Source organism: Clytia hemisphaerica, unplaced genomic scaffold (genome assembly GCF_902728285.1).
Source record: "Clytia hemisphaerica strain Z4C2 unplaced genomic scaffold, Clytia hemisphaerica genome assembly, whole genome shotgun sequence".
In the NCBI taxonomy this organism is placed as follows: Eukaryota; Metazoa; Cnidaria; class Hydrozoa; order Leptothecata; family Clytiidae; genus Clytia; species Clytia hemisphaerica.
Genome location: NW_027103905.1, coordinates 275,105 through 379,067, shown reverse-complemented (window position 1 = coordinate 379,067; position 103,963 = coordinate 275,105). Strand labels below are relative to the sequence as shown.

Sequence of the window (103,963 nt, the reverse complement as noted above, 5' to 3'; positions counted from 1 at the left end):
GGGAAAACACAAAGCTCATGCACACACAATTACGCCACACACACACACACACACCACACACACAAAATTATTCGTTTTCAGCTTTGTATTGTGTCTAAATAGAATTTTGTAGCTAAAGATTTTAGTTCATCAGTATCAGGGTTGTGAAAATCAGTGTCAGGATGATTTATTAATAACTCATTCCATGTTTGACGAAAGACGAGAGAAAGAGTTAAGTCCAAAAATTTGTGGTTTTGACCGTCGAAAGTTTTAGTAGTTTAATAGCTTTGCCCCTGGTGCCAGTTTGTGATCAATTTCATCAAAATTAAGTGTTGATAGGACATCAGATGGAAGATTACCCTGGAGGTATTTTTGAATAAATAAGATATTCATTACTTTCACCTGATCAAAGATTTTGAGTAATTTAAGTTCAGCAAACAGGGGAGTGGCAGAAGTTCTTGGTTCACTAAAGGTCCATGAGTCTTAGTGCAGTGTTTTGAAGAGTAAGAATTCTATGTGTGACAGTATTGTCACACAGTCCCCAGAGTTGACTAGCATAGCGAACATGAGAAGCAAAAATTGCATGATAAATGTTTAGAAGGATGTGAATTGGAACATAGTGACGAAGTTTGGATATTGCCCCATTTGCCCTTCTCAATGTAGCAGCAACGAAAGAAGTATGAACCTTCCAGTTTAGATGATTGTCAAGGTGAACACCCAATACTTCACACCTCTTACTTGGTGATAGAATTTTCCCGCAAAGCTTAATTCTTGGAATACAGTCCATCTGTCTCCAAGGAGAACGAAAAATAACAAACTCAGTTTAGCTAGCATTCAAAGAAATTTTGTTGGCATTAAGCCAGCTGACTAAAACTCTGAGATCAGCATTAACCCTCCCACAAAGACTCCATACAGTTTTTGAAAAATTTAGTAAATGAGTATCATCAGCAAAATGATATGTTTCAGAGGTTCTTATACAGCGGTGAAGATCGTTTATATACAACAAGAACAGCAGAGGACCCAAGACTGAACCCTGAGGAACTCCATGATTAATAGATTTTAAAAGGGAATTTGAGCCTGAAAGAGAAACATACTGGGAGCGGTTAGTGAGGTAAGATCGAAACCATGCCTCTGACTCCGTAGTGATCAAGTTTTTCAAGTAAGATTTCGTGATCAACTGTGTCGAAAGCCTTTTGTAGATCGACAAATACACCACAGGCAAACCCACCATTGTCAAGATAGTTTCGGATACGTTCGACAATATTAATGAGTGTATGCTCAGTAGAGTGAGCCTTACGAAAACTTTGAAAAGAAAACTTTAACGATGTAGTCATCACTAAAAAACTAATTAGCATGCTTTCAACAAAGATATCCAAATCAAAACAACATTTTGCACGCAAGGAATTTTTTAGTAGACCTTTTTACTGTGAACGAAAAAATTTTTAATTGAGGCTGGAACTAAAAAATTGCTGGTTTGCCGTCACCCGACCCTAGATTTTGGAGGTGGGTCGGTCGGTCAGAATTTTTTTTTATTTTGGCGATTTAGGAAGTTTTCGTCCATGGAAGGGTTAACAGTTTGTTTACATTTAGGTAATTTTGAATAAAAAACAGAAGTGCTAGCAGGGAATTTACAATTCTTATGACTATGTTTGAGACAAACAAGATACGAGTTTTGATTTTTTATTGTTTGAAGTTTTTGAAGAAAAAAAATCTTCTTTAAAATGGCAATAAATTTTTTTGGGTCGGCAGGTTTCGAGGTAGGGTCGGTCGGGTGACGGCAAACCAACAATTTTTTAAGTCCAGCCTGAAAGAATTGCAATGTTTACTGAACTTCTAGTTTGATGGATGAACTTGTTTGATAAGAATGATACCAAGAATTTCATTCAAGGTTTGTTTTGATTATTTTACAGATCCGGTGTCGACTTTAAAGGAGGGCAGTCGATATTGGACAATTCTATGGTAGTCTACACCTTTTTAAGATCCAGGCCATATTTTAGAAAGGCAGGACAGCGTCAGTTGACGCTTTGTTTGCCAAAAAGGGTACTTTTTCTAGTGTTTTTCCACTGAAAAGGCTGTTTCTTACCAAAATTTTGGTTATTTCTGGAGGGGCAGCGTCTGATAACCTGACGCTAAAAGGGCATGAAAAATGGCGTGGAGATCACGGATTGAAACAAATAAAAAAGGTGTTATGAAGGGTGAGATTTTGCAGCCGCCTGTCGTGCACGGCACTGAGAACGCCTTGGCGGGTGCCAAAAAGAATGGCCATATGAAATACAGCATGGTGGAAATTTTTAACAAACAGCCTGTGAAGTAGCGTAGAAGAGACCCACTTTCGTTTTTGTCATAGATTTTTAAATAAATTTCTCATATAGGGATAACTTGTGTTGTGTCAACTTGTCAGAATTATTGTTATAAATGGAAAGATAAAAGAAGTAATGCTAGCCTAGTCTCTAATCCTGATATAGTAGTTTAAAGACTGGCAGAGGCTGCTTCTTTAAAACCAAGCCTTTAATACCTTAATAATCTACAACAACCTTTGATATTCAAAAAGTTGAGAAGATGAAGATCCTTACCAAAGTTGTCTTTTGGATTTCCCATTCAACAATCATCTTACACGTTCACTTCCACAATAATTTAATCACACTTTCCAGTGTAGCTCTAAAGCTCTAAAAGAGAATCTAGTATATAATATGAAAACCAGAATATGATTCTTCAATGGGAATCAAAACTATAAAGTGCACTCACAAACGTTTTCAAAAAATTGAAGAATAAAAAAGTTGTATTTTTACTGCTCTATTGAAATATATACTGAATTTGAAAGATTTTCTATGTGGTGTTTTTTACAAACTTCAAAAAACTGATTTTTATCCAGCTTTTGCAGGACTTCAGCTTAAAAGCTTGCTTGCAGCATTGGGTACAAAATATGTCTCCCATAGACTTTGTATGAAGTGTTAGAGCCACACTGCTTTCTGTCATAGAATTATATTTTACAGGTCTATCGACCTCTACGAAATAATTTTAGATTTATAGAATATTATCTAGTCTTCATCTGTCGTCCAGTTGTCAAAAGATATGGACAGAGAAGACGTTATTTTGGTCTTTGTCCTAGGTTTTCGAACTGGGGCTTCCTCTTACATGCCAAACGAAATCACCATTATCTAAATTCATTTTCTTTGCCTTTTGACACATATCTTTAATAACTTTTCTTTCATTGAATTGTTTCAGCTTATGCAGATTTTGCATTATCCGTTCTTTTTCCTTCGTTCAGGGCTCGAAATAACGGTCGGACAACAGAAATTGTCAGACCCAAATAGCTTCATGTGCGACCCAAAAATTATAATTATCAAGTTAAAGCAACCCTGATCTGACATTTTGTCCGACCCACTTGAAATCGTTATTTCGAACCTTTTTAAGATCAGCTTAAGTGGACGTCCCTTTTCTGTTTATTTGTCCAATGCGATGGTGGGACGGTTTGATATCTTGGATGCCAATGGTACTTAGTATACCTTCAATATCTATTTTGTCTTGTTCCTGTTGTTCCTCTTTCGTATTTACCTCTGATTCCAGCATTCTGTGTATAATAATGTTTTGTTTTTTTGATTCAATGTCTCTTTCTTCATTCTTATTTTCTTGTTGGTGTTCTCTCACTGTTGATTTGAAATTATCCTTGTGTTTCTTAGTTATTTCAGGTATATGTTTTTCTATGTATTTCGTTGTTTGCTTTATTTCTTCTTTTATAATCTGCTTGGTTTTTATTTCAAAATGTTTCATATACATTGTTTTTTGGTTTATACTTGTTGTAATATCAACAAAAATGTGCTACTTTCAACAAATTTTTGCCAAGATTTGCGAAATTAAATAAATCCACAACAAATTTTTCAAAAGGCTGATCCAGGAAAATAAATCTAGAAAGTTTCGTGATTTTTTTGGCTTGGGAAATCAAATCTTGCAAAAAATTATCCAATTAATGTCAAGAATCCAAAGAATTTCTGGAGAAACTTGCAAAACTCGCAAAATATTATCCTCACGTAAATTAATCCACTTATATGGAACTTATCCAAAGATGGTTTTTTAAGATCTGGAAGGCAGAAAAAATAAAGAAATTAACAATTTGAGGTCTTTTTTTTACGCAATAGAGTAGTTGTCGTATTGTCCATTCTGTTGAGTTCATTTTATAATTTCAGGAAGACAATAAACAATTAAATTATGTTCAATTGTTATTCATCGAACTGAAGTTCATAGATAGATTAATTTCAAAGCAACGGACAATAATGGAGTGGTTAATTGGAATCACAGGGAGGAATAAAGTCCCTTCCTCTTCAGCTGGGAACACTCCACGTAGAGTGGACGATATCCAAAAACCGTATGTCAATGATAAAACACTTCTCAGTAAGATATCCAAAGACGAATTAAAAGAAACAGTTCAACTACCAACAGGTGTCGACCCAAATGAATGGCTTGCTACAAATACACTTTCGTTTTTCAATCATATTTCATTGATGCAGGAATCTTTGCATGAATTTTGTACTTCTCAAACTTGCTCTAATATGTCGAGTGGAGCTCCTAATATTTGGCATGATAAAGGAAAGAAAGTTCGATTGTCTGCACCTGAATACATTGATTTAGTGATAACCCATGTACAGAAATACGTCACAGATGAGACTGTCTTTCCGACCAAATATGATATGACTTTCCCAACGAATTTTCTGTCAGTGATAAAGAAAGTATTCAAACTTTTGTTTCACGTGTTAGTTCATATTTATCAATCGCATTATAACGATATGGATGCGTTACAGCAATCGAATTTGTTGAATACCGTTTTCATTCATTTCATGTATTTTCAAACAGAACACAGTATATTGGAACCGAAAGACATTTCATCCTTTGACGACCTGATCAAATCACTTTGTTTATAAAACCCACCACTCCCAAATGGTTTTGGTTTGAGTTTTTTGTTTTTTTGTATTGCTGGAAAAACGTTGCATTGTTATTACTTAATGATTAATTTTAATTAATTTTTTGATTATTTTTTTGTTTATTATAAATTGTTTTTGTATATTCTTTAGTGATGAAATTATTTAGTAGAATCTTTTCTGATGCTTCTTAGAGTTTCAAAGAGCTCGCGTTTTCCACTTTTTTTCAGCGGAGAATAAATAAAATCTATAAAACAAATTTCAATTACAGTTAAACCTCTCTCTAATTCGATCTTCAACGGACCAAGAATTTTCTTCGAATTAAAGAAAGATTCGAATCCCAGTGTTCATCTTACACTACTTTCTAACCAAGACCAATGTTTTAGTTTGAATTACAGAAAGATTCGAATAATAGAAGTTCGAATTAGGCTCTAAAACTTTTCGCGCTTTTGGTGTTATTTTTTCAGATTAGAATTTCAAACCAAACAAAAGGAATAGTGTATATGCACAACTGTGTACAGTGTAATTAAGAAAGTTCTTTACTTTAACTCAAAACTTGGGGTCTGGTCTTTCACAAAGTCGCTTTTATCAGCTTTTTATCTGCCAAGAAAAGTGTAAGAGCTGCGGAATTTTCTTTTAATAAGTTCTGTACCACACTATAACGGAGTTTCGTGTTTATCACTCAAAAATTACCATCTAGGATTGGCATGATTTTTGAAATTACCATATTCATTAAAAAACCATATTCAGTAAAAACATTCAGTTTTTGATCACGGAAATGCTGCATTCGAACTTAATTATACTCTTTCTATATTTTTGAACTCTTACCGGAACAGGACCAGAATAGGAAAGAATTTTCGTCTATTTATATCTTATAAGATTGGAAGTAGATTTATTTTTAGAAAACAATTTGAAAAAAAAACAATTTCAACAAACTATTTTTTTAAGTCGGAATTATTTGTTAAAACTTTGGAGATTTTAACTTTTAAAGAATCTGTAAAATGTTCCGAATTGGCGAAGCGCTGTCGTCGTTGTCTGTCATACAGCCCCGGGAAAATAGAAACACATTTTCTTTCAACTTTATTTCAATAGGATACGAAGCCTAGAATTCTCCAGTAAGAATTATACTAACGGATTAGAATGCCGTATTCTCAACTTCAGTTGAGCTAGAATCTGAGAATGTCAGTCGGTCAGTCGGCGGTCAGTCAGTCACCTCAAAACTTTGGGGCAGGCTGGAGACTTCAAAAATGGTCCGATTTGGCTGAAATTTTGCACACTTGTTCCTTGGGTGAATCCATGGAGGTGTATTTTTCGACTTTTCAAAATTTTCATTTTTAAGGGCGTGGTCACGAGTTTTAGTCCCAAAACGAGGCTAAAACTTTGGGCAGGCTGGAGATTTCAAAAATTGTCCGATTTTGTTGAAATTTTGCACACTTGATCCTTGGTGAATCCCTGGGAGTGTTTTTTCATTTTTTCAAAACTCTCATTCTTAAGGGCGTGGTCACGAGTTTTAGTCCCAAAACGAGGCTAAAACTTTGGGTGCAGGCTGGAGACTTCAAAAATTGTCCAATTTTGTTGAAATTTTGCACACTTGATCCTTGAGTGAATACCTGGGGGTGTTGTTTTCACTTTTTAAAATTTTTCAATTTTAAGGGCGTGGTCACAATATTTCGCCAAAACGAGGCTAAAACTTTGGGGCAGCCTGCAGACGTCAAAAATGGTCGGATTTGGTTGAAATTTGACACCCTTGTTCCTTGGGAAAATATTTTGGAATGATTGTTTTATTTTTCGAAAATTTTTTGGGGCCTGGGGACGAGTTTATAGCCTAAACGAGGCTAAAACCTATTTAAGTAATACTAAAATTTTCCTTAAGCCATTAAGTTTACAATTGGGCCTCCGAATGATTTCAAAGATACTGAAGTTGAGTCAGTGCGGTTACCACGTTCGACAGTATTCGAAGTAAAACGGTAAATGTATAAAGCTCTCTTTTTTGGCTCCCAAGAGAGATCCATTGTCTTCGCCTTGTTAGAAGAAATATCTATAAATGACTTCTATTTGCACGCTCCTCGTTTAGTTTTTTCGTCCTTTTTATTTTTTTTCAAACTTATAAAGTTTTGAATGTAAAAGTGCCAAATTTTTCGTTTTGTTGTTTTGTTAATTTCAAAAATATTTGCAATGCTGCATTTGACCTTTAGTATCAACATACGCTGAAGTGATTTAAACTTTCATGTTTTATCTTTTGTCAATGACAAAACCCCTGTTTCATAGCCCCGTTAGAACCTTTTCTTTCGGCAGGCATAGAAGTTTTATCGAAATCCCAATGGGGATAAAAATTATATTGTTCCAAGCTAAAAAAATCCGGTGGGGATGTTTTATTGAAGTGCAATTATTTACATTGAATCGAATGGATTGATATTTGAGGGCAAAAATGTTTTTTTCGAGCATTAACTTTCGCGAATCTTTGGATGAAAATAAGAATTTTCGAATTAAAATTGCCTAAAAGTGAAAAAGTGAAAAAGTGAAAAATATTCCCTAAAAATCCGATAAAGACGGTTGCTCTTCGACTTTAAAAAGACATTTAAAGGATAAAAATATGGAGAAAATTTGATATTTATTACGATTTCGAGGTTTTTTAGATTTCCATTTTTTTGAGAATTTTTTTTGAGCATAAACTTTCGCGAACTGCCCTGTTAAGAATTTTCGAAGACATTTATTTTTACGAAAAAGGCCAAAACTCGCGAAAATCGCGAAAGTTTCTGCTCGCGAAAGTTTGTACGCCTAAAGTACACTCAACTCTCACTAATTCGAATTTCTATCTTTTAACATTGACTGATCAAATGTACGCTAAGTAATGTTCACTAAAACCCTTACAATCAATGGATCTTACTAACATCATGCCTGCCAGAAGACTAAGTAAAACTCAAAATGTAGAACGATAAATCTCGGTATACAAAAAATTCTCTTTATACCAGTAGTCTAGCAAGCTAGACGACTAATTCAGATATAGTAGAAATAAAACAAGTAATGGAGGGAACAAATTTTAGTTTATACAAACTAATATTATCCCGTAATAATTATCGTATTATCATATAACGCCTATACTACTGTATTACACGCATTATAAACGGCTCCAGTCTATATCGATCTATATACCAGTGGATATCCCTTAAAACCTACCAAGTGTCACTTTGGGCTCTCTTACCCAGCAAACTTAATTTGATATTATATAATTCCCTTTTCACAACCTCTCTCATAAATGTACTTTCATAAGATACCTAATTTCGAAAAATTATAGTCGCGCGGCTGAGGTCGAAAAAAGTGGCTAGAAAATGATTTTCGTGATACACCTCTTAGATTCCACTTTTTTCGATGGAAACTGGCGAATTAGTATGTGTAGATTCCAAAATCAAAAAGTTTCTACGATATTATCGTGCAAGTAACGGGTGATTGGCGATTTTTTGCGTTTCCAGGCAAAATTGCAAGGCCTGGAAATTCATGATTTTTGGGGGGGGGGTCTTCAAATTAAAAAAAGACCTATATCACATGATAGAGCTCTTCAAACTGAGCAAAAAAGTGTAGTACACCAAAGTCCCAACTTCTCTAGATCAAAAGTTATGGGCCTATTTGTGGTAAAAAACTGATGGAAAACAGGGAATTTCCCCACAATCTGCATTGACCACAAAAAATGTTTTTTTCGAGCATTAACTTTCGCGAACTGCCCTGTTAAGAATTTTCGAAGACATTTATTTTTACGAAAAAGGCCAAAACTCGCGAAAATCGCGAAAGTTTCTGCTCGCGAAAAAACTTTAAAGAACGCCTAAAGTACACTCAACTCTCACTAATTCGAATTTCTATTATTATATTCGAATCTTTCTGTCATCCCCACTAAAATATTGGTCTCCTCAGATTAGAAAGTGGTCTAAATTACTCTCTGTAATTCGAATCTTTCTCTAATTCCAATAAAATTTTTGGTCCCATGAAGATCGAATTAAAGAGGGTCAACTGTATACAAAACATTTTAACATTGACTGATCAAATGTACGCTAAGTAATGTTCACTAAAACCCTTACAATCACTGGATCTTACTAACATCCTGCCTGCCAGAAGACTAAGTAAAACTCAAAATGTAGAACGATAAATCTCGGTATAATTCTCTTTATACCAGTGGATATCCCTTAAAACCTACCAAGTGTCACTTTGGGCTCTCTTACCCAGCAAACTTAATTTGATATTTTCACAACCTCTCTCATAAATGTACTTTCATAAGATACCTAATTTCGAAAATTTCAATTATCACAAAAAGTGTCGTAAAAATTCGAAGTTATTCAAAATTTAATCAAAGATCACTTAACAAAATAATTTTTTTCGGACCTAGAGATTGCACAATTGAATTTAAGGTTATAAAACATATACTTTTTAGGTACCTATACTTCTGGTAGGTATGAAAAAGATCATTTCCTTCTCCATGGTTACACCCCAAAGAAATCGTAAGGCTCTCAATGTTCTATTTTAAAGCTCATTTATGGTAGTGGCCAATAAAATCTGAAAATCGACTTTCTCAAAACATGGTCATACAAATTGCGTATTGCATACCAAAATGTCACAAATTTAGAAAAAACATTAGTACCATACGTAACAAATGAAGTCCATAAAATCTTTGACCCTTCAAAGATCAATTGAATCACGGTTCAGCAACTGAATTGCAATTTCACAGTTTCAGTAAGTTGTGAGCAAGGGTGTAATACCTTAAAGGGAACTTATTGTGGGGGGAACTAATTTTGGCGAATTGGGCTCTTCCAGAAAAAAGTCCGTTCATGGGGGGTGGAGGATGAATTGTCCAGGGGTATTGAAAAATACCAAAAAATTGCAATGTCCAGGGGGTAAATTCCAATGTCCACGGGGTTGATTTGATGTTTGTCCAGGGGGTTAAAAATCAAAATGTCCAGGGGTAATTCATGAAAAAAATAATATATCCTCCACCCCCCATGAACGGATTTTTTCTGGAAGAGCCCATTCGGCGAATTTAGACAAAATTCGCCAAAATTAGTTCCTGTCAAAATTATTTTTTTTGGTATTTTGCCTAATAACTTCTTGAGTTCATAAAAAATAGAACAGATTTACGCTGTCATTCGCCAAAATTAATTCCCGCCAAAATCAAAGGATTTCATCAATCACAAAATAATAAGTTCTCGTCAAAATTGAAAATTTTCAGGATTTTTGCCGCTCGTCAAAATTAGTAGTTCCCGCCAAAATAAGGTAGTGTAGGTTTTAGGGTGTATTTTGATATTTAGGTACCAATAATTTAATTGTAACATTATTAACTTATTATTAATTTGGGACCAAAAGGACTATTTTATCAAAAGTTATTCTCGAGAAAAATCATTTTGAAAGTTTAAGGGTATTTTTTCACTTCCTCATGAAAAACTGGTTTCTACAAAACATCACTGCTAGGGAAGAAAATCATAGACAGCGTACTTTCAACCCAAAAAGTTTCAGCCTTAAATTCCATTCAAATTTTCAGATAGAGGGTACCTCTAGGTAACATATAGTACTGCATTATTTCATTATTTCAACTAAGCTCAATTAAATTTCCCGAACTGCGGCAAGATAAACAGAGAAAATGTTTTGAAAGTTAAAAATTTCTTAATGTTACAGTAAAATTCATTAAAATACATTCGAAAATCATTTCTATATCAAAACATATAACTGTTAAACTTGTAATAGGCACATTTTAATTAAAGCCATCTTAAGACATGACGGAAGAAACTACCTAAAGAGATCGATTTATTGATTTTGGGGTTGGTCAATATGCTACTTTTCACAGGGATTTAATTTGTTATGTGAGAAAATGTTAGACACCGATCTTAACCAAATATTTCTCTCTAGTGGACTAAAAATACTGATTTTCATAAAATGTCGATATATTGAATAGATGCCATTGTTATGACTTTTAATGAATTTGGCAAGTATTTAATTTGGCAGGTTTTATAAATATCTGCTAAGTCTGGTCAAATTAACTTAACTAATTTATTAGGAACATAGCATAGCAATGAACATATTTTCAAGGAAAAATTATTCCAAATTTTAATTGATAATTTTTCAATGGGATAAATTTTGCGGGGATTATATTTTGCGGATATTGCAGATTTAGGTGCCATCAGCGAAATTCAGTAGTGAAAAGGTTTTTTGACCCAGAATTTTTTTTGAGTAAGTCTATAAAAAAAAAATGAACATTAACGAAAATCTAAACTTTTAAATTTAATCACGAAAAAAATAAGAGCCGTCGAGCCTTTACAGGTTCTTCGAAAATAGCGTATATCTCAACAAAATTTTAATCTCCACAAAATTTTAATCTCCACAAAATTTCATCCCGTTTAAATATTCTAGCTTTTGTTTGTGCATAATGCGAGTGTTGATGTGAAATTCATAAAAATATTTAAATCTCCAAATAGAGTGTCCGTGTGTAATTATAGTGTGAAAAATTGGCAGGAACAATATTTCATTCCCAAAATTTTATTCATCTCAGAATACGTCGATAAGAAACCACACTGAAACATTGTTAGTTCACTTTGGCACCAACCATAGTATGGACACATTGACGAATCGAATTTGTAGAGACGTGATACGTTTTCATTATCAACCCGGCGACGTGGTCGTTTTTATTGCCAACCCGAAAACGTTAAACGTTTTCATTGCCAACCCGGAGATGCAAATTCAGCTTCCCTTTGTTTCACTCTGGATGCCACGTCAGCAATTTCAGTATCAGTAACCGGCACAATTTGTTCAAGGTCAAGTTCTTCTTCACGGTCCTCCTCCACATCGAGGCTGCTCGTTACCATGGGTAACGATCGAATGGAATCGGCCAATGATTTCACTGTTAAATGGACCTCCTCACCTGTTATGGAAGTGAAAAAAATAACTAAGTTACTAAAAATATTACAGTAGGTATGTTCTATGCATCTAGAAATAGTACACAATTCCAAAATTAGCCAAAAAAACCGGGAAAATGAAAGAAATCGGGCGATAAAGAGGTCGATTCGTGAAAATAAATCCACGCGAAAATTAATCCACTTAAGGTAGTTCGATTGACATTGTTGTTGTTGTAAACAGAATACACTTTGGGGAGATGTTTCGCATGAATTCTCTAAAGATCAAATAATCATCATTTGAAATAGTTCCGAGAACTTGTCATGGTACGTACTAGGCTACTGGTATCCACTAACGGATTCGTGCTTCTTATAGCTCCTATACTACCTGGTATTTAGAGGAGATCTGCGATTCAGACTAGGTACTGACCTAATTTTTGTGATTTGAGCAATCCTAGTTGTTCGAGTTGCTGGAGAGCATTCCTTCCGTCGAAATGAATATTGACATCATACCGTTCGCTCATCCAATGTTCAATGGAATCGTTCAATTCTCGAACGGAGACGAGTTGATCCATGTGTAGTGTATTCGCTGCTGTAGAGTTTTTCGTTTCTAAAAGAAAAGATTGTGTGAGACTTTTTTCCATAGAATTTAATAGCAGCGAAAGAAACTTTTAAGTCTTTCAGGACGAGTGGACTAAAAAGTAACTAAATCTTCGTAAGAACTCGTTCAGTTATGGATGTCTCGTCTGGAAAGGGTAATACTGCAAATCTAATGAGATGCGAGAATAAATAAAAACTGAACTTGAAAGTTGTTTTAATAGAAGGCAATCGATACTCTAAAGATGACGAGTATGATTAGATTATCCAAGAAGTTTTTGAGCAAGAAAAGAGTTTGCACCGGTCAAAATCTTTATAAGGGCACTGATTACCTCTGAGGATATTTTCTTTGAGGATGAAGGTGTACGCAAGCAAGGAAGCCTTGAAAACTTCATCTTCAGCTCTATCAGTCACCAAAGTCAACAAAGCACGATTGTTCGCTAATGCTTTGTAATAAAATGTCTTTGCGAGTTCCACTAAATATTTGTTTCGTTTATTTTTGTAAGCACTCCATGATTGCAACGCCAAAAGGGCGGTCATTCCGCCAACGATGGAGGTCCATGACAAATTCATATCTGCAGCGGACGATAGTAATCGCGCGCCCACGCTGAGCGCTCCGATTGTGACACCAGTTGCCATCAATCCTGCATCAAACTTGGAAATAGAGATCTTGCCTTCAGGTAAGATGTATTCTAGTCCATTCGTTGGAATATCTTTGAAAGCTTTCAAGAAAAGTTTGTTTTGTTTTTTCGAGCGGACAGCAACGACCACCCGTTTATACGTGGACATGTTTTTGGGCCACTGCTTCATGTAAACATACATTTGATTGCGGATTCGTTCACGAAAATTATCATAATGCAATGGAACCTCTTCTTCACCTAACGCCCAAAACTTGATGACGTCAAATTTTTTCATGTCAACTTTGACCATGACGCCCTCATAGCAAGGGTGGTCTTCTAACGCCTTTGCAACGTCATTTCGCGGAATTTCTTGAAAATGTGCCTTCTCAAGTAGCAATGAAAGTTTTTGAAGTAGCCAGAATTCTTGCTCCTGTTTCTCCTTCTTGTTGATGTGAAGGCCGACTAAGGTTTCCTTGTCAGGGTTCAACGGGTCGTATAATTGCTGAAAAGAAAGAAAAATTATACGTCTGAGGCTCTGATTCAAAAAGCTAAGAAAGCTTGTTATTCTATTAGCCGTTCGAACATGGAAGGTTCGATTTAATCGGATTAATTTCTGCAAGCCGAAAAAATCACGAAATATTCTAGTTTTATATTTTATTTTAGCGAATTAAAATTTTCGAATCAAGAGTAAGTCAGTTGAAAATTGCCCTGAAAACGCCAATTTCCGTCAAAAGCATCAGATTTTTAAGTATATGTTACGCCGAAAAATTCATTGTGAAAGTTATCCGGTTTTAAAAGTTTTGAAATGACGAAATTGTGTAAACACAATATTAAATCTTACGAAAATTAGTACAATTACAGAAGAGAAAAGTGAGTTTAAATAGTGTTTGCCTTACGATTTTCATCCTTTGCTGATTGAGAATATGAGTTATGAATATGAGTTGAGGTATTTAAGTTACTTGAAAGAAATCACTTGAAGGAAATGACGGGAACACACCTTTAGCTCTTTTAGTGATCCGTGGAACTGATGAGATATGGAACTTTCTAAACCTTTCACGAATTCTATATACTGCTCTCTTTCATCGGGCGCCACTAAATGCGTGTTTTCCGTCAGTTTGCGTAACAACGTACGTCGCGTCATAGGGATAAACCGTTCCATCTGTTTGCCTTCAAGTGACGCCTGCACCAAATTGGTTGAGCAAGCACGACATGATAATTGAAGTTGTGGTGGAGCAAGAACGCGTTTTGTAACGTAAACCAGTTGCCGGTGAAAACTGGAATTCATTTTTTTCTACCTATTTTTTTTATAACTCTGAAACGAAACAAACACTGTGAAAATGTTGCCAAGGGAAGTAATGATTTGGTAAAATAATTCAAATCTCAGTTGACAGTCAATTCATGATATTCATGACGTAATATTTTCTACGGAAAGACCCCGGTTTTTGCCAGTAGTGGCAAAGTTTAAACAACCTTTGTCTAGTTTAAATTTGCCACTACTAGCAAAAACCGGGGTATTTCCATAGAAAACATTACGTCATGAATATCACGAATTCCCAGACTAAAACAGACGACGAGTCAAATCGCGCACCAGTTAAAAAGCATTTACAGACATTACACACTTTGTTGTTTGAGACTGAAGTTTGGATATTAAACAGGCAAATAAAAACAAGCAATTCTTAACGGCATTTTCAATTTTATGCAGAATTCAATATATACAAAAAGAAGAAAAAAAGACGATACACGTTTTCTCAAGAGTCAATGCCATCCGCCCTTCCAATTTACTTCAAAGTGAAGTTAGCCTTTGTCTTTTTTTTGTTCTCCAAATTAACTAACAATTATTCACTTTCTTGGTTCATAGACATCAGGAGATAAAATCGGTTAAAAAGATTGTTCCCTAGCAACAGAACAAGGTCTTGTGGCTGGCTAATGGGCAACATTCTACCATCACATTCAGAAGAACCCCGAATTATGACTACATGCATCTCTTTCATCTCTTTTTGGAGACGTGAGGAGAAGAGCGTTGTTTTTGAGTATCCGTTCTGGGCTTCAGAACCCTGTTGTCGGTGTTATTCATCCCACTTTGTTGTAATGAACATTCTTTGGAACTCCAAAAAGTGTTATCTCTGAACTCTTCACCTGGTTGTTTGATTTCCACCCATTGGCGTTGTTTGTTCGATTCGAAGATGGCATCCAATACAGACCGTGTATAACAACCTAAAAAAGGAAAAATACTCGAATGTGCAAGATGCAGTCCACGTTTAGGTAAACGTTTGGTTAAACATTTTGCAGTACAGAATACGATGATGATCTTTAAATAAGGAAGTTTGTAATAGTCTCTTTTATGGGGGGAGGTTTAAGATGTAAGTATACATAAAGAAACATCAAAGCAACAAAACTAAAAGACTGTCTCGTACCAATAGATGACCAATTCTTAATTCTAATAATTAGTCTACATTTTTTAATTAATGGAATAGCAGTCATGGAAGTTTAACAATCCTCTTTAAATAAATCAGAATAATATCTTACCATTTTCAAAGTTAGCTGCAGCTGTAATCAAGTTGATATCAGCGTTTCGTCTGTCGGTGCTTTGGTCCATACCCATCAACTGAGTGCTTTCGAAGGCTAGTTTGATTCCTTCAATCAACTGTTCACAACCAAGTAAATACATCCCTGGAAGGATATCTTCAAACGAACTATAAAGTGAACGGTCACCTTGCTCCTCTGTATACAAACATTCAACGGTATCACTTCCACTAATTTGTCCATATAAATTACAATTCACAATTTTCAAGAATCCCTTACTACCAACCAACATAACCTCTTGTACGAAGTTGTTCGGCATGTGAGCGTTCAATGTAACACAAGCTCTTATCCCACTTGGATATTTCAATTGAAAGGAACAAAAATCATCACTTGATATTTGTCGGAAATTGGGCATTTTATCGGTTTGTTTGACAAATGTTTCGAGGATACCATGTGCCTGTGTAGCTTTTTGTTCCAGAAGGAATGATAAGATATCAACAATGTGACTTCCGTATGTTTGTAACACCCCTCCACCCATGGTACTGTCACAATGCCAATCAAAGGAACTACCAATCAAACTTTTGATATGTATACGACATTCACATATCAAGATCTCACCGATTCTCCCTTCCTTGATCAAGTTTTTTGCTTCTGAGTAAGCACTCAGGAATCTCAAAGGATGGTTCAAGACAGATAATAATTTAGGATAATATTGTGCTTTGTTAAGCATATCATTTGCTTCCTTTAGTGTTAAACCTGCTGGAGTGGAACTAAAAACATGTTTGCCGATGGAGAGAGCTTTAGTGCAGACTTCAGCATATTGATGTGGTGTACCAGCCACACAAACAATATCCACTTCATTATGAAGCAACAATTCTTGAATCTTATTGGTGTGGAAAGCAACTTTCAAATCATTAGCTAGTGATTTCGCACTCTCGTAGGTAGAACCACAAATAGCAGTGACAGGGAATCCAGCAGCTTTGAACAATGCAATTAAAATCTGAGCTTGGTGGTCTGTGCCAAATACACCAACTGAAGGAAGCATGTTTCTTGTATTCTGTTGTAACTTTAAAACAGAAAATGATTGAATAAATAGGATGAGAGCACAATGTTTGTTACACTATTTCCAAAATATATGGTTAACCCATATATATATAGAGAGGAAAGAGTATTGAACGACTTTTTGTTCTAGATTTATGCTTAAACTTTAAGTTAAACCTGTAAAACATAGATTTCAAAAGTTACAGAAAAGGGCCAAAACGCCAAAAATTTCAGATTCAAATATCTCAAGATCTAGGCATGGAAATCTGATAAAGTATCCCTCTATTCAAACGTTTATTTAAAACGTGTGGTGAGAAAAATTTTGACCATTTTGCTGGTCCCCATGTGACATCATCACTTTTGCTGAGGCTTGAAAATGAAAATGAAAATTAGAAGCTCGTATATAGCTCAAATGAAAGATCTTTCAAATCTCTTTCAAATAAAACAAAAATTTTTTGATTTCGATGATTTTTTAATTGCCGATGATCTCATTGATGACGTCATTGTTTAGCAAATTTTCTTTATAGCTTCTCAAATATTGATTTTCAGGTATATGTTGTGATATTTTTTGAAATCCTTAAATAAATATCTTTCATTTGAGCCATATATGAGCTTCTAATTTTCCCTTTCATTTTCAAGCCCCAGCCAAAGTGATGACGTCAAATGAAGACCAGCAAAATGTTCAAAATTAGATTTTCCATACCAAGCAGTACCAAGTGTATATGAGATAGGATATCTTGGGCACATGCCAATTAATTAAAACATGCTATTTAGATCCAAAATAGCTTCCTCTTTTACTTCTACAAAATAATCTTCGATGAAAAAATGACCCCATTGAAAAAAATTCATCTATCCAATTTTCTGCAATACAATTTTATTCATTTACCCATAGACATATGAACAGTAAGAAAGAATCACAACAAAGCTCGGGTTGCCATGGTTAATCCTATTGTTTTCCGAGAACAATATGTCCTGAAGCGATACGGTTAAAACTCATTCTCTTTTGCGCATAAACAACATTTTTTATGCATAAATTAAATTATGCCATTTGGGTTTTTCTTAGAGAGTGTTGCTTGCTTTACAGTAAAATTTAGTGGGTTTTCCTAAGTAATCAAATAGCAAATAATACTGAATAATATTGTAATCTGTCAAAGGTTTCCTGTGTTTTCACTGGGAGAAAGAATTAGGAGTTTTCACTGATTACAAGAGGAGATATTCATACTTGAATATATATAACACTTCAGTTTTCGAGGTATTTCGTATTCTCTAGCACATATCTTCTTAACTACAAAGGGCTACAAAAAGGCTATAGAATATATTATTAACAATGATTAAAGGTAGCTTCCGTCCAAATTTTTATGTCTAGCCATTTGCCTATCCAAAGTTACAGTATTTTTCGTCAGTAATTTTTTTCTTTATTTTTTTTTGCATAATTAGTGATATTTTGTGAATGCAACTTTTTTTATCAGTCAATCCAGGCTTGTAGCCTTTTTTGTTAACATGGAAAATAAGTAATTGGGAGGTTTTAATCCATAAAATTAAATGTTCTGAATACACTTAATTAAACATAAAATTGCAATATAAATCAATGAGTTACGGGTAAAACCAAGTAAAACCATCGAGAACAAACTTAAAACTTTTGCTTCATAAATTAAATTTTGCAAGAGTTTTTTGGAAGTTTTCTATATGTTATGCTTCCTGATTTTTACCATAAATCGACAAAAAGCCTTCTGTCTGAAATATTTGATTTACAAACACAAAAATTACAAATTCATGGAAGAAAATTTATTCATACTTTCGCGCATAATTATCTCCCCTTTCGCAAAACTTACTTACTTCTTTGTGATACTTCGTTATTGATTATGTACTTTATGGTACTCATCCAATTCGTTGAATCCGATGATTGACCATTACTGTTGTACTGTTAGAGTCAGCTCTCCTGAAGTTGAAATAATTAGGAAGCAGCGGTTCGTCTGGCAGTGTACTGAGGAATTGGTCAAGATGCTGTTTAAAAGTTTGTTTGGTACAGTTTGTGAGGTTTCTAAGAGATTTCTGGCATTTTTGGCATTTTTAAAAACAAAAGGTATGGTTACGCCACATTCTTATCAATCAAAATTTTAACAAAAGAGAAAGATTTTTTTTATGAATTGTACCACCAGTTCAACATGTACGGCTAGAACAAAAGAAAATAGCCATTGCGAGTCTTTCTCACTGTTCATATGTCTATGATTTACCCAATGAAATTACAAAAGGCATTTTTTACTATTGCTTTTAACCTTGCATTTTGTAACTGATTGCAGTTGCGAATAACCCCATACAATAGCAAGGATATCCATGACTATTGGACATACCAGCCAAACACCTACCCCCTAAACATTAATAATAGAGCCTTTTCCATTGAGAAGCTTTTATTTACCCTACGCAGCAGCTTTGCCAAATCAAAATTTCAATGTCAAAAGATCACATCACAAAATTGTGACAAAAGGTACACCACTAAGCTGCCATACCGTCGTTTTGCATAAGATTCCACTACCACAAAATGCCACGTTACACCTTTAGAAAAAAACCCTTTTAAAGCTCATACCGGTTCTTTCCCCAAAATAAGCAGACATATCCCGGAAAAGTAGGTGGAATCTAAGTGCAGTAAGTAAGTTGAATCTTATGCCAAATATTGGTGAGTGTTTGCTAGCTGGAATGGTGTCTTCTTTCGGGTGAAGTGTGTTACTTCTGTCTGTAGTTGTTTAAACAGACATTGAAAGGAGTTTTAGTCTTACCAACATATTGGATCTTGCAGATTTGGCATTCTCGTAGGTAGATGACCTATTTGCTTTTACAATTGGCATTGTGGAATATCTTGTGTGGGTTGTAGTTACTTGACAACAGCAAAGGTTTCTTTCCTCTGGAAAGTACCATAGCTTTGTGTAATGCTGACATACCTTGTCTAATTCCATCATAGCAACTATCTGGTCTTTAAAATGTTCATATAAAACCTTCTGAGTAAGCTGTTTAAAAAAAATCACTCTAACTACTTGTAACTACCATAAGTTGGTCTAGTGCTGACATCACTCTTCTAATTTATCACCCATCTTTAGAGATAGGAATAATAAGAAGGTTGGAATTGCTGATGGAAACTATTTTTCCTTGCTAGCGATCGGAGTGGAAAAATATTTATATTAAAGATAGGAATAATATGAAAAAGGATTATTGCTCTCTGACCACTAAGGAAAGAAAAATAGTTTTTAACCTTTCTATCAATTTCAGCTGATAAAAAAGGTGTTGGAATTAGATGAGGGAAGTTGACATTAAACCAAATTAAGGTAAATTGCACACCAGATAGATGCTATGGTTATCATTACTAATCGATAAAATCAATAGCTAATCGATAATTAATCGATTGATTAAATATCGATTACAAACGATAATCGATAGCTAATCGATACTCACAATTTTTTAGCACTCAATTAAATTATTACCATAGATTTTTTATCGATAATATTGATTAGTGTTAATAATTGATAATATTGATTAATATCGACATAATCAATACCTCGACCCTATTGATTTTTAATCAATACTGTGAGTGGTCCTAAATCCTACAGCCCTGCCTAAATCCGACCCCCCAAATAACTGCTATGAAAAAAGATTCTATATTTACAAACATTCCTTCTCCAAGTTGAACAATAAACTATTGCAAGAACTCTCGAAACAAAACATCAGAACATCTAACAAGATGACTATACTGTCAAGATGACAATTAATGTGATCAAAAAAGTGTGAGTTGTAAAAATAATTACCTCTATTATTCTGAACCCGTTGCTCAAGTTTAAAACGTTAACAATTTTGTAATAAAAAAATATTTTTTTGTATAAGAAGCAATTATTGTTATTAGGTTCAATTGGTTCAGTGTATCAAATCTCTCAGTTTAGTTGACACTTTAGTATCTTCATTGCGTCACAGGGAAAGGTTTGTTTTTATTTTAGTTTGAATCTTTGAAAGACCCCATCGGATTTAGGCAGGGCTGTCGGATTTAGGACCACTCACGGTAATATCGATGAAACTCGAAATCTATATCTTATATCTGATCGATATAATCGATACTTACAACTTTTTAGGTGCTGATTATTTATTGATTATCGTTTTAATAATATTTAATCCATCAATTAGTTATCGATTAGTTATCGATTTTATCGATTAGTAACGTCAAGTATGGTGGAATTACCAAGGTATATATGTCAATATTGCACGAAGTTAAAGTAAAATTTTGTGAAAATGAAGCTGGAGAACTATTGACAGCTATTGATCCCAGCTTATGAGGCAGGATTCCCCTGTAAATTGTTGATGACCTTTATTTGGACATGGAAACCTTCAATGATCCCCTTGGAAAATAATGAAAAATGTACTAAACCTAGGGGGGGGGGCTCAATTTCTAAATGACGGCATGTGCCCCCCAAAAAAAAATGTAGTTTGATCTCATATCTTATTTTGCTGAAGCCACCTAAAAATGAGCCAGAGATGTTTGACACAATGTACAAAACAAATCAAAATGGGTGTGAGTCAAAAATATAAAGATACATCAGATTTCTAATGTCAGACTTGCAATTCAGTTCAGTAAGTCCCCAAACACACCCTACAGTGTATTCAGCTAAAAGAAGACCTGTTGTAGTGCAAAAGTACACACCCTTACAGCCAATCTGGAAAGAAAGGCATGTACGACGGATATCTCCGGCGCAGACTTTGGATTTCATAGACTTACACAAAGGCTACGCCAAGAAATCTCTGGCGTAAATATTCTCTTCTTTCCGGACTGGCCTTACAGCATTTCGATTCTCGAGGGTCTTGAAAAACCTATATTCTTAAGGGTGGCACATGTCGTGGATCAGACTATAAAAGTGCACCCCAGGACTAAATCCCTTGGAAAATCAAAGTTCAGTCCTCCCCATCCAGCCAGACTGAAAATGTTTGTCAATAGACCTTTTTTTAAAGAGCGCGCCCTGTTGAATAATTATGTAGTCCAGCAGAAAAACAATGATATAGCCATGCATAATTATTACAATATGCACATGATACAGTAATTATGCATGACTGTATCATTGTTTTTATGCTGGACTCCTTAATTATTCAACAGGGTCCCCTCTTTAAAAAAAGGTCTATACACATGTCACTGTACTGTGTCTGCTGGTTTAAAAATGAAATAGCCCAATGTGCAATGAAAAGCAATGCAATGAAAATAATGGAAAATAAATACGATGATGTTAACACGTTTACTGTCAAGGCAGAAATGGAAAATTTGATTAATTTTGACATCACATGGTCGAAAGTTTGGGCTCTTGTCTCCTCATCAGTTTTGCTTTTGGGACCAAACCAAGAAAATATTATGCGAACTCCTTGACTACTACCTGAATATGGAAACACAACAAATTGCCAATATGGTTGAACGTTGCCACCGAAGCTCACACAAGAAAGAAAACAGAACTAGACCTATCTACATCAGATTCTATTCTTGGAACGATGCTCAGTTTGTACTTAATACAATAAACAAACTCAAATCCAAAGACAGAGAAATCAAATTCAAGATTGATCAAATGTTTTCAAACTCTATTATGGAACGACGAAATAAGGCTTTGATGGCCAGAAAAGAACTTATCGAAGACCCTCAGAACACTATCACACAAGCCTACCTTACCTACCCGGCGAAACTTATGGTTAAAGAAGAAAACAGCACGAAATTCGCATTCTATAAAGCTTTTTGACATTTGAGTTACTAAAATCATGTTCATCAGGTTTCTTCATTCTTGACTATATTATAATTACTGTTATTATTTTTTGTTTATATTGGTTCTGGGCTTTAAAGCTTACATTCCTTGGCTCTGCACTAATGTCCAGCCTTTTTCTGCCTGGCTCGCTCACTGCCTCTTGATTTAATGTGATCTTAGTACTAGCTCTTGCTTGACTTTCATCACCAGCCAGTGCCTTACATTCATAACTATTTATTTTAAATACGCTCAGGTTCAGGCCTCTCTCTTTCACCTTTCACCTCTCTATATCTGATATTTATCTCTTTACTCTCCACTCTCATCTTCTCATCTATGCCTAGAAAGTCTAAGAAAGCCCCCAAGTCAAAACGTAATATCAAAAACCCTTGTGGAATATGTTCTAATCCTGTAGCTTCTAATCACAAAGCAGTCTGCTGTGACACCTGTGATTTTTGGATCCACATCAGCTGTAATAATACATCGAAGACCGAGTACCAACGTCTACAACAACATCCTAACAGCTGGTTCTGCCAAAAATGCTTCAATTCAGCGGTACCTTTCGGACAAATCCCCCACGAGAGTCTCAAACTCACTTTACAAGGTAAGAATTTTGATCCTTTCTTAGATCCATTTAATGACATTAACCTCCAATTTTACAGGGATATAGATTCTGCTCTCACTCAAGATGATGTAGACAATAATACTTTTAATTTTCAATGTCCTTATCTATCACTCAGTGAACTCAATGAAAAACATAAGAACAATAACTCAATTTCCACTCTACATCTTAACATTGCCTCTCTCAATCTTCACCATGCTGAACTAGTTTCAACTCTCAACAACTGTGAAATAGCATTTGATTTCATAGGTATAACTGAAACTGGTTTCAAGGACAAAAAATTAGCTCAAAGTGCTGCAAAAATTCTCAATTACACACACTTTGACTGTTGTACCAAATCATCTAGGGGAGGAGCTAGAATCTATATCTCGGATAGCTATGATACGCTACCAAGACCAGACCTCTGCATTTATAAAACTAACCAAATTGAGTCTGTTGTAAGAGAAGTTGTATACGACAAAAATTTCATAATAGTATGCATCTACAAGCACCCTCTGGCTGACTCAGAAAATTTCCTCAGCCTTTACTCAGACTTACTTGACAAAATTCTCGCTGAAAATAAAAAAGCTATCATCTTTGGTGATTTCAACCTGGACCTATTAACTGTTGAATCGAACACAGAGGTTGACAATTTTCTCAGCTGTAACCTTTCTCATTGCATGTTACCAACAATCACTAGGCCTACAAGAATCACTCCAACTTCTAAAACCCTTATTGACAACATTTTTACAAATTTTATAAACAAAGAAATATCATCCTCTAACCTTATTTGCAACATATCTGATCATCTTCCACAAATTATGAAACTTAGCCTCAAACCAAAAACTATACCTAAAATTAAAATCACTAAGAGGGATATGAGAAAGTTCGTCAAAGATGACTTTGTAATGGACTTCCTTACTCTAGAGTGGCCTAAAATATTTGAAGGTAAGTATAACTCGGAGAAATTACATACATTTATATCGGAGGTTAACACCATAATAGACTACCATGCTCCCATTAAGTCTTCATGGAAAAAAGTTTTCCAGCCAAAAAATCCCTGGATAACGAATGGACTGATCAAATCAATTTCAACAAAAAATCTCTTGTACAAAAAATTTCTAAAGGCTAAAAACCCTGAACAAAAATCTCAAAAACATGCCAAATTCAAAAAACATAGAAACTTTCTTTCCAAGCTCATAAGAATTAGCAAGAATAATTATTACAAAAACTACTTCTCTGAAAACAAAAATAATTTAAAACAAAAATGGAAGGTGGTGAACGATATAATTGGTATCAAGTCGAGTTCTGACCTCTCTCCAAAATTAATTATACACAACAACACTCAGGTTACAAGAGATAAAGACATAGCAGAGGCTTTTAACAATTACTATGGAACAATAGCAGATGATACAAAAAATTAAATTCCCAAAACTGACAAGGCATTCACAGACTATCTTAATGATCCTACCCTAAACTCTATATTTTTAACCAGGGTAACGCCTACAGAAGTACTCAAACTCATCAATAAACTAGACCACCAAAAAGCTTCAGGGCCCTCCAGTATCCCCACAACATTCTTGAAAATGATTTCTCCAACAGCAAGCACCATCCTCTCTCATATTTTTAACTGCTCTATTCGTGAAGGCATCTACCCAGAATGTCTGAAAAGAGCTACAATAAAACCTTTGCACAAGAAAGATTCCAAACTTGAGGTAGGAAATTATAGACCGATTTCCCTGCTTTCCAATATTAACAAAATCTTCGAAAAACTTTTACACCTTCGTCTTATCAAATTCTTTGACAAAAATACCACTTTTACAAACAAACAATTTGGTTTTAGAAAAGGACACAGCACTAACCATGCTGTGATAGCTCTCACTGAGTTTGTAAGAAAAGCTCTAGATGGTGGTGATTTGCTGCTGGAGTTTTTATTGACTTGAAAAAAGCTTTTGATACGGTAGAACATGGCATCCTTCTACACAAATTAGAGTACTATGGCATAAGAGGACCTGCCCTTGAACTTTTTAGATCGTACCTTTCAGACAGAACTCATTGTGTTGAAATCAGAAATAGCAATTCAAATTATATACCTATTAAACATGGAGTCCCTCAAGGTTCTGTGCTTGGCCCCCTCTTATTTATCATTTACATAAATGACCTCCATCGAGCGCTAGAAAATTCCACTACTTTTCATTTTGCTGATGACACTAGTCTGATCTGTTGTGATAAATCAATTAAAAAATTAAATAGGAGAGTAAATAGGGACCTTGCTCTCCTTGTCCACTGGCTCAGAGCTAACAAGATCAGCTTGAACACCTCCAAAACTGAACTTATTCTCTTTAGAAGCATCAGAAAATCATTTACAAAAAACCTGAACTTCAGACTTAGTGGCCAAAAACTTCATCTCTCTAAGAAGGCTAAGTATCTTGGAATTATTCTGGATGAACATCTCTCTTGGGAACCCCAAGTCCACGATTTAACCGCTAAATTATCCCGAACAGTAGGCTTTCTGTCAAAACTTAGACATTTTGTTGATTTTAAATCCCTTCTTTCGATCTACTATGCCTTATTTGATTCTCATGTGAACTATTGTCAGGGTTCGAATTATAGCTTCGCACTTCGCAAAATGCGAAGTGAATTTTAGATTTAGCGACCCAAAAAGATTTCGTAACTCAAAAATGCGAAGTTGAAAAATTATATTTTGCTACTTCTTTCATTTATTTATTATCTATTGCTTTGTCAACTTGCCACTTCACTACTTTATTCACTCGTTTATCTATTGCTTTGTCAACTTGCCACTTCGCTACTTTATTCACTCGGTTATCTATTGCTTTATCTACTCGCCACTTCGCTACTTTATTCATTCGTTTATCTATTGCTTTATATACTCGCCACTTCGCTACTTTATTCATTCGTTTATCTATTGCTTTGTCAACTTGCCACTTTGCAACTTTATTTACTCGTTTATCTATTGCTTTATCAACTCGCCACTTCGCTACTTTATTCACTCGTTTATCTATTGCTTTATCAACTCGCTACCTCGTAACTTTATTCACTCGTTTATCTATTGCTTTATATACTCGCCACTTCGCTACTTTATTCATTCGTTTATCTATTGCTTTATCTACTCCCCACTTCGCTACTTTATTCACTCGTTTATCTATTGCTTTATCTACTCGCCACTTCGCTACTTTATTCATTCGTTTATCTATTGCTTTATCTACTCCCCACTTCGCTACTTTATTCACTCGTTTATCTATTGCTTTATCAACTCGCTACTTTGCAACTTTATTTAATCGTTTATCTATTGCTTTATCAACTCGCTACCTCGCAACTTTATTCACTCGTTTATCTATTGCTTTACTAGCTACTTCAAAACTTCACTATTCTTTGCTTTGTCTATAATTTTTTACTTCAAATCTTACTTCGCTTTTCTCGAGAAATGCATTGAAGATACTTTCGCATTTCCTTCTAAACAACATCGCAAAATAATGAAAATGCTTCGCAAACAGTGAAAAAAATTCACCTGCGACGCTCCTTTTTTTACCTCGCTTCGCTAGAAAAAATAGCGAAGCTCCTAAAATTTATAATTCGAACCCTGATTGTCTCCAGACTATCGGTTTCATGACCCAGGCCTCGTTTAATAAAATCGAAGTTCTTCAAAATAAAGCCCTGAGAATAATTCATTTCAAGCCTCCTAGACACTCTTCGCGTCCTCTATTTATTAAATCTGCAATTCTGCCTATCAAGAAACAACTCCAGGTGAAGAACTGTCTATTTGCCTTTGATTTTTTACATGGTAAACTACCTACATATTTTGCTGACTTCCTTAGATACTCTCCTGTCCATGAAGGAACAAGACAATCACAACACAAACTGGAACCTCCGAAAACAAAGACGGTAAAGTATGGGTCCTATAACATAGCTTCCCAGATAACTAAAGATTGGAATAATCTACACAAAAAACTTAACATTGGCGATTTCCTCAAGACTTCTAAACAAACCCTCAAAAAACATTTGCATCGTTTCATTCTCACTAAAATTGCGGAAACTTGACTCTCATAGGCTCTCTCCCTCGCTCTTTCTCTCGTTATTTCTCTCTCCTTCTTTCTTTCTCTCTTTCTCTCTCCCTCTCTCTCTCTCTCTTCTCACACTGAACCTTCTACCAAACTTAATACTTGAATGTTCAAACTTTTAGGTTACCTCGAGGACACTAGTTTGTAGGAACTATCTTTGTTGTTTCCCTTCCGTTTTTCCGTTCAACCATTAATAATACCTAGTACACATTAAGCTTCAATGATTTTCATTTTCATAGTGAAGGACAACTTAAGCTAGTAGTATGTAATTATATCATATGTATAAAGTTTTTAAAATGTAAATATTTCATCCAACTAAAATGTAAATTTTACACGTAGAAAATTTATCGGTAAATATATTTATCTATCTATCTTTAAAAAAATATACCTTCAAATTGTACACACACCAATGCAATCAACACACAGAATTTCACATGTGATATGGATAAAAAAAGCAATCTGAATCTAAACCGCTGCTACAAAAAACATGAAATATACCTCAAAATGGTGGTGGTGGTGGGGTTGGAAATGAAAAAGAGAGTGGACCGGCTGGTCAGTGAGGTGGACCTTGCCCTCCAAATGTTTTTTGTTTTGGAGGAAATCCGAAAATTTCCCCGATTTAAACCGGATTCTCCGGAGTGTTCAACCCTCCCCCGCAGATGTCAGTAGTAAAAATCTTGAAGATTGTTTTGTTTTTCTCTTCTTGGAAAAACAATTTTCGTACCAGTCTTCTTTGAAGTGAAAGGAAAGATCCCCTTTTCTGGATATCTTACAAAAAATTCTTATTAAAGCACTTCTGATTTAAACTGTTTGGCATCACTTGTTAGGGTGTTGGTTTTTAAAAAGTCATCGCAATCTGATAAAATAAAACAAGGCAAACAACGAAGTGAACAAAACATAAATACACAGATCGAAAGAAGATGGCGGCAGGGCAACAGGGAATAAGGAGTGCGATCATGGAGGTTTTTCACGATGGTGTTTGGAGGCAAGTACTTGTTAATTTAGAGGATGGAACTCTTATATTAAGTGTTGAGGAAAGTCATTTAATGAATGGCTCTGTTCCGGCAAGTCCAAAAGACCCGAGAAATGGACCTCTTGATTCAACTAGCAGTGTTGGGGATGTCGAGGTTCCGGATCATGTAGCAAATCAAGTTCGTATTGTACGAGTTATCAAGCAAGATGTTGGAGGACTTGGGATTAGTATTAAGGGTGGTAGAGAAAATAAAATGCCTATTTTGATTTCAAAAATTTTTAATGGACTTGCTGCTGCACAAACAGAAGCTTTATATATGGGTGATGCTATTTTAGCAGTGAATGGTGAAGATTTACGTAATGCAACTCACGATGAAGCTGTTAATGCTCTCAAGAAGGCAGGAAAAGAAGTTGAACTTACTGTTAAATATTTAAAGGAAGTTACTCCATATTTTAAAAGATCAACATCGCAGTCTAGTTGGGAGTCCGGCTCTGGTCCAAAAGAAGCAAATGCTACAAAAGCGTGGAATGAACTTAAAAAGATCCCTCTTAAATTATGCTACTTAACGAAACATGTTTCAGTAAATGGTATGGAAAATGATGGAAAAGCTTTTGAAATATTTACACCAGATGGAAGATCTGCAGCAATTTTGAGAGCAAAAGAAAATGCAGTTGCATCACAGTGGTTCAATTCTGTTCATTCAGCAATCTCAAAGTCACTACCTTATGGTAAGATATTTTGTTCTGAGGATCTAGCGGTAAAAGTCCTTTTCAGAAAATATATAAATTTTTATAAATCTATGTAGATGGCTCAAGATAGATCTTTTCAATAATATATAATTTGTACCCAAAATAATAGTAACATCCAAGTCTATTTAGTTCAACATCTAGTCAAAACTATCAACAGAAGAACAGAACAGAAGTTGGTTTTATTTTTTACTACAAATTTCATATATGGTGGCATTATCAGATAGGTATAAAATTTAAATTTCTATAAGTAAAAAAACTAATGTACCCAATTTTCCAAGATGGATAAAACTAAAAATTAATGACCTTTCAAAAAGGCCTTTGCAAAGCTAATATTTGGTGTGCAAGCTTATGAAATTTTCAATTAACTTTTGCTGTTGATACCCACTTTTCCAAAGATTCTTTCATCGACTTTAGAGGAATTTTTCCAGTTCTAAATAACAATTTTATTTAGATTTTCAAATTTTGACTCAATAAAAATTGGGAAAGTTATGATAGAGAGAACAGCAAGTGAGAATAATCATCTACTTAATTTACTAAAAGTATATACAATGCAGAATTTGGTTAAATTGGAAGAGGGTTTTTCTTGCTTTGAAATGATGTTATTTGGGCCAATCCAACTGAAAAAAATTTGAGAGCAAATCAATTGGATTTTCTTAACTCAAAAAACATGCTTGAATGCTAATCAGTTGAGATCAGTATTTGTCGTATTGTAGGCTGGTATAATTTTCTACAGCATACCTGTTTCTCTCAAAAGCTATTGCATCGACTTCCCCAATTTTATTTGGAATAGAGAAGAAAAGAAATTGTATACTTGTTTTAGGATCTTTCTTGGAGAAAGAAAGTTAGATAAGGAACCTAGACAGGACATTTTCATAGTTTAACAGGTATCATCGACTACTGTAACATTACAAATAATGCGGTATTTATTGATTTACAACTTTGATTTTGACATATACTTGATTTTAGCAAATTTTGATACTTTTGCAGGAGCGATTCTGATAGATTGAGAATAAAAGAATATTTGAAACACAGTTTGTTTTGAATTAGTTTGAAGTTTCTGTGCCATAATGTTTTCAATATTAATTAGATCAAAATTTCAGATTTCAGAGATTTTGATTATGTTTCTTTGGTAATAAGATGGATTAGAAAAGATAATATGCATAATCAGGAAAAATTTAAGAGTCCTGTAGATTTTTTATATAAGTTCAAAGTTTGTTTACATATTTGAATCGAAAACAATCTTTTAATATCAAAATAATTTAAACAGAAACATTTTACAACAAGCATGTTAATGTGGATGAAGGAATACAAAAATGTCATTAAAAGATTAAGAGAGGAAATTCTCTTTTGTGGAAAAAGTTTCAACTCAATCTCAATGTAGATCTCTTTTTTTCTGTTCTGTCTTTTCGTGAGTTTGTTAATCAACTTCTTATTATGTGTCATTATAAGAGATCTCATTTCATTGTGGTCACTTGATCTAATCACGTTACAGACAATCAAATCCCATCGCCTCATAAAAGACACCAATTTTTCTAACGCTGTGAAATCTGTTTTCTTTTACATTTATGAAAATTTTAATTTTTGTCCTTTCTAAGTAATCAAAACAAACATAAGACTTGAGTTATGCTTTAAAAGGTGTCAGTTTTTCATGTGTGTTTTCTAGAAATAACTTCATCTTAAAAATGTTAATCCTAGACAAAAAATTTGATGAATTTCCATCCCAGGAAATTCTGTTTTATGAAACTGTTCCTTAACTCATTCATTTGAATCTGGAAGCGACTTTACTATCTCAATAACATAACACTCATTGAGCCCGACCAATCTCGACGTAAGAGGGCTGTTTGTAACAATGAAAAATTGTTTCTATACCATTTTTCGTAGCCCGAGATGAAGTTAATGCTATCCTTGCTGATAGACCAGGCAACCGAGAGGTTCATGTTATGGGATGGCTAGCGGAACAAGTTCAAATGCCTGACAGTAACCGGTTAGAGTGGAAGCCGGTCTTCGCAGCTCTCACTGATAAAGATATTTTATTGTATGACATCACGCCTCTGTCTTGCGAGGACTGGGCATCACCTTATATCAGTCACCCTCTTCTGGCTACCAGGTAATATACTACAAAACCTTCGGTCTTTTGTCGATTTAATATACACGTTTTTTTTATAAGACCATGAAAAGTTTTTGAAGCCTTCGGATGTTTTTAACTTTCTGAATTTTAAGCCTAAAAATATTCTTAACATGTTCTTATTTTCACCACTTTTTGAGCATTTTTGTCCATTTTACTAAGAAATTGGGTGTTTTAGAGTCTTCAAAGCCTTAAAATGTTCTTAACTTGTTCTTAACATTTTGGCCATCGAAGCCTTATGCTCTTATTTAATTTGTTCTTATAAAAAAATGTGTACGTCTTTACGTGTACAAGTAGTGAATGTCAGTGCACATATTTTCATTTATAGAAATATTGCTTTGCAACGAGTTCCATTGATCGCCTATGTAAATATGAAGTTTCGTAAGTTATAAGAGATGACAGATTTTTTCCAATTATGTGGCCTTTTTTACTCTCTAGGTTAGTTCATTCGGGACCAACAGGTAACAATACGATGGGAGCTGAATTGACGTTCAGTACGCGGACGGGAACACGTAACGGCGTCGAATGCCATCTATTTCGCGTTGAAAGACCCAAAGAATTGACGACGTGGTCACACGCTCTTGTCAATGGTGCACATCATGCTGCTGCTCTAATCAAAGAAATTAATTGTGGTAAGTGTGACCATTTTGCTCTTTTTTTATCTCCTTTGGTTCTGAAACTTAAAATAGTTCTTTTTCAATGAAACTACATAACTAAACCTGCACTTATTCAAATGTGCACAAGATGCTTTCTACGCAGTTATCTATGACTGAAAGGGAGCTTTTATTTTCTTAATTGGGTGGATTTAATGGATTGCAATCGTCAAGAAACGTTTTTTCCTGGGATATTTTTCTGTGCAAAAATCTTTGGTATTATTTTTGCAAGCAAGTTCAAAATTCGGTCAAAAAGTTTTTTTCTTCAGTATACTGATAATAAAAGATGATGGAAGGTGGATTTTCGATGAGAGATTTTTGTATTTCTTGATGATAAGCTGATAGCATTTGATTGCGTACTGACGTGATGTGTTTCTTATCTTCAACATTTCACCACAGTTTAAAAATGATATCATTTCATTATCATTACACTAATGATCGAATAAACTGATCAGAAATTTTTCAAAGCGACCTCTTATCTTGGTTGATTTCTCGTCATGACTCAATTTGAGTGTTCTTTTTCGCGAGTTCGATTCTAAATCAACAAAGTTTAAAAGGGGTTACAACAAAGGAAGTTTTCATGAAGTATTTCCAACTAGTTAAGAAATTTTTTCTCAACAGTTTTCCGCTGTGTAAGCTTGTCATTAAAGTACATGGTTTATGTAGATTTTGAAAGAAAAAGTGTTTAACTCGTCCTGCTGTTCATTGAGAAACTCTGTACATTCTCTTACGCAATAGGTTTGAGTATAAGGCAGACTTTTCCGACCTTTTTTTTGCTATAAGTCGAACGTTTAACTTGGTAGAAGTACCGCCTTCACGTTAACCTTTTAAAAGCTTTGCGTGTAAAGAAAGAGGCGCGAGAAAAGAGGTGAAAAGTTTACGATTCACCATAATCTTATTTTTTACTTTGTCTTTTTCTTTACTTCCACACCATTCAGGATAAACTGTTTTCCGATCGAAAATTCAGATATTTTCAATTATTCAAATTTGATAGAACAGCTTCATGCGACATCTGAATTGATTTACTTTCTATATTCGGTCCTTTCTTGAAATGTTTACAAGTATCTTGAACTAGGAAATTTAAACATATTCAATATGCAGTACAAATGCTCTAAATGGTCCCTACTTGCAAACTGAAGCTACACGGAGGAGAGTGATAGCCTTTGTCTTTGCTTTTAAAGAGTCCCGGGGGGGGGGGCACTCGATCTGAAAACGACCATACGTTCGGCCCAAAATTTGGCTTCTAAAATCGGACCCTTACAGTGCAGTGAATTTCCATGAAAAATCATACCCTTACAGTGCACTTTTTCAAAATTTCTCGCCCGTAAGGGCGAAAATTTCTGCAATTTTCCAAGAAAATGTGGAATTTTTCCTCCAAAATTGACCAATTTTGTGCCAATTTTACCAAAAAATTGGCCTTTTATCACAATTTCCTACCCTTACAGTGCAGTTCAGTGCAGTTTTGTAATTTCCTACCCTTACAGTGCACTAGCTGAACTATGAAAAACCTACCCTTAAGGGCCGAACGTCTGGTAGGTCATTTACCTTGAGTGCCCCCCCCCCCCCCGGGTAAAGAGTGTATTTCTGATAAACACTGTATGCATGATTTATTGTTTGAGAGCTGTTGGCTTTTTTATTAGGTCAAAGCCTCAGAATTTTAACCATCCTCAACGTGTTCTCCGTTTTGTCAGATGCGGTGTTAGCTATTAACAACACCTATTGTTCACATTTCAGCTGTCACGTGGAACGGTGTTGAATGTCGTTTAACACTTCACTGGGAGAACGGGTTCTTGTTAACCCGGGCGAAGACCGATACGGAAACGGAATCCGTGCTGTGGAGCAACCCTTACGAACGATTGAGATCTTCATCCGATGATGCCAAACGATTGTTGTGGTTGGACTTTGGTGATAACGATGGTGAACAAGTAAGATCTTATTTTTCTTTCTTCATTTTCGTACCTAACTCAAGTATTGCAAACTTCTTGAAAGAGGAATGGATTTGCGTTATTATTAGGATGGCACCCTTATAGAAACTGAAGTAGGGGGCCGTAGATCTTCCACAAGAACGGAGGGGGGAGGGTCCGGCATATTTCAAGGTCTGGCGATCTAATTTATCTTTTGTGCTCTAATTTATCTAGCCAGAAACCAAATATCACAAACAAACTGTACACTTTCTCCTCTCGTGACGATGCTAAGTTTTTCTCTTCTACTTACAATCAGCCTTCATATCCTGTTCTGGGTGTTACTATAAAAGTACGTGCGTGATTTTGCCAGACGCTGTTTGGCAGAGAGACATCGAGGATAATCTTGCCTCTCTTTGATTGCCCTTTGAGTCATTTAAGAGGTGGGAAAAGCCTTGTTAGATTTTTTGTTCAAATCACGCAAAGTTGTTCATGAGCGTGTGAAATATTTTGATGAGTCATAACAAATTGCGTTTGTTTTCTTTTCGCATTCTTGTCACGCAAGCATCAGTTTTCATATTTCCGATGCTTTTAGAATTTTGAGTCCTCTCTCATAATCCCTTAGTCAACTGTTTGTAAATTACCGTATTAAAAGATCTGGGAACTTTGTATTCGAATTTCGTTCCCCCTTTCTTAAAGGACTGACACAACACTCCCAAATCCACGTTTTTTTATAAGAAAAAACTATATAAGAACATAAGGCTTCGATGGCCAAAATGTTAAGAACAAGTTAAGAACATTTTAAGGCCTTGTGGTCTGTAAAACAGGCTTTTTACTAGGAAAATAGGTAAAAATGGTCACAAAATTGTGAAATTAAAAACATTTTAAGAACATTTTTAGGCTTAAAACCCAAAAGATTAAGAACATCCGCAGGCTTCAAAAATTTTTTATGTTCTTATAAAAAACGTGTACACTCTTTTTTTATACCTTAAGGGAAGAAATTTTCGCGAGAAGAAATTTTCGCGGAAGAAATTTTCGCGGAATTTAATTTCGCGAATTGGGGCGTAATTCGCGAAATTAAATTCCGCGAAACACACCAAAATTGTTAAATCGCGAAATTAAATTCCGCGAAATTTGATTTTTTTTCTTCTTCTTTTATTTTGTTGTTTTTGACCAGGTGTTACCAAAAAAGATGGACACAATTGATTTTTAAGCATTATAACGTGTATTTTTTATCAAATATAAACAAATATAAACAACTCCGTGATGCTTAAAAGTTAATCTAAGTTGTTAACTCTCAATCGCGAAATTAAATTCTGTGAAACTTTTGAAATCGGCTCATTCGCGAAATTAAATTCCGCGAAATTTGCCATTTTGAAACTCTGATTCGCGAAATTAAATTCCGCGAAAATTTCTTCTCGCGGAAATTTCTTCCCTTAAGGTAATAACCAGTAATTTTTTGACGAGACTCGGCTGCTCTTATTTTTTGGCACTTTGAGCCTTGAATTGTTCTTATCCTATTCTTATTTATAGGGTCAAATTGAGGTATTTCAGGATTTTTTCTAGTACTTTGACCCCTAAAATACTTGAAATTGATTTGTTCCAATTTCAGCATTGTTTCTAAATTGTTCTTTTTTGGCGATTTTGAGCCTCATTGTTGTTATAAAAAAATTGTTTTTATAAAAGAATAGAGTGTAAAGACTAATTTTTTTCGTTATTTTTTAAAATATTTTTCAATTCCTCTTTATTTAAAGGAGCTGGATTTGCACGGATGTCCGAAACCCGTCGTTTTTGTTTTACACACTTTCCTATCCAGCAAAACAAGTCGGTTGGGATTAACGCTTTAATAAATAAAGTATTTTACTGACAAATCAGTTGAAGAATTATCTCCGTAATATTTTATGGAAGGAATACAGAGAAGAGGTTTGTGTAAATAATATTTTGAAGGACCACCTGGAAATACGAGCTAGAACTGATATGAGGAGACACGAATTTTGTAGCTACATTCAATTCTCATTCATACACCCTCTATCTACCCTGATGTTGGAAAAGGGAGGAAAAAAGAATGGAATGGACATTGAAAAAGGTATATCATGAAAGAAAAGTACGAAGTCTTTTTACAGCATGGATCAAATGAACGATTATAAAGCTAAACGAATTGCCTTAGCAGAGCAACACGATTGAACGAATTAAGAGACTTTAGATCGAATGACAAATACCAGCAAATACAACAATTCAATTTTTTTACTACACAGCAAAATAACTGGACAACGACTATTAGGAACCTATTTTAATAATTTTTAATGTAATTTTGTGGATTTTTCCGTTTTCGTTTTTGTTTTGACTCGTTAGTCAAGGAAGAGAAAAAAATTTAGCGGGCTGTTTGGAAATAAAATAGGCTGCCAGAATAGAAAACTTTTTTTCTCTATTTTCTTTCCTAATCTCCCAGCAAACTCATATTTTGCAGCCATTAACTGAACTAATTTTACTATTGTCCTACTGTTTCTACTAATAGTATCATGAAAACCAAAAAGCATTCAACCAACTATAAGAACTAAACGAGTCACAGCGGCTAGCCAACGCTCCGCAGTCTTAATCTTAGCTTTTTGTACCTTTATTACAGTATAGTAACTTGTACACTTCTTATTTTTATAGTATTATAACCCGAGAATAATTTATTTATCTAGCAAAACCACCTCTCCTATTCGGGGATGAGCTGGAGTTTTTACAAGATACTTCACTAATTGGTCATTTAAAGTGATAGAGATGACGCGTTCTTTAGAAAAAGTAATAAGATTCTTTTATTACATCTTAACGACCAGCCAAATCAAACAAGAGCTTGTAAAAACTCCAGCTTGTCCCCCTATTCGATGAGTTTCATTTATTTACGAAAAGGGCTGACGAATTCGGTTTTTCAAAGTGTTTCTTATGGAGGATTAATAAGTCGCTTACACGTTTTAAAAATTCTGGCAAGGGACATTTTTATTGGCATTAGATAAGAAGAAACCAGCGAAGAAGAAAACGAGTACTACCTTAAGTAAAGGGAACTAATATTTGCGGCAAGTAAATTTTGGAGTTTTTTAGGATTTAGGCCCAACCGTAAAATTAAGTTCCCGCAAAATTTTTCAAATGCGAAAAACAAAGGTCGAATAATTCACAGTACGGCTCTAATTTTTTTTCAAGTAAGAAATCCGCAAAATTGAGTTCCCGCAAATATTAAATATTAAATCTTGAACTGCGAACCGCAAAAAAAAGTTCCCTTAAGGGCTCTGACCATAGTGAATTTTTCATAATTGCCGTGTTTAAAATGTATTTTCTGACTGATGTAACCAACAAAACTATGGCATGTTATACATTTTCTGTTAGACAAACTATTCCTGAATCTGAAAATTCAAAAATTACATTGAAAAAATTTGATGAAGAAGAAAATGAAGACTTTTGCGAGGAAGACTATTTCAACTTTGAAGAGCTTAGTTTCGGCGAAGAAAAAACATTTTGAACATTTTTTCGCAGTAGATGGTGTATCTTTTACCGAACAATAAAGATTTTTGCGGAAAATTTTTGTCAATGCTTCTTTGTCTCGAAATCTTCAAAACGGTGGTTTTTCATCAATTTTTCATCTGGATTTTGCTTAAAAAAACAGTCATAACTTTTGACACATCTTTTTAGAAAAATTTTCCGCAAAATTTGAAATAGTTCAATTCTTTGCGGACAGTGTAAAGAAATTTTGAAACAAAAAAGTTAATTACCCATTAAAACTAAGCACTTTTTGTAAAAGAGGGTGATGCAACATATTATTAACATATTTTTAAAGTTCATAACGTCATTTTTGCAATTAAATTCTTAATTACTCTTAAGGGATTCGATTAAAAAGCAATTTATAAAGGCAATTCTTTGTTAAAAGTGTTAAGGAACCTGAAATATAACTTTTATGTTCAAATACCAAAATCAATTTGTGGACTATGGTCAGAGCCCTTAAGGTAGTACGAAAAGAAGTATATCATCGCGACTTTTTCTTATTTTCAGCGAAATTTGACATTTTAAAATTTTGAATCAAATTGAACTGAAAAGCAGATTTTTTCAAGTGCTACTTTTCAAGGTAACTTTTCTTAGGTTAAGTGTCATGGAATTAAAAAAAGATTTAGATGTTACTTGACTTGAAAGAGGAGTCAACTTTTTCAAAAAGAAATCGAATCATTTCCTTTAAAAGATTCAGAATATTCAGCAAACTTCAAATTAATAAAAATGTCGTACTTACAAAAAATAACTCCAATAGAAGTTCAAAATCTATATTACAAAAAAGAATAAGTTTTATCAAAAATAGTATTGTCTAATTTATATATTGTCAATGGAAAACAACAATAATTCGAATGAATGTAACACAGTCGATTCAAATCTTCCCTGAAGAATTTCACTACAATCTTTTGGCAAGCAAAGCCCATGGAATTGAGGCGAGCTTAAAAATCTCAATTAACAAATAAAGGACCAATCCCAAGCAAGGTTGGAAAAAGATTATCGTTATCGCTTGTAGCATCTCACAATCAAACATTCATAATTTCTGGTGGAAATGGGTTCTTTCTAAATGGTCTCTATCAAATTTTATCTCGATTGAGTGAATTTGAAGCAATTTCAGCGATTTTTACCAGTATTTCCGATCATTCACTTCCGGATTTGATGTACCGGGTTTTTCCATAACCCACTATCAGAACTATCCCATAATGATCGTTTGTGTCGAATGTCAAAGTCGTTCTCGCTTCCTGGAGTGTGAAAAACATCGAAATATGATAATTCTTGTTACAATTCAGTCAGGACCCTTCCCACCCGAATTTCTTCCTTTTATTTGAAGAGTTTAAAGGTAAAATATTAACTAACATACACAATAGAGCCAAGAAATTCAATTACAGAGGGATTTCTTGCAGCCTTTCACCCCTATTCTTACCTTTTTTGTAAATCCACAGAAAAGCTTCTACCTACTGAAAAACTTTCCACCCTGACTTATTAAGATTTCAGTTGAACTGTAAATTACCCGAAGAAGTTTTATTTGTCTTTGTGGTGCTCATGCAATCTTCGTACCCAGAGCCATTTGCACCACTTTTTGATTTTAATGATGGATGTGGTTCAATCGTGAGCGTTATCAGAATCATAAAAAACGAACTAAGGTACTGGTTTCGAGTTTGATGCTTATGGCATGGCATATTCTAAAAAATGGTGTTTTTTCTAGAAACCTGTTTACTTAACAGAGCTCTTTATATCCAAGCTACGACTCCCAGCCAAAGCTAAGTAGGATGTGTGGTAACCGAAATTTTCCCTTTTTTCCCTTCTATATTACCTCTCTTTCTCTTCCTTCTTTTCTTCTTCATTTTCAAAACATCGACAGCATTCGATTCATCATACGCACATTCGTAGCACACTTTCATGTATTTGTAAGAGTCTGGACAACTGTCGTCATCGAAGAAAATACGAGACGCAACCAATTCACAGGCTAGAAAGAAAAATATCAGAATTACGAAATAAAGAGATTTTTCAAATTATTCCGTAAAAAATAGACAAATTTGAGATGCCTTGGAGTTTTTACAAGATACTTCACTAATTGGTCATTTAAAGTGATAGAGATGACGCGTTCTTTAGAAAAAGTAATAAGATTCTTTTATTACTTCTTAACGACCAACCAAATCAAATAAGAGCTTGTAAAAACTCCAGCTTGTCCCACAAATTTGTAACTCGCAGATTCTAATTTTCGCGGTACTGCGAAAAACCACGAAAATAATGGCGAAAATTAGTTCCCTTAAAGTTACTACCTTAAACTAGGTAAGAAAATGTCTGTTTTCGCTAATAAAACATGAAAATTCTTAAAAACGTTTTTTTAATAACGTTAAAATTATTCTCAAGTCGATTAAAAAACATGGGTACTGTTCACTGAATGAGAAAAAGATTTCAAACCTTCTCGATTTTGACATTGATTTTTAACTTTCTTGAAACCGCTATCTCCGTTTCCTTCACAAGCCACGTTCGTTTTTAAACCTGCGGGCGGGTCGCCACAAATTTGGGCGCGTTTTCCAACCTGGTCATCTTCACGCCCCCAGAAAACGCGAAGGATTCGAATGGCTTCGTAAGGTTGACATTGCAGCCAAGCTTTTTCACCTTCACATGCGAAACTGCAATTCTGAAAATAAAACAAAGATAGATTGCCATTCAAAGAGCGTAAAGTTGAGTATGAAAATCACAAGAGTATTCAACAGATGCAATCATGGACTTTAATGTTTGAGAAAAACACTGGAAAATCATGCTGGGAAAGCAATGGCAATGTTTAGTGCAAACGGCCGTCCCACCGACTTTTCCAATGCCCTTCAGCATTGTCACTGAGGGGGATGGAGGTGAAGCTTATATTCTACTCTTGTTTAACCATTTTCGTCCATGATTGTAGTAATTCAATAGGCGATGGAGTGCTACTAGTAGGAATAGGTCCATCTCTTAGAAATTTGACACCCCCAAATACTGTAAATTACATCCCTAGGAAGCTTGAGCACACCCCTGTCTCACAGCCCCGCTGGAACCTTCTTCTACAGCAGGGATAAAGACTTCTATCGAAATCCGAATATGATAGAAATTATTTTATTGTTTCAAGCTCAATGATCCGGTGGGATGAATTTGGAGCGCAACCTTTTCCATTGAATTTCGAGTCAATTTTCTAGTGGGGCTCAAAGTGTAGGGTATTTCTACCACCAGGTATGTGATACAGGGGTGTTTGAGGAATTTCATGATGCCAATACTGGGTGGTCCGAAAAAAGGTCATCTTCTTAATCTTCCAGAGTACATTAGAAACATCGTAAAATTTCATTTTTGAGCTAATAAGATACGAACTATACATTAAAGCCTGTTCAAAAGAAATTGGTAGTGGTATCAAATATCCAAACTAAAGACATTCAAAGACATTGATTTGAATGTTCAGAAAAGTATACGATCAAATATTTTGATCGATTAGAAAAATTTTAATCGCTATTTTTAAAATCTTTAGAACATAAGATTTACTTTTACATTTTCTGTTGTAAATTTTTATACCTAGCAAAGATTTGTATACTTAAAGTAACTGTTTGACGAAGGTATCTTTTCACGGACGATATCGCGACTAATTATCTCCATACACAAACCATACACAAACAATTCTTACCGGCATTCTACCACCGCCTCCAACTTCTAAAGATCGAACCATCGCCGCAGCCTCCTCTCCTCCTGGTGGCCCTGGAACGCCAGGAGCACCTGGTGGTCCTTGAAGACCCTCTTCACCAATTGAACCGAAATCTCCTTTTCCTCCAGGGAAGCCTGGAGGTCCTTGGATACCTTTTGGACCAGGTTTTCCAGGGGCGCCTTGAAAAGTATAGAGATAATGTGGAGAATGATTTATTTGAACACCCTCTTATCATAGAACTAATTGGATCTGCTTCTCAATGAGAAAATCGGTTTAACAATTCTGCTTGGTGACACATCCTGAAACTCATTGAAACTATAAAACTATTTGCGAAAGTAATTGTAATGAATTTATGCAAATAAATAAATATATAGAACCTCAATCCTTATTGGAAATCATGAATGAATCATGAATCCGAACTGTATTTAAGCTAGAAAGAATAATAAAAGAAAATCCGCCAGATTAGAAAAAGTTGATCTGTATGGAGGAGAGATAAAAAATAAGAAAAGAAATAAGAGGATAGCTCACCAAAAAGACCAGGTTCTCCTGGTGCTCCAGGGAATCCATTCATTCCCGGGGTTCCTGCTGTACCAGGTGGTCCTTTATTACCAGATTCTCCTTGTTCTCCGGGACGTCCGGCCATATTGGTGTAAAAGAGATTGACATTCTGTTCGAGAAGCTGAGAAACCATCAAATGCTCCAAGAATTCTTGAGTAACGATATCTCCTTCTTGTGGAAATGCCTTTGGGTTCTGAAAGATAAATAGTTATTGTAAATATATGTTCAAGGGTCTATTTGCGTTTATATAAAGACGTCGCATAGTGCGGATATTTTGGAGCTTTTTAGCCAATCAGAATGGGTCAAATAATTGTTTGCGAAAAAAGAGGAAAGAAAAGCACCAAGTTTACAACCATTATAGAGAGGAAATGTTTTCATATTCGGAGTTCGCTCTTTGAAAAAGTTTTGTCTTACTGTGAATCGGTCGTGTGTTGGCGAGGGCGGACAATTTTGTCGATCAGTACAAACGTCCTCTTCTATATTATGGTGATGATGGTGGTGTTTATGATGGTGGGCGTGGTGATGGCGTTTGTGAGGGGCGGGTTGAGGCGCTTCTTCTTCCGCCTCACTTTCTGATGGTTTAACCTCTTCAACCGTGGCTTCATCCGAATCTAAAGAAAAAGTATTTAAATTTCAATCACGACGTTTTTTTGTATACACGGCTGAAAGAGCTTCTAAAGAGGTCAAACTAACCACGTAAAATTATTTTTGTATTAGATTGTTTTGACCTTACAACATGGCTACCTTGCAAGTAAAAACGGTTGCTATGGAGCCTGTCACCATCATGAAGATGATCTAAAAATTTTATAACCCCCTACCATAAACGTCAAATACCTTTAAAAAGTATTAAAACATTTACCCAAGAAAGGAAGATAATCAATCAAAGGTTCAGAGACATTAATTAGGTCAGAAACTAGTGAGGTGGGAAATACGTACCGGCGATGTCAGTTTTGGTTGCAGCTGGTTGTTCGTGTGGTGTTTCTTGCTGGGCGTTCGCTCTCACCACATTATCTTTGGCAAGAGGGCTCACTTCGTTTTTCAAGGAAGGTTTAAATGAAGCTTCATCATCATCCGCTACGCTCCCGCTGGCTGCATCACCTGATGAATCGTCTCCACTCTCCGATCCTGATCCACTATCCGCATCATCGCTCGCGTCGCTTTCTTCTAAGAAGGATTGAGTATCTGCTTCAGGTTCACCGAAGGTGTGAAGTAATGAATTATTCTTGATGTTGTTGTTAGTCGTGGCATTGGCGAATCGGAAATTCTTCAATGCAGGTTTTGCCTGTGATGAAGTAGCCTCGATTGCATGCAAACCGAATGGTGAAGATTCTGCTTCTCCTTCATTCTTATTGGTAATCATACTATCAAAATCACCGGATCCTGATCCCGAACCGGAACTTCCCGATCCTGATTCAGAATCACCGGACTCGTCGGTTCCATCGGTAACGGAATCGTCCACCAGCGAGCTATTACGTAGTGCACCATTGGGCACAATGACTGTTTTCTTTTTTGGCTCAACACTCTCTACCACATCTGCTCCCGATCCGCTCTCCTCGGAATCTCCGCTCTCCTCCGCAGAGCCACTTCCGGAGAGATCAGACAAGGAGAGTGACGCATCTCCATAGTCACCAGGGAGGAGTTCAGCTTCCATGTTATCTGCAGCTTTCTTCATGCTGGCATCAAAAGATGTGCCGATGGAGCTCTCAACCTGCATTTTGATCTCGTCATTTGGAACACTGGCGCCCGACCCTGCGACATCATTTGATGAGGGTACCACCTTCCATTTCTTGGATGCGGGTGCTTTTGTTGGCATGGAGACGTTAGCGATAACGCTCTTCTTTTCGTTAGATGAAGGAGAAGTCATGGAACTCATCAGGTCTTCGCCAATTGGTCCACCTGTTCAAAATGAAAAAAACAAAAAACAGACTGGTTAATGGACAAGGAGATTGTCATGCCTATATCAAAAGGCTTTTTCATAAATTATTTCGAGTGCAACGACTACCTCATTTTGGAACCGTTACCAAGGGGATTAAATCCACCACCGAGTAAAGCTCCCCTCATTATCAATCACCATTGCAATATTTTGAAAACAAGGTAAGCGTTGAACGTGACGTAATTTATGAAAACGTCTTTCATATAAATTACAAAAAAATGTCATTCGGAGTTTCATGCTTGAGCATGAGGATTGTCAGGAGCTATAAACAAAATATTGACCAAGGAGCTTCCTTCTATGTAAAAATAAATATCATTCAAAGTCATAGAAAAGACAATCTTGATGACAAGTACAAAATGTGAAGCCTACGTTGTCAACATACAATAAAATACACAGGAAAATAATGCATTCAAGTCGTTCAAACTAAAAAGAAAACGAAACAATCTTTCGCCCCAGCACCATGAAAAGTTTAAGTTTAATTTTACCTCCAGTAAAAAGTAAAGCATTTGACCCTTATCCTTCTCTGAGAGCAGTAAAAGAGCAACATCAATTTGAATTATTTACCTTGGCTTCCTGGTAGCGATTCATCACCTTCGGTCGCTCCTGCAGATTTTCCTTCATCATCATTTTCAAAATTGAACAGATTATCTGCAACATTTGAAACTTCATCAGGGAAAGTGTCTTTCTTGGTACCTGTTTTGGTGGAGGTGTTTCCATGTTTTGTCAAGTTGGTTGCAGCGCTGTTTAATACGTTTGGGAATGTTGAGTTTTGATTGAAATTTGACTGACTTTGATTGACTTTATCCATTACTTCAGTGGTGTTTTCTTGTGGTTTGAAAAATTTAATTTCTGTCAACGTGGCGTTCCCGTCAGTTTTATTGGCTTGTTGTTTCAACATGGGTGTCTCGTTGTAACCTCCAGGATTCAAAGTGACCACTTTTGAGACGTTCCCTGGTACTTTGACAGCAGCAGGCATTGCTACGTTTACACCTTGCCCTGGAACACCAGCAACTGGTTGAGCAGGTTGACTTTCCATTAAGTTTCGTTTTGAAGCACCAGTATCAGCACTTCCCTCATCATCCCCGCTGCCGCTACCGCTCGCATCATCAGAGGAATCTTCAAGACTCATGGCCAATTTAGCATCATTTTTCGCCGCCATTAAGTTAACACTGGAACGTTTATCTGCTGTCATTTCGGTTTCACCACTTCCCGATTCGGAAGCACCGCTTCCACTTTCGGAATCACCACTACCGGAGGACACGTCGTCCAAAACAGCCTCTCCAATATTTTTTACCGGAGCAGCGTTTGCTTTAGCCGGTTGCTGTGGTAACGCTGTTTGATTTTTGGTGACATCCGGCAACTTAACCACTGAGAATTTCTTGTTGGCTTCAGTGGCCGTGTCACGTTTCTCCGTCACCTTTTCCTCTTGTAACGGCAAGTTATTAATGACGGCTTTCATTTCGTCGCTAATGACGTCATCGCGACGTAGCCGTGCAATGTTTTTGTCGGAAGAAAGTTCTTCATGAGTTTCAGGAGTAATTTGTTTCAAAATATTCTCTAAATCTAATTCACCTCTGGTCAGCTGTAACGAAATAGATAAGAACCAAAACATAAAAACAATTTTAAAGAAATAACGGGGCTATACTCAATAAAAAAAATGGGAACAAGCGTCAGCCTTAGAATGGCTGGATTTTAAGGTTCCAAGTAGTAAAACTAGGGATTAATTTTTTCATATAAACGAGAACAGAAGAACCGAAAAACATATACTTGTTCTTCTTATAAAAAGAAAACGAACAAAAAAGAGTGAGGAGTCAACCGAAAGGTAACAAGCAACATGCTGAACGGACCTACCTGGTGATCAAAATCAGATAAAAATAGGACAAATAGCAAGAGAGTAAGAAAGTGTAATAAGCAGCTTGAATATAGGCACTTTTCTGCCCAAATTTGCTCAAAAAATTATTTTTTCGAAAATCAAGCTCCATCAGAAATTAAATATTACCATTTTATAGCACTATGCAAAAAATAAGAAAAAAACACCAAGCCAATCTCGAGAAATGCTCATTTTCCCTAAATATGACAAAAGGGAGTTTCCCCAAATAAGAAAATCCGATTTTTACAGCCAAAAAATTATTTCCGGAAAAAACAGCTTGAGTTACGATTTAGAGATACTTGCCTTTTATCTTTGTCCAAAAAAATTTGAAAAAACTAACGAAGCAATTTCACACAAAGTCCAGAAAACCCCATTTTTAGGCACATTTTGGCCCAAATTTGCGCCAAAAAAATATTTTTTGAAAATCGGACTTCAAGTACAATAAATCAGAAAAAAATATCGATCCAATCGCCAGAAACGCTTATTTTCCCTAAAAATGACATAAGGGAATTTCCCCAAATAAGAAAAACCGATTTTTACGGCCAAAAATAATTTCCCGAAAAAAACTGCTTCAGACACTTTTTAGAGAACCTTGCTCTCCATCTTTCTGCCAAAAATCAGGAAAAACTAATGAAGCAATTTTGCACCAAGTTCAAAAAAACAAAAAACTTATTTTTAGGTAGTTTTTGGGCCAAACTTGCGAAAATCCGTATTTTACGACGAAAAAAAATTTTCCGAGAAAAGTTACTTCAGCCACATTTTAGGGTACCTTGCACTCTATCTTTCTGCCAAAAATCAGGAAAAACTAATGAAGCAATTTTGCACAAAGTCCAAAAAACCTTATTTTTAGGTAGTTTTTGGCCCAAATCAGCCCAAATTTGCCGCCCAAATTTTTTTTTCAAAAATCGGGCTCCGTCACTTTTTAGGCATTGCTATTTTGTATCATTGTGCAAAAAATAAAAAAAAACTAATGAGCCAATCCCGAGAAAAGCTGCTAACAGGAAAATGGTAAAAGGGAATTTCCCCAAAAAACGAAAATCCGTATTTTACGACGAAAAAAAATTTTCCGAGAAAAATTACTTCAGCCACATTTTAGGGTACCTTGCACTCTATCTTTCTACCAAAAATCAGGAAAAACTAATGAAGCGATTTTGCACCAAGTCCAAAAAACCTTATTTTTAGGTAGTTTTTGGCCCAAATTTGCGAAAATCCGTATTTGACGACGAAAAAAAATTTTCCGAGAAAAATTACTTCAGCCACATTTTAGGGTACCTTGCACTCTATCTTTCTGCCAAAAATCAGGAAAAAGTAATGAAGCAATTTTGCACAAAGTCCAAAAAACCTTATTTTTAGGTAGTTTTTGGCCCAAATTTGCCCCCCAAAATTTTTTTTCTAAAATCGGGCTCCGTCACTTTTAAGGCATTGCTATTTTGTATCATTGTGCAAAAAATAAAAAAAAACTAATGGGCCAATCCCGAGAAAAGCTTGTAACAGACGAACGGACAACGGTCAAATTAAAGGACCTCCCGGTAGGTCCAAAAATGAGACTGGCTTTATCAAACTGCAAGTTCGAGTTTTGGAGAAAGAGATCTTTCGGTTAAAGAAGACAAGAATAGCTACAGAAGTCAGCGTGCATTGTATGGCAAATATTTCAAAATGATTAAAAAAGCTCACAATATTAAAAAAAATTCTTCTTACCTTGCTTGAAGCAACCAGGAATAGAAAACAAAAATAGAACAGCATTGTTATTACAAGGTATAAAACACCACCTCAAAACATGTCAATGAAATAACAAAGAGCCTCAAATTTGACTCAAACTTTTTGCAAAGGTTTAACTTTGCAGATTTCCAGCACTTTTTTGCAAAAGATAGCGTATTGCAGCTTTCAGGCCGAAAGTGAGTTCCTCTGCAGCAGAAGTTCGAGAAAGACGATGTGCATTGAAGCGAAAACAAAACAAAAACATTCGAAACATTCGAAAAAAAAAAATAACCAATCAAAAAATTGAATCGAATGAAAAGCAAAATTCAATCATGCGTTAAATTAGTTTTGATTGTTTTATTGATCGAACTTGAAGTATGCTATAAAACAAAGATTTATAATTTGATATTGATAATAAAATATAATAATTAGATTTAACAAATAAAAATGATTTTAAAATACGCTGTTCGAATGAAGATACATAATAGGACGTCTGATGAATGAATTAGCAAATTACGATTGGTGAATAAATCGTTGAGTCAGCAGAATTGGAAATAATGAGTTGTAAATAAGCCGTCCTTCTACACATGAATAAAAAAATACCTTCTTACAGTACAGTTTTGCCTTTTCATCGACCTTGGTCTTCGAGGTACTACAAATAGAGAAAAAAACAATTTGAACTAAAAGTTAAATACCTTAAGTGAATAAATTTTCGTTGCAAATTGAAGTTTTAAAATTTTCGCATTGACAAAATTTCGCGAATCGATCACTTTTTCAGCTAATTTATTTTACGGATTTTTTTGCAAAAATGGTCGAAATTCGCGAAAATCGACGCGAAATTAAATCCACTTAAGGGCTCTGACCATAGTCCAAAAATTGATTTTGGTATTTGAACATAAAAGTTATATTTCAGGTTCCTTAACACTTTTAACAAAGAATTGCCTTTATAAATTGCTTTTTAATCGAATCCCTTAAGAGTAATTAAGAATTTAATTGCAAAAATGACGTTATGAACTTTAAAAAGATGTTAATAATATGTTGCATCACCCTCTTTTACAAAAAGTGCTTAGTTTTAATGGGTAATTAACTTTTTTGTTTCAAAATTTCTTTACACTGTCCGCAAAGAATTGAACTATTTTAAATTTTGCGGAAAATTTTTCTAAAACGATGTGTCAAAAGTTATGACTGTTTTTTTAAGCAAAATCCAGATGAAAAATTGATGAAAAACCACTATTTTGAAGATTTCGAGACAAAGAAGCATTTACAAAAATTTTCCGCAAAATTTTTATTGTTCGGTAAAAGATACACCATCTACTGCGAAAATTTTTTCAAAATGTTTCTTCTTCACCAAAACTAAGCCCTTCAAAGTTGAAATACTCTTCTTCGCAAAAGTCTTCATTTTCTTCTTCGTCAAATTTTTTCAATGCAATTTTTGCATTTTCAGATTCAGGAATAGTTTGTCTAACAGAAAAATGTATAACATGCCATAGTTTTGTTGGTTACATCAGTCAGAAAAACACATTTTTAAACACCGCAATTATGAAAATTCACTATGTATCGGTTGCAAGAGCCGAATTGGGAAGAGAGTGAAGAGAAAATTAAATTATACTATAATACATAATCAATAATTTCTCCAAGTGGTTGTTATAGTAGACGTACATCATCAATACTAAGTTGTTCGAGTGATTCTTAGAAATTATGCTCTTGCTATATAAGCTTATTGCTTCATTAAAACAATTCCATAATTCTAAATCTTTATCCTGAAAATTGAGGGACCAAAAACATTTAACCATAGTCCGTATAAAAAGCCCCGGTCTGGAAGCCTTTTGTTTCTTACTTTTGAACTTGTGTTTGAGAAATTAGTTTGTTTTGCTCACTCATTGTTCACGTGGTTAAATCTTAAACCAATCCCAATCTCTCGGTAACGTGATCAAAAACTGAGACAATCGATTTTTATCTTTTGATATTAACAAAGGAAAAAGCCCCGGGAAAAAGCTAACAAAAAGTTAAAACAATAAGCTTGCAGACCAGAGTTTTTTATACGGACTATGATTTAATATACTCACAGACCAAGGTAGACAACACAAGAACGATGTAGCAAAGAAGGCTGAGATAATGGACAGAATAGAGAGCACAGCTAACAAGCTACTTTGTACCAACAAATAATGTGCCACATCTTCAAGAACTTCACATGTACTTGCTATGAGAGAGATGAAATAAATTAATTGAAAAAAATGCTCTTCCAGTATTCCAAATCCAATTGAAAGTTGAGGTAAAATTATTTTCATCAAAGTCAATAAAGCAATAGTTTGGATCCCCTAGACTAGTAGGGCCAGATATCACTGGGTATCAGTCTATTCATATTATCTAGCATAGAATGATGAGCAAATCTAACCGCTCAAACTCCATACACCAGTCCATGAAGAAGATCACGTCTGAGTTACTCACATGCAAAAGGCGCAGGAACGACCACTTTCACAACACATAAACATTTGCCAACTGTCCTATTGTCACAGTTTTTAGCCTCTTCTCCAATGTATGACCAACTCTGGTTATTATAGGCTAGTCCTGACATTGTGGTTGACAATCCACAAAGCACGATGGACAAGCAGGTCAACAGAAGGAAAATCATCAACTAAAAGATAAGACGTAAAAGGTTAAATAGTCGATTTTCTGCTTGCCTCAACTTAGGCTGCACACATCCCCTCTGATATGTTTTGGTATCGGCCGATTCCCGTCTTTATGTTTTTGGATTTTGATTACTTTAATCGTAAAAATTTTAGCGAGACTAATTTTAGCGTTTTAGCGCCCTATTTTCGCTAAAATAAATCTCGCTAAAACACGCCAACACGACAGATCGCTAAAATTTATCCACGCCAAATTTCTGGTTATATTGCCTTGATACATTTTTATCAATAGGAAGGGTTTAAGTGCAAAGAAATGTTAGAAAACGAATTCAGTCAATAATGTAATACGAGTATTCGCTAAAATTTATCCACGCGAAATTTTTTGAAATCGTGATTCGCTAAAATAAATCCAAAAAAAATCAAGATTTTCCTGACTCGCTAATATACGCTAAAATTAGTCTCGCTAAAATTTCTACGATTAAAGTAGCTTGATTAGTAAGCTTTATATGAGAGCTCGTTAAATTTCATTAAATCCGAATTAAAAAATTTAATGGCCAGAGGTTAATACAATCATTTGGTTTCTGAAGTTAAAAAAATTGAAACAGGACGGGAATTTTAGACACGATTAGTATTCCCTATATATCAAAACATGCAGCCTAGCCACGACTGGAAATAAACGTGTTGGTAGGTTTACCTAAGAAAAGTTATGGGAAAATTAAAGAAAAGTTCGAATAGCCAGAACGTGCGTTCCATACACAACAATTACTGGAAAATATCCTGTCAACATTATTATAGTGTTGTAACTGGATCCTAAATTAACCTTTTAAAGGATGAATATTCAAGCTTTATGCTCTTTGACAATCGATGCCATTCAAATAAGTTTATTACTCTTCTCTCTGCGTCTTTCTTCACACGATATTTCATAGATTTTTTGGGGTTAATTCATTCTAAATAATAATCTTCTTACCACGAGTTTCTTTCTGGAAATGGAAGTAATAATTCCCAAAAGTCCTGACAATACAGCCTGAAAATAAAGGGAAGATTAGTATGTAGGCTTAAAGACTTAATAATTTTCATCCCAGGTAAATCTTAATTTTTAATAAACAAGTGCTACTTTGATGGACCTACCTGGATTATGCATTTAACACGTTTATAATTGATATCTACGTGACGTGACCATTAAACAATCATTCAGAACACAAATGGTGACGACCTATTAAAATTAGTCGTTTGTTTCTTATAAAAAAAACGTTTAGAAACCAAAATTTCATGCTCTTGTTCTTTCATATTCAAGACTTCGTGAGCAAAAATACATCTCCAAAAACATTTTTTACAAAAGTCTGCTTGAGCCATCTTTTATCTACTTTCATACAAAAAATCAGAAAAAAACAATGGTCCAATATTTCACTAAGTCCAAAAAACCCTTTTATGGCCGTTTTTTTAGCTGAAATTTACCCAAATTTTTTTTCTCCAAAAATCGGGCTCCGTCACATTCGAGGATTTATGTTATGCATCTTGTGGGCAAAAAAAAATTAAAATGAAAGAGCCAATCAATCTAATACCTAAGCAATTGATAATGTGCTTATAAAAAATATTGAATTTGGCCAGTTTTTCTATAAAAACACGCCAAACAACCAAAATTTCCTGTCTAAGCACTCGTGAGAAAAAAAAACATCTATATCATAAAAAAATTCAGTAATTTGGCTAAGAACATTGATTTATGTTTATTAATAGTGATTCTTGTTGATCAAGATGCTTTTTTTGAGCTGAAAAATTTTTTTTGCAAAAATCTGCTTAAGCCATCTTTTACCTATGATGGTACCCTTCTTTTGTGCAAAAAATTAGAAAAAATTAATGATCCAATTTTTCACAAAGTCCAAAAAACCCATTTTTTAGCCGTTTTTTGGCCTAAATTTGCCCAAAAACATTTTTTTTCGAAAATCGGGTTCTGTCACATTCAAGGGTTAGATATGCATCTTTGTGTAAAAAATCATAAAGAATGAAAGAGCCATCTCGAGAAAGCCAATGCCTTGATAATGTGGCTTAAAAAATATCGAATTTGGCCAGTTTTTCTGAAAACACGCCAAGCAACCAATTTCCTGTCTAAACCACATATTCTTCAAAAGTAAGCCCTCATGAGCAAAAAAACATCTATCTCATAAAAAATTGAGTAATTTGACTATGAACATTGATATGCTTATTAAAGTGATTCTTAGAGATAACATGCGTTTTTTTGAACCAACAAAATTTTTTTGCAAAAATTGCTTGAGGGCCATCTTATACCTATGATGGTACCCTACTTTCGTGCAAAAAATCAGAAAAAATTAATGATCCAATTTTTCACAAAGTCCAAAAAACCCGTTTTTTAGCTGTTTTTTGGCCCAAATTTGCCCCCAAAATTTTTTTTTCGAAAATCGGGCTCCGTCACATTTTGGGCATTGCCATTTTGCATCATTGTGCAAAAAATCAGAAAAAACTAATGAGCCAATCATGAGAAAAGCTGGTAACTAACGGACGGACAGACGGACGAACGGACAGACGGACGGACGGACAAAGGTTAATTTATAGGACCTCCACCGGGGTAGGTCCAAAAAAAGACCTTCTCGAAAGCTTTCGAAGAGTGTAAGGGACAGAAAAAGGTGGATTCTATGAGAATATTCTTCTGAGAGCTGAGAACTCGTCAACTTACAGGTATTGCAGCCCACACGACGAAAACATCATCTTGAATATCAGAGCTCTCTTTTTTCAGTAACGAAGCTGTTGCTAAGCAACCAATGGATAAAAGAAGGACCAGAATTGAAAAAACGAAGATGTATCGTGATTGGTTGGTTCGTATTTTTTCTTTGAAGTAATCATTCTGTAAGTGAGAAGAAAGATAGAATGTTAGTTAATCCGTTCAAATCATTTATACCTCATACACATTTTCGCTCAACATTGGACCCAAGGGTTGATAATTTGGTATCTCTTAAGATGGCAGAGATTCAAGGAAAAAAACAAGGATATACATACAGTTTGTCTGTCTTCTAAAAAAATAACTGAAAAACCAAAATTTAAAATTTTCCATTCGATATTCGATGAAAGTGTGCAATGCTTTTCGCTTTCATGTGGAAGCCTGTATCAGCGTAATTAGAAGAGTTCCCTTGCATGGTGGTTTCCACGCGGTAATAAGAAAAAGAGTGCACACTTAGAAGAATGGACTTCAATTAACCCCAATATATATATTTAAATAACTACAGTAACATAAAATGACTTACTTGGGTCAAGCCCATGATGGCGATGGTGACTTTCAAAACTTATCCTCACTTCCTCACCTGGACGCTTGCTGTTGGATTTAATTAAAGTTTGATTACAGACGAACAGCTAGATACTCAATCACATCACGTAATTACTAATCGTAATAATCAGCATAATGAAAGGTATTAGAAACAAGAAAGATATGAAGGATTTATTAAAGAGATAAGGCATTGATCATAAAACAGTGGAAAATCAGATAAATCCATCTTACCTATTTAGTAGTGGATGAATACTTAATGAGTCATTTTTGTGACATTGACGCACTTATTACAATACTTCAGAAAGCTAAGAGAGCTAATTAAAACGAACTAAACAAATACATACCTCAATTATCTATGATCATTCTACCAACTGTGAGAAGAAGGTTTTCTACATTAGAACGTGAAAAATAAATTGATACCTATCCGGCCAATCTTCTTGCTCCAACGCAGATTACAAAATCAGCCTTTTTGCTAAATTTAACAATGATCGCATAGGTAAATGATTAAAAACATAGTAATCCAGGGAAATCAAAGATAGACTCATAGTTCAGTGCCGTAGGAAGCATTTTCTTATTGGGGGGGGGGGCTGAAGTTTAGTGACACCGCGAGGGCCAAGCATGGTTTGGCCTGAGGGGGGAAATTTTGAAAATTTAAGCTCTAGATTGCTTGAAAATGCACTCAAAACAAAATGCTTTCAAGAAAAAACAAGAAAAACTTTGTATTTTGCAAAATAACCATTTTTGAAAAAATTATTGGGGGGCATAGCCCCCCCTTGCCCCCCCCCCATTTGCTACGGCACTGTAGTTACTGATGTTGTTCGCTAATTTAATGTCCTTGAGACGCCATGTGAGTCAATTAAAAATGCTATAATAGGTATTGGATGAGTTTTCAAATAGATCCTTTCTAAGTTCACAATGCAATGTCAAAAATGTCTTCTCTTTTTAATCAAACAAGACTAAACTCAAGAGTTGACCTGCTCGGTGCCTTATGGTTTTCGAGAAGAATTTGATGATATATTAATATTTTTATAATATTCTTCACCTTAAGTTACGAATAACATATTATATATGATTTGATTAAAAAAGTTTTGATATGTACAACATGTCCAATCATTTGTTATATTACAAAAAAAAAGAACACCAAGTGGAGAGGTTCTGATGATAAGGAAAACATTTGTCACTAAAAAAGTGGCTCGTGCTACAGAATGTGATGCCATGTAACTACCATTGGAGAGCTGATAGATAACAAATTGGCTTGAAAAGATGACCATCAAAAGATGATATATAGTGCAAATAGACACAGTGAACCCAAGGAAGAATCAGTGGAAATGCTCAAAAACGCTACCAAATATTATGACGTCATAATACTGTTGAGATAATACAAAACAGCTGATGATTGATGTTCATATAACATCATGTATGTTGAAGACGACTTCAAAGAGCACACAATGATACAAAAAAGAATTTTAGGAGTTTTGTCATCGTACATCAAATGACGTCATCACACATTAGATGACGTCATCATTCGTCATCTTCGTCGTCTTCCTCATCTTCATCATTCATTTCTTCGACGGCCCTCAATTCTCTTTCTCTCTCCTCCAAAGCCTTCTCTTCTTCAACTGTCGGATCGTTCTGCTCGATGACGTCATTGTTGTCGGGGTACTCCTCAAAAGCGATCGGTGCTTGAACAGGGTTAAAGCAACGGCCCGTGTATTTGTTACCCCAACCAATGTACACGTTCTCGAATTTTCTGAAATGTTTGGAAAGGTTTGGAAAAAGATAAATATTCCACAATTTGAAATACAAGAGACTGATAATTTAGACTGAGGACAATGATTTAGACCCCCCCCATCTTATTTTCTCCAAAGGGTTTACACCACCCTGGCAATAAGCTTAGAACTTGTGAAATGTTTTTAGGACATTTAGATTATTTTTATGAGTTCATATCCTGGTAGGGATCATTCACCCCAAATCGGTACAAAAAAAACATCTAGGGTAGATCAAAAGTTCCAAATCGGTACAAAAAAAAACATCTAGGGTAGATCAAAAGTTCCAAATCGGTACAAAAAGAACATTTAGGGTAGATCAAAAGTTCCAAATCGGTACAAAAAGAACATTTAGGGTAGATCAAAAGTTACGGAGGTGGTGAAGAGCCCTCTGGTAATATAAATTTTTTTTAACCACTTGGTATAAATAGAGTTAAATTATATTTGACATGAATTCTAATACTTCTCTTAACCTTTACCACGCCGAGGCCGTAAATTTACGTTCTAATATATAGCCGAGGCCGTAAATATACGTTTTTCATGGGGTGTTAAGAAAAGCCGCCCTACCGCCTTAAAGACGCCTTTAAATCCCGGGAAATGTCTTATATGACGGAGAGAAAATGTAAACAAACTATTTTCAATAGTTTGAAACCACCTACTTTCGATTTTAACTGTCAAAACAAACTGGAAAATCAGGCAAAATATTATTTTGGAAATTATGAGCTCATTGACTGCTGTAACTAACTTTTTATGTTTATTTAGTGGAAAATGGTTTGTTTTATTGGTTGGAAATGTTATGTATTGCTTGTTTGTAGTTTAGTCAGTGTTTGAGGTAAGTTTCTGCCTCCTTATTCTTTAGTATGACGGTACATTAAGGGTGAGGACTGGAGGCTTGTCGGCCGTCATCGACCGTCACCGAAACCCAAGTTAAGGCTTCTGATAAGGCTGCAAAGAGTTTCAAAGTGTATATACTATGTTATTTCTATTGCTTTCATGCTGGTTGATGATAGGAAAGTCATTTTTAGCTGTTTTTAGTGATATTTCCCATAAAAATTACCTCAAGGGGCCTCTGCCTTACGTGCCTCTGATTTACGTGGAAATTTTCTCGAAAACCAAGGTTTTCTAAAAATGAATTCTGCCTTTTCTAGTAAAGGTATGATTGTGATTTTTTGGCTAGCAGTTGTAGTTATAATGGTGGAAACAATGAGCCAGAAAATTATGGTATCGCAAATGTTCTCCCCACTTTTTTTTTAACCGGAACTTAAAATTTTGAAAAATATGACAAATTGCGTTTTGAATTTTTTTCAACTCTAAGGCAGAAAACTACTGTGTCACCATTGATAGAGGAAAATCCTTTATTTTAACATTTTTAGAAAGCAGGATAGTTGGGCTTTCCAGAATGGGCTTATTTTTTTGAATCGGATTAGTAGATCAAAAGTTATGACGGAAAGCGTAAAACTGTCATTTTTCCCAAAAAGACAAGGCGTGCACGGGGTGAAGTTCCCAAAGAGAAGGCGTGGTAAAGGTTAAAAGTAAACTTGATATGAACAATTAAATTCACGGTTGGTTGTAGCTAAGCTCATTGGTTTCACTCAACAATGCCCTTGCAAACAGTTAACAAACGATATACTTTAGGCGTAGAAACTTTCGCGAGCAGAAACTTTCGCGATTTTCGCGAATTTTGGCCCTTTTCGCGAAAGTAAATGTCTTTAAAAATTCTAGGAAGGGCCATTCGCGAAAGTTTATGCTCGCGAAAAACTCTTGACAAATAGAAAATCTGTTAAACTTCAAACTTTGAATAAAATGTAACTTTTATGGCACTTTTTAGCCTGCTAAAATACTAATAAGTCAAAAGACAAATATTTCAAGCCAATCCAAGAAGTATTTGAACCTCTAAGCCATTTTTTCATGTGAAAATTCTCAATTTTACGTCTTGATTCGCGAAAGTATATGCTAGCGAAAAATATTTTTCCGTTAAATTCGCGAAAGTAAATGTCGTGAATTTCGCGATTTTTCGTCCTCGCGAAAGTTTCTGCTCGCGAAAGTTTGTACGCCTAAAGTATCTTAAAAGAGCGTGCTTGTTATAAAAGATTTTATCACTGAATAAAACCATACCTTGGAGTGGCGAAAGCATAAGCACCCGGCCACCTGTTAGACTTGGCGACAGCGACCGAATATTCCGGTAAAACACGAGATGATAAAGAAACGCTCCATGCTGGCATGTCCGCACCGATAGCTGGAAATCAAATCAATTTTATTACTTTTTATTTACTTAAATATAAATTCGGCGATCAAGTTTTGGATCCGAGCTCATTTCCAATGTAAAAAGTTGTTATAATATGACCAGTCCGTCAGTCATATTTCTTTGCACTTTAACTCGGTGAATGTATATTCCTAAGTAGTCTTTTATGTAGACCAACTCTCCATGCCTCAATTAATGCGAAGTTAATTTCTAATTTCCCCATACTATTGCGATTTGTAATTCCATTCTCGATTGGAGGAGAGAAGCTATATCAATATACATAAAGAATGGGTGTCAAATAAAGGGGATTGATGAAGTGTGGAGGAACCATATGTATTGTTTGATAAAGATGTTAAGGAAACAAGTAATTAAAAAACAAATAGAAAACTCTCAAGGACTCGGTGATAAAATGTGATCAAATAAGAGAATACGAATACAGTTGTCTTATTCTTATTAGATCTTCAAGGTTGGATTAGAGAAGTATTCGAATCATTGAGATCATTGGTCAGCCTAAGCTGAGCATTCAAATAGGTAAAATTCGGTTCTTCTTCTTCCATAAGACGGCAAAAAAAAAATCCGATTTTCCGATCTCACTTTGATTTCTAAACTTTCTTCCGATCGGGTTAACTTTTTGGGTACTTTTAGCGTGCGTTGTTTTTACAGATCATAATGTAGTTTCAAGATGGCGGCTCAAGCATCAAGTGATAGTCAGATGTGATAAGTCAGTGTTGTACCAAAGTATTTCCAGTGTAAATCTGTTGCAAGCTTCAATTTCTGTCATTTATTTTTTTAACTCGGCAAATCAAACAAATGATTTCATCAAGGGGATTCTTTTTCTATATCCTTTGAAGGTTTAAAGCCGTTTGCTCAAGTTTTGTTTATGTTGAATTTTCTGATATATACTTTTTATTATGCTGCTTTTTAATAGTTTTTGCAATAAAAACATATTTTTCTTGTTTGCCTCTAGGGGAATTGATGGTGTTATAATGTTATTGGGATTTGATAAAGTTTACAAAAGTACAGCTACTGTATAAATTTGATATAAAGACTGGATGGAATCGTGCTTTTTTGGACTTGGACGTGTTTGTGATAAAGGCGAATCGCAAAAAACTGTTTGGTTCCCGTCATTTCTACTTTAAAAAGTGGGAGTCGTTCGGTCAGTCGAAATTATTTTTCTGTTAAGAAGCAGCTATACATCTTGTTGAAAGGGAGTTCGTGTGGACTGATCCAAATTTAAAATTGAGAAACCGTGGATAAATTGGTGTTTTCGGTTTACTCTCCATTAGCATGCGGCTCTCTACTTCGATTTGAAAACTTTTAAACACAGAGCGTGCAGAGGTCGACAGTGGAAATCCAGCCAAAGCAGCGGAAAAGCTTTCCGACTCTCCAGCTCGTAACCGTAAATCAGATGACGGGAACCAAATGATGACATCACATCTCCTATTATTGGACTTGCAAGATTATGACAAATGGTCTTTGGAATTTGATCATTTATATTAGTATTAATATATACAGTTCTTATTGAAATTGATCAAACTATTTTTCACGCAGTTCCGGATGCAGATTGTGTTTTTCTAACCTTTTCTAACCTTGGCGCACATTTTGACTGAATGATGGAATGGAATGAATGGCGATAACAGTTTATAGATATCTCTTATCAGACTTGCCGAAAGCGGGCTGCCGTCAAGTTACACAACATGCTGTGCACACTCTCGTCACAACTTGCACAGCCATAACAAACAGATCAATCTGGTCTTCATTTAACATTGTTTTAAAGTTTAAAAAACACTGCCAGTGCTTGGCACAGAAGAGAGGACTCCCAGTTGAAATTAATTGCTACACACAACACCGCTGCCCTGTTGAATTTATTTATTATGGTTGTGTGTTTTATATTCCGCCAAGGCGGTAAATCAATCGCCCAAATTCATAGACCAATCAAAAGCGAGTTTAAAGCAAAACGGGGGAAAATGAGCTTCCCCGCATAGTTGTGAATTTTAAGTTTTGCTTTCGATTATCATTTGCGACCAGCAAAGTCTTCAAGATGGTTGTGTGCATGTTGTGTAACTTGACGACAAAATTTATTTACCCAGACTGGCCATCCATATAGTACGTACACAGTGAAGGGGGAGAGGGGGTCCCGGGGGGGGGGTACTAGGGTAAAATGGGTTACGGGGATGCTCCGCTGGTCAGGGTACCTTTTTTAACCTCCACGAGTCCCTGGTAGGGTCGCCAAAACACGAAAATAGAAAAATCAGTCCCTCGTAGGGTGCCTATTTTTGGAGAATTTGGGGAAAAAGTAGAAAATTTTGGAATTTCAGTCCCATTCAGGGTCACTTTTTTCGCAAATTTCGAGTCCCACGTAGGGTCCATTTTTCGAACCTCGGCGGAGCACCCCCGTCGGTCGACAAGGGTAGTACCCCCCCCCCCGGGAGCGGGTTCAGCAAAAGCGTACATCTATTGTTTAAACAAAGTCATTTCTATTGTTCTCTGCGTACAAGGGGGGAGGGGGTGTCTAATATTTGGAAAATCTTTGCGTACGTACTATATGGACAATGCTAAAGAGAAGTATACTTTGAGCTTCTCGTGGGGGGGGGGGGGGGGGGGTTGGAGGAGCTCTCAGGCTTGTTTTACATAATTTTAAATCAAGTTATCAAATGTTTCACATTTTGTACATTATTCAACATATTTAGTCTACTCTGTTTCAGTGTATCTCTTACATCTGTTAACCCACTTATTAAAGCTATCTAGCTAAGCTCTATTGGCTGACCTTCCAGCCTCGGCTGGTTTATTTTAAACTACTTTCAAGCAGACGGGACCAATGGTTTAAATCGAACTACAGAAAAGTTCGAATTATAGAGGTTCGAAATAGAGAGTTAGCTGTACCTTCATCGTCAACAGTGGATGACAAAAGAGATGGTCCAGTTTCAGGTTTATCTTCATTATCAAGGTCTTCATCGTCGTCAAATGATTCCACATCGAAATCGTCCTCCGGTTTCTATGGTAACAAAAAAAATTGATATAAAGCCTGTTCCAGGAAAAAATTGGCAAGCTGTGCTTTTTCAAATATTCCTCTTGAGAGGGGAAGATATTGCTATAAAATGAAATAACATAAAATCTTCAATTTTTTTATCTTCAATTTCGAATTTTCAGGAAATACCAATACCAAGGTGCTCAAAATTATCTTTCCAACGAGGTATTACTTTTCATTACATCTCTGTTCACTCGCAAGCAATGCTTAAAAAAGTAGGGACGGTCAATTTCATGGAACCGAATTTAGTAACGATATACAAGCAACGTTGGCCTCTATTTAGGGCGACAGCAAAAAATATGCAAGTTCTTATCTTAAAGCAAAACTTAATGATAAAAACAGAATCTCAGAATACCGCTAATGAAGTTTTCTTTTCTAACAAATAATAGCTTAGATAAAGTACAGAATCTTTAAATAAAACGATTTAAAGGTTGGTTAAAACCCTCTAAAAATCTTATCCTGTTACCTGATTGATATCAAACCAGGAGCATCTTCCTTGTGGTAAGATGTGTTGTGTGTGGTGGACCCAAGCAATCATCCCTGGATCACTCAGCTCCTTCAATGAAACGCCTTCGAAATCTTGGTTAATCATGTATGAAGTGCGACCTGAGAAAGAAGAGTTTGGCATATCAATGGTAGTTATATAGAAGTTATCGGAAATAGTCAGAATAATTTGTTATCTGTCACAGGGCGGTGCGTGGTATCCCCAACATTCAGAGGGCGGTGGGTGGTATCAGCCGATCCCCAACATTCAGAACCTTTATAAGGTTCATTAAGCTTGTTCTTCAATTAGATTTGGACCAAAAGTAAAATTTCATTCATTCATTCATTCATTCATCATTCATTCTCTTACCTTCTTCGTCTTCCTCGTCTTCATCTTCATCATCGAAAGCATAATATCCCGCAGGACTAACCTGCGTACCCGCTGAAATACGTGCGATTTGCGCACGAAGAAAGTTCGCTTCAGTTCCTTCGAATGGTGGGTATGTCTCAACCTAAATAAAAATAAGAAAAAATAAAGGACAACGATCGCGTAGATGCCGTTATCGCAAACTTGGTCATCCAAAAACGAGACTTGCGACATAGCTATGAAGCTGAACTCTCAAAATCAAAATCTTTTTTCCAAACTCTCCAATATGATAACAATACCAAACAAGACGGAGTCATTCGAAAGCATTTCCCCTAAATTTTCACTGAAAAGAACTGAACTGAACCTTGTTGTTCACGTGAACATAAAGTGGAAGACGTTCTTCGGAAGTTTCAATGCCAGGAACTACGTAAGGATTGAAGAACAAGAGGACATTTTAAGCTGCAGTGGATAATGAGATAAACAAAGCACCATCTTCGCAATAAATATTTTGTAAACCCCATTCTTTTCAATCTCTCTTAGTTTTTCTTTATAGACATATGACCATTCCAAGGGATTCGTGAAAACCCCGAGTAGAAAGTAGAATTTGTAGCTTCCATTTGAAAGAGCAAAGTTTTTCAAGTTTCACAGAAAATAAATATAGTACGCGAGTAAAGCTTTGTGAAATTATTTTTATGGTCAGAAAGTTGACCTACCAGCCTAAGCCATGGAGAAGACCTAAAACAACAAAAAGTCTCCATAGATTTAGTTTGCGGGTTTCCCATGAGAGATTTTTTCAGGCAGGCTCACGTACTATACTTCTTCTCATCGTAAAGATTTGAAATTCTCTCTTCTTTGAAATGAAAATGAGGATTTTACACGGGGTTTTATCTAAATATCTTACTCATCTTTATCTTTCTCTTTCGTTAAACCTTAGGCCATAACCACTCACCATCACTCCTCCTCCCTTGAGCATCCAAAAACTTATCTATCTGACAACCCCAACGCTCCTCAATCTACATTAAGCCTATCCTCCCAAAAAAAACCCTACAAACCAACTTTTCCTCTTCAACTTACCATACCTGCCTTCCATCCATCTTTATACTCAACCTTTACAGATTCGATGTAAGACCACTTCCCGAAGTATTTGTAATTATCGTATATAATATAAACAACGTTTTTATCGATATTTTCTGACTCACATACCAGTTCAGAATACATGAACTTTATCCGAATTCTGAAACATTAGGTCATGGTAAATAATTTCAGGTGTCTTTATCAGTCTTGTAAGAAAAAGACTTTTGAGAGCAGATTTATTTCGATTAGGTGAAAAATGAATATTTTTAAATGCTTAAGATTACCTTTGCGTCGAGTCTTCCAGTGAAAAATTTAGTGATGGAGCGGGCGGCGTTGATTTCTTTGGGCGTGAGTTGAGGTAGCTTTGTCCATTCTTCGCCCACTGAAGTAGGAGAGAAACAAATAGAAGTCGGTTGAATTTTTTTTATAGCTTTTTGTTGTATACAATATCTAGTTATATACAAAGAAAACCACTGAAAAGTATCAAAATATTGAAGTAGAATTTTTGCAAGGGCGGTAACATTTTAGTGGCATACATAAATCTTAAATTTTCAGTTTTGGAATTATCAACCCTAAAAGTATCCTGGTTTTGTTTTAAAGATATTTCTTTTTTTTATGATAGAGAAACGAGTGTTCGCCTCTGTATCGCCAGAGCAGAATTAACAAAATAATTTCTCAAAATTTGTGCTCGAGTGGGGCCAAAGAGGAGAAAGTTGTTTTCTGATTTGTTTGAAGATGCAGTGTAAGCAAATGGTGAGAGATACGTTGAATAATGTCCTTTAAAGTATAGAGCACCGGACTGACCTTCATTGCAGACGAAGTAGACCTTTTTGTTAACGCCACTTCGAAACTCTTCTTTTGGAACCTCTGGAGGGGGTTTCCATGTTGATTTGGGAATGTTGGCGTCTTCGAGAGGCTCGTCTGTTGAGAGATTGGAAGATTTTTGATTATAAATTTTCATTTGTGGTCAGTAAACATTTGCTTTGGCAAATCATCACAAAATTATCCATAAGACAACGAAAACTTCATAAAGAATCAAAAAGTCATTGTAAAGTTGTGCTAGCCATGTTAGTTGAAAAGCAGTGTGAAGGCTTGGCCTAAATTTCTTTGAACAGAAAATATCATGATTGAAAACTTAAGTTAAATCTTGAGAACAGAGGAGAAGAACTGACCATTTTCATTATCAGTAAGGTCGTCTTTCGAAGGTTCCTCTTCCTAAGAAAGAATTTCAAATAAAAAGAGGTATGAAATTTGGCACATATCACCTTCTCACCTTTTTTTCATGCATATAGCAGATTTTAAATCGATTTTTTCACAACCAAATACTTATTTCTTAGAAAATTTCACTAAATAGTTTTATTTGAACTTGTCTAGCCTGATTGCATTAATTGGAACTTTCCTCAGAAAAGACACTTAACGCTTTTTTTATAAATCATAGTGCGGGGGGAGGGGTTTATCCCCTCTTTTTAGTATCTCCCAAAACCTTGAAAAATGTCACCCAATAAGGGTTTTTAAAGTTTTGAGTCATTTGATTGCGTATCAAAAACACACTCAAACTCTCGCATCCCCCTTATCTGGTGAAATTTTGGGGTGATTCGAGCTATGCAACTTACCTTACCCTATCAAACCGGTAAAAAAATAATTTACTAATTCTAAAGATTATAGGTTTATGATTATCATAATGGTTTAAGATTTGAAGTGTTTATCATTTATTTATTCACGAGTCTTACCAGTGTCAATATGTTTGGAGTATGTAGACGGTCTTGTTTACGTAATCCACATTTGGTACACCGCTGGAAAAAGTTAACACGCGATGATGATAAGTTTATTAGTTATTATGGGTGGTTTAGTTAATCTAATTTAAATGTTAGTTTTGCAAAAAAGCTCATTAAGATCAATTGTTGTTTCAGTAATAAGGTAATAATTTATAACGATTATGCTTCTAAAATTTAAAGTTTACAAGTTAACTCATAACAATTATTCCGATTTTACGCGTTGAAACATTACCTGCTTTCTGCATCCTTTTATGACGTCATTATGACCTGTTTCGTAGATGACGTCATCCTTCAACTTGTTGACATTATAAGGGTGTGGTTTAATGATGTTTAAAAGAGCTTTGATTAAGAAGTTATCTGGTGATTGCGCAACCTAAGTTTAATAAATTTAAGTTTATGAACAGGTGATTAAATGTTTAATTAGTTTTATTTAATCTTTAAAATTTATATCAGTACTAGTGATTGCACATTTTGGAGTACTTGTAATACGGTTGTAATACTGTGCTCTTGGACAATACAACTAAGGATTAAATGTACTCCTTTAAATGATGTAAATTGATACTCAGCTGAAGGACATGTCTGAGCAATTTTCCAAAAATTCTCATCGCGATGCTTGGAAAGTAGTACAACAACTAAGTGGCAAGAACTCAAAACCGTCCATCCAGCTGAAAGGTGGCTCGGATAAAAACGCTTAGATAATTGGTTACAGCATTTTAAAAATCTTTTAGGTAAAAAACCGGTGTTAGCAACAAATAACTTTCTTCCACGAGAGCAAATTTCTCCCCCTCTAGATATATCTACTTTTTCTTTTTCCATGGAAGAGTTGACAAAGGTCCTTTCCACAACAAAATCATGCAAGGCCCTCGGTCCAGATAACATACCACCTATTATCTGGAAGGACAGAAATTTTCATGATATCCTTTTAAAGCTATGCAACCTCGCGTTTGAAGACAAAGTTTGTACAACACACTGGTTAAAATCGACCATCGTTCCAGTACCAAAAAAGGGAGACCTTAGTCTTGCCACAAACTATCGTGGTATCTCTCTTCTTCCAATCGCAGCAAAAATCTATAATAAGCTTCTTCTAAATAGAATACGGCTTCATGTTGAACCCATTCTTCGTAAAAATCAAAACGGTTTTCGAAGTGGTCGTTCTACTTTAAGCCAAGTTCTTGCTCTTCGACGAATCTTAGAGGAAGCTAGAAACTTCAATCTTGAAGCAATTTTGATTTTTGTTGATTTCAAGAAAGCCTTTGATTCGGTTGATCGCGACTTAATGTTTGATATTCTCTCTCTTTACGGTATCCCTCAAAAGATCATTGATGCCATAAAACTTCTGTACACTAATACAAAATCTTCAGTACAAACACCTGATGGTGAGACTTCAAGCTTTTCTATTTTAGCTGGTATTCTCCAGGGTGATACCCTTGCACCATTTCTCTTTATTCTAGTTGTCGATTACCTTATGCGCGTTTCTGTTGATAAAATATCTAGCTGCGGTTTTCTTCTTCAACGTAGGCTTGGTCCACGTAATCCTGCCGTTCATTTAACAGATACAGACTTTGCTGACGACATAGCACTTATCAGCTCTACCCTAGAGGATGCACAAAATCTTCTAATTGCTCTTGAATCTGCTGCAAACTGTACAGGCCTATACCTCAATGAGTCCAAAACCGAATATTTGACTCTTAATGTTAACGCATCATCAGACAATATTAAAACAATATCTGGTACAAACCTACGAAAGGTAGAAGACTACAAATATCTCGGTTCTTACATCTCTTCTTCTGAAAAAGACTTTAAAATTCGCAAAGGTTTAGCTTGGAGTGCATGCAATAAGCTGCATAGTATTTGGTCATCTTCCTTCATCGACTCTAGTCTCAAAGTTAAAATTTTCAAGTCAACTATTGAGCGAATTCTTATGTATGGTTCAGAAACCTGGTCCCTTACCAAAAAGTTTGAAAAGCAACTAGACGGTACCTATACCAGACTTCTGAGAAGGGTTAAAAATCTCTCTTGGCGTGACCATCCAACAAAACGTACCATATACGGTTCCTTGAAACCAATCTCTCTCCTCCTTAAAGCCAAGCGCGTTCAATTTGCTGGTCATTGTTTCCGTGCCTCATCTGAGGTTATTTCCTCCCTATTGCTTTGGAAACCTAAACGTGTGGCTCAGAGATCGAGAAAACTTACCTTTCCGGATGTGGTGAGCAGGGATACAGGCCTTGATCTTAGCGACCTGGGCACTGCTATGCGCAACCGCGACTCCTGGCGCCAGCGAGTGGAATCCATTGTCTCGACTGCGGTCGAGCAATGATGATGATGACTCCTTTAAATCTCTCTCGACCGATCAGATTCGTTTAATTAGGTTAGTTATTAAATAATCTACATGATTAATTCAAAGAATTATCTTTTACTTCGCAACAAAATTACCTGAAACATGTGTGTTACCTAAGGAAAATTCTCCTGTATCTCCCAAAGAAACTTTTTAAATGAAACAAATTCTAATATTCCAGTGAAAATCACCTTAACATCAATCTCTTGTAACTTAAACTGTAATCAGGTCACAATCCAAAAACATTAAATAATCAAGATCAACTGTCAGAGATTCTCCGTTTTTCCAAAGCGAAGAAAGAAACAGTAGGAGATACCAATGAAAGGAGTAAATCCTAACACTTCCGTGGGTATAAGGGCTGAGTCCGAAACTCAGGAAAAACTATCCAAAACATTTTTTTCAAGACTGAGTTCAAGAGCTCGTCAAACTTAAAAACAATTCTGACATCCAGTAATAAGAGCATTTTATCTAAACGTGTTTACACGTGAATTGTAAATGTAACAAACGTTAGGTGAAACCGAAATAAAACAACACGAAAAAAACCATCAACAATGAAAAATGAGACTCTTCAAAATTTTCCTTTCTTGTTCAGAGTTGCAAAGAAGGATCCGGCGATGAATTCTCTATACTAAAATGGGAAAGCAAAAAGTTCGATCAGGAGGCAGGAGAAGAATTTAGGAAAATTGTCAAATCAATAATCTCTTGTATTTCCCATGGAAATTGTCGAAGCATTGATTGTATTTTCCAGGAAAATTATCATAAAAGATTGATTGTATTTCCCAAGGAAATTGTTAAATCAATAATCCCTTGTATTTCCCAAGGAAAATTGTCAAAACAATTGATTAACAAAAATAAAAATTGATTGTATTTCTCTGAAAAATTATCTAAAATATATAAACCAATGTTATTCACAGGACTTTTTGTATAAAAAGAAATTGATACCTGAGCTTCTTCCTCCTCCTCTTCATTTTCGTCTTCTTCTCCTTCTCCTTCACGAAATTCTCCTTCTGCGATAATGTAATTCTTTTCAAGTCCAAAGATCTTCCCTAGATGTAAAATAAACTCAAAATCCCACCAAACTTATACATACAGCTCTTCTTATGAAAACTTCCTAAGTTAACAATTATATGCTCTTTAAAATAAGATTGAAGAAGATCGATTTTGTCTGAAATTTAAAAACAATGTGTGGTGAAGGATGAGTAGCAGGAACACTTTTGCTCTTGTAAAGTTTTCAATAATTCAAATTAATTAGGTTGTCGAAAAATTCAAAATATCTTTGAACGATTGTATCCATACAAGGTTGTGTTTATGACATATCTGGGTTAAACTTCTTTTCAGGATACATGGAAAAAATCTTAAACCGATGTAGGGATATATCGAAACAAAAGAAAATAGCTAACCCCAGAACCTTATAGTTCCAAGTTGTTGGGTGAAGATTAACTGTTTAAGTGCGAGAAATATGCGATAATTCTCTTCACGACCCAAACCAATACCAGCTTGTTCGAAATAGAAGTCTAATTGTGTGCAATTTGGAAGAGGGGCTTCAAACTCTTCCTCAGTGTCAGGCCCTCCAGCTACGTTTTCTCCAAATGTGTCTTCGCTGTCTGTTTTCTGTGGGTGAATAATGGTAAAAAATTATGAGTGTTTGTTGGCAACACACAAAATTAACACCACATAACCTCCTTATTGGTTTCATCTCCAAAAAAAGGAGAGCGATTTTTCATAATTTTGTAAATTATAAACTTTAAATTATCTCATTTGCTATCCTTGAAAGGAATTTTTATCAACATGCCAGGTGAGTGAAATAATCGACAGCCATAAATATTGATTGTTTCTCAAGTCAAAAATTATTAGATTTTTTTTTTTACAATTACTCTCAAGCAAATAGCTCTAAGGGACTTTGAATCCTTTCTAGATTTATACGGATAACATAAGATGACATACTTCGAAAAGTTTGATTTGTGAGTCTGGTAAAGTGCTGATTGGCAGATAATCGTTCGACTTCTAAAAAGGTGAAAAAAGGTTCATATTAGAGTCAAAGGAATAAACAATAAGGGATCAGAACAATTTTACAGCAATAATAAGGGTTATAATAATAATCTCTCCTTACCTCTTTTTCTTCTGTCAAGCTTTTATTGCTCAAAATATTTTCAACTAAATCTAAGAAAAACAGAAAGAAAATTTGATCAAACGAAATATCATGCACTGAATTTTTAGCAAAGACCAAAATAGAGTCTAAATCTCATTTATGACATGCTAATTTTTTTTTCTTAAACTAAAATTGCTTTGCAGTTTGAGAACCTGATATAGTACTGTCGACCTAAGGAGCAAAACAGGGCAACATTTTGTATGGGCGTCTTTTATTGATGCTACTTCTTCTGTAAATTTTCGAACTGAAATTAATCATATAACCAAAATTCTACTTTGTAGGGTCCCAAAAATGCATTAAAAGGGATGAAACATGCCTATAACAATTTTGCAGAGAAAATGAGGAACAGCTAAGAATATGAAAACTACAAACCAGTACTGGTCAATGGGCGTTCATCTAGAACTGACTTGATTAATGATGAAATTTCTTTGTATCTACAAAAGCCAAAGCAAAGTTTATTGAAAGCAATTAGTTGTGAAAGTATGTTTATAGTGAAATTGTATCACGTATGATAATATCAAACTATACACCTGTTAAAAATACTTTAAAAATCATGATTCTCTAGCATCACAATTTAGAACAAAAACAAGAAAAATTGTTGAATTTAATCCATTTCATCTCATCAAAGTAATTAGAAAGGAAAACTGCAAAAGAAAACTTACACTGAAGTGGAGCCATTTTCCTTTTTTATGAAGTCTTGCGCTAAAGATACTGGATTCTGTACTTTCACATCCATTTTTTCCTAGCTTGTTGGTTTGCCTGAAGAAATATATTTCAACCAATCTGAAATTATTAATTAGTCCGGAGTCTGTCTGTGTCTCATGTAAAACATTATTTAGATTTTATTGCATTAATCGATTCTATTACCCTTTTTAGAATCTCTGTAGATATTCCCTTAGGCATTCATGTTTAAAAAAAGTTTGTTCATAGATTTTTATCCATTTACCTGATGATTGCGTAAGCGTGAAACCGACTTTTTTAGTATATTTTAATTTTTGATTTAAAAAAAAATTTGAAATATCTATTTCTTATCTAAGATTAAATTATTTCTAGAATCAGGGATATTTTAAGCACTTTGACATGGGGCTGTTTTTGTAAATTTAGATTGAGTTTCTAATATGTCTGAAAGGGCATTTGCTCAGCAAAGCTGTGCACTGATAAAACTGGGGATCTATGATTCCAGGGAAAATAGGGGTTAGCAGGCTTTGTCATTTGAAAAATACAGGCGTATGGTCAATCACACTCCCAAAACTTAATTTTTTGGAATTTAGGCGTGTGATAAGGAGTGCTGTGTACAACTTTAGTAGTAAAATTTGGATTTATGGCATGTGATTGATCACACCCCTCAGAGATTTTAGCTGTGTGTGGAGGCGTGCGTGTGCTATCACACGCCTTAAGGTTACAGATAGGGCTCCTTTAAAGAAAATCCTTTTTTTACATCAAAAAATTTTTTTTTGCTGTAAAGGATTCAAAATTTTACGGACCATCGAATGATGCATCTCCCTAAACCTAAAGGTGTATCTAAATTGCAAAAAATGCTAAAAACATTATCGATGTATAATCCCTATTGATTGAGCCTTTTATTCGAATTGTAAAAGAAAACTGTAAAGGGAAGTTTAAAGCGACGCTTCTTTCGATATCCCTATTATAAAGTCTTACAATGGAATAATGGTCTTTTTACTTTTTAATAAAAGAGGGGGGAATTTTTCGGTAAAGATAAAAAGATTTTAAATTTTGAAATATCTCAGAATCACAATTTCTTCAAAAATCCAGTGTACATACCAACTTTGAAAGGTTACTCTACAAGATCTGGTTGGTCGATATTTCTGAAACCTTCGTCATTCTATTCAGAAAAGGTTGAATAGCAGTGGTATAGTGGTCATTGACCTTGGTTGCTGCACAGGCGACTGAGGTTCGATTCCCACTCGCAGCGGTTCACTTGGCAAGTGAATGAACCTTCGCCCGGGTCAACCCATGCCATGCAATTCGATTACGTTTAAGCACAAAAATTATTTTTATCAGGCGAACCCGAAAAAAATTTTTGTTTCCGGTCCACCGGCCGGGTGAAAATTTATTTCGTCGTCACCCGGCCGCATTTTTTTTCGTACATCATCGTTAGGGTTAGGGTTGGTTTGTTTGTTTGGAAACTTTCGTGAATCAGTCTTTGAGGCGTGTGATTTATCGCACGTGATATTTTATATTCTACTGTAAAATGCACGCCTAGAAATCACTTGGAATGAAGGGGTTATCCTGATCATTGTTATAGAAATGAAATTTTATTCATCTCAAACTAAACCCTGCATTGTTTTTGTTAATTCTTGCTTGCAACTCAACTTTTAAGAATGTTTTTTTTTATATACAACTTGGTTTTTATAGAAGAATCATGCTGATTTGTGAGTAAAATAAATAGAAACATTCACAAAGTGGGGATTTAAAAAATTGGGGAAATGTTTCTCTCACTCTACTTTTTTCTCAAAAAAGTTCACTTCGTAATCACAGTTTGGAGCCTTTAGCAATTGAAGATAAATATTCAAAATGAAAGAGAGTGCCAGTTCTTAGAGATATTGTAACACTATTGAAAATATAAACGATGAAAATTAAGTATTTGAAGAATCGCACGCCTAGACCACCGTAAATCAAAATCTAGGCGTGCGATGATCACACGTGAATTTTTCTTATGCCGAAGCCTGTAGCAGTGTCAAGTAACTACAGATTTAAGATAAAGAAGACCATCATTTTAACTTCTACGAGTGCTTTAAAAAATCGAGTTTTGGGATCGAAATTTAGCAAAAAAAAAATTTTTGCGGCCGGCCGGGTGAGTGTTTTTTTCGTTACCCGGTGGACCGGAAACAAATATATTTTTAGGGTTCGCCTCACGTGACTTGAAGCATAATAAGTTGTAAAATTTTAATGATGGGCACGCTTGCATGCGTTTCATGTTTCATATGTTGTGTAAAATTGCTTATAATTTGGCTGCTTTTTAATTGAAAGAATTGCATGTTTACTGAACTTCTAGTTTGATGGATGAACTTGTTTGATAAGAATGATACCAAGAATTTCATTCAAGGTTTGTTTTGATTGTTTTACAGATCAGGTGTCGACTTTAAAGGAGGGCTGTCTATAGACCTTTTTTCAAAGAGGACGTCCTGTTGAATAATTATGTAGTCCAGCCATAAAAACAATGATAGAGCCATGCATAATTACTGTATCATGCATATTGTAATAATTATGCATGGTTTTACCACCGTCAACTGCTCCAAATTGGGACGAGTGTACGCAACATGGGACTTGTTGATATCTGGCCTGTATTTTCACTTACTGTTAAATCTCTTTGACAACAAATTTGTTTTGATAACTCCACCAAGTTTATCAATCATACTTTCTGTCATAACATGTCACGATAACTTTCACTGATAGCACGCCCTTTTTAACTTTTGTTTTTATTCAAAATGACCGGACGCCGAATGGAGAATTAGAGAACGCCTGCCGCCTAGCCCCCTACCGCCCAATGGGATCAACCAATAGCGAGTGTGTAACTTGCCGCGCGAGTGACGTCAAACGCTCCATCGTTTTGCCACTAATTTGGTCTTCTTCGTTCCGGACACTCGCGCGTGTTCCACTGCGGATTTTTTCATATTTCAATTTAAAAGCCTACCTACAACCTACTCGGTGCAAAAGAGAAATCGTGTATCTTTTAATACGCGGTTCATTAAACTCAAATCAAATGACTTTGGTGAAATGGTGGTGGAATGGCCGTCCCATGTTGCATAAGATAGTCCCAAGTTGGAGCAGTTGACGGTACAAAAGTGTATTTAAAAACAAAAACCATGGCAAGAAGCGAGGAGGCAAGAGAATGGTTTTGTTGCTTTTCGTGGGAGGCTAAATATGGGGGAGGGAGGCTACTTCGGTTTCAAATTGAAATGATGAAATATCATGGATTTATTTTTAAAAAAGTGCTCAAAAATGTCTTCTCAAAACTTTTTTTATTTTCATGAATATTGCCCTTATTTTTTTTATTTTGCTAGCAACTTGTGAATCAATCAAGAGGGGTCTGGATCTGGATCAACTCTTATACATATACACTAGTACAACAAAAATAGGAAAGAATATAATATTGATCTCACACAAAAACAACAGCAAAGAGTATCAAACACCAGTACCAAGTCCAAGAAGTTGACAAAAGTTATGAAGTGAAAATAAATGGCGGACGCGAGGTAAACAAATCGCCGTCTCTAGGAGGGAAAGTATAATTACAAGGTCTCAAAAGAAGGTTGTCTACTGCTCATTCCGACATTTTACATTTTCCGGGGGTTTTGTTGTTTGGAATTGATTAGGTAACAGTTAGGTAGGGTCAGGGTTGCTAGTAACGCCTTGTCACTGTGCCGGGTGCATACTCGGCGCCTTGGGCCCCGCAGGGTTGCTAGTAACGGCTCGAATTTCAGTCAGGTTAATAGTCGATGTCGGAATGAGCAATAGACAACCTTCTTTTGAGACCTTGTAATTATCGTCTCCCTCTCTAGGAATGAAATCGAAAGTAGCCATAAAACCTCACACCTCTCAATAATCTTTTTGAGGTAGTACTAGAAAAGTGTTGGCTAAACAGAAAAAAAATAATGAGAAATAAAAAGTTCTCTAGTCTAGAATTCCGGTTGTTGTAATCGACGGAAGAACATAACCCGGAGCCACTTGTGGGGTGTCAAAAGGGCGTTGAAGAGGCGGAGCTCCCAAACGCCCGGCCCTCATCTGCTCGCCCTTTACCCTGGCACCCAGTTACAGAAATTTTCATCCGCGGCACGCTAAAGCCCTGAAAGTCGAGAAAATTTTCAACATCTGGAATAGGTTTAGATTACGGAAATTTGCAAGACCGCGCCAATGATTTGCAGCTGGAGGCCTGGTAACCCAGCCTTGTTTTCCGGGATTGGCGAGTCCAACAAAATATTTTTAGGTTTACGCACAAGGGTAGTTGACCCCAATTGCGATTGTGGCACATCAAAGGCCGACCAATCATCTCCGGTGGGAAAGAAAAAAGGTCGCGGAAATTGAAAAAAATGGTCCGCGCTATAGAGCTTTAGAGCGTGGTCCGGCCGCTAATCCGCGATCGGAATATCAGACATATAAGACCTTTTTCTTCTTAAAACGTTCACACTCATCAAGAGGTAAAAGTCATAAAACCTTTCTATCAGAAATGATACTTGGTGGTCGTATGGTGCGATAGATTTTTAAAGGAAGTTGTTACTGCTAACGCAGTAGCGAGGAATATATCACTGACCCCGATGAGTATATTCTGACCATATATTTCAGGGACAGTAAAATACTAAAGTTCTTTCACTTCACCCTCACAGCACTCACAACAACATACAACAGTTCAATGCATTTGTAAATGCGATCTACCCAGCATTTGCGGACGGTTTATAAACGCGTTTTTCTTTCACTCGAATAACGGCTAAAATACAAAGCAAAATACAAATATTATATATAAGGTTCAGTATACAAGAAAACGTATAAGAAGTATAAGAACAAGCAAGAAATAGAACAAAAATCAACATAAAATAACGAAGTAAATACTCACTAAAAACACTGTCCAACAACACGACATAACATCACAAGACATCAAATGCATCAAACTTTGAACTGACAATTACACAAGTTACAAACATTTATGACACGCGAGAACAATACAGAACTCCCACGAGACAAACAATTAATATACTAACATAATGACAATAAATAATAATTCCCTAAACGATAGTTACAAAACACAGATAATTACCAATGAAAGTCTCATAATAAATTAACACAAAACAGTTATCAAAATAATTCAATTCTACTGCCAAAATGGCAGTAACACTCCCCACCGTCAAGGGGGACACGCCTTGACTACCAAACTACAAGAAGTTCATTTTGATCACAAACTCCAACGTTCCCACATTAGTCTTTGATTGCAATTAGCAAATTTGTCCCATGAATTGTTTGTCCTAAATTTATAACTAAACCAATCAAACTCAGGGTGATCAAATCGGAATCTTGTCTTCAGACGCTGCAAATGTTTTACTGAGACTTTGGCCTTTCCATTGAAACGATATTGCAAAACCAGAGCAGAAATAATCTCACCGTTAGATGAAGAATTGAACTTACTGGATGACATTTTGAAAAATTCTGAAGATTAATCGACATCCGCGCATGACGACTCAATTGAAACGCTTAGCGACACGTCGGTGATAGAAGGTGATATAGCAACATTAGAACACGATAAAACATTGCTGGAGGGAAAATAAATCTTTTCTTTCTGAAGGGTGGAAACTTCTTCTAAACAATCGGAGGAATCTTTAGGAAACGAATTAAACAGATGGGCGTGACGATGGTCGACGATTTCCTCAGATGTAATGAAGATTTCTGACCATTGAACAATTTCATCGGGTGTCTTGTCGGCTTTTTCTTCAACAAGCTGTCCCCAATCTCTATATTGCTCTTCGGCTGCCACAACTAAACAATCGAACGTCAGGAAACGATCCATTAACAAATCGATGGCTACGAAATCAAAATCATTATACCTTTCAATGTACTTATTGCATTCCTTGTGTATTTCGATAAGCTCGACATGTAAACAATCTAATGTTCTCCACTCTGATTCGATTACGGATGTATTTTCATCTTTAATACTTCTTCTCAACTTTGAGCAGTAATCAAGAACCCTTGCTTCAGCGACTAGGAGCTCTCTGTACAACCGATCATCAACATACCTCACTTGAGGGAGTTCAAACATTGTTCAATATCTCCTTTTGTCTTCGATGAATGCGATGGAGTGTTTTTACTGTAAGTATTTACTTCGTTATTTTATGTTGATTTTTGTTCTATTTCTTGCTTGTTCTTATACTTCTTATACGTTTTCTTGTATACTGAACCTTGTATATAATATTTGTATTTTGCTTTGTATTTTAGCCGTTATTCGAGTGAAAGAAAAACGCGTTTATAAACCGTCCGCAAATGCTGGGTAGATCGCATTTACAGTAAAAACACTGTCCAACAACACGACATAACATCACAAGACATCAAATGCATCAAACTTTGAACTGACAATTACACAAGTTACAAACATTTATGACACGCGAGAACAATACAGAACTCCCACGAGACAAACAATTAATATACTAACATAATGACAATAAGTAATAATTCCCTAAACGATAGTTACGAAACACAGATAATTACCAATGAAAGTCTCATAATAAATTAACACAAAACAGTTATCAAAATAATTCAATTCTACTGCCAAAATGGCAGTAACAGAAGTGAAATAATAGAGAGGTTTGCGAATTAGAGGGGACCATGCATTGCGAGAAATGCCCGATTGAAAACCCTCTAGGAGCTTGATAGTGTTGATATAGTTGATAGTCTTGCATATATCTCGCATATTAAAACCCAGGTTTCGTTCAAAAAACTGTTTTTATTTTAACGATTAAATAGATGTAATACAATTATAAAAATGTTTTTATTATCGTATTGTAATGTGTTTGAATTACTAGCCGTATTTAATTTAAGTGTTCCAGATCATTATGCTGAATGAGTTATATCTTTTGTACAAGAGCAGTTCCTAGACGTTCTAGTGCTTTAATAATGATTAAAATGCTAAAATTATAATAATAGGGAAAATATAATCTCTAAAAGTCTAAATCTTTACTTACAATTTTACAAAAGCAAATAAATAATATTAAAATTTGTTAAACCTTTTCAGTAAGGTTTAAATAAATAATATGAATGTGGAAGTCTCGAAGTTTGTGAAATTTCGATTCCAAAAAAAAAACAGGTTCTGAAGTTTGAACGATGGCTACAGAAGGTACTCGAAGAATTCAATGGAGAGCAATTATTTCCATAAAAGGAATAATAACAAATGAAATACTCTCCTTCTGAAACCACCATTGCGTTGCAAAGTAGAAGACTTTGGTTCAAATATCTCTTCTCGGATACACAAATTTACTGTAATTGATATACTTTTTAATGGATAAAAACGTCATAAATTTAAAAAATAATTCGAAGTCTTTTTAGAGTTACAAAGATATCCAAAAGCATAAAAAACTTCAATAAAAATAATAAAATAATAGAAACAATAGAAACATTCCAATTTGTTTGAAAGATTGTAAAGATCTCGTATGGTATACACGGTAGTATTGTTACATTGAGGATTTTCACCCCCCGTTAATTAGAAGGAAGGCTTACGTCTGTGTCCTGAAAAAACATGATATACAATAAAATCACAAAACTTCGCAGCTTTTATGTTTTTGAAGAAATGTTTTACATTTACCAAATTCCCCATTTTTCTTAACACGCATTGTCTCTTGATTGTTTCTCATCAAATCACCAAATCACAAAAATTGATCGTTGCGTGAATACTTCTTCAATCGAACATTATTACTGTCCGAGAAAAACGTCATGCTGTTGTCCGATAAATACGGCTCACTCCACTTTCTTGTCTTGGTTCGCTGTTTACGAAACGTTTCGGCGTCTTGTTGCCAGGGGTAACGCTTGGTAACGGTTTCCTTGTCGATTGATTTCGTTCTGAATGCACTTCTGCGATCCTCTCCATCGAGTAAAACCCTTCTTGACAAGATCGGTGTCGTTCGTAAGATGGTGCGCTCATGAGATCTGTATTTCGATATTATTGGGTCATCATCCGTTTCGGATTTATCGGTGAACTTTACGCGGGAAACGGGTTCACGGTTTAAACCATCGTCAAGACTTTTGGAAATATTTTTTACGCGGGCTGTGATTTTGATCGGAATGGTTATTCGACCACTTGTGCTGACATCAGCGTTTTCTCTGTAACGGTAGCTGGCACGGTGACTTGATTTCCTTGTGACATCACTAGTTTTGCGAGCAACGGGTGGTGTTGGTAGGGCAAGATAATCATCTTCTATGAGACAACCATCTGACAGACTTCGAACGTGTTTTCGGGTTGACTTTGTCGATAAATTGCGCGTTTTGATTGAGCTTGATTTTTGATTGGAAGCACAACTTTCGGCTGTTTTACTGGATGTCATATTTGCTGACGTCAGCTTGATGTCATTACTTTTGTTTGATTGGTTGGAAAGTGATGGGGTAGCGTTTAAGTGGGTGGAGCTTTTCTGTTTGTTTGCGACAGCGTATGTGACAGTTTGGTTGTTCGTGTTTAAACCAACATTCGATGAAGAATTATTGCTTGACAGGTTTTGTACAGCAGTGTGAGTTTTCATATGATTTGTCGAAGACAACATAGTCTTCTCCAAATCGATCGAATTTGTTGATATTTGACGTATCGACGGATCCCCAGCCGTATTGAAACGTCGGATTTTCCTTTGTTTGGTGCGACCACCGAAACAACACGCACAACATGAGGATAGACAAGACATAATGTTCTTTTTACCACCACCACAACAACAGCAACACAAACAACATAATAACAACAGGAGAAGAAGCAAGAATAAGATAATCCAAGCCGGGATCATGTATAACCAAATCGGATTCGAATCATCCGATTCATGAAACCTCGATAGATGTTCTTGCTCATGCGCGTTGAAGAGGTAGGTCACGTTGTTTAAAATGAATCGATTCTTAATCAGGTTACCAAAATGCGTGGTCACTTCTCCTTTCGAGTTGATGAGCTGACCAATGTATGTTTTTAACAGGGTTAGTGAGCACGCGGAACAGTCAATAACATCTTTATCAAATGAGAAAACTAATTCGATTTCATTGTTCTCAAGAATTTGATAACTTTGGATGATGATTTGGGAAGTTTGAACACGGTAATAGTCGATGAGAAGTGTGACCATGTTTCGGACAGCATCCAAGGAACAAGAAAAGTCTTCGATTGTTTTGAATTTCATTCTGATTTCATGACACGTGACTAGTTTCGAACGTGACGTATGCATATTCAATTTGATTGAACAAGAACTAGATGCCTCAACCAATGAGTATTCGTATTTATGAATAGCGTAGTAAGGGTGGATAGGTTTGGGCGGTAGAAACAAAAGTTTTGTTTTTGATGAATCTTCGGCATCTTGCAACAAGCAGATATGAGGATCTTGTGAATCAAATAATGAAACGTGCCTTAAATTGTCAGGTAGAGTAAATTCTTTGATTCGTCCAGAATTTGCATTGAAAGATATCTCCTTTTGCACTCCTTTGCAGGTTTTTTTACAAGCTGGTGACGTAATGACAAAACGAGGGTTGACGATCTTTGTTAAAACGTTCGAATGTGCAAAAATTCGAATCAAGTTTTGTAAATTGAGACGACGCGCTAGATTATCCAGAAAAGCTATATTACAATGAGAACAATCTTGAGTTGGAGAGATCAAAGTGAAATTGATAACACTTCTCATTGGTGTTTTGGAGACAATGTCCGAAATTCGAACGCTCTGTTGCATTTGATTTTGCAAAACATGGTAAAATTCCTTTAGGATAGTCTCCTCGCATAGATTCATAGAATGGACAACTTCGGTTTGGTAATAAAAACATGAGGGTGAAACATCTTGGTTTATTTTGACGTTGAATTGAACGGTTGACGAAAGTCCACAGCTGTTGGTGGCTGTCAGTGAAAATTTATAGCCATCTTTGGGTTGCTTGGCAACGGTTGTTGTTGTTGGGAAAAAATGTACGGAAGACGAAGTGAAGCGAAACCAACATATTGTGAGTGAATCGGAAGGGAGGTAAAGTGAAAGTGAGAGGGTGTGTTGATCTTTGAACAGGTTTTGAGGTATAGCGATGGCATGAGGGCGGTTGGCGTTTCTTATAATAACGTTATCCATTTGAGATGAGATTGATGGTGGTGTGCAGATGGGTGGTGGGCGTGTACTTGTTCGAGCAACACTGAAAAAAATGATGAGTGGTTATTTGTAGACTAAAAGTAAATAAGCTATCTAATGATAGTACAGGAGTTAGTATCAGACCTTACATCAGTCTGTACGTTTAAAATAGCGTCTCACCTTTCTTAGACATTTGTTGAATAAATCTTTATGGGAAATAAAGACTCAGCTAAGCGATGTGATGTAAATTGACTCAATTAGTACCTAGTATTTTATACAAAGGCTACTACTGCACGAGCCCCTGCATGATATAAAAAAGCTCCCATACGCTTAGACTACAAGAAAGAAATTCGTATCGCATCATCTTAAAACAAGTCAACAACAAGAGGAAATTCTTTCTCCCAAAACAATACCACCATACCTTGTAGTGAGAGGCGAATCTGTAGTGAACATGTTACATCGGACATCTGCAACAGCTGACGAGGTCGTGTAAACAGGTGCTAAGAGGTCGTCAAACCTCGGATTAATCGAACCAAACCGGTCAACAAGCCGAGCGACGTACGGTTCGAAGAAATTCTTCGCGCATAGGTGTCGGCATTCAGATTCATGCTTTACTAAGTATCCCATTGTGAATCGAACCTGTCTACCATCTTGTATTTCGTAATCTTGAAGAAGACAAGATAAAGAATGACCAGCGGATTCGTGTGACATGTAATCCTGTGTTCGTGACAACACGTCATCGAGGACATCCATTGCGCATGCGTCTACATGGTCACGTGATTTTGTTATTGTTCTCGCAATTTCGATTTGCAACGTCATACACGTGATGTAGGTGGAATCGAAAATACTGATACGAAATTGTTGTCGAACCTTTGTTTCATCACACCGAGACTTAGCCTCGATTTCAAACAGATATCCGTCACGTGGTTTGGCATTGATGACGTCATGATCAGCGAGGAAAGTGACGAGGAGGGTGTACGAATCGAAAGTGAACCAACACTTTGGTGGAGAGTGTTCTGACAGCAATTTCAAAGATACGGTGTAATCGCTCCCATAAAAAGCACTGTGGGGAAGCACCACTGCGTATGGGATAAACGGTTCGATTTTCAGGTCTGTAATTTGTTCACCGATTGTCAAAGACGGACAGTGCGGACTAGAAGGAAAAAAAGTTTGAGAAATTCACGCAAGAGATTTGAGCTGGCAGAGTTAAGTTAATGTATCAATTAATGTAGTTAGATAAACATAGATTTTGTGAATTCTGAAGGCATGATTTGTCGCTACTTTTAATACAAAGAAACTGTGTAAGAATATGATGGGTTGCAAAAACGTTCAACACAGTAAAAGACAAAAGTATCATACCTCTTCACTTTATTTGCAGATAAGCATGATGAAATCTATAACAAAAATAAGAAGCTAAAATTAATTTCAATTTAAAAACATTTTTACTGTACTAAGGGTGGTTCTCTGTTGAAGACCGAGGCGTGTACCATGAATAGAATTTTTAAAAGTGAACAACAGGAACCTTCTGATAACAAATTTCATAAAGATATAAAAAAGTACTCATTTGTTCAATTCAAGAATGCTATCATAATCTTCAGAATAAGAACAGTTAAAAAAGGACTGTAACAAGTTAGAACGAACAACACGTTCCTTCTTCACTTATGTGAAAAATCGTGACGTAAAGGACAACTTTAGTGCCCAACCCCTTTCCCGTGTATCCCAGGCTTTACGTTACTGATGGAAGCCAGAGAATATTATCTAGGACTATCAGTATACCGTAAGCATCAATAAGCCGGTAAAACGCAAGAAACGAGGTTGCTTAGTGCCTCATTTTAAAGGCAATGCATTTCATTCGCAAGGGATATTTATTAAAAAAGATCTGAAGAAAAATAATCTCATTGGTAATTGTTTGAAGGCGAACCTCTGTTTCGTGTTTGACCAATGCCAATTGAATAACTCCCTGGTCTCTGGGAGTCGGTTTTTTTTAATTGATCACGTGACCAAAATAAAATGAAACTCAACCATTTTGCCTGTGTTTGCTTTCTGACCAGGTAGGTATTCAATTGACGTTGGTTTGACACTATTCATGAAGAACGTACTATGTTGAGCTTTGAGACAAAAATGCAATTATTTGAACCTGGATGAGATCAAAACTTTGTAAAATGAATGATCAAAAGAACACTTACCATAAAACATGAGAATAGAATCACCAACAAGAAATGGATTCTCAACATTGTTGCTGTAAATCTTCACTTCATCGATATCGCAGATGTGTGTGATTGGAGAAGCGTGCCATGGCTTTATAAGGTTGGCAAATAAACTCATTCTTAAATAATTGAAGTCGTAGAAAGACATCAAAAATAGATAATTGGTTTTATCAGGTGTTTGGAAAGCTGGAAGCATTTGGTGTGATTGATGTTGTAGCGTGATTTCTCTTCCTTTTCATCATTAATCATTCAAGTCTAATTGCTGCTATGATTAAAAATAGATATCAGATGCAATTAATTCTCTGAGGTTAACAATGTATTGAAATAAAGCTACGGTTTTTATTTTGCTTTTTGATGTAATGGTTCGAAAATCAAAACACAGGAAAAAAACCTTAAATTTTCATTGAGAAATCAAATACACGTTTTTATATAAGAACAAACTATACAAGAACATAAGGCTTCGAGAATTCTTTGTATGATTAATTTGTTTCCGTTGTATAAAATTCAGATGTCAATAAATTAGAAAAATAAATTTTAGCTTTTTATCTACTTCTACAGAAGAAAAGGAAAATGAATTGTCGAGTGGATGTTTGTATAAAATTCTTAATTATTGGTAACACGAATAACATCTTGTGTAATTTAGTCCAATGTCAATTTATCTAATTGTATGTCTCCCATTTAACACATTCCAGAGTTACGGGACCAGTTCCACAGCTGTGTTATTTGTTTGTTCTATCGTTCTCCAGAATGAATACTGACAGAGACTTTCAAAGTGTTTATGGTTTGATCTCTCTGATGGGCTAACATTAAGATTTTAAATCATGACATAACAATGTTATCGCCCAATCAAATCACTAGATTCTCGTCATATGACCAGCAACGCACCAATCAGATCAATCGTTTGATTCTTCCTCAGTACTACTCACTAATTGGTCATCGAGAGGTAAATGAAAAGAAGCTTCGAAGTAATCTTCCGTTTTGAAGCCGATCGGTTTTTCGTAATCTTTCCCTTGAACTTCTCGCTTCAAGTAAGGTTGAATTTCTTTCTTTCGCTGAAAAGACACCGGATATAATGATGCGAGAAAAGATCATTTGAACACCCCCTTCTCACAGACCCACTGGTAAAATTGGCCAAAATATCGTCCCCGGTGGAAAATTATTCTCCAATTTTTGTCCCCACTGAAAATAATCACATAAAGCTATCCTAACTGCAAAATATGTACTAGTTATCGCATGATTTCGAGTGCAATACGAGAAATATTTTACGAGTTCCGAGATTTTTCCGTAATATTTTCCGAGCCTTTAGGCGAGGAAAAATATCGGTAAAATCTCGGGACGAGTAAAATATCGAGTATTGCACGAGAAGTCATGTGATAACTAATTTATTGTCGACTCAAAAAAATTGTCCTCTTTTTGTTTCAAAACTTACTTCCGCCTTCTTCTGCTTCTGTGTAGTTTCGAATGTTTTTATTCGAAAATCTAATTCGAACGTTAGATTCGAACAAAAACATTCGATAACTTCCCGCTGAAAATATTCACACAAAAACAAAACTTTTCGATCATTTTCGATCCAGAAGTTTTGTTTTGAAAAGTTGCAGATTTTTCAGAGATGTATTTGAAAGTTTCTAGATTGATAATTCAAAATGCAGATGATGTAGAGATGTACAGTATTGTTTCGATGGAGAAGAAACCCTCCATCATTGGATTAATCAGATTGATAACATTCAGTCTTTTTCTATTTTTTTGTTTCGATGACAAATGGCCATGGGAAAAAATAGCAGAGGAAAGGAGTCCCACGATGGAAATGTATGCTTGTAATAATGGTTAAAGAACAACATTTTTTCAACAGCAAAACAATTTGGATACTTTCTTGATTATCGTCCAGCTCTAAATGTTTCGAATTTCAGAAGGAAGATGTAATGATTGTTGAGTTGGAAAGTCAAGGACGTACGTCGGTACGTTGTTGTCGAGAACGAGAATTAGAAGAGAACTTTTATAAAAATCACTCGTCATTTGGTTTAATACAAGACATTACACTTCCCTTGTTATGTTATGAGAAATTTTATAGGCCAACATTCAAAAATCTCAAGTTATTTTGTATGCATTGACATTGATAAAAAACTGTTTGGTTACCACACGGACAAATTTGCCAAAAGCTGAAAATATTTGGGTGGTGTCAAGTAGTTTTATAATTTCTTAGTTCATCAGATTTGATTTTAGTGTCTTTTATGGAAGAACTCCAAAGTAAAAGTTAATCTGAACATATTTTTGTTGCGTTTTTCCCTTTGATTCCCAAGTCAGTTTCTCCGAAAGTAAGTTCTTTTTGGCTGTTTTGTTTTGATTTTTCTCCCGCCGCTTACCCAGTCCCCCAAAAGTCAACGCGGTCATATTTCCAGACTAAAGAAATATGAAATATCGCAAATATCTCGATGCTCTCGACCAATCAAAACGCTGATATTTTTTTGGGTCGGCAATAAGATGCTTTTTTCCCATCCCCACTGAATTTTCTGACTTGAAAAAAAAATAAATAATTGGAATCCCCAACCATAAAAAATAATTGGAATATCAATTCCCATCGAGTTTCAGTCCGTTATTTTTATTCCCACTGGCTGAAAAAATCCTACCGGATCTGTGAGAAGGGGGTGTATTTGATAACAGCAAAAATTTATTCCCAAATATTTTATAAAACTACGACGAACAAATCCTGAAATCCCTGAATAAACTTGTCAGATTTTCAGTCAAAGCACGATTTACTCTTTATCAGAAATGTATGGATAGGTTCAATCAAGGTTCAATCGTGTAAAAGGTTTTATGGTTTAGGCAACAGTATACCACCCTCACCTGTAGAAACTTGGGTACAGGAACATTATGAAGAATCTTCTTGATATTTTTACTGCCCAATTCTTTCTCAGCAATTTTGACTTTATTTTCGGCATCATCTACAGCGTTATGAACAACTGCTATGAAACGCTGAAATTGGAATGACGTATTTTATCTTAAGGGATTTTTGTCCGCAAACAGACATTCTCTTGGCACTATAAATCTAACCTAGGACAGATCATAACACTATAATCAAACCTGAATAATATATCAACTGCTATGAAGCACTGAAATTGGAATGACGTATTATATTTTAAGCGATTTTTGTCAGCAAACAGACATTCTCTCAGTATAATAAACTTTAACATAAGACAGAGATCATAGCGCTAAAATCAAACCTAGATGATATAATGGACTACTTTTAAGAAGCTTATAAAAAGGAAATACTCGAGCCTTACGGATTTGGTTTTTCATAACTGAAATTGTAGGATTAGGTTAGATAATACAATATTTAAATGGCAGATTTAATTTTCAATAAATTATGAACACAAGAGTGTGTGTGTGTGCTTCAATTGATTAAAAAAACTCAAATGTCATTAAAGAAGCTAATTATAAATTAATTTATGAAAAGATAACATGCACTTAAGAGCTCATTATGGATAACTTTATGATGACATGAAATTTCTGACGACATTCAGTGGTGTAAAAATAATCACATATGATGTAAAACTAACGCAACATTGACTTGTGTAAACAAACTCATACACTAACTCACTCAAGCTAGTTCACAAAAACATCATGTCATAAGAGGAGTACATAAAATCTTTAAACAAGTTTAGCTTTAAAATGCAGAGCGAATCATCTGTACTGTAAAGTGTATCGAGGATTGATCTAAAAACTAGTTGAATTACAATCATCCCGCAATTTGATTTTTCAATGAAAACGAGTGCGCATGATGCATGAAATTCAACCCAATCAAAAAGTTTTTCATTTCTTACCTCTAAATCGTCAATCTGTTGAAATAAGGGTTTTGTTTCCATACATCTCTCATGAAGAACTGGTGCTATAGTAAACAACACATCTTTCGATTCTGTCCGTATCTAATGAAATAAAAATAGGCATTTAAACTGGTGAGTCAGCAAGACTTAATGGGAGGTTTTTAAAGGCGATCTACTGGGTGACCCAGAAAAAAGCATAACGGTTTGATGGCTGGCTGTGTCCGAAATAAGGTGAATTTATGCTAAATTATTTTTTGATTGTAAAGAGCAAAAAGCAAACTTAAAATTTGGCAAATAATTTTCAAATTTGGTTCTTGGTGTTCAGTAGTTCTGAAGTTGTAAGTTTTCAAAGTCGAAATTCACTTTCGAAAATATCCAAAAATACGTCAAAAAAGAGATATCAATAAGCATTTTTAAACACTTTTCACTGAAATTTTATTGAGAAATTGCTCAAAGTCACTGTTTTCCTATATTTTACTATAATTCCTTTTGTTAGATTTATTCGGTAAAAATCAGCTAAGATCATTAACTGAGTCGTAAAAGTCATCAAAATAGTGAAACATGAGTTTTTCTGTATAGAATTGTTTTAATTTGATACAACTTTTTTGAAATGTTTTTACACTTTTTCTCACTTATAAGTCAGATTTCATGGTCTTACATTTTCAATGACTTGACAAAATTCTTCAAGCTTAGCAAGGACGCCAGATATCAAAGTGTCAATTTCTTCTTTCTATAAATCAAATGATAGAGAAATAACAAATACTATTGAAATTCTGGCTTCTTTTGTTATTTCAAATCACTATCCTGTTGCAGTAAATGGAGTTGCTCATTTTTGCCATTCATCATTGTCAATTTTAGTTAACTTTTGATATGTGAAAGACACAATAAAACAAAATGTAGACAAATTTAAAAAGCATAACATAAAGAAGACCTGTTTTGAAACATCAACTGTGAGGAAAGATTTTAAGTCAAGAGCTAATTCTTCTTCGATACTTTTCACTTCCGATTCTTCCTCTCCTATATTCTCTGCCATTGTTTTGTTGTATTTTTCTTCTATAAAAATAAAAACATGAACAAATCAATTTGTAAATGATTTTCAGTACTTTATTTGACTGTCTTGTTGAAAAAAAAATCTCAGATCTGATTTCTCGTATTTCTGAAGGAAAATGTCACATTTCATTTTCTGTATTTTTAAAGGAAAATCTCACATTTCGTTTTCTGTATTTTTAAAGGGAAATCTCACATTTGATTTTCTGAAATTCTTAAAGAAAATCCCACCTCTGATTGTCTATACTTTGATAAAATATCTCACATCTGATTTTCTGTGATTTTTGAAGGAAAATCTTACAACCAATTTTCCGTATTTTTGAAGGAAAATCTCACAATGATAGGAGGAAATTTGTTTGATTTTTTTTAGGTCGTTCGACTTTTTTAGTCAAAGCGTGGGGTAGGGGTCCGTCCACATAGTACATACGCACTAAGGGGGAGGGGAGTCTTCACAAAAGGGTATCCTTGTATACGGGGGGAGGAAAATGGACGTACGCAGAGAGAATTTTTTCATAGCCCTTTTTGATTGCTTTTTTGTTGATTTTTACGCTTCTTATACGCATCAAGGAAAAGGAAAAGTTTCTTAATAAACATTGAGTTTCATGTATGAAATAAAGGTCCGAACCAAACGATTTGAATTCGAAAATTTTCTTTAACCGAGGGGGGGGGTGTGGATGAAAAGTACGCACTTAAGAGGGGGTATAGCCATTTGCATACGCTTGCGTACAGGGGGGGAGGGGGTATCCGATTTTCCGATTATCTGATTTTAGTGCGTACGTACTATGTGGACGGCCCCTAGGGGAATCAAAATAACATGGGTGCCAAGTCTTTTTCAAAGGGTTGTTAAGAAAGTGATCAAATACTCAAATAAATCAATTACTTCGATCATTATCGATAACTTCAATATAATCAAATTTATTGATTAACTAATAGCTACCGTCTGGGTTTACATGCTTGTATCTTACTATATACTAAATGAGTTTATGAAAAATGTGTGAAACGCAAGATGGTAGCAAATATGCGGTTTCAAATGGTTTGTCAGGGGGTTAATTTGAGAATGAAAATGGGATTTCCTGCAGTTTTGAGACAAAAAATATCTGTCTTTTGAATAAGCAGTTGATAATACGTTGTGGTTTTAATTTTATGTTAAAAATTTTATTTAAATCTATGATTGAGCACGAAAATTAGCACTACCTTTCGATAAAACCCCGTCTAAAAAAAGATTTTACATTCAAATCGAAGAAGTCCCTACAGTGACTTTTTAACAAAAATAATTCTGACGTCAATTATTCAAAAGGTCGTGTGGCGTAAATTTTCGAATTTTAGAAGGTGTAGCACTTTCTACGAAAAAGTTAGTAAAAATTAAGTTTTTGAATAGTCAATGCGCAGGTAAAAAACAGAGGTCGCGCAAGAAGTGGATATAAGTTGTTGTCCCGTAAGTTTGGATATGCTCATGAGATTGTTTTGGAATCAAAGTATTTATTATTTGGTCTTTCAAGGCGTGTCATGTCGACCTCAAATTTGTAAATATAGCAACATTTTTTATATCTTTTCCATTCTTATACACTGATGATACATTTGACGCTCTTAATTTGACGTTTTACTGCTCAATAAGTTCCTGTTTTCCATTAAATTGAAATCACCTTCAAACTTCTTGAAGAAACTCTCATGATTGACAGTTTATTTATAAGCTAATTTTATTGTGAAGATTTCAGGTCATATTCTCACATTCGATTTAAAGCGTAAAAAAGTACCGTGGCGTGAAGTCAGGTAACTTGCATCAGTGAAGGGAAACTTGCATAGCCATCAATTATGACTGACCAATCAAAGCAGCAAAATTTCAAAACAAATGAACTACGCAGCTCCGCTCGCAGCTCTACTCTACCATTTTTGTTTTGATTATAACTTTGTATTTTAATGACCAGCCAGGCCATTGTTAGCCTCCACTGATGCAGTTACCCAATCTCATGGTATTAACAAAATATCTTCCAACTACTCGATGAACAGGGTTCGAATTATAGCTTCGCACTTCGCAAAATGCGAAGGGAATTTTAGATTTAGCGACCCAAAAAAATTTCCTAACTCAAAAATGCGAAGTTAAAAAAATATAAGAAAACACCTATTTTGCTCCTTTATTAATATTATTATCTAATTTCTTTCATTCGTTTATCTATTGCTTTATGTACTCGCCACTTTGCTACTTTATTCATTTGTTTATATATTGCTTTATCTACTTGCCACTTCGCTACTTTCTTCACTCGTTTATCTATTGCTTTATCTACTTGCCACTTCGCTAACTTTATTCACTCGTTTATCTATCAGTTAGTCACACTAGGAAATCTAGCTTTCAGAAAAAACAACATCAGTCATCTACAGGATACATTTCAACAACAAGGATGAGAGTTACCTGAATCAAGTTTGCAAGACAATATTAATTAAAACTTGAAAGTTGGAAACAAAATAAAACGTGCAGCAGCCAAAATCAACCAACCAAAATTTGTCATTCAATTCCCGAGACAGCGCTTCGATTTTTAAGGCCTTGTTTATACGCTAAAGTAAAAACAATTACGCACATGTAAACGGGTCATTGTTTGAGGTCCGGCAAAATTTCCGGGAGATAGCCTATCCGGCAGTGCGCGGATCTAGGTGGGTTCCGCCTCCCCCGTAGATCTTTTTCTTGGGAAGTTGATCTTCAAATTAGTTTTCAAGGTTGGCTTGGCTCAAATTTTTTCATCTATGGCTCAAATTTTAGGCAATTTCTCAAAGTTTTTGAAAATGTTAATTTCGTTAAAAAGCGCCGGGTTATTTTTTCATGAATCCCTTTAGAAGTTTTGCGGTGCATTTTTTTGCTTGAGAGTCAAGTAAACGATATAGCGCTTTCGCAGCATTAATCTTTGATACGCATTTTGGCAGGACGCTAGTGTGGCTAACTGTCTATTGCTTTATCTACTTGCCACTTTGCTACTTTATTCACTTGTTTATCTATTGCTTTATCTACTTGCCACTTCGCTACTTTCTTTACTTGTTTATCTATTGCTTTATCTACTTGCCACTTCGCTACTTTAATCACTCGTTTATCTATTGCTTTATCTACTGGTAACTTCGCTACTTTCTTCATTCTTTTATCTATTGCTTTATCTACTTGGTAACTTCGCTACTTTCTTCACTCGTTTATCTATTGCTTTATAAACTCGTTTTATCTATTACTTCAAAACCTCATATACTTTACTTTGTCTATAATCCCTTACATTATTTCTTACTTCGCTTTTCTAGAGAAATGAATTGAAGATACTTTCGCATTCTCTTCCAAACAACATCGCAAAATACTAAAAACGCTTCGCAAACAATGAAAAAATTTTGCATGTGGCGCTCCTTTTTTACCTCGCTTTGCTCGGAAAAATAGTCAATAGCGAAGCTCCGAAAATTTATAATTCGAACCCTGGTACTCCGAGAACCGATTCCAATTCCCCTTAAAATAAAGTTAAAGAGCATCAACAATTCATGATATTCATGATGTAATCTTTGAGCCTAAACAATCTTTATATCCAAAGGGCTTTTTGATGCTCAAGCTATACTATAAAACCGGCGTTTGCGAGGACAGTCTGAATCGTCTAGTGTCTAGTACTAGTAGTTAGTAAAATTCTAAAAGATATTTATAAAACTACTTTCCCTGCCTTAGCAAAGGTTCCCCTTCTGAAAGTATAAAAGGAAGTTTATTTTAATGGACAAGACAAATGGAAATGTTGAAATGGAAAATACACACAGATTCTTTATGGAGATATAGGTTAACCTACCACCACCAGACCACTGCGGTTCCAGCATTTTCGATTTCGGTGTGCGGGGAAATTGCGCTCGCTCAGCGCAATGTTTTGATTTTGAAAACAATTGGACGATTTCGTTCTCGACCAATGAAAACGCAGATCGTATTTACGGGGTGATGCAATACTTGCGTATCGATTTTTTTTACAGAGTCAGCAATATTTTTCTTGTAAAATGTTATGAACTTTTTGAAATAAATAACACATGTAGTTTGATGGTTGGCAAAGTAACATCTAATCGTAACTTGAGATTCTGAACTGCTGAAACATCTTCTGCAAAAAATCACAACTTTTAACCCACGCAAAATGGTAGCGAAGAAAATGAACGACAGTTATGATGGCGAAAATGAAAAGGATACCTCGTATCGGCAACAAAGAGATCGAAACAATATGTCCGTTCGAAAAAGTCGCGCAAAATCCAAGTTACAAATGCAAAAGACCGCGGAACGCATCACAAGGCTTCGAGGCGAGAACGAAAGTCTTTCAAAAGAGATGACACAATTATCCAAAGAATTGACAATTTTAAAACATTTAGTGAAAGTTTTTATTGAAACAAAATGAAAGTTTCACGATGGAAAATTCGAGAATATGTTACGCTTATGAAATTTCTTGTTGTTGTATGACGTAATTCACGCGGGAAAATTTGGTGTCTGGGAAAAACCCTGTGTACTTTGTGGATTGGCGTAGAATTCCCAGTATCAATGACTTAAGAGTTGGGAATTTTCAGATGGATGGTATTTTTCGAAAGTTTATAAATGCTAATTTTTTTAGAAACTTAATCCTTTTATCGCTTATGTAATATAATTTTCAAGAAGATTATGCTAAATCACTGTAAATATTTCTATAGGTTGTAAACTTTTGCGAAAAAGAGAAAAATACATTTTAAAATATTAAAAACAAAAGACTTCGAATAAGTATGTATTTTTTATAAGAACCAGTAGAGCCTCAACTGTTTCTATTCTTATGTGCCTTGTGTTTTGACAAGCAGATCGCAGATCCTTGATGTCTGACGACCCCTAAAAGTCCATCAAATCAGTAAAATCGAAGAAGTGGTGCAATTGCCTCGGGTGCGATTGTTAAAATAGACTTTGAATTCTCTTGATTCTCAATTTTTATTAAACAGAAAAAACTGTCAAAGAAACTGCTTCGTCGGTTAATGTTCATGACTTTCACAATTTTTCCTAAACCCGAAACAAAACCTTACGTCCTAAAACGATATTTCACTTTGAAGTGGTTTTTAGTATGTTTTAGTCATTTTGTTGTTCTGAAAAGCAGTAGCGTAGACAAGGGGCGCAAAATTTGTACTTGGTTTTTCAAAAAATGAAAATTTTGTTGTTTGTGATCTGACTCCATTGATCCATGGCAAAATTAATTTTCGAATTAAGTTTTATCTTGTTTTTACTGAAGCTGTCATATGGTTAGAATTTGTGTAGGAGAGCAGATTTTGCGCGCCCCTCCTGTCTACGCTACTGGAAAAGGCTTGACATAGTCACCTTGCTATGCAAGTTTGAAAAGTTCTATATAAAATACATATTGGTTTTTGAAAGCGTTGAAAGGTTGAAACGTTTCTTAATTTGTATAATGGTAGAATTTCTGTAAATAAACTACGAATTCGCTTTATAAGTATGAACGAAAGTTCCTTATACTTTATCGCAAACGATTCTCAAAACAGCCATTTTGACTGGACCGTAGAATGTCGAACAAAGTGTGGTGAAACATTTCAACTTTCGCGTTTTCTTGTCCGGAAAAACGTTGAGCTGCCGTCCGAGCGACCCTTGCATTATTCACTCATTTCGTTCCTAGATTGTTTTTAAAAAAACATTTTATTTTAAAGCACAATCGAAATGAAGAGGTCTAGTATCGAATTTAGAACAAATTCTCATATTGGCCAATCATAACGCAAGCTTGAAATAGTTCGTCCAGAATCCTTTGCAAAATATTCCTGCAACATTGCGCCATACAAATTCCGAAAGTGTCCGAATGACGTCATCCATCGAGAATCAAACAAATATGGCAGGCATTTTACCGTCTTTCTTTATATTTACAGTGGTCGATCAAGAAAACAAAAGTATATGTACAAAAAATAATACGCTCATAAAGAATATCATAAAAATAAAAATTTCCCAAACCATTTCCCCCTGTTTAATACATACATAATACGAAAAAAAAAACTACATACACAAAATACTCCGTAAACAAAAACATAAACACAGTGAAAACTATACAGCTTCATTTGCAACGACCGGTTGAGAGACAGGTTGTGTGACGGCGGGTACTTCCGTAGGTAGAGGTGCTGGTTTGACGCCGGTTACCGGGCTGTTCCGTTCATCGCTACTTGTTACTGTTTGTTGATCTTGCACGCGTTCGATGACGAGCGGAGATTTCGGTCGCACGGGCGGTTCACGTATTTGTTGTTGCTGTTGTTGTTGTTGTTGTTGTTGTTGTTGTGGTTGTGGTTGTAGAGGTTGAGACGGGGGATGTGGTTTGAGTTTCGGACAATCTTTTTGGTGTGTATCCCAATCTTTGTGTTGACAGAAAGAACCACAGTATCGGGCGTGATTGCACCCGCTGCATGTCTCATTTGCTTTCCGCCCACAATTCCAACAGTTCTATAATGAGAAAAATATCAGGATTCTAAATACACCCAAGGGCAGCTTCTGGCAGACTGTGGAATAGACTAAGTCACTATCTAAGAAATAAGCTCGTCGTTTCTCCGAAACTCCGATTTTATTAACACCATTTCCTATTCATAAAAGAATCATTCAATGTCTCAAGGGACATAATCACCATGGTAATTGTTTGAACACGAGGCAAGTGATGTTCGTGACGTAATTTATGAAAAAGTCTATTAGGAAAACGAGGCAGGAGTGTAGAATGGTATGAAATAAACTTTGAACGAACAAACCTCTTTAGAAGCATCCTGCAAGTTGATGATATTCGACGTTTCTTCCGTCGCTTTACGCCTTGCTTCTTGAACTGCTTGGTCCATGCGTTGATTGGCTAAACTTAAGGCGTCATTCGCTTTCTCTTCGGCCGCGTTGACGGCTTTTTTGAGTTCGACGACGGCTTGACGTTTAACATCTGATACAGCATCTTCCGCTCGCTTTTTCACTTCGTTCACGCGGTCGTCTGTTTGCTTCAACGCTTTCGTCACTAGTTCGTCTGTAGATGAAATAAGAATGTCTGTCATATCCTTTTCAATTCAAAATTTAAAAGTAGAGCCCATGCGACTCAATTATGCAAGGGAACTGAAGGGAAAACAATAAAATAGTTAAAAGTTCGATTTATGGAGGTCGAGTTACAGGGACTTGTTTATAAGAGAGTCAACCAGAATGTATTTTCTAATTATTGAGCCAGTCGAGTTATAGATATCGACTTACAGAGCTTGAATGACCTGTTCTTCAAATCATTCGCATTCAAAAAAACCGACGAACCCTCTAATGAACATGAGATATCGCGATATTTTTTGATTTTCAATTTTACTATTCTATAGCACTGATGATGGAAAGACCGAAAAGCTTTTGCTAATTTTAAATGTTGTTTTTATTTTTTATCAATATGGCAAACATTGATTATGAACAGAGGTTATTTCCCAGTTTCTACAACCTGAAGTGGATCAATAAGCGTTTATTTTGGGAAAAACCAAAAGCATTCTTCGAAGCGTGAACGCTCCAATTTCACTGAAAAGAATTTTTCTACTCACTGGCTCTACGTTTGATTTCGTTTTCTGCGTCCGCTGTGATTGCGCGCGCCCATGAAGCCATCTCCTCGCGGTCGCGTATACATCGTTCTTGTATAGCGGCAACGGAACGTTTGGCGTTATCAACGAACGTGACGATACACTGTAGAATGGTTTCGATATTACGCCAATCTTCGGTGTCTTGTTTGTAGTTTTCGAGGAGTTGATCCACCATGGGGTTTCGTTCTTCGTTTCTTTCGTAACCAGGTGAGGTGAAATGCTTCTTTTTGTTGGGCGATGGAAGACCGAATGAATCCAAGTGGTGCCCATTCTCTTTCGATCTGAAGAAATCATAAAAAATGCAACTTTCTAAAATCTCTAAACTCTAAACTCAATCTTCAAATTAAAGTGAATCGGAAGAAAAGCTACATTATGCAATTTTAGGAACAAAATAATCATTGTTTTTATGTATTTTTCAAGGAAAATTAGTTCCTCTAAAGAAGGAAATCTGATTTATCCGTCCCTTTCCTTCCCTTTGAAAGTATCATGAATTTTGCCCTTTGTATTACAATGAAGTGAATACAGTCGCTCCTCATGGTTGTGAGTTCGAGTCTCGCCGGATCCGCTGGTTTTCCAGCGGTTCTGGTGGCTGGTCAGAAGACAACACGAGAGCGACTGTATTCACTTCATTATTTTCATGTATTCTTTAAGCAAACCACCTTAAGCAAAGCCAAAATATCGAGTCGGCAAAATTACACCGGGCCACTTATCAGCGCCATTCAGTCTATCAAAAAACTAAAAGTGGCCCCCGGGCTAAGCATTACCAGGCAGGGCGTTAGGATAGCATGGTGAGGGACTCTCTACATTCACTGAATTCTCTGTAGAAACAAAACTGATAATTTCTCTATCCCTCTCTGTCCCGACAATCATTTTTATGTATTTTTCAGGGAAAATTTGTTTCTCTGTGTATATGAAGTTGACAATTTATCTGTCCCTTTCAAAGGAAGATGATTGTTCAACTTTTTCAAAGGAAATAGTTCTTTGAATGATGAATTCATCTGTTTACTTAAACAGATTTAATGAAATTGTGGATAGGAAACATGACTATTTATGTGTCGCTTTTTTGAAGGAGAATTATTTTTGTTTTTAAGGAAATTTATCTCTCTAGATATGAAAAATTCGTTAAAAGATAAAAAAGAGATTCTCGAGGGTTCGATGGGCACTATCTAAAGTTGTTGTTCTTCTCCAAACTTCGAGGAGGTGACAACGGACCGGATTTTTTGATAGATGTTTTTATCCTTTTTTAATGAATCAGAATAATTTCTTTTACGAAAATTTCTTTTTAACTCTGTTTTAGAAACCTTCAGACGATGATATGCAAGCGAATGAAGCTATGAGTTTTTCACTTTCTGATTTTTGGAGAGTACATTTTTTGAAGCACTGCAGCTGTATTGTGCAGTTTTTGGATGTCTGCTGCACAATTGTTATTAAACAGAGATCTTCTGTGTATTTTTGAAGGAAAAATGATTTCTTTCCAGGTTAAATAGGAAAGGCAAAGGAAAGATTAACATAAAATTATCCCTTTGTTTGTTGTTCAATACCATTGTTCTTCAAAGAGAGTCTGTTACTGTTACAAATATCGAAAAATAACGAATCCTTTTTGCACCTGCACTTAAAAGAAATCATAGTTTGTGAGGTTTTTAAAAATCGTGTTGTGTAACAATCTTGGAAAGGAAAAAAAAGGAAAGTTTATGATTTTAAGACACCTGCATAGAAAGAAATCGAAAGAGAGTAAAAATAAACTCGCCACTTCTCATTAAAATTTAATCATCAGAAAAGGAATGGGGAATGTTGAAAATGAAGTGAAGAAGAGCCATCTGATCAACCAAGATGGGTGAGAAAAAAGAAAGAATAAAAAATATTCCAAAATATTTTAACATACACCATATGCTGAAGTGTAGAAAGTGAGGACCAGAAAAAACACCTGCCAACTTCAAATTCATCTCCTTCACAAAAAAAGACATTTTGAAAATGTGGGTTTACTGAAGTCGGCAGGTGAAATTGAAGATCCTGTTTTTTCGCTTCATCCCATCCCCCTCACATCTGCCGTGACCAAGAAGAAAAACCCGAAAGTTTTAACGCGGGAAACAGACAGATGGTGTTATGAGTATTAAAGAGAAATTCGGTCGCCTTTTTTACGCGATGAAAAGGAAAGGAAACTTTAACCAAAAATGTTATATTGTTTAAAATATGACAAGATGGTCAGCTGACTCCCTTCAATATCTTCTCATAGTAGTTTCGTATAGAAAAATTGACCAATCCTCAAAAGAAGAATACGATATAGCTCTTTGCACCATTAATTTCAAAGACCCGAAGGGACTAGATCCGAAACTTCTGGATGGGAAATGAAGCCATTTATTTTCCATCCAGAGCACGCGACCCGTGTTTTTTTCAAAAAAAAATTCCTAAATGCGGGGCAAACTTAAGGCTTCACATTTTCTTGCTTAAGAAAGGTTGAAGATTTCTCTCTGACCCCATCGGGGCTTCGAACTCAATGCTTTGCACCTCCAAATGACCACCCAAAATGTTTTTTTCCCGCCTGTAACAACTAATTTTGAAAATAAGCCCAATGAACTATTATAGAAGCCCAAGACAACCATGTTATCGATAAAAAGAAATACGGCTACAAATTTTCAAAATATACATTGCATTATTAATGGGATCAAATTTAGCAGATTTCGCGGATTTGGGTGTCATCCGCAAAATTAAGTCCCCGTGGAAGTTTATAAAGATCTTATCCACGAAATGTCAAATGCCTACTTTTAAAATGTTAAGCAACCAAACAAAAGACCACTCATGCTTACCTAGATTCATGGTCCATTTTCCTCTTTTCTCCAACGCGTTCGAAAAGAACTTCTTCTGCTTCTTTCTTGATCCGCTCTCGTTCACGCTCGCTCTCCGGTGGAGAACCAGTATAGGAGTGTGGAGGAGGACTACGTTTGGAGAGATGAGTACAGGACAACAACTCTTGTTGTAGTAAGGGTAGATTCGTCTAAACGGGAAAGAAGTTCATTGAAATACATAAAATACAGTCAGGTAGGCCGTGGCCATGATGTAATACGTATTTAAAAAAAATCAAAGTCTTGAAATATGAAAAAAATAATCTACATATTAAAACTCTAAGAGACATTGAGACTAAAACTCCTGTTCTGGAGTCCGTACAGGACTCACAGAACGCGAACTCCGAAAACACATGATAAAAGCAGAAGTTCTACTCGATCGAGCAGAGAAGCAAATACCTTCAGAAATGGAATGACGAATGGGCGTAAAGGGAAGTTGGTTGCATCCTGTAGCTGTTGGTGAAATTCTTCGACTGAAATTCCGCTGTTCTGTAAAACAAAATCAATTCATATGAAAGCTACAAAAGGCAAAAATTGAACATCGGCCGAATTATTTGACACATAACGCCAACCCTAGCCTATCCCACCCTGGTACCCACGGGCGAGTTTTGCTCTTTGAAAAAAAGTCTTGTTGTGTTTCTTTTTCCGGCGAAGAAGAGTTTGGTACAGACTACGTCAACCCATCAATAAGCTTTATACCGAAACAAACTTTCGGTTGACGACATAAATTTCTTAGCTTTAGCTACATTAATGTGCGACTTCATACGATGAATACGGACTTAAAGCCACACATAAAAAGGTTTGCATGATTTTTGAAGCGTGACATCTTTTCATGGTTAAGTTTCAATTCAGTAGTCAAAGAAAAGTTCTATATCAAACATAAATGGACTCAACACGACAAATTAGCCCAGATTTTCAATGTTTTGCTGAACTCTGCGTACCCTCTTATATTTTACTGAGACAGAAGAGCTTTCGATTGATTATTTACTTACAATGAGGTTAACAATGAGTCCACGAACACGCTCTCCAATCTCCGGTGATATATCCGAACCGAACTGTTGGAGTGTGGTTAAAAAACGTTTCAATTTACTCAGTTGTCTCGTTGCGCACGTGTGTGGTAACTGCATACCTGAAAAAATGTTGGTTAGGGGTTTTGTTTTGTTTTTGATGGGCTGGCGAATTCTAGATTCTGGGCCAGTGAGTTCTTAGAGACCCCAGTGTATTGATTAGCGTAAATATGTACTTGGGGAGACGAATCGAATTTTTAGACCGGCGAAATGTAATTTTTTCGTGCCTTGGAACGGCCGAACCTGATTAAGGTCCCTGGTTGGTTTATCTTGAGAATATTCATCGAAGGACGTTCCCGGTTCTCAGAGAGAGAGAGAGAGAGAAAGATTCAAAAGATATTAACAAACATGTCAAAATCTGTCCATGATCAAAATCTTTGGAAACCCATAAATATTCTCCAAACCAATAGATTGAAACAATATAATCTAGTCTTAGCTTACTTATTGTTAATCACAAGTGGGAATAATAAAAGTGATTCAAAAGATACCGAGATTGTGTCAGTGCGGTAAGCATGTTCGACATTTGTTTAAAGAGGAACACTTATAAGTTGTAAGTCTAATTAACTAGTCAGTGAGTTCTTTGGGAAGCTAAATCGAAAAGTTAACATACCATTTAAGAGGCCTGGAGAGAGAGGTTGATTGGGGCTTGCTGGATGGTGATGATGATGATATCCATTTGGAAGTGATGTAGCAATCGAAATAGGTGTCCGCACGTCCAAAAGCTGACTGGCTGATGACGGAATTCGTAAATGACCGGGTGATGAAATAGGCGGAACATCCGATGGTAAATTGGCCGGAGAGTCTGGCATTTTTGTTAGTATTTGATCTGAAGATGAAGAAAGTCGATAATTATGGTAATGAAATACTTAAATCATTATTCATCAATCTACACATTGGTATCCAATTTCTCCTCCCTTTGAAAGTTCTTTTGGACGAAAGAAAGAAATATAGATCGAACCTATTCCGTCCAGTACAATGTGACTTTATCCACAATCGGTTATCTGCATACAAACTTTTAGCCCGCTAATTAGCAAAATAGCCGGAGCAAAAAACTCACGTTAAAATCTCCAAACTAATCTTACTGATATATACAAAAGGTTAATATCACAAAAACTCCAAAAAACATACACGCATAGTGATAAAACATACATAACTACCGTAATAATACCTTATGGTCCTAATAGAACGAAACTGAACTAAACTAAAATCTCAAAAGGAACGAGCTTTTACAGTCTAGTCTTGAGATGACTGAAAGTGAAAACATCTAACACTTCTTAAAATAAAGAAAAAATATCTTCAAAAGTGATGAATATTTTCTTTTCAGAAGCTCAAAGATGATGGAAAAACAAGTTGGAACCATCTGATCAGAATATAAGCCATCTTTCAACCAGCTGTTATCCCAACCCTTTCAGGAATTATCAAAAGAGATGGTAATTAAGGAATAATTATGCAATCCATGCGCATAATTATGTTCAGTTGTTAACATTCTGAAGTCAAAATCAATCTTCCTTTCCCTCGATGTAACAAATCTCGAAACATTCCAAATCTTTCTTCTCTCCTATAGAAATCTCTTTACACTTCGTATGAAAAACATTGCAAAGCTAGATATGTGAATAAACTACATAAATTTTTGGGTTTTATCTCTCTTTTTCTTTCTTTTTCTTTTCTTTTTAAATTATTTTTTTCTCAATATTTCATCTGTCTAAGCACCTGCAGCAGAAGTCTGTAAAATTTTAAACTCTTTCTCCCTTCATGCGGGTTATAAACATACGCTCACTTCAATCGCCAATATTTTAAAATATCTTCAATTGAAAAATAATAATTAAAAAAAAGAAGCGATTTTAAGAATGTAGAAAGTTGTATTGACAATGTAAAATAAGGAAAGATTTCTCTAGTTCTAGAGGGTTTTTTAACTCTCAATATAAAATTGGGAACAACCCGTTTGTGATGTTCGCTCCATGCCGTGTAATAGGTGTTTTAAAAACAAATTAAATGCTGAGATTTCTCATTCAGTAAGAGCTTGAAAATAAATTTTTTCAAAATAAGAAATATTTTCCCTTTTACTAAAAGTTATTTCATCTTGAACTCAGTTGGAAAATATTAGTCATTATTTAAAAAACCTTATTAACACAGTTCACAGTGAAAAAGAAAATTAAAGAGCCTTAATTCTGATGAGTGACCGACAAAATGACAGTCAATCTCACAAATCAACGAACTTGAATCAACTAAAATCTTCATACAGAAATCTATACACAGTGGAATAGATTCTGCTCTACTTTTGATAGAATGTGAATATTTTACAGCAAATCCCGAACAACTCCAAATAATCTCAAGATTATAAAAACTAACAAAACAATAATGTACCCACCAGCAAATAGTAAGTCTCCTCAACTTTGAGAAGTGTAGAGCATATTTCAAGTATTGACGAACTACACAGCCATGGTTTTGTAGTAAATTTCATGCTGAAGATGAGTATTTCATTACTTTTTAAAAGAATTGGCAAGAATATGAGTGAATACAGAAAGTGTGCAAATAAAATCACAACACTATTCTCTGATAACAAATCCAGACTGCTTCAGACTCACACTTTAGTACAAACTCAATAAAAAATTTTCATGAAAAACAAACAATAAAAAGAAAATGACAATCATTATCAAAATGTAGACCTTGGCCTAAAGTACTACATTTGGAATTCAATCTACGGGAATTGAAGAATATTAAATAATCTGTTAAAAAAACAATAATAATCGATTGAATTTGATTAAAAAAATATGTATATACAGAAAATGTGCAGCTTTGCTTTTATTTGCTGTTCATGCAGAAAAATGCATGTTTTTTACCAGCTGACCTCAAAAGAATGGATTTTGCAGCAAAGCACGTGATTGTTATCAATATATCAATTTTTGATGAGTGGATTGACATTGGGTCATTTCGATGGAAATCAATAAATTCAGAAAGCAAAGGTAGGAGATAGATAGTAGATACCCTCTGATTAGGGAAAATTGCAAATCAAGTTCCGAGGGAGGGGGAGGGGGCAAAATGGGTGCCCAGATATGTGCGAGCCATAAAGCTCCCTTTTTCACAGCCTTGAAAGTCTCTCAAAGGGGTACAAAAACCATCAAAAAGCAAATGAGTCTCTCGAAAAAAGATCGAAATTTCCTCTCTCAAAGGGTTGTGATTTTCAAAAATGAGTGGAAATTGACAAAAACTTTGAGAAAAGTCTCTCGAAGGGTCGAATTTCGATTTTTGGCCTTTTAAACCCAGTCCTGCGTGAATGAGTGAATTCTTTTAATAAGCACAAAATTGAAAGTTTTCCCAGAAAGCGTTGAATACATATTTGACAAGTGCATCTTCTGAAATAAATGAATTAAATATAAAACTTACATCATTAGGCTGGACTTCAAAAATTGTTGGTTTGCCGTCACCCGACCAACCCTACCTCAAAACCTGCCGACCCAAAAAATTTTATTGCCATTTTACAGAAAAATTTTTTTCCTTCAAAAACTTCAAACAATAAAAAATCAAAACTCGTATCTTGTTTGTCTCGAGCATAAGAATCGTAAATTCCCTGCTAGCACTTCTGTTTTTTATTCAAAATTACCTAAATGTAAACAAACTGTTAACCCTTCCATGGACGAAAATTTCATAAATCAGCAGAATAAAAAAAATTCTGACCGACCAACCGACCTCCAAAATCTAGGGTCGGGTGACGGCAAATCAACAATTTTTTAAGCCCAGCCTTAATTGTAGAACTAACAAGCGATACTTTTATGGACCTACCTGTTTATAAAACGAATAATAAAAGTTTAATGAAGGCAATGTAGAAACATAAACTGAATAATTTAAAATTTTGCCAGTTGGCGCCGAAATTTTTTTTTGAAAAATTAATTCTTTCATATTTAGCACACTGTAATTCTAACGCCAACTACTCTAACTTGGGACGATTGGTTGAAACATGGGACTGCTAATATCTGGTCTGTATTTTATATACTCTTAAATCTCTTTGACAACAAATTTGTTTTGATAAATCCACCAAGTTTATCAATCATACTTTCTGTCATCATAAGATGTCACAATAACTTTCACTGATAGTGCACCCTTTTAAACTTTTTTGTTTCATTAAAAATGGCCGGACGCCGATTGGAGAATTAGAGAACGCCTGCCACCTAACCGCCTATCGCCTGATGGGATTAACAAATAACGAGTGTGTAACTCCTTCGTTTTGCCACTAATATGGTCTTCTTAGTTCCAGACATTTGCATGTGTTTCACTACAGATTTTTTATTCATATTTCGATTTAAAAGTCTAAAAAAGAGAAATTGTGTATTTTTTAATACACCGTTCAGTAATTCAAATCAAATGACTTTGGAGGTTTGGTGAAATGGTGGCCGAATTGCCGTCCCATGTTTTGTCAGATAGTCCCAAGTTAGAGTATAACCCTATTTTTGGGCATTTTTGGGCATTTTTGAGCCCCCCAAATTTTTTTTTCAAAAATAAACTTTTTCATATTTAGCACAATTTAATTTTACGTCTTTGTATAAAAAATTAGGAAAACTAATGAACAGATTTTTCACCAAGTCCAAAAAAAACCCTTTTTCCAAAATTTGGGCTGCGTCACATTCTGATAATCACCATTTTGCACCTTTTTACCAAAAGTCACGAAATTTCTCTATGATTCAATCCTAAGAAAAGTTGGTAACAGATGAACGGACGGACGAACACAGGTTAATTTATATTATAGGACTTCCAGGTAGGTCCAAAAATCAAACGCTGCCTAAGCTTGCATCTGATCTCCAAAAAGAGTAAATATGACTTTCTTCAAAAAAAAAATTATTTAAGAAGAAACAATTTAATTTTGGCCTGGGTCACCAATAAGTTGTGTTTGCGCTCCGACTGACTCAATTTTTATCTTAAAAATCCGACCCTTTTCTAGTCAGAAAGTCAGAAAATTTGTCAGATTTTTTAGCAATATTATTCAAAGAATTTCGTAGATTCAGCGTAGCCAGAACATTTTGATCATCGCATGTTTTTAAGATTTTTATCCGCAATTTTTCAAAGATATTAACTGCTTTTTGCGTGGTCGCGATATGCAAAATAATCAAATTTCGGCTTGCACGCTTGATGATTCTTGTCGCCTGAACAAATGCTCAGATCGCATTTTTCCGATGATTTTACCACCGCCCGACCACTTATATTCAGAGCAATTTTTTCCGATGATTTAAGACCGAATCATATTTTGGGGCTAAAAATGACGCAAACACAACTTATTGGTGACCCAGGCCTTATTATAAGGGGTCTTCTACTAAAAACTTTCGAATTTTTTATTGACATTGGGTTGATAAGCTTCAGGCCAAAATCTTTCAAAAGCAGCTTTTACATCTTCGAAAACGCAACTTTTTCCAATAATGTCCGCTATTGCGTTGATCTCGCCTTCCCACCCATCATCGTTGAATTTTTGTCTACTTGCACCAACGGAGTTTGTTCATACCCGCATTGATATTGTTAATCAAAATGAAAGTTAAAAAGACGCGATGAAGTTGCAACATTTCGAAGGAAACGACAGCACGCTGGCCGATGATAAAAAAGTTTTTTTATCAAAGCTAATTCAAAACTGTACTTTTAAAGTTGCGAATTTGTGCGCAAAGGTGAAAGCAAGTGAAATTGTATGCTTTCAGTGGAGTTTGTGGACGAAATCAGAAAGAAACTGGCTGAAAAGATTTTTGTCCCAATACTTGTTTTTTTATCAATATGTAGTTGAACCCCTCACCCCCTTATCGGCCCAATGCCGATAAAAAATTCGAAAGCTTTTGGTCAAGGATCCCTAAATGGAGAAAGAAGCATAAATCAAAGAAAGAGGCATAAATTTATTTTGTCTACTTTTATTGGGAAGAGAGGTAAATTACTTGAAAAAAGGTGAACCTGAACCACTATTGGTTATCAGGGTTTTTTTCCCCATCCCAGGAATGGAATTTTTCTTCATCCAGATTATTCATTCATTATTGAGTGCTAATCTTATCTAATTATAAAAACTATTGAGAAACTGTTTAATATTTTCCTCTATGGTTTACCTTCAAAAATCATAAATGTTATCAGATTTACTCTACACTCTGACATCAAACAAAGCGACTGTTCAAACTCCTGATGGTGAAAGCTTTTCTTTTCCAAATACTACATTAGGGCAATAATTCTTCATAGTGTATTTCCCCTTTAAAAACACAAACTTTCAAGATTTTTAAAGAAAGCGACATAGACTGAGAGAAAAAAGATTTGCTGAGTGTATAAGAATAGACCTTTTCGCCTGTCTATCCGCCATATTGAATTGTATTAAAAAATTATGGTGGCCGAATGCTCTAGTGAAATTCCCTTAGAAAGTACACATGCAAAACATATGCAAAAAGAAAGTATTAATATAAAAATTAAAAACAATATAAAAAAGTGTAACCTTGTCAGCGGCGGATCTGAGGGGGTTCAAATGGTTCAGCTGAACCACCCCAACCCTCTTAGTAAATAAAAAATACAAAGATATTATTTTACCAGGGGTTGTATGCATGTGGCGTGCGATTCCGTGATGCGCGCGACAAAATTAGCTTTTCCCGCGCTAAAAAATCTTTAGGTTATGTGTGTACGGCGTAGCTAGCTTTCCCGCGCTGTAAAAGATCTTTGTTATGATTTTTTTTTGCGGGATTACATATCTAGCTGCTTCTGTGCTAGGAAATCTTTAATTTTGAACCTGGTTCAGAAAATGCATCCAGTGAAATGGCAAATTTGAGGTGGTTCAAGGAAATTTCTCGAAAATACGAGACCGAACCTGACCGACCGTTTTGAGCGTAAAAGATTTTCCTACAAAAATAACATTCAGTCGCATGTCGTCGCCGGCAAAATATTGAAATGATTTGAAGGGTAGCCAATCGTACGGC

General features: G+C 35.4%; 9 protein-coding genes across 11 annotated transcripts in view; 2 read left to right on the top strand and 7 right to left on the bottom strand.

Annotated features, from left to right (window-relative positions):
* The first annotated feature begins 4,163 nt into the window (after positions 1-4,163).
* LOC136808992 (MOB kinase activator 2-like) lies at positions 4,164-4,977 on the top strand. The gene has a single exon (XM_067065565.1). It carries the CDS (start codon positions 4,251-4,253, stop codon positions 4,893-4,895), a length of 645 nt encoding a protein of 214 aa, XP_066921666.1. The 5' UTR covers positions 4,164-4,250; the 3' UTR covers positions 4,896-4,977.
* Positions 4,978-11,494: 6,517 nt separating this feature from the next.
* On the bottom strand, positions 11,495-14,262 carry LOC136808990 (transmembrane protein 143-like). The gene is made up of 4 exons (XM_067065564.1): positions 13,973-14,262; positions 12,688-13,477; positions 12,189-12,368; positions 11,495-11,787 (listed from the first exon to the last, which is right to left on the bottom strand). The coding sequence occupies exons 1-4, from the start codon at positions 14,258-14,260 to the stop codon at positions 11,582-11,584; spliced, it is 1,464 nt and encodes a 487-aa protein (XP_066921665.1). The 5' UTR covers positions 14,261-14,262; the 3' UTR covers positions 11,495-11,581.
* Positions 14,263-14,653: 391 nt separating this feature from the next.
* Positions 14,654-16,598, bottom strand: LOC136808989 (glucose-fructose oxidoreductase domain-containing protein 1-like). The gene is made up of 2 exons (XM_067065563.1): positions 15,502-16,598; positions 14,654-15,189 (listed from the first exon to the last, which is right to left on the bottom strand). Exons 1-2 carry the CDS (start codon positions 16,541-16,543, stop codon positions 14,963-14,965), a joined length of 1,269 nt encoding a protein of 422 aa, XP_066921664.1. The 5' UTR covers positions 16,544-16,598; the 3' UTR covers positions 14,654-14,962.
* Positions 16,599-27,799: 11,201 nt separating this feature from the next.
* LOC136808988 (beta-1-syntrophin-like) lies at positions 27,800-35,448 on the top strand. Its single transcript, XM_067065562.1, has 5 exons — positions 27,800-28,670; positions 30,573-30,798; positions 31,255-31,448; positions 33,204-33,394; positions 35,125-35,448. The coding sequence occupies exons 1-5, from the start codon at positions 27,890-27,892 to the stop codon at positions 35,215-35,217; spliced, it is 1,485 nt and encodes a 494-aa protein (XP_066921663.1). The 5' UTR covers positions 27,800-27,889; the 3' UTR covers positions 35,218-35,448.
* A 2,119-nt stretch (positions 35,449-37,567) lies between these two features.
* LOC136808986 (uncharacterized) lies at positions 37,568-46,812 on the bottom strand. Its single transcript, XM_067065560.1, has 9 exons — positions 46,616-46,812; positions 43,612-44,629; positions 42,051-43,010; positions 41,529-41,725; positions 41,085-41,307; positions 40,539-40,735; positions 39,311-39,533; positions 38,700-38,852; positions 37,568-38,127 (listed from the first exon to the last, which is right to left on the bottom strand). Exons 1-9 carry the CDS (start codon positions 46,658-46,660, stop codon positions 38,030-38,032), a joined length of 3,114 nt encoding a protein of 1,037 aa, XP_066921661.1. The 5' UTR covers positions 46,661-46,812; the 3' UTR covers positions 37,568-38,029.
* Positions 46,813-46,951: 139 nt separating this feature from the next.
* On the bottom strand, positions 46,952-52,612 carry LOC136808987 (uncharacterized). Its single transcript, XM_067065561.1, has 6 exons — positions 52,497-52,612; positions 51,932-52,099; positions 50,210-50,266; positions 49,064-49,250; positions 48,682-48,815; positions 46,952-47,267 (listed from the first exon to the last, which is right to left on the bottom strand). The coding sequence occupies exons 1-6, from the start codon at positions 52,509-52,511 to the stop codon at positions 47,244-47,246; spliced, it is 585 nt and encodes a 194-aa protein (XP_066921662.1). The 5' UTR covers positions 52,512-52,612; the 3' UTR covers positions 46,952-47,243.
* A 925-nt stretch (positions 52,613-53,537) lies between these two features.
* On the bottom strand, positions 53,538-68,531 carry LOC136808985 (radial spoke head protein 4 homolog A-like). The gene is made up of 14 exons (XM_067065559.1): positions 68,398-68,531; positions 68,108-68,169; positions 67,697-67,746; positions 67,531-67,590; positions 66,987-67,197; positions 66,529-66,632; positions 62,649-62,691; positions 62,281-62,397; positions 61,761-61,858; positions 60,406-60,547; positions 60,019-60,158; positions 59,408-59,519; positions 56,398-56,518; positions 53,538-54,266 (listed from the first exon to the last, which is right to left on the bottom strand). Exons 1-14 carry the CDS (start codon positions 68,469-68,471, stop codon positions 54,038-54,040), a joined length of 1,563 nt encoding a protein of 520 aa, XP_066921660.1. The 5' UTR covers positions 68,472-68,531; the 3' UTR covers positions 53,538-54,037.
* A 12,970-nt stretch (positions 68,532-81,501) lies between these two features.
* On the bottom strand, positions 81,502-85,624 carry LOC136808984 (biogenesis of lysosome-related organelles complex 1 subunit 4-like). Its single transcript, XM_067065558.1, has 5 exons — positions 85,467-85,624; positions 85,194-85,265; positions 84,536-84,637; positions 83,559-83,687; positions 81,502-81,769 (listed from the first exon to the last, which is right to left on the bottom strand). The coding sequence occupies exons 1-5, from the start codon at positions 85,566-85,568 to the stop codon at positions 81,611-81,613; spliced, it is 564 nt and encodes a 187-aa protein (XP_066921659.1). The 5' UTR covers positions 85,569-85,624; the 3' UTR covers positions 81,502-81,610.
* Positions 85,625-91,409: 5,785 nt separating this feature from the next.
* The window catches only part of LOC136808981 (protein CBFA2T3-like), a 17,412-nt gene continuing 4,858 nt past the window's right edge, over positions 91,410-103,963 (bottom strand). For all 3 annotated transcript variants that reach the window (XM_067065554.1, XM_067065556.1, XM_067065555.1), the window contains exons 2-8: positions 97,657-97,872; positions 96,972-97,108; positions 96,379-96,468; positions 95,944-96,131; positions 93,104-93,420; positions 92,306-92,562; positions 91,410-92,009 (exon numbers count right to left, since the gene is read on the bottom strand). In XM_067065554.1, the coding sequence (XP_066921655.1) occupies positions 91,620-92,009; positions 92,306-92,562; positions 93,104-93,420; positions 95,944-96,131; positions 96,379-96,468; positions 96,972-97,108; positions 97,657-97,872 (1,595 nt within the window). In that variant the 3' untranslated portion in view covers positions 91,410-91,619. The remainder of the gene's footprint in view (positions 92,010-92,305; positions 92,563-93,103; positions 93,421-95,943; positions 96,132-96,378; positions 96,469-96,971; positions 97,109-97,656; positions 97,873-103,963) is intronic.

Coding starts and splice junctions, on each gene's coding strand:
- LOC136808992 (XM_067065565.1), top strand. CDS start 4,251: ATGGAGTGGTTAATTGGAATCACAGGGAGGAATAAAGTCCCTTCCTCT.
- LOC136808990 (XM_067065564.1), bottom strand. CDS start 14,260: ATGAATTCCAGTTTTCACCGGCAACTGGTTTACGTTACAAAACGCGTT. Junction 13,478..13,972: donor GATCACTAAAAGAGCTAAAG/GTGTGTTCCCGT, acceptor CTTTCTTTTCAG/CAATTATACGACCCGTTGAA. Junction 12,369..12,687: donor CAAAGAAAATATCCTCAGAG/GTAATCAGTGCC, acceptor CTTTTCTTTTAG/AAACGAAAAACTCTACAGCA.
- LOC136808989 (XM_067065563.1), bottom strand. CDS start 16,543: ATGCTTCCTTCAGTTGGTGTATTTGGCACAGACCACCAAGCTCAGATT. Junction 15,190..15,501: donor TGCAGCTAACTTTGAAAATG/GTAAGATATTAT, acceptor TTCCTTTTTTAG/GTTGTTATACACGGTCTGTA.
- LOC136808988 (XM_067065562.1), top strand. CDS start 27,890: ATGGCGGCAGGGCAACAGGGAATAAGGAGTGCGATCATGGAGGTTTTT. Junction 28,671..30,572: donor CTCAAAGTCACTACCTTATG/GTAAGATATTTT, acceptor CATTTTTCGTAG/CCCGAGATGAAGTTAATGCT. Junction 30,799..31,254: donor CACCCTCTTCTGGCTACCAG/GTAATATACTAC, acceptor TTTACTCTCTAG/GTTAGTTCATTCGGGACCAA.
- LOC136808986 (XM_067065560.1), bottom strand. CDS start 46,660: ATGCTGTTCTATTTTTGTTTTCTATTCCTGGTTGCTTCAAGCAAG. Junction 40,736..41,084: donor AGGAGAACCTGGTCTTTTTG/GTGAGCTATCCT, acceptor ATACTTTTCAAG/GCGCCCCTGGAAAACCTGGT. Junction 38,128..38,699: donor AAGAAGGAAGAGAAAGAGAG/GTAATATAGAAG, acceptor TTCACACTCCAG/GAAGCGAGAACGACTTTGAC.
- LOC136808987 (XM_067065561.1), bottom strand. Junction 49,251..50,209: donor TTTCCAGAAAGAAACTCGTG/GTAAGAAGATTA, acceptor CTTATCTTTTAG/TTGATGATTTTCCTTCTGTT. Junction 48,816..49,063: donor CGTTCCTGCGCCTTTTGCAT/GTGAGTAACTCA, acceptor TCTCTCTCATAG/CAAGTACATGTGAAGTTCTT.
- LOC136808985 (XM_067065559.1), bottom strand. CDS start 68,471: ATGGATGTGAAAGTACAGAATCCAGTATCTTTAGCGCAAGACTTCATA. Junction 62,398..62,648: donor CCTTACTGATAATGAAAATG/GTCAGTTCTTCT, acceptor ATCTCTCAACAG/ACGAGCCTCTCGAAGACGCC. Junction 60,548..61,760: donor CTGGAAGACTCGACGCAAAG/GTAATCTTAAGC, acceptor ATTTTTATTTAG/GTTGAGACATACCCACCATT.
- LOC136808984 (XM_067065558.1), bottom strand. CDS start 85,568: ATGGCAGAGAATATAGGAGAGGAAGAATCGGAAGTGAAAAGTATCGAA. Junction 85,266..85,466: donor CAGTTGATGTTTCAAAACAG/GTCTTCTTTATG, acceptor TTTGATTTATAG/AAAGAAGAAATTGACACTTT. Junction 81,770..83,558: donor CTGTACCCAAGTTTCTACAG/GTGAGGGTGGTA, acceptor GTGTCTTTTCAG/CGAAAGAAAGAAATTCAACC.